The sequence below is a fragment of the Sciurus vulgaris genome (assembly GCF_902686455.1).
Source record: "Sciurus vulgaris genome assembly, chromosome: 2".
Lineage (NCBI taxonomy): Eukaryota > Metazoa > Chordata > Mammalia > Rodentia > Sciuridae > Sciurus > Sciurus vulgaris.
The window spans coordinates 34157371-34272112 of NC_136462.1; the positions used below are offsets into that span (position 1 = coordinate 34157371).

At 48.7% G+C, this 114742-nt stretch overlaps 1 protein-coding gene and 2 long non-coding RNA genes across 3 annotated transcripts; 1 reads left to right on the forward strand and 2 right to left on the reverse strand.

Annotated features, from left to right (window-relative positions):
* Positions 1-16022: 16022 nt before the first annotated feature.
* On the reverse strand, positions 16023-97662 carry GALNT16 (polypeptide N-acetylgalactosaminyltransferase 16). The gene is made up of 16 exons (XM_079127108.1): positions 97646-97662; positions 97114-97403; positions 45480-45637; positions 42141-42239; positions 41282-41349; positions 40516-40581; positions 37955-38076; positions 36922-37009; positions 35179-35263; positions 34767-34870; positions 29839-29965; positions 28498-28590; positions 26980-27063; positions 22045-22186; positions 21341-21466; positions 16023-18384 (listed from the first exon to the last, which is right to left on the reverse strand). Exons 2-16 carry the CDS (start codon positions 97288-97290, stop codon positions 18247-18249), a joined length of 1677 nt encoding a protein of 558 aa, XP_078983234.1. The 5' UTR covers positions 97291-97403; positions 97646-97662; the 3' UTR covers positions 16023-18246.
* On the reverse strand, positions 70250-74702 carry LOC306653253. Its single transcript, XR_013761680.1, has 3 exons — positions 72310-74702; positions 71840-72279; positions 70250-71781 (listed from the first exon to the last, which is right to left on the reverse strand). It is a non-coding gene; the product is annotated as an uncharacterized lncRNA (long non-coding RNA).
* Positions 97663-97798: 136 nt separating the features above from the next.
* LOC306654007 lies at positions 97799-102958 on the forward strand. Its single transcript, XR_013761861.1, has 3 exons — positions 97799-98379; positions 100934-101103; positions 102790-102958. It is a non-coding gene; the product is annotated as an uncharacterized lncRNA (long non-coding RNA).
* The last annotated feature ends 11784 nt before the right edge of the window (positions 102959-114742 follow it).

A 114742-nucleotide genomic window follows, 5' to 3' on the forward strand; every position in this document is an offset into this window, starting at 1 on the left:
TTATTGATTCTTGCTTTTATTTCTTGAGCTACGGGCGTCTTGTTAAGGAAGTCTGGTCCTAAGCCAATGTGATGGAGATTCGGTTCTACTTTTTATTTGTTGAAGGGTCTCAGATCTGATTCCTAGGTACTTGATCCATTTTGAGTTGAATTTGTACAGGGTGAGAGATAGGGGTTTAATTTCATTTTACTGCATATGGATTTCCAGTTTTGCCAGCACCATTTGTTGAAGAAGCTACCTTTTCTCCATGGTAAGTTTTTGGCACCTTTGTCTAGTACGTACTTATGTGGGTATGTCTCCGGGTCTTCCATCCTGTACATTGGCCTACCTGTCTATTTTGGTGCCAATATCATGCCGTTTTTTGTTACTATTGCTCTATAGTAGAGTTTAAGGTCTGGTATAGTGATACCTCCTGCATCACTCTTCCTGCCCAGGATAGCTTTGGCTATTCTGAGTCTTTTGTTTTTCCAGTTGAATTTCATGATTGCTTTCTCTATTTCTATGAGAAATGTCATTGGGATTTTAATTGGAATTGCATTAAATCTGTATAGCACCTTTGGAAGTATGGCCATTTTGATAATATTAATTCTGCCTACCCAAGAACATGGGAGATCTTTCCATTTTCTAAGGTCTTCTTCTTCTATTTCTTTCTTTAATGTTCTGTAGTTTTCACCGTAGAGATCTTTCACCTCTTTGGTTAGATTGTTTCTCAAGTTTGGTTTTTTTTTTTTTTTTTTTTTTTTTTTTTTTTTTTTTTGAGGCTATTGTGAACAGAGTTGTTTTCCTCATTTCCCTTTCAGATGTTTCATCACTTATGAATAAAAATGCTTTAGATTTATGTGTGTTGATTTTATATCCTGTTATTTGCTGAATTCGTTTATGAGGTCTAGAAGTTTTCTGGTGGAGTTTTTTGGATCTTCTAAATATAGAATCATGTCATCAGCAAATAGTAACAGCTTAAGTTCCTCTTTTCCAATTCGTATCCCTTTAATTTATTTGGTCTGTCTAATTGTTCTGGCTAGTATTTCAAGGACAATGTTGAATAGAAGTGGTGAAAGAGGGCATCCCTGTCTTGTTCCAGTTTTTAAAGGGAATGTTTTCAGTTTTTCTCCACTAAGAATGATGTTGGCCATGGGCTTAGCATAACCAGCCTTTACAATGTTCAGGTATGTTCCTACTATCCCTATTTTTTCTAGTGTTTTGAGCATGAAGGGATGTTGTATTTTGTCAAACGCTTTCTCTGTGTCAATTGAAATAATCATATGATTCTTAACCTTAAGTCTATTGATGAGATGAATTACATTTATTGATTTCTGGATGTTGAACCAACTTTGCACCCCGGGATGAACCCCACTTGATCGTGGTACACTATCTTCTTAATATGTTTTTGTATGCGATTTGCCAGGATTTTGTTAAGGATTTTTGAATCTGTATGCATCAGAGATATCAGTCTAGAATTTTCTTTCCTTGATATGTCTTTGTCTGTTTTGGATATGAGGGTGATACTAGCTTTACAGAATGAGTTTGGAAGGGTTCCCCCATTTTCTATTTCCTGGAATACTTTGAGAAGTATTGGAATGAGTTCTTCTTTGAAGGTCTTGTAGAACTCGGCTGAGAATCCGTCTGGTCCTGGACTTTTCATGGTTGGTAGGCTTTTGATGGCTTCTTCTATTTCATTGCTTGAAGTTGGTCTGTTTAAATTGTTCATGTCCTCCTGGTTCAGTTTGGGAGGATCATACATCTCTAGAAATTTGTTGGTCTGATATTTTCTTTTTTGTTGGAGTATAGATTTTCAAAGTAGCTTCTCATTAAGTTATGTATTTCAGTGGTGTCTGTTGTGATATTTCCTTTTTCATCATGAATTTTAGTACTCTGAGTTTTCTCTCTCCTTCCCTTTGTTAGTGTGGCTAAGGGTTTGTCTATTTTGTTTACTTTTTCAAAGAACCAACTTTTTGTTTTGTCAAGTTTTTGAATTGTTTCTTTTGTTTCAATTTCTCTGATTTTAATTATTTCCTGTCTACTACTTTTGGTGTTGTTCTGTTCTGTTCTTTTTCTAGGGTTTTGAGCTGTAATGTTAGGTCATTTAGTTGCTGACTTTTTATTCTTTTCTTGGATGTGCTCCATGTAATGAATTTTCCTCTTAGTACTGTTTTCTTAGTGTCCCAGAGATTTTGATAATTTGTATCATCATTCTCATTTACCTCTAAGAATTTTTTTTATCTCCTCCCTGATGTTTTCTGTTATCCATGCTTTATTCGGTAGCATAATATTTAGTCTCCAGGTGTTGGAGTAATTTCTGTTTTTTATTTTGTCATTGATTTCTAATTTCATTCCATCATGATCTGATAGAACACAAGGTAGTATCTCTTTTTTTTTGCATTTACTAAGAGCTGCTTTGTGGCATAACACATGATCTATTTTCAAGAAGTTTCGATGTGCTGCTGAGAAGAAAGTGTATTCACTTGTTGATGGATGGAATATTCTATATATGTCTGTTAAGTCTAAGTTATTGATTGGGTTATTGAGTTCTATCGTTTCTTTGTTTAGTTTTTGTTTGGAAGATCTATCCAGTGGTGACAGCGGTGTGTTAAATTCACCCAGAATTATTGTGTTGTGGTCTATTTGATTTTTGGAATTCAGAAGAATTTGTTTGATGTACCTGGATGCAACATTGTTTGGGGCATAAATATTTACGATCGTTATGTCTTCCTGATTTATGGTTCCCTTAAGCAGTATGAAATGTCCTTCTTTATCCCTAACTTTGGCTTGAAGTCCACTTTACCTGAAATAAGGAGGGAAACCCCACTTTTTTACTTAGTTCGTGTGTGTGGTAGGTTTTTTCCCATCCTTTCACCTTTAGTCTGTGAATGTCCTTATCTATGAGATGAGTCTTTTATGTGTGTGTGTGTGTGTGTGTGTGTGTGTGTGTGGTGTTGGTGTTTGAACCCAGGGCCTTGTGCTTGCGAAGCAAGAACTCTACTGACTGAGCTATATCCCCAGCCTGAGATGAGTCTCTTGAAGGCAGCATATTGTTGGGTCTTTCTTTTTAATCCAATCTGCCAGTCTATATGTACTTTCTCTTGTGCCAGGCTAGCTCAGACTCAGGGTAAGGGTGCAGAGTCAAGACCCAGACTCTGGGAGCTGGGTGGAAGCAGGCTTGTGGCGAGCAGCCTGCAAACTCATTTACTGCAGGAACAGGTATACATTTCATAGGTTTCTTGCCCCATCACAATGCGCCACAGGGGATCAGACCGCCAGGCTCCTATACGGGTTCCCTTGGTAACACTGAGTCAACTTGGGGGAGTTGCATGCTTTCCTAGGTGGCCAGAGTGGAATGCTCCTCTCTGCAGGTTTTCCTATCGGGCCTGAATGTGCAAAGGTTTTCCTTACACGCTTGAGATGTTCCCTGCTGCCAGCCAAGAACTAGGATTTCTCCCAACAGCTATTTTTGATTGATGAGTTTAGGCCATTAACGTTCAGGGTTATTAGTGAGTTATGATTTGTATTCCCAGTCATTGGGGCTTATTTTTGGTTTTTAACTTGGCTTGTTTTCTCCTTTGAGTGGTTTTCCCTTTAAGGTAGTTCCTTTCTTTTCTGACCTAAATTGTTGTTTTTCATTTCCTCCTCATGGAATATTTTGCTGAGAATATTCTGTAGTGCAGTCTTTCTATTTGTAAATCCTTTTAACTTTTGTTTATCATGGAAGGATTTTATTTGTCTTCAAATCTGAAGGTTAGTTTTGCTGGGTATATAGGATTCTTGGTTGGCAACCATGTTCTTTCAGAGCTTGAAATATGGTATTCCAGGCCCTTCTAGCTTTTAGGGTCTGAACTGAGAAATCTGTTGATATCCGTATTGGTCTCCCCCTATATGTAATCTGATGCTTGTCTCTCGCGGTCTTCAAAATCCTATCTTTATTTTGAATGTTAGGCATTTTCATTATAATGTACCTTGGTATGAATCTGTTGTGATTTTGTGCATTTTGTATTCTGTAAGCCTCTTGTATTTGATTTTCCATTTCACTCTTCAGGTTTGGGAAATTTTCTGATATTATTTCATTGAATAGGTTGTTCATTCCTTTGGTTTATATCTCTGTGCCTTCCTCAGTCCCAATAATTCTTAAATTTGGTCTTTTCACGATGTTCCATAGTTCTTGGAGGTTCATTCATGATTTCTTACCATCTTCTCTGTTTGGTCAACTTTATTTTCAAGATTAAATATTTTGTCTTCATTGTCTGAGGTTCTGTCTTCCAAGTGATCTAATCTGTTGGTGATGCTTTCCATTGAGTTTTTTATTTGGTCTATTGTTTCCTTCATTTCAAGGATTTTTTTTTTTTTAAGAATCTCTCGCTTTGTTGAAACGATCTTTTGCTTCATGCAGTTGCTCTTTCAGCTGCTTATTGGAGTGATCATTCATTATCTGCATTTGCCCTCTTATCCTTTGCTTCAAAAATCATTTTAATCATGTGTATTCTGAACTCCTTTTCTGACATTTCTTCTACCATGCTGTCACTGGGTTCTAATAATATAGAATCTAGGTTTGTTTGGATCATTTTCTTCCCTTGTTTTTTCACGTTGTTCTCATATCTTCCCCTCTAGCAGTGCAGATCTGGGGTATTGCAGTTTCCTCCCCTGTAGGCTTATAGTGACCCTATAGGTTTCCAAAACCTCTTCTTTAAGGGGCAGATCAATATTAGCAGTGCCCAGTACAGATAATATGCAGCGCTAAACCAAATAGCCCCTATAAAGACATTTCCAATATTGTCATAATAAACAGAGAGGATGAGTTCAATTATTATCTACAGTATAACAAATAGATTTTCAATAAGGTCTGCAGTTTCTAATGGAGGACAAAGAGGATGGGGAGGGGTGTAGGATGTAACTGTTAATGGGATAAGAAAAGAGTATATAGAAGTACTAGATTGTAGGAAGAGTGAAAGGGGAATCAAAAGAAGTTGGTTGTTGGCATGAGAAAAGGGAGGAAAAAAAACTCTGAGGAAACAGGTAAACGAAAGGAAAATAGAGTGAGAAAAGTAAAGAAATAAAAACTTAAAATTTTTTAAAAAGGAGGAAAAAAAAAAGAAGAAAATAATAATCTACACTATAACAGTCACATAGTATTCAGACCTCCCAGTCTTCAGTAGCCTGATGCTTGAGAGGTACCTGACAAAGAGCTTCCAGTCCCCAGCAGGCGTCTCAGGATGGGATTTGCCCCACCTAAAGATGGGAGCTACCACTTCCAGGATAATCCAAGATGGCTACTCTGGCTTCCAAGTGTGTTGGCAAGTGGGGAGCTGCAGCTCGGGGTGAGGGTGTAGTCGGCTGGGGGTCCTGGAGGCGGGGTGTAGTTGGTCTGGTTGAGGTGTCCTAGAGGTGGGGTTCTGTATGTCCAGGGTTCCTACAGCTCCTGGCTGTTGTCTCAAAATGGCGGCAGCCACATGTAACCAACCTGCAGGTTCTGTGAGTGAATTTCCAGGCAACAGCAGGCAGCTGGCTATCCACTGGCAGTCTGAGGTCAGTCTGCTGGCTACTGGCAGACAATCAGCAGGTGAACCTCTGGTGGTGAGTGATGGGTAGGTGAAAGGCAGATGATGGGCAGGCAAGAGGCAGGCAAATGGCGGATGATAGGCGCCAGTCAGTGAGCAATCTGCACTCAAAAAGTAGTCGATATGCTGGCAGACTGCAGGTGATCGCAGCTGACAAATGGTGTAAACAGCAGGGGATCGATAAGCAGCAAAGACTGCCTCACCAAGAAACAGATATCCTCTGCTTGAAACCCAAGTTATGGAGCAACAAGGAACGCAGCCTCCCTCTAGTCCGCCATCTTGGATCCCTCTCTTGGATTGTTGTCTACATTGGCACTATCAAAATTCAACCCCCATCCATTTCCTCCCTTGCTCCCTACCCTAGCCACACTTCTTGCAGTTCCTTGAGGCCCATTCACTTACCCTTAGTCATAGGTTAAGGCTCCACTCAGGCATCGTTGCTTCTAGGAAGCCTCCCCTACCACCTGATCCCTCCAACCTCTCTCTCCTGGACTCTAGTAATGCACTGCTATGGCTTATTGCACAGGGTGGGACTGTACTATGATTCTCTACCTTTCTGCTCTCAGGAGGAGGAATGGAATTTTTCATTCTGGAATCCCAAATGCCTTCCAAATAATAATAGGTTCTCAGCATATGGTTGTGATTAATCAACCAGCTAGTTAGTTGATGTCTGGTATCAAGGAATTCCTCTCATCTCAACTGCCTTTTTTCTTCCTGCACTGGGGATTGAACCCAGTGGCATTGAGCTACATCCCCAACCCATTCTATTTTTTGAGACAGGGTTTTGTCAAGTTGCTGAGGATGTCCTCAAATTTAGTATCCTCTTTTTTTTTTTTTTTTTTTTTTTTTTTTTTTTTTTTTTTTTTTTTTTTTGCAGTGCTGGGGATTGAACCCAGGGCCTTGTGCTTGTGAGGCAAGCACTCTACCAACGGAGCTATATCCCCAGCCCAAATTTAGCATCCTCTTGCCTTAGCTTCCTAAGTGGCTTGGATTACAGACATGTACCACCTTCCTAGCGTCTACCTGCCTATTAATACTACTATTATAAAAAAGAGAGGGGTGGGAGATCAACTTTTGATTTTATTAAGGTTCATAAATGAATGAAATAGACATGAGCCCTAATCCATGATACCCTCATGGAGCTTGAAGTCAAAACTAAAATCTGATTTCATTAGGAAATCATCCAGGTTTCATGAGAGAAAATACTATTTTGAGCTGCTTAAGCTTGGATGGGCAGAGGCCTCTCCAGCCCAGCCTTTACCCTGAGACCTGAAAGATGAGAAGGAGCCTACAGGTGAGTGTGGGAGGAAACTTTCAGGGGAGGATCTGCAGGTAGAGGCCCTGGCCAGGGAAGAGGTCATTGCCTTGGGGTAAAAGAACACTTGCACAGTGAATGGAAGCAGGGTACCACAAAATGCGGATGGACAGGAAGGCAGGGGGCCATCCTGGTTGGGGGCACAGTGAAGACTGGGGAGACACAGCCCCTCCACCGATGCCATTTATTCATTCAAGCAATGTGCTTCTCTCTGCAGGGCCTAGCCCTCAGTGCTTGCTCCACCCAGGACACCCCTCCATGCGTCCCCTGACTGACGTCCTTGCCAACTCCTGCCCCATCTGAAGTTAGGCCTCGCCCTCCATACCACCTTCCTCATTACTCCATCCGCTGCCGAATTTTATTTTTTGACCGACACCTATTCATATCTTGGAATACTCTTTTATTTTTTAATGGGTTCTGGAGGTTGAACCCAGGAATGCTCTACCACTGAGCTACATCTCAGCCCTTCAAAAAAAACATTTCTTCTTGAGACAGAGTCTCACTGCATTGCTGGGGATCCTGCTAAGTTGCTAAGGCTGGCCTCAAACTTGTGATCCTCTTGTCTCAGCCTCCTGAGTTGCTGGGATTCCAGGCAGGTGCCACCACACCTGGCTTTTTCTGGAATAATCCTGGGTGTTTTAGTTTGTTTTTCTGTCCTTCTAGAATATACGTGCCATGAGGCCAGGGGCCTTGTGCATGTCGTTTACTACTGTTGAAGCAGATCAGGTACTGCCACTAAAGAGACCCCCTACTGCATGAAACATAGGCTTCTCCAGGGACACCCCCTGCATAATTGAGCTTCTCTTGTTGTCAGAAAGATTTTTACACAAGAAAATCAGCAAAAACTTCTGCAGAGGGCATCATGCTTGGTAGCTTCCTCTTTTTTTTTTTTTTTAATAAATGTCAGGTTTGCAACAACAACAAAAAAACAAAAAAAAAAAAAAACAAAAAAAAAAAACAACAACAAAAAAAACAAAAAAAAACCTCCGTCTAGCCTAAAAATATGGGACAAAGAGTAATTGTTATGTACGCACCCACTGACATGTAACCACCCCACTGAATATAAATCTAAAATAATTTCCGGACTCAGGGTTCAGAGATTTTTAGGCAATAGATACTCTGACCACTGCTAAATAAACCTGCTTCCTGAAAATTCCTCTGGTGTCCAGCCTCTTCTGTCCTACATCACTGTGTCCCCTATACCTAAAACAGGGCTTGGTATGTAGATGAGAAATATTTGTTGCATTGTTTCATTGAAGGAGACAACAGCCTCTTTTTTTGGTACCAGGGATTAAACCCAGGGAACTCAGGGGCTCTTAACCACTGAGCCACATCTGCAGTCCTTTTTATTTTTTATTTTGATACAGGGTCTTGCTAAGTTGCTTAGGGCCTCACTAAGTTACTGAGGCTGGCTTTGAACTTGTGATCCTCCTGCCTCAGCCTCCTGAGCCACTGGAATTACAGGCATATGCCACCGCACCTCATTTAGCCAATAACTTTTTAACCTCTATCTCCTGTCAGACCCAATGACAGATACCAGGACAAAACAGACATGCGTCACACCTGGAGCCGATTCAAGGCCAGCCTCATGGGCCTGTAACCCACACAGTTGTACAGAACTCTATATGAGTAAGAAGGGCCCCATGCTTAGTCTAATGCTCTGCTGTCATCGTTTTGAAATTCTTAATTTCTAAATTAGGTGACACATACTTTCATTTTCCACTAAACCCCCAAATCATGTAGCTAATCCTACCCTGACTAACTCCAGAAAACTCCCAGCACATTTAGATTTAAAAACAGCTTAGGGGTGAGTTGGTAAACCCCACACACTATTATGAATAATTATATGAGAATTCCTTAAGATATTTAAATAACTGTAATGAGGAAGTGCTTCAAAGAGATACTGTAGTTGAAGAATAAATCCTGGGAGTCAGATGTCCTTGGCTTCTAGGCCCTGCCATTTCCTAGCTGTGTGACCTTGAGAAACTCACTTAACATCTCTGAACCTTGGATTCCTGATTAAAAATGGGATGATCATAGTATCTAGCCCAGAGTTGGCTTGAGAATTAAATGAAATAATACTTCAAACACTTAGGTCAGATCCTGGGTGTCCTAATAAGCAGGTTTGACCAGCCAGCCCCTTCTCTTTCCTGTGGCTCCTTCCACTCTCCTGTGCACTCCTGTGATGGAAGAATCTGGGTCACTGTGAGTGGCTGCTAAGTGAGAAGAATATTGAAGAGAAAAACTAAGGAATTACAGCCTTCAGGGAAGCAATAACATTTCACTTAAAAATTGGTTGAGCCAAAGACTTTGTAGATGTTTGCAATTTGTATGCAAATAAAGTAAAGACTCCTCTGTCCTGAGCTGAGACATGGCCCCAGGCAAGACCAGAGAGGCGCTGCCTCCACCAGTTTCCCTTTGCTGCCAATTTAAAGGAAAACCTTAGATAATTCCAAAGCTGTAGTCTCCCCTGCCTGAGCCTTTTAAGGAATTCATTAGTATGTAAGACTGCTTTCTAACAAGTCAGGGGCATCCCCATCTGTATTTCCAGCATCTTCTCTGCTCTGTCATCCTTTCTCTGCATTGTTTCTTTAATCAGGCGCTGCTGATGTGGCATTAACTTTCTAATGCTGAGTCTCCCACACCCAATGAAAAAGAATTTGCACTGGGTCAAACCTCACCTGATTTCATGAAAACCCAAGTCAACATCAAAATTAGAAGAGACAGCTGACAGGCATCCCAAACCCCAGAGACTCTCCAAACAAAGGGAGAATGGCGGGTTTATTCTACTCATTTCCGCTCTTCCATTCATTTTGCAAACATGCACTGAGCTCCTTAATGTGTGCCCGGCTCTGTACTTGGTGCTGTGGCTATGTCTCTGTCTTCATGCAGTTTGCAATCCAATGGGATACAGGCCTTTAGGGACTCTCCAAGAAAGCTCCTCAACCTGTTGGCTAGGAGTGGGGATGGGGCTGCTCAGCGAAGCACCTGGCACTCTTGCCCATGAATTACATCACTTATCCATCTCTTGGCTCCATCGCTGCCAGTACTTCTCTGTCTGCAAAGTTAACAAGCTGAGCACACACTGGGGTTCCACAAAGCACCCTCCAGCCCCCACCTTGGATGTGAGATAGGAATCTGGGGATACAGAAAAAGAAAGGCTGGGTCTCAGAAGTGCTCACAAGCTATTGGAATGCAGGAAACATCAGTGAACTTTTAAAAAGCAAAACGAGCTTTAGTGAGTGACCCAGCCCAAGTTCTTAGCCTGCACCCTTGGCCCACACCCTTGACTGCAAAAAGTAACTTGAGGACAATGCGCACGCACAGGGAAACTGGCACAAAATTGTGTGACTCCACCCTGATTCCCCCTCTAGTCTAGCCACTAGTAACCATGCCACCATAAATATCAGCACACACACCAAGGTCCTGTCTCTGCCCGGAGATGGACTGTGTGCTCCCTTAAATGCATCTCTGCTTTCTTAAGTAAACCTTTGTGACTCTGATAGGTGCTGAAATTCTTTTCTGTCACTTGTCCTCAAAGTCCTCCTTCTGGGAACTCCTTGGACTTTCAGTGACAGGTAGACAAAACCACAAGTCTGAACAAACACAAACTAACATTCTGAGAAAAGAAAACAATCCCAGGAGGACCTTTGGAAAAAACAGCCCTGGCTAGGAGGCAGGCCACGCAGACAAGCAGCCCTCAGTCATTGGGGTCAGACTATTCAGGGGTCCCACCCTCCTGAGCTCCAGATAAGATGCCCAACACCAGACATGCCATCGGCAGTTGCTTCTGTCCCTGTGTCTTAGTACATGCTGTCCTTGGTTCTCTGTGTCCCGTGCTCCTGATTTCCTGCTCTGTGATTCTGTGCTGTTTTAACCTCAGCCTGTTTCTACCTTGTAACATGACGACAGTACAACCAACCCTGGCTCAACCTACCTTTTGGGCTTCTGAGAATCAGCCAGGCAAGGAGGTAGAATGTAGGGGATATGCATAGGGCTTTGCAGTGAGATCTGCATGGAGCCTGGTGTTCTCAGTTGCATACGGGGATAACAAAAGTTTCAGGGCTGGTGTGAACTTGGAAAGCCTCAAACTCGGAACCGAGACATCAAAGGGCAGTAAAGTGTGGATCCTGGGTAGACTTCACAATTTTAAAACCTGGCTCTAACTCCTGCTAGCTGGGTAATCTCGAGCAAGTGTGTTAGCCTCTCTGGCCTTCGACTCCCTAGTTTGTCAAGGGAGGGTGAAATTGAAAACACCTACCAGATAGAGTTGCAGTAAGGATTAAAGTTAAAATGTGAGAGTCTCGGGGACTGGTTAATAAGTGAGAGCTGATCACCAACCCGGTCATTGGATGAAGAATCCACAGAAGGGACTTTGCCACATAACTTATGGCAAAATGTACACCTGTCCTGCAGGGTGGCACATCACTGATGGCACTGATTCCTTGATTAATGGATCTTCTGGGGCAGAAACTCTTCTAGAATGAACTCAGCCATACGTGGCTGATGGTAGGGAAGAGACTCATAAATCACACAAAGCAAGGTTGGCATGTGGCAGCTGGCTCAGCAGCAGCCCTCGGCCCAGCCTTCTGCTCACCTGCCCTCTGCCCCAAGGACCTATGGCTGTCCCAAGCTCCATGGCAGACAGCCTGCTTAGCAAGGCTGCAGGACATGGCTCCTGTACTGGCGTTGACTCATGACCCCCAGTAAGGCACCGAGGCCCATCACAGTGACCAAACCTGAGCGTGCATCAGAATCCTTGGGACACCGGGCCCTGCCCCCGGAGCGTCTGACTCGGTAGGTCTGGGTGAGGCCCAGGTTGGCACGTCTAGTCGGTTCTAGGTGATGCTCAAGCAGCTGGTCCACAGGACCACATTAGAACCACGGACACCTCTACAGGGTGATGCCATAGGTTCCAGCTGAGCTCTTTATGCTTGGGCAGATTTCTTCTTCTGACTTCTCCCTACTCTGGCCTCCATGAGGCTGTGTGTGTCCTGGCCTGCCCTAGCGGGGTGTGCCTGTGGCCTTTTCAAGACTAGGCGCTTTCAAGGCAGAGTCGCTCAGCCTGAGCACCCACGGCAGCACTAGCGCATTATTACTGCTAAGTAGGAAGGGTGGCGCTGGGAAGACACCAAACCGAGAGAAGTGAGGGCAAAATGGAACAAATAAATACGGAGGCTCTCTCTACGCAAGGCTTTTTTTTGCCTCGTGCTTGCAAGGCAAGCACCCTAACCACTGAGCCACACCTCCGGAACAAAAATGAATGCAGCCCGAATGCGCTGTCTTTACGCTCACTCACAGAGCTCTGTGGAAGTGAAAGTGGGAGCAGACCTGCTTCTCCAGCAAGGAGCTGAGGCCGGCAGAGAGAAGGCAGGTGAGCACCAGGAAGGAGACGATGGAGGCAGGAGAGGAAGAATCAACACCGAAGAAACAAGCTGGACAGATTCTTTTAAGGCAGGGGACGTTTCTTTCGAGAAGTAGCCTTTGAAAAACTGAGCGACATTTGACCCGTGAAGACAACAAAGCAGAGAGCAGAAGGGAGAACACAAATAAGTGGAAGCACAAAACATTTCAGAAAACAGGGTGCAGGTGATTTGGTTGATGAGGAAGAGGGTGGGAGCCGAGTCTCAGGTGCAGGATGGCCTTGACCATCGGCCATGTACATGATGTGCCTCTGTAGGTGGGGCGTCTGCATGGCCTGCAGGGCTGGCTGCTGCCTGGGCCTACCCACCTTCCCAGCACCCTTTAGATGGAGGGCAGCCCAAGCTCCTACCGATGGCAGGCCACACAGCACACCCAGGAGAAAGCCCAGTGCCATTCTACTGTCCCCACCGCTGACTGTGATCTCATTAACCTGAACGAGTCTCCGCTAGTCCACCTCCATGGGGACCAAGGCTTTGGAAAGCAGCGTGATCCTGGGACAAGGGCAGCCCCTGCCATGGTGAGCAGGGAATCCTGTGGCCGGCAGCTGCACAAGATGTCCACCCACACGTGGAGAGCCGCTCACCTCCTGCCATGCCAGGAGCTGCCCCAACCCACACAGCCAGGAGAGGGAGAGGCCAGACCAAGGCTCTTTTGGAGTGTCCCTGTCGCAGCCACCTCCAGAGCCTCTTACATTCTGGCTCTGGGTCCAGAACTCACACAGTCCTACCAGTGCTGGTTTCCCATCGGCTGAGAATTCCCCGGAATAGGGGACTTCTCCACCGCTGCTTGGCTTGAGCCTCTGGTTCTTGGCTCTGGTCTCCACACTCTTCTAGCTCCTGGGAGAGCACAGCAAGTACCAGGCGGCCTTCCTCCCCCGTGACTTCTCCAAGTGTGCTCCTTCCAGAGCCCCCCACAGCCGGCCCCACTCTGCCTGGCATGGTGGCCCCTCCCAGTGCAGGTTGAAGACTTAAATGTGGGTACGCATCACCTGGGCCACTTGTTACAATTATGGGAATACAGAGCAACAGGTCTGGGTCACAAGCCCCCAGAGGACTCTGAGCAGGTTACCTCAACCATAACCTGCAGGAGATTTATTTGAAAGACACATTGTCACAAGACAACCTTGGTTTTCAGGTGTTTTAAGGGGATCAGAGACAGTCAAAGAGCAAGGAGAAAACGAGTCTTTCCCGGGCCCCTCCTGAGCATTTTCATTCTCTCCAGACAAGGATTGCTAAATTTCCCAGGCCTGCTGGGCCCACCACAGGAAGAAAACTGAGCCCTGGAAAAATGGTCACTAGCTCCAGAGGCATGTTTGTTTGGCCTTTATTCTTCCTTCCAGAATTCCTGTGTTTACATCACCACAGTGCTGCGTATACAGGGTGGAAAGCTCAGGACACCCAGCAAGGTGCCTGCTGAACTGCCAGCCTGGCGAGGGTGGCCAGTTACTTCAGCTGACCTTACCCAGCCCAAGGCAGAAGGCTCCTGGGATGTCATTGCAAGCTGTCCTGGAAGTATCATCTTCTGAGGGACCCCCAGGCCAGTGAAGAGGCCCCTCTTGGGGGTCCCGCCGATCCCGCCTTACCGCATTGCTTTTATCTTGTGGAATTACAGTTGCCTAATTTCTAATTTATAAATGAGTGTTTGTCCACCTCCCTGCTAGGAGGGCTGGGCCCATTTCTGTCTGGTCATATGCATGTCATCACCCCGGCAACAGCCTGGTACTTAGCAGGCATTCAGCAGGCTTGTTGATAATAGTAATAACCTGCATTTAGTAGGCATTTAGACAGGGTCAGATGCTTCTCAATCATTAAATAAATTAGTCTTCACAAAAATCCTCTAGTGCTATGAGTACCCCCATTTTACAGGTCAGGAACTCAAGGCTGAGAGATAAATTTATTTCAGCTCACACAGCTACTAAGTGGCAGAGTGGGGAGGGACACAGCTGATGGGGTCTATAGAGTCCACCCCAGTCCACTCGTCCCCCGCTTCACAGGTTGAATCAGCAGGCAAGGCCTGTCCTCAGATGGCTCCGGAGCCTCAACCCTGCTCTGCTGTTCAGGCAGCCTGGCCACCTGACCAGGAGAAAGCAGGCCCCTCCTCTGCTCCTTCTCCAGGTTTTTGCTACGTGCCTGGCAGTGAGGACCCCTTACCACAAGAGACTGCCTAGGTCCCCTCCCTCCTTATGGAGGAAAACTGACTCAGACCAGCACAGGGGACACACAAATACCAGACACACCGAGAACATTCTCAGGAGTGAGCATATGGATGTCATGAGCTTTAGTTTTTCCAGTTTTTCTTTCCTGTTTCTTAGTGGGAGGACCACATCTCATCCAGTACAGTGGAAGACCTTCCTCACAAGCCTGGGGGTGCCAGACCCCCTGGAGGACAGTGACGTTGTCTGGGTTATTTCTACCAACTGCAAACGGAAAGCCCTACTGAGAGGCCAGGGAAGAGTCTATGAAAACCTAAGCCAAGGGGCTGAGAGTGCAGCTCAGTGGTAGAACACTTGCCCAGCAGGCGTGAGGCCCTGGTTCCATCCCTAGAACCAAAAACCAAACAAAACCAAAGCCAAGACCTAAAGGCCCAGAACCCAGGAATGGCTCCCTGCTGGACAAGTGGGAGTCTGGGCCCGGTACAGACACCCCTCCTCCCACCCCAGCTCTCCTGTTCTGGGAGACTCTTGACAAGTTATGTAAATCCCATTGTTAATAGCCAGCCTAAAGACATTTGTGAATTCCTCTAGGGGCTGGCTGAAGGTTGACAGCCTCAGTTTCCAGGAAGAAAAAGAGGTGGGAGGAAACAATGTGCCTCTGGAAAGGCAGTCTGGAAGGAAAACAAAAGAAGACAGACAGACTCAGGAGAAGCCAGCACCAGAGTGCTCAAGGTTCGGAGCAACGATGGATGGAGAGTGGAACACTGGCCCACCTTGGCCAGGAGGGGGCCTAAGAGGGTGCTGGTCACTGGATTGAACACCCAGAGGGACAGATGGAAGGAGGGAGGGATAGAGACTGCAGCCAGGGGCTTCTGCTGTGACAGGCCTCCTAAGTTTAGACCAAGCTGTATGCACTGCAGCCAGCTGGGGCTATGTTCTGAGCCCCTCAGGTCCATGGGTCAGAAGTTCTGAGAAATCCACGTCAGCAGTTAGGTGGGGGCAGGGGAGGAAATGGCCATGTCCAGGAGAGGTTAGTGGCTCCTCGGCCTGCTCACAGCAGTTCATGTGTGGCTCAAAGCAGCATTTATTTTTACCTAGGTCGACTCAGCTTCTGATCAGACATGGTAGGAGTTTCCAATTGGTTTCCATGGAAACATTAAGCAGAACATCTGCTACCTGATCAAGCGAGCCTAGGCTGGCATGACTCTTTCTAGAATTATTGTACCATTTTTTACCCAGGAATAACGTCCTGCTTGGATGCCTTCTTGTGCAGTGGAGGAGGGGAAGGGCAGCTCAGAGGGGCCAGAGTGGGCTCCCAGGGTAGGAGAGAAGGTTGGCTAAAGGTGAGCACAGTGGTAGGGCCACCTACATTTCCATTTCTAAGTCCCACAGTGTCCTTCAGTGAGGTAACAGGAGCCTGGGCTGAGCTGGTTCCTGGGATTTGGTCCCTGCTGGCTCTCCCCAGAGAGGCTGGCCCAGCTGCAGGAGAGGGTGAGACTTGAGCATGTGCATTTCACTTTCTCGGAGCCGAGGAAGCGGGTGCTGCTTGGAGCTGGAGTCAGAAAGGAAGGCACTGGCGCACGTGAACATGTAAGAAGTGGTTTTATTCCAGGTGTGGTTTCATAAAGACAATGTCCTTGAGGGCAGCTAGTGGCACATGCTTTGGTCAAGAAGAGGAAAAGCAAAAACAGAATGGGCCGAGTCCCCACCCAGGACAGCTGAGAAGTCCAGAAGTTCCATGGCTGACCATGGAAACGAGGCGCGACCCTCTCAAAGGCCCTCTGAGCTGCAGTCCTTACATTCAAGAGAAGCCCGTGCTCCCGGCCCCAAAGGTCCACGCCGGACACGGCCTAGGCTCTAGGGAGAGGACGCCGCCCCAACCCTGGTTCTGTCCTAGGCTGAGCAGGAGCTTTCCGGATGAACAGGGATCTGAAGCCAGGCTTGCAGATGGCGGCGGATGAAACTCCACAACGGAGAATGGGAGAAGTGTGGCCACCAAGGCAAAGGACCCCACGCCGTGAGTCCACGGGTGCACTCGTACCTGGGCACAGGACCACTGCTGGAGTGTGCTGGTGAGAGCCAGGAGGCGAGAGGACACTGCTGGAGAGCCCTTGGTGTGGGTGCTGGGGACCACGAACACTTGGCTTTCAACCCCAAGGGCCGTGTGGAGGGAACAAGGCGATGGCTGTTTGGGTGCAGCAGGAGGGAGTTTGGGGGGGCTGCAGCTCAGATAGATGGTAGCTACAATCCAGAGCAGAGGCCTAGACCCTTTGGGACCAGGGACCTCTTTAAGAAGCTAGAGAAATCCCTCTTTTCCTGGATCTCTCCCTAGGAAGATACACACACACACACACACACACACACACACACACCACATTGGGGACAATTTCTGGAAATTCCTAGACCTTCTAGAATGCATGAACTCCCTAGAATGTGTCTCTCTTCTATGAAAGATTGAGTGCTCCTGGGGTAGGAATGTCCACCCCAGGCTGGTTTGCTTTCGGATGGAGACCCCAGGGGTCCTGGTACCAACAGTTTTTTTTCCAAGATCATACTGCCCAAGCCAGTGGCCAGGGTCAGGTGCTGAAGGAAAGAGCAAAAGGAATCTCAAGACAAGGCCACAGGGGAACTGGGAGTTCTCCACACAAACAGGAGCCACCAGCCAGCTTCCCGCAGAGTGCAATGGAATCCCTCCTGATCAAGGGAATCCCTCCTGTAAGGACAAGGGACCAAGGATGTGGTTTGGCCAGGCAACTAGCTCCTAGTGACTCAGGGGCTGTTCATGCTCTGAAAGGTCACATTCTTATCAGTCACCCGATATGCTATATTTACAGAGGCAAAGTACTTTGAGAAAGCAAGGTTCAAACCCACAAACAAGGGTGGGGTTGCTCAAGGGTGTATGGTGGCTGCCTATTTCCCCATTGGACCCAGGAGGAGAGACAGGGCACCAGATGTCATTAAGGCCCGTGAGAGAGGTCTCAGCCTGACACAGGGCCAAACAGAAGTAGAGTTCTTTGAATAAGTTGCACCCCAAGTCTGCCCTTAAAGATCCCTCTGCAGCCTCCTGCTACAACTGTGGGCACCCACAGCGTTCAGGCTGGAGGCGCATGTGGGCACAGGTCTTGGGATTGGGAAGTGTGGGTGGGACACTTCTGGGGAAGAAACCTTGTTCTTTTGTTGCTTTGCTGCTCCTCCATCTATATTCTGCAAATTCTCCATCCCCTGCTCCCAGGATCCCGCCCCTCCCACACCCAACCCCTGGGTTTGGCATCTCTCAGGGCCCTGAGCTTCTCAGCTCCTTCTGGTTCTCTACCTGCCCCTGCAGATGGCCCCCTCTCTCTTTCCCTCTCTTCTCAGCCTTAAGCCTCTCTACAGCCTGCCCGTTTTCTCCTCTAAGGCTGTCCCCAGTAGCAGGCCCCAGTCCCTACTTGGTCCCTCTGTGCGCCTCTGTCCTCCGCACCCCCAGACAACAGGGGAGGGCCCACACAGCACTGTTTGAGTCCCATGTAGGGCCCAGGGAGAGGACAAAGGGCCAGGGGCACCTTCCCAGTCCCTAGCCAGCAACAGCCTGGCACCATGACCATCTCCTCTCCCGGGGCAAGGCCAGGGTGGCACAAAGGACACTGGGTGTGCCCTCGGCATCCTCCCCGGAACAAGCTTTGGAGTAATGTGTGTCGTGGCAGGGGTGTTTGCTGATGACTCCGGCAGAAATGTGAGGAGATGGAAACGGCCCGTTTGACACTCCCACCCCAATCCCCTTCCGGTCCCAAAGTCTCATGCAAAAGGTACAGGAGGCCCTGGGGCTACTGTCATGTGTGTGGCAGCAGCTGCCACTGCTGGGCCTGGGCATCAGCTTGGCACTTGCTGGTCACCAGTTGGGCAGGCTTCATCTCCAGGCAGAGGCCGCTGACTGAATGCTGGATGAAAGACCCTTTTCTCCTCCATTTCTGGGAAGAAGAGAGAAGAGAAGGAGGGACACCAGAGTGCAATGGTTAGAAATAATAATGATGTATGTATCTTCATTTCACTCATCTCCCCACTTAAAACAGACTGTGTGTCCCTTATGTAAGTGTCTGCCCATCCTGCCAAGCTTGAAGTCCCATCCCTCCCAACAGGGCACCTGTTTGGCAAAAAGCTGCTGTCTGGACCAGAAGAGGCAATGCAGATGCCCAGGGGCTGCATCCAGCCCGAGATGTATTTGGTTTGGACAGAACAGTGTTTATTTAAAGTTTGGCTTAGTTACTACATACAAATCTGCATGTCGAGCTTCTATTTGGACATTAGGCCGGATTTCTTAAGCGGCATCAGTTGGCTGGGCTGAGGACTTGCCTTCTCTCTGCTCTGGATGGGGCTTTTGTTCTCTAGTTTGTCACAGTCACTGCCTGGTCCTCAGGGGCTTCTAATCCAGCTCCCTGTAGGAACTTAAGTTTGCGAGCCTTGGCCTAGGTGACTCTTATTCCTGTGAACAAGATTTCTTCTTCCTGGCCGGGTGTGGTGGCGCACGCCTGTAATCCCAGTGGCTTGGGAGGTTGAAGCAGGAGGACTGTGAGTTCAAAGCCAGCCTCAGCAAAAGCGAGATGCTAAGCAACTCAGTGAGACCCTATCTCTAAATAAAATACCAAATAGGGCTGGGGACGTGGCTCAGTGGTTGAGTGCCCCTGAGTTCAATCCCCAATACCTGCCCCCAAAATGATTTCTCCTTCCTGCAGTGCTAAGCTTCTGACTCAGCACGTAACCACGAAGCTGATTACCTCCGTCTCAGGGCCTCCTGGCCACTCACTTCTGGGACTGGCCAGAGATACTGTGTCGAGTCGCAGCCCTTTATCGGCACAGTCTCCGTTTGTGCAGTTCCTCATTATGTAAGTGAGGAGACAGTCCCAGGGAGACGCAAGGAATGCCAAGCAAGGACCGCTGACCCCACTGACCTGGTCTAAGGCACAGGAGCCTGTCTGGCACATTAAACCCACCCAACCGGCCGAAGGAGGACCAAGGAGAGAGGCCCAGATTCCAGAAGGCTTTGTCTGAGAGAGCTGCTTATGCTGTCCTGGGAGGGGAGGGGCAGAGTCCCAGAGTGCTTGGGGACCTGGCAGGACTCACAGGAGCAGAATGAACGGGCCCAGGAGAGTCCTGTAAGCCCTGCAGGCTGGGTCGGCACAAAGGGGAAAACGGATGCTCAGCCCCAGAGAAGTATTTGAGTGCAGGCTGCCCGGACACCTCCCAGGTCTGTCCTCAACTAGGAGAGGGTGGGCGTGGCTCAAGGCTTTCCCTTCATGGAGGTCCGAGCTCCCGGTGAAGGCACACTATGCACCGTCTCTGCTGCTGGGCTGGGCAGAGGATGGGCAGCCTCAGGGCAGAAAGGATAAGCTGCACCCCCACCAGTCAGAAAGCTTCAGAAGTCCGGTATGGTTGGGTTGGCGCTCAGCTATGATTATAGCCACTTGGGAGGCTGAGATAGGAGAATCACAAGTTCGAGGCCAGCCTCAGCATTTTAGTGAGGCTCTAAGCAACTTAGTGAGACCCTGTCTCAAAAATAAAAAATAAAAAGAACCGGGCATGTAGCTTGGGTAAAGCGTCCCTGGGTTCGATCCCTAGTACCAAAAGGGGAAAAAAGCAGTTCAGAACTATTCAGAGGGACCAGCAAGCAGGTCATGGAGCTCTGAGACACCCCTGCCACACACACACACACACACACACCCACCCAAACTAGAAGAGGACCTGGCTGCTTTTCCAGAATGGAATAGCAAACTCCCAATCATCCCTGAAAAGCCAGCTGGCCCTGGGAAGAAGAAGAGGGGTGGGTAGAAGCGGAGAGCCAGCCCTCCATCCACCCTGGCACTGACTACAGGTGGCCAACACAGGAAGCACTACCAGGAGGGAGGGCAGGGCAAGGGCTGCAGTAGCCTCTGGCCTTGAGTCCCCCTCCCCAGGGACAGGCAGCACCTCCGGCCAGGAAGGGAACAGCACAGAAGGGAGCTCGGCTGATCCCAGAAACCTGGCCTCCACTGCCCCTCAGTTACTGCTGTGCCCTGAGCAAGTGACTTGGGCTCTCCAAGCCATCAGTTTCTCCCTCCCAGCTTGCCTCCCAGGACTCATGGAGAGAGTGAGGAGAGTGGACATGTGAGGCTGGTCGGGCCAGCCTAGAAATCACTGTATTTGCTGGGCGTGGTGACACATGCCTGTAATCCCAGCAGTTTGGGAGGCTGAGGCAGGAGGATCGAGAGTTCAGTCAGCCTCAGCAAAAGGGAGGTGCTAAGCAACTCAGTGAGACCCTGTCTCTAAATAAAAAGTGCTGGGGATATGGCTTAGTGGTTAAGTGCCCCTGAGTTTGATCCCCAGTACCAAAATAAAAAGAAATCACTGTGTTTGGGTCTCAGTTTCCCCAGTCAGTCAAGAAATACTTTTGGGCACCTACTATGTGCTGGCTTATGTCAATGGGCTTAGGAGTCACACTGGCCAAGGTTTAAATGCTAGCCTTCCCAGACGTGTGATTTGACAACCTGTAATCAGCAAGCCTTACTTAACTGCCTAAAAAATGGGGCAGTATTGGAAGTACCTCACTTGATGGTTGGGAAGATCAGATGAGGTGATCTATGTAAAACTCCTAACACAGGCTGGCAGGGAGAGCTGACGCTTACTTGAGCTGTGTAGTTGTCAGGGGCCAGGGATACAGTATTAACAAGACAAACTTCCTGTCCTCAGACCTACAGGGCTAACATTAAACAAATACCTAAAGAAGCATTTCCGCATAAGCAAAATAGTAGGTTGGCTCTAGAGGTTCACTTAGGCCCCATGGATCCTCATTCTGGAAGCTTCTCTGACTCCAGATTCCTGCCAAGGTCTGCCACCTGCACTGCATGTCCCCCTGGGGTTGCTGGCCAACCGTGCCCAGGAGTGGAGACTTACCTGCTTGCCTTCTCTTGAGTTGCACACCTGCAGTATGACTGGGGACCCGGGAGAGGACATTAAGGTGGAGGTGGCAGCCAGGCACTTCCCCTGCTGCTGGATGAGATGGTCACTGAATAGCCATGCCTGTAAGACAAGAAAAGGACAGTTCTAAATGGTTAAATGGGTAGATAAGTAAAAAAGAAAACACGATGTGTATTTTTTAGAATATTTTTACAAATAATTGTAGAAACTAGGAGTGGGTATATGGGTATTTACTGGACAATTCTTTCAATTTTTTTGTATGTTTGAAAATTTTCATAATCAAATGCTGAGGTGAGGAAGCTTAGCTGGAGCTGGCCAGAGGGAGATCAAGAAAATACCAAGGGACCCTGGGTGGGGGATGATAGGACATGGAGCCAGGCAGCCAGGGGGTGGCTGATGTGGGTGTGACACTCATGTTTGCTCATGTGTGCACAGTCCAGGCCTGCTGCTCCTGACATGGCTGCGACCAGGAGAGAAGGGCCCTCCAAGCTTTTCTCCCACTGCATGCTGGGAAGCCACATGGCAGGAGCACTGAGAGGTCCCTGGGAAGGAGGGCCTGTGGAGGGTGTAGCTAGACAGGATGAGAACTAGCCCAGGGAAGCTCCTGACCCCATTCCTGGCCAATGTTCCTGGCTCCTCTCCTGCTCCCAGATCTGACCCCCACGCCCTTCCCAGCTTACCTGGGCTGGTGGGGGATTCTTGGCAGACCCTCTGCAGATCCCCATTCCAAGCAGAAAGTCCCCAGCTGTGTTCTGGCCCTGGGATTCTAAGCAATTAACCCCCTGCTTAATGATGCCAGGGAGCACTTCCTTCACCGGGACACTGAGGGAGAAGGCAGCAGTTAGGCTGGTCTGTGGGAAGCCATCCTTATTTAGCAGAATCAGACTAGGTTGAGCCATGGGACCCAGAGGCCTGGCTTCTAGGAACTGCCGGGAAGCATGTAGTGCTGCGTGGGAGTGGTTCCCTGTCTCCTTCTGGAATTTTCCCCTAAGAGAATGGCCTCCCTACCTCCACCCTACCTGTCCATCACAGAAGAGGCTCCTCCCAGTCCTGGCCCCCTTTACCTGTATATTATACATGAAGGAGAGTTGGGCGCCTGCATGTTGTAAGAGGCCAGAGCTGGTATGGCCGGACCCTTCACGCCCCTCTCATAAAAAGAGCATTGGCTCTCATGTGTTCATGGAGTAGATAAGTTTTTTGGGTAATAGACAGAAAAACCACCAATATCCTCCTCCAGCAGATAACCCTTTCCTCTTCCACGTGGGACGAGGCAGAGAGGACCCCCACACTGGTCCTCTGCCCTCCCTGGCCTACCCATGCCCTTTGGCAGAGGGCAGTACCCAGGCACAAGGTCACTATGACCTGCAGTCCTGGTCAGCAGGGGAAGGGGAGGGACGGGGCAGCCTCAGCCCCAGTGTTTTCCTGAGATTCCCTGAAGGACAGGTCTGAGACAGACGACCCTGGAAGGAGAGAGCTCAGATCAGAACACAAGGCCTGAAAACGGGAAGCCCGGGGAAAGGTTGGGGCCTCATCGTGGGACTAACAACCATCTCAAAATGTCAAGGAAGGGGTGGTTTTGAAGAGGCAAACTTAAAACACACAGATATGAAAATGTGTTCCATCTCATTAAGGATTAAAGAAATACATATTAGTTGCCACTCTGTGTTTTCCACGTAGACTTGCATACGCACATCATGCATGTATACAGTTAATGACAGAATTCGTGAGATTGAATCTTCTCATATCCCACCAGTGAGAGCATAAATTAGTCCAACTTGGGTAGTGTGGTATTATGTATCAAAGCCCTTAAAAATGTGCATAGATCTGACCTAACAATGCTACTTCCAGGAATTTATCCTATGGAAAAAATTAAAGATGTCTTAAAAGATATTCATCTCAAAATGGCTGACATTGAAAACATTGGAAATTCCTAGTTGTCCAACAATAGGGGCAGGGCTACATCAATTCTGGTTTATCCACAGGATAGGAGATCCTACAGCTATTATAAATGACTTTGTGAAAGACTATCAGGTAATTTGGAAAAATATTCACAGCATATTGTCAAGTTAAATAGACATGTTGCAAAATAATATATTATTAAAACATTTTCAAAATTTTTTTTAGTTGTAGATGAACACAATACCTTTATTTTATTTACTTATTTTTATGTGGTGTTGAGGATTGAACCCAGTGCCTCACACATGCTAGGCAAGTCCTCTGCCACTGAGTGACAGTCCCTGCATGCACAGGGTAATGAACCTAGAGGGCTGCTAGATCCGGCTGGCGTGGTCCTGTATATCTGGGTTTCTTGGATTATGGACCACCAGGGGGTGACAAGGAACCAGGAGGGTAGAATCTGACCTGTGTCTACTCTTACCTGCCTCCTGGTCTCTCCGTCAAAGAAAACACGCGCCTGGGGTGGGGATATGCTAACATTTCTGGCACTCCTTGATGCAGACACCTTGTAGGATCTTGACCAAACCAGGGCTTCCTCAGGCTGGCCGGAAACCACGGAACCCCAGAACCGACCAGCTCTCAGGAGGGCACTTTCATGTTCTCTCGCTCACCCCTTGCAGCAGCAAGCCTGCCTCCAGACTCCCCTTGAGAGGTTGTGCAGCTCCAAAGCAGAGGTGGCAAGCTGCTGGCCTCTGAGCAGAATCTGGCTCTCAGAAATGTTTTGCCTGACCCGTCCAGGGTGGTTGTTATTTGGTTTTAATTAGTTGACAGTAATTTTTAAATTTAATAGAATAGAAAAATCTGAGTTCAGACTCTCTTGAGGAAATAGAAAGATCAAGGCTCACTGAGCCCCCACCATTCCAGCATGCCGCTTATCCACCACCCGTGTGGTAGCTGTCCCTGCCGGGCTCGGCCTTCGCATCCCGGATTGCCGCAGGCCTCACCATTCCCTCTTATCTCATCCCACCCACTTGACTTAGTTACATTACCTGTCTGACCACTGTAAAGATTCGAGTTTGCAACACTTGGTAGGTGCAAGGGGTTTGGGGACAATAGCTCCACCCTCTCTGCCTTGTCCAGTGACACTGTGTTATACTTCCCTCTCTGCCGAGACAAGAGGCCTGCTGAGCCCCTATGAGCTGCGTGAGGAGGGGGGTGTGGAGATGCTGTGAAGGGTCCAGGGTCGTTCCTGACCCTCCTGTGCTCTGCTTCTCCCCACTTGTGTGCCGGCTGATCAGCTTATAGGGGTGAGGGAGGCACTCAGTGTGGCTAGCGAAGAAACCCTGAGCTGGACAGCAAGCTCAAGAGCAGGTGCAGCTTCTGATGTGACTCTGTGGCAGTGGTCTGGGGGCCGTGGGGTGGCAGTCATCACCCTTCCCCAGCTGCCTTCCAGGGGACTAAGCTGCCCTCTGAAGTCTACCTCTGATTCCCTTTCTGTGGGCCTGCTCCAAGCAGGACTGCCATTAGACCTTAAGAAGTAAGATTTATAGAAATAAGGTATCTATTTCTCAAGCTGCTCCACTTCGATCCATTAGAAAGTTGTCATAATACACTGGTTAGAATATCTCCTGCCATCTGCTTGGGATTAGAACAAGCGCTCAGTGTCCACTCTGTGCCAGCACCCTCACAATGCACAGCCCACACCACCGTTCCTGACAGGCCTGATGAAGGCAATAAACTAGCAGCTGCTGAGGCCAACTGCAGAGTGCTGGACTGACAGGGGACAGAGCTGTGGTAGAGGTGCAGGCAGGCCTAGGAAAGGGACAGCCTTTCCTTCAAGCTCCTCTGTCTTCCTGTGACCATCTGAGCAATATGGGCAGCTGTCAGGCTTCTGGTTGGAAGGAAGCTGGTATCCTCAGGGCTAATACACCTCCTTTCTAACTGACGACTCATCCACTCCTGGCCTCTCACCCTTAGAACGGGGTGGGGGGTAGCAATCAGGATAGCAGGGTGACAAAAGCAACAGAAGGGGCTCCTGTTCCTCATTTAACATGGCTAGAGTGACGTACGCTCTTGACTTGGGATCCATCCAGGTATCTGACAGGGGCAGCACTGCTTCCTCATGGACTCTGGGGGATGCCGCTGCGGGCGGGGACTGAGGTATGGAGAGGGAGTGCCCACAGGCTTCCCAGTCCTGCCCCTGGGCCTGGGGTCCATGGGCTCCATCCACATGTGCAAACCCTGACAGGATGTAAAGAAACGTGTCACAGAAGTGACTCATGTGAATGAGTATCGTTCCCCTAAGAGCAGTCACTTCAGGAAGTTGTTCCCTTCTTACACTTTTAAATTAATGCTCTTCCCTACCCAGCTATTGTCCAGGGAGCTGGGGTTATCCAAGCCACCAGCTTTCTTCTAAGGCAGCTGCTATTGCTCAAATTGTTCTGGAGATTGCTTGAAGAGTCACTTCAGTCTTATTGAGACTTATTTGAGGCATGCCATATTGGGGACTTGGGATTGTGGTATCTGGGGTAATCATCTAGCTTATTCCCTGGGTGTGGTTTCGGCCTAAGTGTGGTCACTTTCCAGGCATCAAATGTGCCCTCCAAAGACAAAGATTTGCCTCTTTCAAGGACATGCAGGCTCTGAGGGGTGTAGTGCTCCAGACAGCCATGGCAACATCCTTGGAAGAGAGTGGTGGCAGAGGGGCAAGCTGTGGAGGGTGTAACTTAGACACCACGGAGGCACGCTGACTCTGCGATTTGTTCAGCGAACATGGTTATCAAGTGCCTCTGTGGTGACAGGCACTACTGTAGGTGCTGGGGATAGAGCAGTGGCCCAAACAGATCCAAACCTCTGTCCTCCTGGAGTTTACAGCAAGTTGACAACTGAATTAACGGGCCAGATGTATCCTAAATGCCAGTGAGGGTCATGGAGGAAAACCCAGCAGGGAATGGCAGGTAGGGCAGGCTGCTACCAGTCCACAGTGTTTAGAGAAAGTGTCTCTGAGAGGGGGACATTTGAATCAAGGTGAGAAAGTGAGTCACATGGACAGACCAAGATACTGAAAGGATTTGGAAATAGGACAAAGCAAGCCCCACCCGGCACCGTTCGCCCCCTGCAGTCCCGTTGAGGCTGCGCACAGGTCCCCAGGCGAGCGCACCCGCAGGACAACTGCATTCATATCTTGCTACCTCATCTGCTGGAAGAATGATTTGGTTTTTGGGTTTTGGGGGTTTGTTTGTTTGTTTGTTTTGCTTTTCATGATCTTGGAGATTATATTATCGGATGCACAATATTTGTTCAAACCAATGTGGATTCACTGAGCCCAGCTCCCTCTGAGAATCGTTTTTCCTCGTGCCCCAGCAGCAGATAAGCCTGCAGGATCTACCATAACTGCCTTCTGCTGTGGCTGCTTTATTTCCTCAGGATAAACTCCCAAAAGGAAGAGGATCGGTCAAAGGTGATGAGAGTTTCTGCAGCCTTTGCTGCATAGTGCAGTGCTGCAGGACAATATCCAGTCTGCTAAAAATTCAGTTCCTATCAATCACACCTAACAGATCCTGGTAATGCCCTCTTAATTTCCCCAGCGATTTGTCCCAAAGATAAACACTGGCAGCCAGAAGGAGTCAGACTGTGGCAGGGAGATCCCCTGGGTAGCACGGGTCCCCAAGCTGCTGGCCCTGGCCCAGACCCATGTGCCAGGTGAGGGCTACACTCACGTGAGCTCGGGGTAGACATTCTCCAGGTACCAGCGGAAGGACTTGCAGTCCATCTTCTTCCTCTGCTCGATCCGTGTGGCCACGCTGAGGGGAAGACAAGGCCCGGGCAAGGCCGCTGTGTGGGGAGGAAGCCTGGGAAGAGTGGCAGAGGCCCCTCTCCAGGCCCCAGGAGGTTGGTCCCCTCTTCCCGCCTACCTAAAGTGGCAAGGGTGGGAACCAGGGAAACCTGCCCTGTCCAGTCTTGGCCACTTGTCTCCTGTCATCCTCTGACCTGGAAGCTCACCAGATGTCCTGGCTCTCCCTATTTCCTCACCTCAAATCCTGCTTGGGGCTCACCTTTCTGGACAAGCCCAGACACACTTTGCCCAGGGTGTCTCACTCCTGAGACCTCAGTTAGCACACCACAAACTGGTCCTTATTTTGGCAGAGACTTCATGACCTAGAAATTGTCCTCTCCCGCTTTTCAGTTTAGGAGGAAGTGTCTGAACGACAAGAAGAGCGAACTTAGGATATCTTTCAGGTGTCAGAACCATCTAATGAGTCCTTGAAACACCTCAGTTCAGCTTCCTCACCCTCCTCAATCACACCAACCACAATGGCCACTGGCCGAGGACCCTCATTGCCACCAAGCCCAGTCTCAGTTTCTTCTACAGGAAACTGGGGGCGTGACTATTCACCTTGGGAGGTTTGTGTGAGAAGCAAATAAATTTAAAGAGACATGAAGCCCAGGATGGTTCTCAGTAGATGTTAGTTTCCCATTAAAAATATTTAATGACCTAACTCTTTTTAAATGATAGATATAGGGCTGGCGATGCAGCTCAGTTGGTAAGCACAAGGCTCTGGGTTCAATCCCCAGCACCACACACACACACACAAAAGACAGAGATAAACAAATGGAGGGAAGATGATTCATCCATGATTGATCATTAACAATGTTTTCAAACTTCTCTGACCACAACCTTAAGGAAGAGATAAATATATGTCTTATAGCATGACGTCTCACACCCCGAGAACACAAGCAGGTGTGCACACTGCACAAGTGAAATGAGAGTTTTAAGAATCAACACTTACCCTTAATTGCAATCAACTCTGATTTTCTAATCTAATCTAGGGCGCTTTTCTCTTTCTTTTTTAATGCTGGTCACAACTCACTAAGTTGATTTCACAACCCGTCTGCATTTTGAAAATGCTTAACTAGTCTGTAGTCATAACAGTCCATGACAGGAAAACAGAGGGACAGATCACAATTCTGAATGGGGTGGTGGAGGCAGAACCCGAAATGTGTTCCGCAGACGGCCCCTCCCTAAGACACCCCTCTTCCTGCAGGCAGCTCCTGGGCGGCAGGACCGGGGTCTTGTACCTGCATCCTGTACCCTCCCTGGGCCTAGAGGAGCCCAATCAGGGTCTGGTTGCCAGGGAGACCATGAGTAGCCCTGGCTGCACAGCACTTCATGTTGCTGGGGTCATGCTGACATGGGGAGGGAGGCAAGTGGTGGGGAGGCTTGCCAGAGGGCCCACCTGCCGAAGGCTTTCCCGATGGCCGAGGGCCGGGCTTCGTAGTAGTACTGCTTGTATTCATCCATCCACACCTCTGCAGTGCGCTTGGTGTTCCTAAGAGCAAAGGGCGGGTTAAGTTCACTAGAGAGGTGACAGGGGAGGGTTAGGATCAAGACAAGCTCTAAATGATTTTTGTTTGTTGATTAAAAACATATTTAAGAAAAAAGTTGAGCTCTATGAAGTACAAGGCAATGAGAATCTCAGGAATATAGGCAAAACAGGACCAATCAGGGTGGTCTAAGGGTATAGTCCTGTTGGAGGATGGTCTGTCAGTACCCACCCGCTTTGAAAAGGAAGGTCGGGGTTAGTATGTGTTGACATGGAAGGACATAATGATGCAGTGTAGGGTGGCAGAGAAGTCACTAAAGGGCAAAAGGCAGACCTGATCCACACAGGCACAAACGCATCTGTGGGGGTGCACCTCTCTATGCACAACTGTGTGGATGAAAAAGTACTTAAGGCCTGAAATGACAGACTAGCAACCCATTAACAGTAGTTAGTTCTAGTTAAAGGTCTGGAATGAGAGACTAACGATTACTAGTGGTAGTTAGTTCTGAATAGACAATCAGGATGCATGGGAGAAACAATGAGTAAAGAGGACTTTCACTTGTTTCTCTGTAATAACATAAACATGGATATATAATATAAATGTACATTATCCATATTGGTACTGCTTGAGTTTTTACAATAAACATGCATGACTTTTATAATTATAAAAATAACAAAAACGGGGTAGGGGAAGCAAAGCAAAACTCTACATCACACCGTTAGCTAGACGTGGGTAGTGGCTGCTCGAAGCCCTGCGTAAATAAGCCTGGCTGCCCAAGGTGGAGAACTGTCCTTAGGAGAGGATGCTCACGACTTCACACTCCCCTGTCCACTCCATCAGGACAACGGGTCATGGGGTGGGCTTCCAGAACACTGCCCCCTCTCCCGAGACCTGGTGCACCCTGTGGCTGGGGTCATGAATGGACAGATGCTTGACTGAGTCAAGATCCGGGATACTGGCATCCAGAACCAAGTGCACCAGGGGTTCATTGAGTGGGGGGCAGTACTTATTTGGTCATTTGGCCAGTTTTCCAAGACTGTCATGGACAAAAGGAATCAAGACCAGAGAAAACTGGTGGTAACACTCCCAGCTTCATCCTGGAATCCCAGAATGTCCGACCTGGAAAGGGCGAATGGGTCAACTAAGGGCAGACAGGTGGGTGGCAGCCCAAAGTCACCTGGTGAGTAATCATCAGGGTGGGATCTGGAGCTGTGGTGCCCCACTGCTACTCCAGGGCTTTCCATGTCACCTACCTGATGTAGGTGAGGGCATTGCCCTCAGGGAAGTTGTAGGGGTGCCGCTTCCTGAACACATGGCCCACCCGGCTGCAGGGGACGATCTCCAAACTGCCACCGCACATCCACACCCTGAAGGAAAGCTCTGCAGGAGAGGGCAGCCATTAGGAGGGGACGGCAGAACCCACTGGATGAGGGTGGGAGGGGCTGGCTTTCTCACTGATTTGCTTGCTTTTTTGGTGGTGGGGTAGGACCCCGGGCCTCACGCACACTGGGCAAGCTCTCTCCCGCTGGGCTGCACCCAGCCTTCCTCTTTGTTGTATCACTGGAGGTACGTGCTGGGTTGGAGCTCAGGGCCTCGTTCATGTGGTGCTCCCCGGCCTTGCACATGCTTACCCAGGCATGCACACACGTGCACACACACTCCCTGAGGCTGAATCCTGGGGGAGCAGTGAGAAAAGTTTTAAAGGAACACCAAGACCACGAGTGGAGGGGAACTGCACCAATATGTCCAGCCTGGAGCCAGAGGCCCTGCCCACACACGAGCTGGGGAAAAACATGTCTGCTCACTGGCCAGCTCAGGGCACCTGTGAGCCTGGGAAGCCAACCACCAACTAAACCGCAAGCTGCTCCTTGGCGTCCCTCGGGTTGGTGCCAGCCCTGCCTTCAGCCCCAGGTGGCCTCGTATCCAGGCCTTCTTGAGACTCACTTCCTTCGGAGGGTGGTTGTGCAACCCAAAGAGATCTTGCAGAAAACTGGTCCCTAGCAGCATCAGGAGATGCAAGAAGTGGCCACTATACTTGCCATAAGGGATGTCACAGTCTGCCCTCTGTTCTCCACTTGCCATTCCCCTTTTGGCAGCTCACAGAACCTCTTAATCTCCTCTGAATTCCTCCTTTCCTTCATACTAACCCTGCAGTAAGACAGCTGTAGCACTAGAACACTTTTTTCCTGCCCCAGAAAGTCCATAATTAAATAAAAAAGAAAAAGACTGGTCCTCTCCTGAGTTCCAACTTTGAACCCTCTTTCCATTCCCCAGTTGGCCCTAAGTACTTTTATGGTCCCTGGTCATGCCTGGAGGCTGTCACCTGGCACACTTGGTGGTGGCCCTCCCAGTGATTAGCAAGTGGGAATGGAGGAAGGAGGACTAACGCCCCCTTCTGTCCAGCCTGTGTGTACCAGGCAATGTTCAGACGTGGCTCAGGGCCAGGATGGCCATTTGGCATACCTGAATCCATACGAGGTTGGTCATGTTAATTGGCTTCCCTAGAAATTGAGGTTTTAGAACTGGGGACAGACCTGCGGGACAGAAGATCTACATTCTGGTTCAGTTTCTGCCAGACCGACTTTGTTATGTAGTTAAGTTACCTCATCCTGTTCAGCCCACGCCACCCAAACTATTGTTAATTACTGCTACTATTATCAACAGTGGCAATGATGAGAGCAATAACCACCAGCCATTTACTGAGAGCATTAACCATGTACCATGCTATCTACACCCAAAATTAATTCTCACTGCAGCCAGATTATTATCACTTATACCAGTTTGGGGTGAATTTTTGTTTGTTTATTCTTTTGTTTTTGAGATGGGGTCTTGCTATTTGACCAGGCTGGTCTTGAACTCGTAGGCTCAAGCTGTCCTCCCATTTCGGACACCTGAGTAGCTGGGACTACAGTTATAGACCACTGCACCCAGCTCTATATATTTTGTTTTGTTTTTTTGAGACAGGATCTCATTTGCTGAGGCTGGCCTCCCTAGTAGCTGGGCCACCACACCTGGCTTAACTCTGTTTTTAAAATAAGGCCTGAGAGGTTCAAAGATGTTAAATGACCTCTCCAAGTTCATCCAACTACAGAATCACCATTACAGAATCACAACATAAAATTTACACTTTTAGAATCAGATTCTTTAGGCACGTTTTTATTGAAAACCTATTATGCGTCATACACTGTTCTAGATTCCCTTATACTCTAGTAGGGGGAGACAGAAATTCAGTGAAGTAAGTAATCAAGAAAGTGCACAGAACATGTAGCATATCAGATGGTCGCAAGTGCCCTGGGGAAAAGCAGGGTGGGGGGGGGGCAGAGGAAGAGTAGTGGGGGAGGGCTATGGGCTATATTTTTAATTAGGTGGGTTAGGGAAGTTCTCACTGTAAAGGGGACATTTGGGACAAGACCCAAAATAGGGGAGCAAGTGAGTCATGTGACTGTGTTGGAGATGTCAAGGGTCCTGGCACCCCAGGAACTGAAATGAACACTCAGTTTGACAGAAAAGACTTATGGGCTTGTTTTCCCTCAAGTGTCAGGGAAAGAACTTTCTAGGCAGAGGGACCAGCAAGGGATAAACCCAGAGGTAAGAGCTGTGAGTGGCAGGGGCAGCCATGTAGAGTAGGAGGTGAGGGTGGAGCTCATGGGGTGTGGTTTTGGAGAAAGTAGGATGGCATAGGGCCTGGTCTCTAGGGTGAGGACTTGGAGTGTTGCTTTGAGTGACACGGGACAGGGTTTGAGCAGAGGAGGAACACAACCCAGCTGTGTTTTGAAAGGATTCCTAGGTCTGGGGGTGTAACTCTGTGGTAGAGTGCTTGCCTAGCATGCACAAAGCCTTGAAGTCAATCCTAAGTACCACCAATAATGACAATAATAACTATTATTATTAATCAAGTAAATTATAAAGTTACCCCTAAGGAGAATCCCAAAGTTTTCACATCTGCCAACCCCACTCAGGGTGGTCTCTGGACTCCCGAGTTTGGATGTCTCAGGGGACACAGGAACACGTCTTAAAGGTTTAGGCATCTCCTTTCCTTCAACAGAGGGATGAAATGAAAGACTCCAAGCCACCAGAGAGAGGAGTCTCACGCCTCAAAACTAGTCCCAGCAGCTGACTGGCTGGGCACTGCCGCTAGCCTAGGCATTTCTTTGAATGCGCAGACGGTTCTTTGAATTTCTTCTCAAAAACAAACCCTGGGCAGAACCACTCAGCAGAGCTCCTTTCAAGTTCCCCAGACACGGAGCCCTCGCCTCAGGCACAGTCTGGAGTTCACTATTGATCATTCACTTGTTTCTCTGTCAGTCCCCAGTGAAAGAAAGAAAGGACAGAAGGGAGAAAGAAAGGGAGGGAGGGAGATAGGCAGGCTGGCCTCCGGATGCACAGACTTTTTTTCCAGCTTTCTGAGTCTTTTTAGAAAACTGGCTTTGCCCAAGTTGCCTTCAGGCTGAGACCCAGGACACAGAGGAGGTCGCTTGGGCTCAAAACACAAGAAAGGGGGTCAGGATGGAAGGGTCACTGCATCCCAGCTGCCAGAATTTACTTGTCCAAATGCCTGCCTGGCCACATCTTCCAGTAGTAAGTTACCGGGTGCAGAAACCCGACACCCATTTCTATCAGGTTGGTTTGAGCAGAACTGTTTTCAGTCCACTGTCCCTGTTGTCCCTGCTCCTAACCTCTGGGAGACAAGCCTTTGACTCTGAAAACACAAGTGGCTCTGCTACAGGAGCAGCGGACGCCTATCAGACGTGGCATTTCCTGACTGAAATCTGAGAGGCGGAGCCACCTGTCGTCCCCCGCTCCCCGGTCCCCCTGGTCAAGAAACCAGATCAGGATGGAAAAAGGAGGCGGTAGGAAAGGACTGTCAGGGTGGGAACGGGCCTTGGTATTTTACAGGCTGCAAAGTGCCTGCCCTTGTGTTATGGTCTGGATGTGAGGTGACCCCAAATCTCACGTGGGAGGCAATGCAAGAAGGTTCAGAGGAGCACTGATTGGATTGAGAGAGACTTAACCCCATCAGTGAATTAATCCTCCGATAGGGATCAACTGAGGGGTAACTGACATGGTGGGGTGTGTCTGGAGGAGGTGGGAACTGGGGCGTGGCTTTGGGGTATAGATTTTGTACCTGGAGAGCGGAGACTCTCTCTCTGCTTCCTGACCATGCGAGCTGCTTCCTTCTACCGCCCTCTCCTGCCATGATGTTCAGCCTCACCTTGAGCCCTGAGGAATGGAGCCTGCTGTCTATGGATTGAGACCTCTAAAACCGTGAGCCCTCAAACTTTTTCTCCTTTAACATTGTTCTGGTCAGATCTTTTAGTCACAGCAGCAAAAAAGTTGACTCAAACACCTTGCTTCTGGAGAGCCGCGGGATGCTCTGCCCTTCTCCACCCTGTGGGCGGCCCCACTGGGTTTCCTTTCCTGGGGATGACGGGTTCATCCAGCAGGACACGCCAGCAGGAGATGGCAGAGGGCTGAAGTGTGTTTATCCCCATCAGAGTCTAGGCTCCAACCCCACCTGGTGACCACTCCATGGTGCTCTGCAGCCCCAACACCCAGCTGGGAAGCCAGCATTGAAGGGGCAGCAGATCCACCTCCCTACTGCTCATCGCCTTCCTGCGGCTTCAGGGAGGACGAGGTGGCTTCCTGGCCCTTTCGGGCCTCATGGCTTCTTACCCACGAGGGTACAGCATTAGTGGCCTCCAGCACTGTGGTCTGCGTTTCATTCCTCGTCTCTTTATTATCATTACCGCAGGGCACAGAGGCTTGGGGAGGCTTTCCCTGGCCCAGCAGCAGGCAGCATGCTGGTGAGAGGCTGACCCAGGCTGACGCATCGTCATGAGTCGCCACCACCCACGCTGCCCACCTGCCCAGCCCTTCTGGGAGGGAAGGAGCTGTGGTCTGTGTTCAGTCCCTATGTCCCTCCACACACGTCTAACCATGGCCACAGGCTCTTCCTGAATAGTTAAATTCTTGACTGGCTGGATAAATTGCTCTACCTCTCCCTGCCCCAGCTTTTTGATCTATAAAATGGAGACCATGGTACTTACCTCAGAAGATCCTCGTGAGGATTAAGTGGCTTAATATGTGTAAAGTCTGTAGACCAGAGCCTCATGCACAGGATGTGCTTGGTCAGGGCTGTTATTATTGCTGCTGGGCTTATCGTTATTATTTCCCAACTTACCGAAGTTCTCTCCCCCCCAGATGTCCATTTGGGCATCATATTTTCCCAAGTGGTTAAACCAAGACTTGTCAATCACGAAGATTCCTCCAGCTATGACAGGTGTCCTGGGGTCAAGGAGAGAAAAGAGGCAATGTGAGTTATAGAAGCGAGGAGTCCCTTAAATAGCCCCAGGACCTAAGGCCACTTGACCCAAGTCCCTGCCTGCAGAGTCACTGGGGCAGGATGTCTGACACACTCTCTGGCCCCTCCGTTCAGTCCCTGCAGGGCTCAAGGACCCAGAACAGAGCTGACACTGAGACTATGCCTCCTCAGGAGCTCTGGTGACTGATCTGTCCTCCCAAGTGCCTCCCAGTTCCCAGGTTCCTGGCCCAGGGAAGAAAGGGGACTCCCCAGAGTTCATGGCCACCCTGACCTGATGGGCCTGGTGGGATCTGTCCGGGTCATCTTCTGCTCCAGAGGGATCTGCTCCCACTTGAAGTGCAGGCTCCAGTCAAATCCTAAGGGACAGAACAGGGTGAGGATGGGGCTTGGGCAGAGCCACCCTGCTTACCCCCTCACTCTGCCACCCCTCAGGGTCCCCTTGCTCAGAGCCCAGTGGTAGAGGCTCCTCATGTAGTCATTCCTTCGGAATGTGACAAGCCCCTGCCTTCACGGGGTTCACAACCTGCCAAACAGGCAGACACTACATAGGTATGTAAATGAGTGCTCCATACACCAGTCAGGGGTGAAAAGTGCTTTAAAAAGGAAATAAAGGCTGGCGCCATGATGCATGCCTCTAATCCCAGTGACTCAGGAGGCTGAGACAGGAGGATCACAAGTTCAAGGCCATTCTCAGTAATTTAGTGAGACCCTGTTTTAAAATTTTTTAAAAAATTAATCAAAAGGGCTGGAGATGTGGCTCAGTGGTAAAGCGTCCCTGGGTTCTATCCCCAGTACCAAAAAAAAAAGTCATCAGTAAAGGTTCTCTGAGGAGGTGGATCCATGAAGATATCCTGGGAGAGGGAATTCCAGCCAGGGCAGCAGGAAGCACAAGGGCACTGGAGTGATTTCCCAAAGGGGAGATGCTAGGCCCCCAGAAGGCCACCAGCTCCAAGACCTAACTAATGGCTAAGTCCATTTATTTGAAGTTCAGGCCCCAAAGAGGAAATCCACTATGGCCTTAGCTCTTCTCTAGAGCAGTCTGTTCAGGAACTTCATGCAGTGGTAGACTTGCTCTGTATCGGCTCTAATGTGGTAGCCGGGACCTTGTGTGGCTGTTGAGCACTTGAGATGTGGCTGCTACAACTGATGAACTGAATCATCAGTTTAAGTCTTAGTTTATTTTAATCAATTTAAACTTTAACAGCTAAATGGGGCTATTGTCTACTGTATAGAACGGCACAGTGCCAGAGTCGAGACCAGAGTGTTCCAAAAGAAATATACTGCAAGCCACAAACCTAAGCCACATACATAATTTAAAATGTTCTAGGAATCATATCAAAATATAAGAACATATGAAGTTAATTTGAATAAAATAGGCATAATGCAATGAATCTAAAATAATACCATTTCAACCTATAAATGAAATAAAAGATCCTAATGACATATTTTACATTCTTTTACACTAAGTCTTGGAAACTCCAACTGCTACAGTCTGTTTTTTTATGCTTATAGCACATCTCGGTTCCAAAGAGCTGGTTTTCAAAATGAGCCACTTTTTAAGAGCTCAAAAGCCAAGTGTGGCTGACAGCCACTGTATCACACAGCAAGGCCTTGGCCATCCATGGGGTGCACGTGTCAGGAATTCACACAAGGCCTAGGGCTCCCCCTCCCTTACCCTAGAGACAGCTGTCACATTGTGGCCCTCTGCCAGGACCTGTGGCCATGGCCCCTGGGCTGGCAGCCTTTGGAAAGGCTGTGCCAGTGTGTGGGGAGGGGAGATGAGTGACTAGCCCAGCTCTGTCACTGATCGTGCCAGGAACTTGCGACTCCAGCTCAGGTCCCTTGCCCTCAAGCCCAGGGCTCCACCCAGCCCCTCTTCATTTTATCTTTGCAATGAAGGCTTGTGGGTGTGTAAGACTGTGGCACAGCTGGGAAGAGCACCGATGCAGGGCTCTGGCTGCCCTCACCTGCCTCTTTTCAGGCTTAGAGCCCCTTCCCTGGGAGCAGGACCCACCTCCACGAAGATCAGCAGATGCTGCCAGGTAGGCAAAATTATCCAGACTGATGACATCAATGATGGGGCTCACCACACGGGTGTGGTCCTAGGAAGGGAGGTGCAAGATGGTGTGAGAACCTCTGCGAAAAGGAAGAAAAAAGGCCCAGCCGCCTGCTCTGGGAAGAAGGTCTCCTTGGATGTGGGGCAGTCAGCCCAGGCCCACCCCAGAACCCTAACCAGGCCTCCGCAGGCCCCAGAAGCCAGCCAGCGGCCTCGCTCACCCTGCACGTCCAGAGCTCACACGGCCCAGCGCAGCAGCCTAGGGCCATGGGCCGGTTCCTTGCCACACAGGGGCTTTCTGTGCAAGCCAATCTCTTTTTCAAAGTAGCTGCACTACTTTATGTTCCCGCCAATAATATCTGCAGGCTCCCATTTATCCACATCCTTGCCTGCACTTGTTAGTGTCCCTCTTTTTGACGATAGCCATCCTAGTAGCTAGGAAGTGGGATCTCATTATGGCTTAGAGTTGGGTTTCCTGAATGCCTAATAAAGTCGCACATCTTTTCATGGGCTCGTTGTATATTTTCCTTGAAGAAAATGTCTATTCGAATCCTTTGCCCATTTTTAAAATTGGGCTATTTGTCCTCTTCTAGTTGAATTGTAACTGCCTCTTCCTTTCCTGCCATCTGTCCCAATCCTCCCACTCTGGAGAACCGCAGGCACATGGAAGGAGCCCCCACCCTCTCCTCTCCTTGAGGACTCCAGCCTCTCCTGCCTCCTTCTAAGGCTTCCCAGCCTGACTGCGAGCTCCCCTGCAAGGACCGTGCCTCTCCCAGGAGCGAAGCGACACCCATTCACAGGAACCCTCCTCACCCACCCAACGTCGTTCTCGTGACAACCCATGGGACAAATGCTGCAGTTAGCCCTGCTTTCAGACGGAAAGGGGGATGTGGCGAAGTCACTCAGGGGAAGCAGAGCTCGGAGGCCCCCACCATGCTTGCCCAACATGGCAGACTGTTCCCTCGGTGGCCCCGGAAACAGAGCAGCTCACCTCCTTCACCCGCTGCAGCATGGGCTGCAGCCACTCGGTGTTCACTTCACAGTGGCTGTCCAGAAAGGTCAGGATGGCAGCTGCGGCCACATCTGCCCCGCGAACCCTGGATCGGATCAGTCCTGCAAAGGGAGAGGACAGCACTTGGTGCCAGGACTGAGCCAATTTGCTTCCCAGGGCTCTCTGCCCCTTCAGGCGCAGGCTCTCGGAGTTGCTGCCGGTGGCCTTCCTTTGCACTTCCGTTTGCTTTCTCCCCACCTCCCTTTCTTCTTCCCCTCTATCCATCACCCGTCACTGCTTCCAGGTCGCTCCCTGAGCACCCTCCATACACCAGACACTGCCGTCCAGTTTAGGGAGTGTAGTGAGTAGGAAATTCAGTAAAGTGTGATTTGGGACCAAAAACAGAGCCCTTTCCCTGGAACCTCTGGGTGGTCCCCTCCAGTTGCAACATCAAGTGTGACACGGAGAGAATCCTGTAGACTGAGACGGGCTGGAGTTTGTGTGCCCGCCCCTTTGCTCACTTTGACATGTTGTTTAACCTCTCTGAGTCTTGGATTTCTTATCTATAAGATTCAGAAAGATACAAACCCTGCCTGTCAGGATGAACAAGACAAGGAGAGAGCCCGGCGACCTATGCATGTTAGGTTCTGCTCGTCCATCCCCATTCCGTGACAGTCTCACCAACCGCTCACTGACTGGCAAAGAATGGCCTTGCTTTTGGCAGCTTCCTGCACAGGACTGAGGACCTGTCTGGTCAGGAGAGAGGAAGCCCAGCTGGTCCTGCCCTTGACAGAGCAGCCTTCCGTGTTCCGTGAGCTGCAGGAAGGAAGGGCCTCACTCCAGGACCTCTGAAAACCGATACTTTTTGGAGTGATTTCCCTGGCCACATTTCTGTCTAGCTCTCAGCCTCTGTCTATCAAACTAGCCATCCATCTTTCCAAAAGCCTATTAGTAGGCTAAGGCAGGAGAAATGCAAGTTCAAGTTCAAGGTCAGCTCTGGCAACTTAGCAAACTAAAATAAAAAGGGCTAAAGATGTAGCTCAGAGATGAACCCTCCCGTGTTTAATCCCCAGAACTGAAAAAAAAATTCCTGCAGCCCCCAAAGGTCTGATGACCCCTGCAGTGCAGTGACTTGGGAAACATTTCTCTTTGGTCACTTCTATGACAGTTTGAAGTCCTCCCTCATCAATATCCTCGTGGCTCCTTGGACTGACTGGTCTTCCTTAAGTTATCTATCACATTCTCCTCTCACTCTAAAATCTTCAGTGGCTCCCTGCAATATTCTTTACCAACTCTAAATGCTCTTTTCTGGCTTCCAAGCCTTTTTTTCTTTTGGAACTGGGGATTGAACCCAGGGACTCTTAACCACTGAGCCACAGCCACAGCCCTTTTTAATATTTTATTTAGAGACAGGGTTTTGCTGAGTTGCTTAGGACCTCACTAAGTTGCTGAGGCTGGCTTTGAACTCACAATCCTCCTGCCTCAGCCTCCCAAGTCACAGGGATTACAGGCATGTGCTACCATGCCTGATCAAGGTTTTCATTTTTCTTATTTTTATTTTTTGTAGTTTGTAGATGGCATGGACAGTGTACCTTTATTTTGGTTGTTTATTTTTATGTGGTGCTAAGGATCAACCCAGTGCTAGGCAAGCACTCTGCCACTGAGCTACAGCCCTAGTCCAAGGCCCAAGATTTTTTGACATCAAAATTCACGGTCCTTTCCCCAGGACTGGATTCTCACAGGAAGGACGCATAAGCGGGGGAGAGGCTAAGAGGCTGGCCTTCAGGTTGGACTCCGGGATTAGAAGCCTGGATCCTCCATTCATCACCCTGGGCAAATTACAGAACCTCCTGAGACCTCAGCTTCCTGTCTAAAAGATGGGGACAACAGCCTGTCATGAGGATGGGGCGTGAGAGCGCAGGATCTGGGGGTGCATGGCACGGTGAGCACCACGCGCACACAGCCTTGCCTTGCACCTCCTGGCCTGGCATGCCCTCCCTTGCTACCCTCCAGGGGTCCCACAGGCCTACCCGCCTCAGGCCACTCCAGCACAGAAGCCCTCTTGCTTCCCTAGCTCCACTTTATCCAACTATAACCAGCCTGGGTGGTGGTGATTTCAGACCCTTGACCACACACTGATCCCTCAAAGGGCCATGCTTTGTATTGTTGTGTGTCCCCTGAAGGGCTGAGCACAAAATGCCATGCGCCACTGGGGCTCCAAAACACCTCTCGGTCAAGGTGAGTCCACGGCGGCTTTATCCTTCCCTCAGTTTCCCACAGCCCTGCTCCAAGCCCTTTCCGTTTCATCCTTGCAGCATCCTGCAAGGCAGAGAGTGCCCTCTCGGCCCCGCTTCTCAGAAGGAACGACGACGGAAGCAGCCAGGACAGCAACATGGCTACAGTTAGGGTGACAGTGCTGCCCTTGAGAGAAGCAAGGTCTTCTGCAGGCCCTGGTCCCCCTGTTGGGAAGGAAGCAGGACCATGCAGGCTTGGCACGACATGGTACCCACGGGGAGCTCACCAAGGCAGGTCCCGGTGGCACCTGAGGTCCAAGCACTCACCTTCCCGCCGGTCGTTTCGCAGGCACTTGACCTTGGGGATCCTGGTCAGGAGCAGGCAGTCTTCAGCTGGGGGTGGGGGAAGGAAGGCAAGTTCATTCAGATACGGGCATCAGATCACGAGTGGTTAGGCTGCCCCAGGAGCTGTCCCATTCCAGGCTGGGAGAGGGTGGGGGTGGGGAAGGATGGAGGGCCATGGTCGTCGTTACTGGCCCAAGGACTGCCCGGTCCCCCACCTCAGAGAGTGCTAGAGAGCACCAGCAACCCGCAATGGCCCGATCCTCAAACCTACTCTTTTTGCAGCGCTGGGGCTTTTTACCACTGATCTACATCTCTAGCCTTTTTATTTTGATGCATGATCTCCCTAAGTTGCGGAGGCTGTCCTTGAACCTGCTTCAGCCTTCTGAATGACTGGGTTTACAGTTGTGCCCCACCATGCCTGTCCTTGGCCCAATGCTCATAGACCTAGAAAGAAGGGACACTCCTCTGCATGTGGCAGTTAAAATCGTGAAGAACGCTGTTCCATATGTTGTTTCCATTTTTTGGAAACATATCATGTCACTGGTGTCCCATCCAGAGCAATATCACTCTATCCCCTCCTTTGGCACCAGGGTTGGGGAGGGCTCCTAGAAAAGACCGAGGCTCCCACATGGTGGCAAAGGGGTCAGTGTGAAAGGCCAGGTCAGGCTGAAGAGAGCTTGCCTGGGCATCCTGGGGGCACGGGCCAGGTGGGGTGTGGAGGGGTGCAGAGAGGTGGGAGGATACTCACGATCTGAACTGAAGTCATCCACTAAGATGATCTCCTGGATCAAGTTGGCAGGAGTTCGGTTCAGGACACTGGAGCAGCAACAGGGAGAGAGACAGAGCCTGGATTTAGGGGCCGTACGTGAGGTTCTCCCACCCCCCAGCTCTAGGGCCAGCACGTCAGTCATGGGAGCCTGCTTGCAAGCTCTCTGAGCTCCAAGGACCTGGCCGGCTCTGCTGCGTGGGCCTCAGGGAACTGCACTGCTCTCGGGGCTGCACTGCTGGGGTCATCAGGGCAGGAGCCGCTTAGCAAGCCGCCCAGGGAGCCCAGCTGGAGGGGGCTGCCCGACTGAGGCTCCTGCTGGCCCAGAGGTCAGGAGCAGTGTTCCCAAGGAGCTCCTGCCCTTCCTCTCTCCCTCCTCTTCCCCCTCTTCTGGGAAAGGACACCCAGGTTTCTTTGGTCCAGGGAATTCCACTGAGCACTCCTTTCCCAATCCCATTCTTGTCTAAGTTCACTGAGGAAATGGGGTGAGCGTGGACTGAACTTGACTGTAAGACCAAGTTTAGGAGGACAGCGGGCCACTGACATGCACCTGTGGGGTCGGCCCCGGCCTCCTGAGGCCTCTGCTCCCAGCCCCTGCATTTCTGCCCTCACCCTGGACACCTGACCTTGCGTACCACTGCTGTGTTAGACTTCTGGGATCTCTGACCCCCACAGACACCAGTCTCGGCTTCCGGAAGGACAGGATTCATCTTCCCAGTCCTCTCTGGCCTTCACATGGTCCGATCTCAATCTTAATGTCCTGCCTGGCCAGAGGCACCGCAGACCCCCAAGGCTTTGGTGAAACAGCACCAATGAGATGCAGGTGGGTGGCTGGCCTTACCTCTTCACGGTGCGCAGGAGTGTGGAGCGGGCTTCGTTGTGAAAGGTGATGATGACGCTGGTGGCCGGCAGGTCCAAGGAGTAGGACACGGATGGGCAACTGAGAATGGAGCAGGGAGGTCAGCGGCCAGCCGTGGGGACATCCTCAGGCAGCCTCCATGTTTCTCCTTGCCCAGTCTGCTGCCCCTTGGAATGCTTCTGTGAGGCAGAGAAGGCAAGCCCGAAGCCAGGACACGGGCCCTACCCCTCGTGCCCAGGCTCCAGCCCACGCTGGCCCAGTCCCTAGATGCCACCTAGCCTGGAGTCCTGGGAGGGAAGCAGCAGGGTGGGGGTGTCTCCCGGCCTGGGAGTTCCTTACCAGAGACCAGGAGAACCCAGAGCGCACACCTACTGCCTGTCGGGGAGGACTCCCCACTGTTCAGGCCTGGCACCAGGCTCCAGGGCACTGCCTGCAGGTGGGGTGTCTGGTGAGACACACGGGGTACAGGACAAAATGGAAAACCACCTCCCTTTTGTCTTTGGTCCCCTGGGTTCTTCCTGGCCTTCTGCCATCTCAGGACGTTCGGGAGGATCTGGAGAGGACTTGCTCCCACCCTGCCTAGCGAGGGACCCCTCCCTCTCTGGCACTCATAGCACTACTGGAGACACCAGGCAGGTGGACAGGCTGAGTGGCTCTAGGGGAATCAGCCTCAGAGGAGACAAGAGCACCTCTGGCCACCCTGCTTCTGCCCAGCTCTGCCATCTAGACACCACCTTTTTGGACCACTGTCTCCCCATCCCCAGGAAGGGGAATTAGAGCCACCATTCCTGCCAGCTTTCCTCCCGCCATTTATTCAGGCTCCAGGCCGGCTGGAAGGCGACCGCCTCTGCTGGTTTTCATGAGCCATCTTTATTACAACTGCTCTCTGCCTATTCCAGCAGTGACTATTTTTTCATTACAGAATTCATCCACTGATAGCAGCTTCCAGCCTGAATTCCCAGGCCCATTTCCTGCCCTGCAGAGCAGCCGGTCAGCCAGGCAGGAGTCCCACTAGCCTGGGTCCCCCATGGGATAAATTCTGCAAGGCTCTAAAATAATTCTCCTTGAGAAAGACGTGAGACAGCAGTGGGGGAGGGACCTTCTGTCCCTGAGAAGTCATGCTTTCCAAGTGCTTGATCCCAAATGCCTGCAGACTAGGGGATAGGGGTGGACATGGCTAGCTGAGAAGGGGCATGAGGGTACCCAGCCTTCTGGCACTGACCTCCAGGATCTGATTCTCTGTCCTTGTCCCCTGATCCTTAGGTGCCCAGGAAGAAGGAAATCTGGGTAGCAATGCCCTTCTCTCCCTGAAGGGGGCACACCTATCCACGTTCTATCTGGAGGATGGACATGAACTCCCACCACCCCTTGTATTCCTCTGAAATTTAGATCAGCAGGGATGGTACCCAGCTCCAGGGAGTCAGGAGTCTCCAAACCATTTATCTCCTGCCCCTGCTTTATCTGGCTGATGGGGTTTTCTCTGGGATCCTCATGGGTCTGTCTTGTGTGGTTTACTTCCCTATGGTCTCCTGGAGGGGGGTCCCTAGATTGAGGGCTGGACTAGGAACTAGCTTGACAGTTTGGAGTCCAGCAGAAACTATTCCACAGCTGAGAGGACTCATCATGGGAGGCAGAGTCCAGTTCTGCTCCCTGTACACACACACACATGCTTGCACACATGTACATATGCACGCACACATACACACACACCCTGATCCACCTGAGCTCTCAGAGAGGGCCCCATGGCAGCATATGACACCTTACCAGCTCACCTCTGCCTTGGTTGTAAAGAGTCTTATTTTACAATGTGCATAGCCTTAATAAGAGCAATCCTCTTTTTTCAGTCCAGTACTGGTGATTGAACCCAGGAGCACTTGACCACTGAGCTACACATCCAGGCCTTTTAAAAAAATAATTTATTTTTGAGACAGTGTCTTGCTAAGTTGCTAAGTCTGGCCTCAAAACTGCAATTCTTCTGCCTCGGCCTCCCAAGTCTCTGGGATTGCAGGCATGAGTTTCAATTTCTCAGTGAATAGCACAGAAGGTTCAGAGTGTGGATGAGCTAGAAGGGTGTGCAGAGATGATTCAGGCCAGCCCTCAATTCACAGATTTGGGACAGATCCTCCAAGCTGAGGGGACTAGGTCAGCCGTGGCTAGCGCTCCCATAAAAGGCCAAGTGAGCTTTACGACTAACCTCATCTGCACTGCAGGTAGTCACAAGGGGAAGACTGCCCCAGGGTTGACCGAGAAAGGACTCCTGAGGCCTGGAAGTGGCCATCAGAGCTGGGTGGGGGACCTTACCTAGTAGCAGGATGATTGACTTATTTGGTAGCATGGAGGGAAGCGGACAGTGCTGGGGTGACAGGACAGTAAGGCCAGGGTCTCTCAGCCCTGCATTCATCTCACCTTGCGCAGGCTGGCAAGCCTCTAGACCTCAGGTGTGCCTCCATGAGTGACCAGGAAGGTACGAGAACCAGTCCCCCTGCACCCTTATCTCACATGTGTCCTCTGTGTTATGGAGTAGCAGCTTCCAGAGTTGTGCTCACCTGCCCTCAAACTGGGGCCAGATAGAGGCCCCACCCAGCTCTGTGTACATGACTCCTGTTTGTCACTCAAAGCTGCAGGCAGGGTGGTGGACCGGCAACAGTGCCCTGGTGGCTCTGTTAGATGTCTGCACCGAGCACAGAGGAGGGAACTAGCTGGGGTTAGCAAGGAACCTTCCCGAAGGAGAGGACACTGAGCCAAGTCTTGAAGGATATAGGTGGGGTCTGGGAGGCGCGTTCAGGCAGAGCAAGCAGCATGCGTGCAAACAGGGACGGGAGGAGAGGAGTCTAGGATTTCAGGAGCATCGAGTGCTGGGTGGAAGGGTGGACTGGGAAGCATTTCCGGCTGTTGCCGAGGAGGTGGGGCAGCAGGGCAGGAGGAAAGAAGGGGTGTCCATGGGATGGGCAGAGCACTCCACCATTTGCACGGAGCAGGGCCCAAGGCCCCACCTTGGCTGACTGCCTCACCTGTCCCCCAAGCCTCCCTGTGGCCCCTGGCATGTCACTCTTGCTGGAATGCCAGATGAGACGCTGAGGGGCCTCCCTGGTCCCAGCGGGGAGGTTTCCATGACCTTCACCAGCCCTGAGTAGGCCAACGAAATAGAGGAGGCCAGAATGTAGCCAGGGGCGTGGGTTTTTCAATGTCTAAATCACTAGGCTGAGACCGAGGAAATCTTCCTCAGTTCTTAAATGCACATGAATGAAATAAAACAAGCTGAACCATGTTGGTCCTTTCTCAAACTTTCTTTCTGATGCACGCCCATTATGGAGGCTATACCTGTAATGGCGAGTGTCCCGGATGGGCCTGTCTGCGCTCAACTTGTCGCTCTCCAGCTGGTTGAAGGCATGCTGCCTGTAGGGGTCCTCTCCCTCCTTCAGCTGCTTGGCTGACAAGTATGCCTTCTCATCAAAGCCTTTTGAGGGTGTTCCTGTCACCTGAGACAAAGGTCAGCATCAGAAGGGGTACAGGCAAAAGGGTTCCACTGTGTGTTGGGTGCTTAGTATGTCCAGGTATTAGCAACTGCTTCCCCTCATTTGTACCTTACCCTGGCTCTCTCCCATTGTACAGACGAGGAAACTGAGGCTGAAGAGACTTTTAAAAAGGACCCCAGAGAAGAACTAATAAGTCATAGGTCTGGATTCAAATGGGTCATTCTGAGTCTAAAACCCACACTCTCAACCAAAGCTCTTTGGAGAGGATGGGTCTTGGAGGGCACCAAACTCCCAAGACAAGGTGTCCTAAGAACACTAGAAACCAGAGTGGAGACTGCCAAGCACACTACAGATTGACCCTCTCCTGGGGATTAAGGTGGGCCTGACCCTGGGCTAGGCACATAGGAGGTGCTCCATCAGACTTGGACAAGCTGCTGTAGACAGGACCACCCATAAAGACAAGCAAGCCCTCCCAGGCTAACGCCAGAGCCATCAGAACTCAATGCACAATGCAACCTCTCTGAGACTTCCGCTTGCTACTGAAGTGGTTCCACGTCAGATCCACTGGGTCACTGGCATTAAGTGCTGGGGAATGAGGGATGATAGATACCACAGCCCAGCTTCTCCCTCCTTAGCCACAGCCTACCAGAGTCCCCAGGGAGAGACACTGGGGAAAGACACATCAGAGATGAGTAGATGGATGAATGCATCCTGACATCTTATTACTGGAACCAGACTTCTGGCCAGATGTTCCCCAGAGTGCCATGAGATATCATCAACTGTGAGCGCATTCCAACTCCAACCCTTCTGCCCAGTTGGCAGCCCTGGGCAGGAGTTCAGGGCCACTGAGGAAGCAGGAAGGAGAGTTAGAATTTCCCGTTCACAGAACCCTAGCGTAAAGACTCTGTCACAGGCCTAGTCCTAGAGGAATGGTCCAGCAAGGCAGTTGGACCTGTTGGAGGGGGGACTGCTGCGTGGGGTGATATCCATGCCCCTCTTCAGCCTCACTCCCCCTACTCCCTGCCACTTCCTTGGCCAGGAATGCTAAAGGTCTGGGGCGCCCAAACCTCCTGAACTAGGGCCACTCTGCAGGGCTGTCACTTTTTCAGGAGGCCTCTGTGAGGATAGCCTATAGGGAGAGCAGAGCCGGGGAGATCCTGTGTCCCAGGGCCTGGCCCCACGCTAGCCACAGATGCTCAGGGTGTGTATGCTCAGAGGGTGACACAGGTGCAGATGTCACCCTGTAATATTCTGAGTTGGTGTCACGCCAGGGACTGAGCAGATGGGGAAGAGCCCTGCCCCCCATGGTCTCAAAATCCATTTCAGGAAAGACAGGAGGGAGAAAAGGAGGGAGGGAGGGAGAGAGGGAGGGTAATATTCTGGCTTGAGCCCTGGATTGCTAGAAGAATCCAAGTTGTCCAGCTCAGAGCGTGAGTATGGAAAGGACAGTGGTCCTTTGTGTCCCTCCCACCTGGGATGATAATCGTGCTAGCGCTATCCCCACCCTTCCTCCCAAATCTGGGTCAGGAGAATGGAAAGAAGCCTCCATTAAATGGCTGAGGAGCTAAAATTAAAGAAAAACTGTAGAGGAATGAGTTTTTGAAGCTCCCAAAGGGAGAGTATATCACTTCATTATCTTACAAGTCAACTGTGGGAAATAACCGTGTTTGTTTATTTAGGATCTATGGCCCCTGGGTGGGTTCAGAAAACCTCTGAGTCCTCATCCCGTGCTCAGGCTGCCCAAGAAACACTGCTGGAGAGCCGCCCGTCCCCCAGCTGCTGGGGCACTAGCCTGCCGTCATTCATTTGGATCACCTAAGCGTCCACTCAGGGATGCTTGAACTCAGGGCCTCCCTCACTCGCTCAGCGAAGGTCTGCTAAGCACCACCTATGTGCCAGGAAGCAGGAGGAATACTTCTGGGACTGTTCCCCAGCCGGCCACCTCCACACGCCTCACTCACAGCTTCCTTGGGCCACAGAGGACGTTGTGGAAGAATGTCTGCTTGTGCTCCGGCTCTCCAGAGAAGGCCCCTCTAATGGAGTTACACACCTCAGAGGGGCCATCACAGAAAGTCCGGGGCTCCCTCTCATGGGCCCAGATCCGTGGAGTGGCCCAACACTCCTCCAGGTGGACCAGGGTCTGTGGCGAGACACTTCCACCGTGAGACCACTTGTGATGGAGGGTGCCATGGAAACACCAGGCCCGCTCCCTTCCAGAGGTCTCAGCTCCTCTTCCATGGTGACCCAGCAACCCCTCAGGTTTAGAGCTCAAATATCAGTTGGCCCTGAGTCAGCGAAGAGAAGGACACACTGAGGATGGGTGGGATGGGGCTCATGGAGATGCCATGGCCCTTGCAGGCATTCCTCCCTCCTAGCCTCCTCCCCAGCCAAGTCCAATCACCACCAGAGCCCTCGGACCTCCGATGGCTAAGTGCCACTTCACATACCAGGGCCTCAATCAGGCCCTCTCAGGCTGCTGAATTCCTGCTTTCACTTTTAGTGCCCTTCTTTGCTCTTGATCTTTTAGGTCTTTGAGTGTCCCTCAGATGCCTCTAACTCAGTGTCTCAAAGCCAAGTCCCCGCTCTCCTCAAGCAGCTGCTTCTGTAGTCCTGGTTGCAGAGCTGGGCAGTTCCCACATTGACCTCCAATTCAAGGTTGTCCTTGATGCTGCTCCATGATCTGCAGCCTCTTCCCTGGGTATTTCCAGGTGGTACCCCATGGACATATCACTAGTATTAACTCAACAAATATTTCTTGGAAATCCACTGTGCTGGAGGCTGGGAATATGGAAATAAGCAGGGTGGCCCCCAGAAGGGGAGTCTAGGAATCTGGCCCCTTCCTTGCCCATCCTGTGCCAAGCATGGCCACGGAGGATCAGGAAGAAACTCCCATCTCAACTTAGAGCACAGCAGCTAGAGATCTCACCCCAGAACCTCAACCCACCCCAACCAGTGGGGGCAGTGACCAGAGAATGCTGTTTTCCTTCTGCTGCCTTCTAAAAGGGAATGGAGAGCTGCTATCTGACTTTTCCATTCATGTTGCTAACAGCATGGCCGGGATGAGGAAGTAAGTGTGTCATCTGGCCGTGGGCTGCAGGACTATCAGAAGCCATAGCTGGACCAGGTAGAGACTGGATATCCTGGGCATGGAGCCCTTTCTGGAGTGGGTGAGGTGCTGTGGCTGTTTGTGGAATCCCCATGTCGGGCTGGGGCATCTGTGTCCCTGACTCTGCTCTTATTTTTGCTGGAAGGTTGAGTTGCTCATCTGTGAGCCCTGATCACCTGAGGTAACTCAGCAGGTGCTTCCTGAGTAGAGGATGGATGAGCGAATGAACAAATGAATGAATATCTAAATATTCTCCCTGCTCTCAAATTACTATATCAGAGAGAAAACATCCTCCCACATATCACATGCCCTTCAGTGACCTCTCCTCAGAGAAGTACAAGCCCTGGACTCAGGGTGGCTTGTCACTCTGCTGGACTTAGCCTCCACGGTTGTTCTTGCTTGCTCTGCTCTGTCATACTGGCCTCCTAACTGTGAGCCCTCCAGGTACCTCTCCTTAGCCCTCTGGTTCTTTCTGCCCTCCTTCTGGAAGGTTCTCCCAGATGTCTGCATGGCTCACTTTTTCGCTTCCTGCAAGGCTCCAGCCAAACACTGCCTCCTCTGTGAGCCTCCCCAACCACTTGACCTCCATCTCATCCCTGCCTTCACTGCTTCACTTTTCCTATGGCACTTGTCCGCAACTGTATTGTTTGTACATTGCTTATTTATTTTGTATTTTTGGCCACCTCTTGCTGCAAAATTATGTCACCAGAGTACAGATTGTCTGCTTTTTTAATACAGGATCCCAAAGCCCACAACAATGTCTGTGTGATCACAGGCTCTTGAAGACAATGGCTAGTGAACCACTAAGTGTGACCGCTGCCCCCACCCCTCCACACACACACATTTGTTCAAACGCAACACTTGAACCTCAGGTGGCTCAAGCAGGTGACCGGGTAGTTTTTGCCTGCCTTAAGAATCTTCCTCTCCACTCACATGCTCCTGGCAAAGCTGTCATTTACTGTCCCCCACCCCATCAACACCCCTTCCACAGGAGTGGGCACCAGACTGGGGCCAGGCCAATCTTATCACTGGCCCTCTAGACACAGCCATTGGTTCAGGAATGGTCATTAGATTCAATCTGGGCCAATCAGAATCTTCCCTGAGGCTTTTCTATATGATGAGCTCTTTTCATCAACTCTGCTAAGCTTGGGAAATGAAGGTCTTCTTGTCCATCACATGGGGAAACCTAGCCTGGAGGATGAAATCAGGAAGAAACAATAAGAACCAAGAGATGGAAAGAGCGAACTCTGACAATATTGCATGGATCCTTAGAGTCAAGTCATCTCTCTCTCAGCCTCTCCATCTCTCTACCTACCTACCTACTTAAATCAATTTTTCTTCCTTTCTTTCCTTCCTTTTTGTCTCTCTTTCCCTCCCTCTCTGCTTTTTCTACTTATTAAACTAGTTTGGGTTGGATTACCCCACTCCAGGAACCCCAAGCTCAGAGACATCAGTTCTTTTGTCCTTTTTATGAATAGAAAACCATTCTCCAAAAGCAAAAACACAAAACCCAGCAAATGAGAACCAAAGACAATGGCAGTGACCATTGACCAATGGTGGAACCATCTACTCTGAGCTGTCTGGCTGGTCTCTGGATTTGGCCCACCCCCTGGAGTCCAGGGCCGGGCGGGACACTCCCAGCCCTCCCTGGTAGGCAAGGGCTGTGTTCAAGCCTTGGGGTTGGGGTTCCATCTGGACCCTGCTGAAGAGTTCCTGTGTTGCCATGGTGAGGAATGAGCTCTGGGAGCTGGTGAGTGACAGCCTGATGAGCTCCCCACATCCTTCCAGCCCCCTGCAGAGAGTTCTTGGCTGAAGTTTAGGCTGTGACTCCCTCCCCAGGCTTTGTCCTTTTAGGGAGTGCCAAATCCAGCACTTCCGCATCCAATAAGGTCCATCACATCTGAAATTGTTTAAGTTGAAATAATGACTGTGCTCTATAAAACGGGAAGAATTACTTCTTGAGAGTTGTTTTTTTTTTTTTTTTTTTCTTTCTGCCCATCATTTCGATTAAACTTTGAGACTTGCCTGACTAGCTTCAGTTTTTTTCCAGCTAGATTTGCTTATTGCTTCTTGGATTGCTAAATTTAGGAAACAAACAGCAAAGGGGAAGTTTTAAAATAAGAAAGGAAAATATTTTCCTTGTCATTTTCGTCAAGAACAGTTCAACCCCAATCCCCAAGCCTTGTAAACTTTCTCTTAAAACATACACATACTGCTAAATTTTAGATTTAAACAACTCCAACTCCTTTTAAATAATTGCTGCCCAATTTCCTTTTACTGCCAGTAAAACAGGTACCTGCTGGGTTTGCCTTTCACTAAATTTCAATGAAACTGAAAATAAAAAGGCTTTGGCCCTACTTTATGGATGGCTCCTGACTTTTTTTCTGAGTCTGCTATAAACCAAAAACACCTGGTGGACAAAATTTGCTTCCCAACCACTCCCCCTCCCCTGGAGCAAAATCTCATCTGATGCTGCGTCCCAAGCGCAAAGCCTGCCATTCTTACGTGAACTTGGAAGCTAAGCACATGATTCAATTCTTGGAGCTCAAGGTCTCAGGCTCTTCCAAATGAAAACCCGGGTCCCCAGGACCTTCCTGAGACCTGTCACTGCTGTCATCCAACCAGACAAGATGCAGTGGTGGCAAAGGGCCAAGATCTTCAGGTTAGGCTTAGAGGACCCCTGAGTAAGGTGTCAAGAGTCCTCGACGGGCCTGCCCTACATGCATCCCCATTTTCCATTCCTCATTGCCTCAGAAGCAGCGATTATAGTAGCAGCCAACCTGGGCTCTGAAATCTGATGGCTTTGGGGTGAAATGCCAGTTCTTCCTGCTCTCTGACCTTGGAGTTACTTACCCTTTCTGAGCATGTTTTTCATCTGGAAAAAGGGGAATTATCATGAGAATTAAAGATTTCATATATATATATATATATATATCACTTAGCACAGGCCTGGCCCATACACTGTAATCTTTCTTATTAATTATTATTGCCTTGCCTGTCTTTTTTTTTTTTTTTTTTTTTTTTTAATCAATGGTTCTTAGCCTTGACTGCACCTTTGAAGTACCTGGGAAGATTTGAAAATTCTGATGTCCGGGCCGTACTGAAGACCAACTCAGTCAGAGCCGCTGGGAGAGGCGGGGAGAGAAGGTCAGGTTCTGGACACTCTCCAGGTAACCCCAGTGTGATGCCAAGGCCAAGAGCAGATGCATGATGGCAAGGGACTGCCAGGCATGGCTGCTGGAATCACAGGATCTTAGAACTAAGAGGGACTTCGAGGCTATCTCCTCAGACCCTCCCTCCTAGGGAGCCTCTCCATGATTTTGGTTTTGGGCCTCTGTTCTGTTCTGGAGCTTCACCACCAGCAGAGCCAACTGCAACTCAGCGTGAGCCTAGTTACTATGGAAACCCTCTGCCTCCCAGCACTTCCGTCCCACAGGCCTGGGAGGCTCTAGTTCAACTACCTATCAAGGGGAAGAGAATAGCGGCTGCTTTGGGGACACCCATCAAATGGCTCCAGTTAGGTTTCCCACCATACCCTAACATCGCTCCTCCAGGGGTGCTGATGACCACACAGCTTTATGACAACGAGTGGTTTCACCTAGAAAGGGTTCTTGTGGGCTTATAAGTTCCAGCAGTTCTAGTGGTCCCACTAAGAAAGTTAGGGGAGACCCGTTATCTTTAGGGAGCCAAGTCAATCAGGGTCCTCTATCCAAGCCTAGGTCAAGGCATCAAGCCACCTCCGGACAGTCTCTACTCAGATCCAGCAGGTCCAATGGGATCCCCAGGCCTTCATCTCTCACCTCTGCCTAGCCCATTCTGCTGGGAATGCAGGTATTCTAAGGAGTTGCTGGAGATTTTTGGTGCAAGAGCTCATTTTCCACCTGCATATCAGTTTACCCATCTTGGGTAGAGCTTGCCTGGGTCTGTGAAGGGTACCGTGATCCTGCCTTACTTTCTAAACCACTGTGGCTGAAACCCAGGGGAAGAGGTAAATTAGGGTCATACTGACTGTTCATTGAGGATCTACCGGGCTCTAGGTGCTATGATAGGTGCTTATTTCTTTCTCCAAATACTTCCATAAAATAGGTGTCCTTATTCAGACTTTATAGAAGAGAAAACTGAGGCCCAGAGAGGTGCAATAACATGCCCAAAGTGACACAGCAGCTGTGTGACTGGGCTGGGACTGGAATGGAGGCTGTCTGGCCACAAAGCTTAGCACAAAGCCGCCTGTGTCTTCAGACTGCAGCTCGGCCTGAATGTGCCTTTCCAATTCCGAGCTCCTTAGGTTTAAGCAGGCCAGCTTCTGGTGCCCAGTGCCAACCCAAGTCCTGACAAGCAAGGTTGGAGGCTGGCTCCCTCCTTGGCCTCAGTCGACGGCTCAGATGAGGACTTGCTCAATGCTGTCACCTCTTGGCCTGCATACAGGCTTGGAAAAACTGCTTAAGTGGCTCAAAAGAACATGGAAAAAAGGAAAAACACAAGAATTTGTGTTACTCAAACCAAACCAGTACACCACCAGACTTTCCTGGATCAGCCTGGGCCCTCCTGCTTCTTCCCAGCTAGGGACACCCTCAGGGTCCTGATGACCCTCATCACAGGTACATCAAAGGGGAGACAAATCCAATTCCTGCTTAGGGTCTTGTCTGCCCAGTCATATGGATCCCCAAATGACGTGGCCACACTCTGTGAGAGAGGAGGTGAGCAGAAAGAACTGCCGAAACAGGGTGACCTCGGGGCTCCCCAGGCCCCAACAAACATCCCTTTATCCAACGTTTGGTGCAGGTCAGCACCTGTTCTGCTGTAAGTCACAGGGGCCGAGGGCCAAGGTCAGCATGCTATCATTGCCTGTCGGTGTCTCATAGTCAGAAGTTATTGAACTTGGACCTGCCAGACATTAACCAGAACAATTCAGGCAATGATGAGCCATGTAACACACAGAACATGCAGCATGACTGTGGTAAGGGAGGGGACAGGGGGGCAGGACCACCTAAGCCAGGGTTAAATTCAACCCCCGAGAACTCAGCCAGGCCCTGGTCACCGACTCAGAACACTCTTCAGACAAAGAGCCGAGTCAGAGGAGCAGCTGATGTGGCACGGTACTGACATCATGGGGCAGATCCAGAAACGCACCGCCCACGGTCTGTGACTGATAATCAAACAGTGAGGGTATACTTCTCACAAAAATGTCCACCAAAGGACAGAGCATGACAAAAGCAGACTTTTTGAATCGGATGAAGCATAAAGAGAAAAGGGAGAGGGGAAGAACTGGGGAAAAGCAGCTGCCTCGTGGGATCTCCTTAGGGTGTCTGCTCAGACACCTCCTGAATTATGTTGAAACTTAACCCCCTTTGTGGGGGGATTAAGAGGTGAGGCCTTTTGGGAATCGAGGCAGCCCTGTGATTGGATTAATGTCCTTACCAAAGAAGATTCAGAAAGAGCGTGCCCCCTTTTGCCCCTCCACCTCCTGTGGAGTGGGGGCACAGCTCTGGGGAGGGTGTGGCAACCGGGCGCCATCTTGGAGGCAGAGAGAACAGCCCTCACGATGCACCAAACCCACCAACCCAGCCTTGATTTTGGACTTCCCAGCCCTCAGAGCTGTGAGGATAAGTTCCTGTTGTTCAGCTACTCTACTCAGTCTGTGCTATTCTGTGTTATTCGGGCAGCACAGACAGACTAAGACAGGGGCCAGTGACAGTGCAGGTACCACTTGTCCCTTCAAGAGGACCATGCCTCCGGACTGGCACCTCCTCTCTCCCTGGAGCCCAGCCGTTGCTCAAGTTTCAATATACAAAGTGGGCGTAAAATCTGGAAACAGGGATAATACACACATTTTTTAACAGGTAAACTTTTTTGATTACTTCTGGGTCCTACTAAAGGTACAGTTTTATTTGATGAGAAATCAAAGATGTAAATGTCCACCGGGGGCACCATGCAGGACTGAACAAACACACAGCGCTCTTCGCAGCTTCCCACGGACACCAAACCAAACATTGTTCGTGAGCAGCAACACACGCCATGTATTGTCACATAATCTAAATGGAGTGCTTATTATGTGTATTTATCCCTGTTTTCCTTTATGGCCACCCACCCTGTAGTTAAACAGATCTGAAAAGGGAAGACTCGGCTTCTTAAAAAAGACTCGGGGAAAGATGTAAAGATGCAAAGATGTAAATTCTCTTTAACTTAATATACAAATTTGATGCAATCCTGATCAAATGGCAACTATGTTGGAGAGGAAGTTCAGCTGGAAGAGTTTAACCATGAGAGAACAATCAGTGGAAATCTGAAAACAATTAAAGATTGGGAAATAGACCCGCCAGATATTAAGATGTAATCTAATATTACAGATTTTATATAGCAAAATTTTTATGGCAGGTAAAAGACCAAATTGGAGAACATAGGTCAGAAATAGACCCAAATGCATATGGCGAGTTGGCATGAGGTATAGCTGCATTTCAAACGGCCCTGCGGAGGGAGGGCCGTGCTACTCAGTGAACCAAGTCGGGAAAAGTGACTGGACAATGGAAATGAAAATAGCTGAACTCATTTCTTAAACCAAAATAAATTCCAGGTGACTCAAAAATTTAAATTTGAAAAAGGAAACAAGAAGAACAAGGAAATAATTCATTTTTGTTTTTGTTTTCTAGCCTTGGACATAAAGAACAAATGCCATAAAAGAACACTGCCTAAGAGCTGACACTTTTGCCAGGAATGGAGGCGCACACCTGTAATCCCAGCTACTCTAAAGGCTGAGGCAGGAGGATCACAAGTTTAAGGTCAGCCTCGGCAACTCAGAGAGACCCTAGCTTAAAATAAAATAAATAGGGCTGGGGATGTGGCTCAGAGCACTTGCCTAGCATGTGCAAAGCCCTAGAGTTCACCCCTATACTCCCCCCACATATGAACACTTTTATAAGGAAAAAATGTCACAAAGTCAAATACAAACCACACTGGGCAAAAATGCTAGCCAAAAGATCTAAGAAGAAAGGATTAACTTCTTTATTATACAAAAAGCTGTTATAAACCAATAAGAAAAAGACCAAATGCAAAAGAAACATACAATAATGGATACAAAGACGTAGTTAGCAGAAAAATGAAATGCAAATGGCCAGGACTTTATACTCAAAAGACTTAAAATCAGCATACAGGGACACAGTCACATCAATGTTTCTAGCAGCTCAATTCACAGTGGCTAAGCTATGGAACCAGCTTGGATGCCCTTCAACAGATGAACAGATAAAGAAACTGTGGTATATACACATGATGGAATATTACTCAGCCATAAAGAAGAATGAAATTATGGCATTTGCCAGTAAATGGATGGAATTGGAGAATACCATGCTAAGTGAAATAAGTCAGTCCCAAAATAACTAAAGGCCAAATGTTCTGATATGCAGATGCTTATACACAATGGGGGCTGGGGAGAGAATAGAAGTTCATTGGATTAGACAAGGGAATGAAGGGAAGGGAGGGGGGATGGGAATAGTAAAAAGAAAGAAAGTAGAATGAACCTGACATCACTTTCCTATGTTCATATATGAATATACAACCAGCGAAACTCCACATCACGTACAAACCCAAGAATGGGACCCTAAATAGAATAAGTTATACTCCATGTGTGTATAATATGTCAAAATACATTCAATCGTCATGTATATCCGAAAAGAACAAATACAAAAAAGATGTTCAGTGTCACTGATGATTAAATAAGTGCTAATTAAAACAAGATATAATTTCTTGTTAGTTCATCTGGCAATATGTAAGAAATATCAATATCAATGTATGGAATTTTGACAGCTGTAAAAACAGAAGCTCTTATACACTGGTGGATTACAGGTCAGTACAATTATGAGGGAAGGCTGTTTCTCCACATTAGTCTGTTAAATACTACTCTTTGACTTAGTAGGAATTCTGTTTTTAGGTAAAAATACACCTGCTTTTCCTGATCTGGTTCCGTTTGACACCTGCGTTCTCAGGATTCCCTCTGAGTCTGCATCAGCCCTGGTTCGGATGATGGATTATGGGATCACCTTGCCTTTCTAAGCATTAACCCTACAATTAAACTCGAGCAGTACATGAAATGTGCAAATGTTCTCACTGCAGCATTATTTGTAATAGAAAATCCTGGAAAAAGTGTCTATCAGTAGAGGCTGATTAAGTAAATTATGGGTTTTCCTTAAATTAGAATTTCAAATGAGGTTTAGGAGGAATAAGTTAGTTTTGTATAGTGATTCATTTGCACAAACTGTTTTCATAAATATATGCATAAACATGTCTAGAAAAACACACAGCAAACTGCTCAACAGTGGTCACCTCTGGAAAGTAGCATGGGAATGAGATGGGAAAACTGAAGAATTTTACTGTTCACTTCATACAAGGCAGGCTTTTAAAATGAATAGTATGCTTTTACAATACTCTTTTAAATGAATGTTAGGACCTGGGTGCATCAGTGCACGCCTGGAAGCCCAGCGGCCATGGAGGTTAAGGTAGGAGGATCACAAGTTTGAGGTCAGCCCAGGCAACTTAGGAAGGCCCTAAGCAATTTAGGGAAATCCTGTCTCAAAATACAAAATAAAAAAGGGCTAGAGATGTACCTCAGTGGTAAAGTGCCTCTGATTTCAATCACTAGTACCAAAATAAATTTTAAAAAAAGAGTGTTAATTCTTCTCTACCTGAGATAATAAGCTGAGTTAATCAGCATCACCATTGACATCGTTGCCCTGGGAGTGAGTGGAGGACGAACAGATGATGGGAGGTAGGCCCCTCCTCAGCTGCGACACTTGAGCATACAGGTGTCATCCCAGAAGCTGTTCCTGATAGCCAGGAGGGGTTGGGGAGGAGGAAGGTGGTGTGGGGCCCGCGCTTTTGCAGGTGAATTCATCCTTCAGGTGATGCTTGGAGACACAACTTGATTTTTCCTAAAGTTCAAGTTTAACAATTAAAACCAGGGTGGGGAGGGACCAAGTCTGTGTGCTTGTCTTGGTTCACTGCAAGTATTATCCTCCTGACCGCAAGTCATGGAATCAACCTAAGTGAACACCTATGGATGAATGGATAAAGAAAATGTGGCATATATACACGATAGAATAGTATGCAGCCTTTAAAAAGGAAGAAACTCTGTCAACTCTGTCATTTGCAACAACATGGATAGCACTGGAGAGCATTCTATGGGAGTGGGGGAAACAGGGAGATGGTAATCTAAGGGTATAAAGCCTCAGATAAGATAAATAAGTCTGAAATTTTTTTTTTTTTTTGGAGATCTGTTGCACAGAATAGTAGCTATAGCTAAGAGCTGAGTACTGTATGTTTCCATATCTCTGGGAAGGCAGATCTGTGATGTTCCCCTCCTCGAAGATGTCAAATGTTTGAGGTGATGGATAGATTGCTTGGCTTCATTTGTTCATTCCATATTGCATTAAAAAATCAGCATCACTTGGCACCCCATAAATATGTATAATATGTTAATTATTGACAACAACAATAAGAAGAAGAAACAGTGAGGCAGGGTTAAGAAGCCGAGACCCCGTCAAGGGTAACTGACCTCACGTGTATTTGAGACTGTGACACAGGAGGTCACCCTGAAGAAGCCGGTGCTTAGGTACCTGGGTGATCAGTGCCATTTCCTTTCGTTTTGTCCATGTTCAACGCTTTTTTAAAAAAAGACCTTTTCTAAGCACCTGGGTTGAGCACTTAACTTAGTATCTTTGCCAAAGGGGTTGGGCAGGCCGAGGACAGCAGAGGGGGCTGTGGGTCAAGTCCCTCTGCTAGTCCACAAGCCATATGCAGTGCAGGGCGACTTAACCTGAGTTCAGCGGTAGAAACTGCAGCAAAAAGGAGGTGACGATACCACCCGGGGGTCCCGCACGGTAGGTGAAACCATTCCAGCCAGCCCTCCCCAGGCCTGGCTGAGCTACTGCCCGGCAGGAGGGCGTCCAGCAAGATGGCCCCCAGGGCCTCTTCACCTTGGATGGTAACTGATCCGGAACACGCCCTCTCATCCTGTGTTCCACAGGTGTTGACTGCAGATCGGGGAGCAAATGCCCAAACATGGAGGCCCGGGTCTGTGGACAAGGCCATCGAGGAGCCGAGAGCTTTTCTGCACATGGCAGGAACCTGGGTGTGTGCTTGGGCCCCGAGACCTCTGCGCTGGGGAAGCTGGAGAGAGGCAGCAGCTCTGACAAAGGGCCACCACAGGGGTATTCAGACAAGAGAAGACCAGCCAAGCTCTAGAATGGGAAGCTCCAGGAAGCCGCTCGCCATCAAGCCCCCTGGTGGCTCCTGTCGAGTGTGTGAGCGAGGCAGATGGGCATGCTGGCGTTGGGTCCAGGGGGACAGAAACGTGTCTTACTGTAGTTGAAAAGTCCTCTGGAGAATGTTGTGGTGGGTTAACGGGGAATATCTTTGGATATTACACTAAATCATTTTTAAGTCACCATAATGGTTATTAAATCGGGCCCCTTTTGGAGAACAGTCTGGCAGTCCATTCCTAGTGCTAGGTCTTTGGCACATGGCCTTGTCTATTTTATTCTGTCTACTACCTCCCCCTACCCACGGCACAGTGCGCCAAATCTCCCACACGCCCAGAAGATTTAACTTTGGGAAAAGGGAGCGATATGTACATACATGTCCTCTCACTCGGGAGTCATTCACTCATTTACTTTTCCTTCTTCTTCCTTTCTTTTCTTGTTTCCTTGTGGTGCCAAGGTTTGAACCCAAGACCTTGCGCATGCGAGGCAAGCTAACCCCCAGCCCCTGAGGTTCCTAGTTGAACCACAATGTAAATTATAGACAAAAACTAGGCACAAAGATATTCACCATAGTCTTATTTCTGAGAATAAAAATTTGAAAACATTCTAAATGTCAACACCAGGGAAAAGAGTAAGTTATGCTCTGTCAACTGAATAGAGTATTTGGCAACCATTCACAATATTTGCTGCAGGCTGCGGGGAAATGAGAAGGGTCTTTATCCCAAAAGACTGAGATTAGGCTGGGCTTGGGTGCACATCTGTAACCCTAGCTACTCAGAGGCTGAGGCAGGAGGATTGCAAAATTCAATCAGCCTGTGCAATTTAGAGAGACCCTGTCTTAAAAAACAAAGAGGGCTGAGATGTAGTTCAGTGGTAGAGCATTTTCCTGGCCAAGCATGAGGCCCCGGGTTCAGTTCTCAGTACTGTACAAAGCAGAAGGGAGGAAGGAAGGAAGGAAGGGAGGGAGGGAGGGAGGGAGGGAGGAAGGAAGGAAGGAAGGAAAGAAGGAAGGAAGGAAGGGAGGAAGGAAGGAAGGAAGGAGGGAGGGAGGGAGGAAGGAAGGAAGGGAGGGAGGGAGGGAGGGAGGGAGGGAGGAATGAAATCAGAATCTTAAAGAGATACTAGCATTCCTAGGTTCATTGCTGCATTGATGGACAACTCAAGTGACCACTAAGAGATGAACGGATACATCAGGTGCGGTGGCACACACATGTAATCCTAGCTACTCTGGAGGTTAAGGCAGGAGGGTTTCAAATTCAAGGCCAGTCTAAGCACCTTAGCAAGATCCTGTCTCAAAAGAAAAATTAAAAGGACTGGGGAAATAGCTTAGTTGAGAGCACCCCTGGGTTCAATCCCCAGTATCAAAAAAAAAAAAAAAAAAGGAAAGAAATCTAGCCTGCGGATGTGGCTCAGTGGTAGAGCATTTGCCTGGCATGAGTTGGCCTGCATTCTATCCCCAGTACCACAAAAGAAAAGGAAAGAAATCTCGCCATTTGTGAAACGTGGATGAACGGTGAATGAAATAAGCCAATTGCAGGGGCTGGGGTTGTGGCCTAGTGGTGGTGGGCTCGCCTAGCACGCATGAGGCCCTGGGTTTGATCCTCAGCACCACATAAAAATAAAATAAAGGTATTGTATCTACCTACAACTAAAAAATCTATTTAAAAAAAATAAGCCAATCACAGAAAAACAAACCCTGCAGAATCCCACCTGTAGAGGCATCTAAAATGTCAGATTCATAGACGTCAAAGTGTCAAATTCATGTTTGCCCTGGGGTGAGGGTAGGGGAATACAGGGTTAATAATCAACTGGCATAAAGTTTCAGTCAAGCAAGATGAACAGGCTCTAGAGATCTGCTGCACCACGCTGTCTACAGTCAACAGTTACATGCCACACATTTTGAAATTTGTTTACAGGGTAGGATCTCATGCCGAGTGTTCTTAAGACATTAAAATAGAGTAAAATAAAGTAGAAGACAATATTTGTGGAAGAAAAAGACCTACATCTTCCCATGCATTAGCATGTGACCTACTGGAAGTTCCTTAAATTTTCCGACTCTCCATCTCTTCATTTATAAAATTAAATCATGACAGGACCTGGGGGACAAGCTATGGGATTACCCTTCCAGGAGAACATATTATAATTACTAAATATAACGTAGAGGCTGGGGTCGTAGTTCTGAGGTAGAGCACATGCTTAGCCTACTTGAGGCCCCAGATTCAATCCAGAGCCCTGCAAAATAAATAAATAAATAACACGGAAATGAATTTTTAATGTGGAAAGATGTTCATCGGGCACAGTTAGAAGGGGGGAAGAAACAAGCTACAAATTAATAAGTGCATCGTGATTCCATTTTTGTTTATCTGGATGTTTGCATTTATCTTAATGAAAAATTATTTTTTACTAACAAAGTGAATTCTGAATGTTCTGTAGCAGCACCGAAAACTGCCTGCCGAATAATGGGAGGATACGAATGGGGCAGGATATGAATCCTACGTACTCTGTTGCAGTTCCGTAAAACTTAGACAAGAAAGGCCTGCTGAAAAAGGCCTGTTATGAGTACGTGATGGGTGATTTTCTGTCCTTTTTGGCGCTGGTTATTATTATTTTTGTGTAATTGTTATTTCTTAGGCATATGTGTGTTGGAGGGGAGAACCCTTTCAGATTTGTTCCTCTGAAGGAATGCTGTCTCTATGGTGAGGAAGGCTGCCTCCCCTTTTTTTTTTTCTTTTTTTTTTAGTAATTTATTTTTATTTATGTATTTATTTTTGGACTGGGAACTGAACCCAGGGTGCCTAACCACTGAGCCACATCCCCAGCCCTCTTTTAATTTTTTATTTTGAGGCAGGGTCTTGCTCGTTGGTTAGGGCCTCACTAAATTGCTAAGGCTAGACTTGAACCTGTGATCCTCCTGCCTCAGCCTCCGAAACTACTGGGATTACAGATGAGCGTCACTGTGCCCAGTTTGGTTGCTTACTTTATTTTTTTTAAAGGGGTGCTTCCCTGGGCCTGGTTCACAGTTCACTGGCACTTCACATGGAGAGGAGACTGCCTCTTTAGCAAGTGGCTGGCCCTGGGTGAAGTCCGCCATCCCTACCCTATTTCTTATCAGCCCTGACCCCTGACTCCAAGTACCTTTAGGCCACCCTATCTGCCACCTTGAACCCTCTGGATCTAATATGCCAGGCTTGAAGCTTCCTGGACCTTGCTGGGGCACAGTGACAGCTAAGGTAAGCCAGTAATAATGGATCAAGGCAGACTTAGCCCCCTTAAAACAGGCAGGCTTGCACATAGCTGCTGAGGACACATTCCTTTATGGAAAACAACTTGGCAAATGTAACGAAAGCCTTTCAATGGTTCACAGCCTTGGGTCTAGCAATTTGTATTCTAGAATGTTCCATAAAATAACAAGGATGTAAGGATATGGTATAAAGATACACTGCTTACTATTTTTTATAATAGGAAAACATTGGAAATAATCTAAATGTCCAATAATGGGAGACCGATTAGATAAATTATGGCACATCATACAGGACACCCAGTTAAATTAGGATTTCTGATAACCACAAATGATTTTTTTTAGTATAAGAATGTGCCACATAATGCATGGAATATATTTTTTATTCTAAAAAACATATTCACTGTTTTCCTGATATTCAAATTGGGGCAGCTATTTGTTTATAATTTACCTGGACATCTCACATTTGTATTTGTTGAATCTAGTTATCCTCTACATCATATAATCAAATACTATGTAACCATGTTTTTTACTTTTTTTTTTTCTTTTCTTTTTTGGTGCTGGGGATTGAACCCATGGGCACTCAACCACCAAGCCACATCCCCAGCCCTTTTTATTTTTGAGAGAGGCTCTTGATGAGTTGCTTAGGCCCTCGCTAAGTTGCTAGGGCTGGTTTTGAACTCAAAATCCTCCTGCTTCAGCCTCCAGAGCTGCTGGGATTACAGGCCTGTGCCACCATGCCCAGCTGGCCATGTTTTTAGACATATGGTTTTCAAATTGCATTTCTTCTTTCCTTATGCTTTTAACTAGAATTGCTCACCTTTTATCTCTTTCATATTTTACATTTCTGTGTAAGACTTCGTTTGAAAATGAGGATTCCATTAGTAAAAAGAAAATAGGTTGAAAAACACTGTTACAGAAAATTATTTAATAGCAGGAAAGAGTGCTCATAAAATACTAAGTAGAGAAAAACATTAAAAACGAGTCTAAGTTTGTGTAAAAGAGAAAGAGAACAACAAAAAACTTTTCAAAAATCTTTTTTTAAAGCCAGTTATTATCTCTGTGGGGATTATAGGTGATTTTTTTGGAAGAGTTCTAGAAGATTTTTCTCAGACTTTTTACAATGAACAAATATATCTACATTTTGGAAAAGAAACTTTATTAAACGTATCTTCTCTCAAGTGACATTAACAGCGTTCAGTCCTTTCAATTCATCTTTAAATCCAGGAGTTAGGAACTCTGGGGACCTGAGGAAACCCATGTCTTACTTTCAGACGGTATAGTCACATAAAATTTTGCATACAGCCCCCTCCCCTCCCTTCTTGTTAAGAACCCCTCCCTAGGTTCTAGAAAGCAATTTATTTGCTGTGCCTTCTAACATCCGACCCTGTCTCTGAGGCAGTGGTCCTTAACTTTGGGGGGCCCGGGGATGAGCACACACCTGCTCTGAGACCCTATTCAAAGGGACGGCCTCCCTCCTCAGCGGGGGAAATAAGGCATGCAGTACTCACCACTGCTGCGGCTGGTTCTGGGGTTCACAAACCCTTGAGGCCCATTCTTAGAGTCCAGGTTTAGAAATCCTGGGGAGTCACGGCTTTGGCCCTCGCTGGAGCCTGAAGAATTCCTTGCATTCTGGGTACCACTGAAAAGCACTCAAGTTGGGAGGGCTCCATCGACAGAAAGAACCAGAAGGGGCTCAGAGTCCACCTCCTACCCCCTCTGACCTGCGCCCTGGGATTGCTGAGTGGGCGAGAAGGGGCTGAGGGAAGCACACACAAGTTTCACCTCCATTCCACGTTGGCCGCCTGCTCACTTAGAAGGATCTCTCCAGCATCTGCATCAAAAGCCAGCCTGGTTTGGCCCTACAACCCTGTCCCTTGCCAACTGACAAGGTGAAGGAAACTACCCGGGGCCTGGGAGAAAGGTCTGTGCGGTAGCGTGGGCCCCACGTCAGTAGCTACTCGACCAATTGACACTGTGCAAGTTCCGCAGGTGGTTCTGTGGCCACTCCTCCAGGAGGCGTTCAGACCATTCCTGCAGGCTTCGAACACCGGCCCCAGGTACGCAAAAGCCAGAGCGGTTTTCTAAGGGATCAGGAATGCTGCCTGGGCTCCCTGGGGGACAGCAGCTCTTGGAGGCAGTGACAGCAGCACCCACGGTCACAGCCCCAATGACAGCAAGGGCAGAAACAGCTTCACCTGGGTCCTGACTCTGGCCCGGGGTTCCATTTCTTGGTCTGCACACCTGCGCAGGCGTGTGTGTGGTTGGCGTGCAGGGGTGTGCCTGCATGTGCACAGGCAGGAGCTCGGGAGTAGACAGGGATGTGTCAGGGCACAGGTGCGTGGGCAGTTCTGTCGGATGCACTGCTCAGATCTGCTCTCCTCGGGGAGGCCCAGGAGCCTCGGGACAGGAGGCATCCATCAAGGAGAGGCACGAGACAGACATGACGCAGCAGCCTTTTGTTCAAAGGCTTGAACATTGTTTTTCTATTAAACGGAAGTAGGTGTGGATTTCTTGTGCATCTTTAATAAAAAGAGAGATTCCCCCAGCTTTATGGGGCCTCAGGCCCTGTCTGCTCCAGAAGGCAGGACCTGTTCCCTCTCCTCAGAGGGGCTCTGGGGACAGGCCTGAGGAGCCCAGCAGGTGTGTTCCCACCGGTGGGGGTAGCAGGTGACAGAGCTGGGGGACTTGCAAGGCCCCCTTGTTCACTCAGCATGCTTTTTTTTTTTGGTACTGGTCGCACTGAGCTACCTCCCTGTCCTTTTCATGTTTTACTTTGAGACAGGGTCTCCCTTCACTGAGGAGGCTGGCCTCACACTTATGCTCACTCTGCCTCTTCTGCTTCCCCAGTAGCTGGGATGGCGAGCGGGCACCACCACACCCGCTCCTTAGAGGCTCTGTGAAGCAGGGACGAGCTGGCAGGTGACCACACCGGGCCTGAGTCCCAGCTCCCCATGGAGGGCAAGTTGTGTAAGTCCACTCAGCCTCAACCACTGCACCTGCAAAATGGGGACAGTGACAGAAATGCCTCTGGATTAGGAAGAGTCTGAGGTAATGCCCTGAAGCAGCGCCCGGTCTCCCCGCCCCGCCTGGGGACCAGGCCACTCCAGCACCCATGGCAACACCATCGCAGCTCAACTCCCCACCCTGCCCCATCCTGTGACCTGTCCCTGCCAGGAGCTCATCCCGGGCACTGCTCTGTGAAGGTGCCCCATGCAGAACCGCCCCGAGGCAGCTTCCCAGGGGAAATGAAGTTAGAACGGACAGGGGGCGGGGACCAACCCTGAGCCCTGGGACCCCTGACCTCAGGAGAAGCAGCAGCCAGTATGTCCAGGGGAAGGAACAGCCCGGCCAGTGTGGTCTTCAGAAGTCAAGAGTGACAGGAGAAGAGAGAATGACCAACAGTGTCAAAAGCAGCTGACAGAGAAGGACGAGGACCAAGAGTTAACTACAGGATCTAGTCCTATGGTGGCAGACTTTGGTGACCTTGACAAGAGCAGGGAAGACAAAAACCGGAGTGGAGTGGATTCCAGAAAGAACGGCAGGAGAGAAACAGCCAGCGAGCACAGACGAGGTTCCCTGGTTGCCATTTCACCCGTGGGGCGGAGATGCAGACAACGCCCTGCTTCCCCAGGGCTCCTGCAGGTACAGACCCACCCCAGCTAAGGACATCGCCTGTCCACCTGTCTCAACCTCACACAAACATCTTTTGTGCTTTGTTCCAATTTCCAGTTGTTTTCGGGGGAGGGCTGCTGGCAGGATCTAGCTCATCCTGGCGGGAGCAGAAGAGCAAGGCCTCAGCTTCAGACCATGGCCCAGGGGAGTCTGCTCTCTGACTCAGGGTGCAGCTCCCTCATCACGCGGCTACTTCTGCAGGACAAAAGCCCCGGCCTGGGTCTCGCAGACACCGGCCCCTGCCACACACCCCGGCTCTCCTCCAACCGTCCCTCCCCACAGCACCGTACCACAGAAGAGGCCCAGTAAAGCATCTGCCAGACTTGGTTTATGAAATTGTCTCCTGCCAGAGGACCACTTACTCAAACAGTCGTTGCCACAACAACCAAGCCGCCAGCCTGCTGTCCTACCTAACAGCCACGAACCTCCTGCTGGCTATTTGGCTCAGGGACCTGCAGGGGAACATACCCCTGAAGTGCCTAAAGTGTCTGAGAGGTGGGGCCACATGGGAAGTGAGGGGGAGGGAAGAGGAAGGTGTTTGAGAAGGTCCAGTTCAGTGCTTATAGTATTATTCTAGAGTTTTCCATCAACCGGTGGGGGTGAGGAGAACTGCAAAATCCCTTGTGCCAGAGGGGTCCCGACATCTTCCTGTGAAGCAGACCACTTCTCCAGGGACACCGCTCCACATCACACCCCCTTTCTGCAAGCTGGAGGAAGAAGGGCCCTGCCAGGCAGAAAGACAGCCACACAACAGGAGAGAATTTGCCAATGCAGGTGAAGGGCCCTGGGTATTCACCAGCCCAGAGATAGAGGGGCCATCAGGAATTGGCATTGGTGGGTTCCAGGGTTGCTCTTGAGGGGCTGTGAGTCATTCCTGCAGGAGGGGCAGTTTCTTTTCACGAATCCTGAATATCTCCAGTCTGAACAATAACCGAGTGACCAGGGTTTGGAAGTCCCAGATAATAGTTCAAGCCATGGTTCCTTCACTTGCTACCTGTTTAACAATAGGCAAATTACTTAACCTCTCTGAGCCTCCAAGAGGCAGTTTAACATTAGACAAATTACTTAACCTCTCTGAGCTATAAAATGAGCATAAGCATGATACCAATCTCTTAGAATTATTTCAAGGATTAATTGAGATGGAGAACACCAAGGACACAAGACAGTGCCTGGCACAGAGCAAGCACCCACTGGGTAGGAAGTATTGTCATTAGTATTGCTATTGTTTTCATTCAAGGATGCTATGTCACTCGCAAAGCTAGAGGACAGAGGCATAACTGAGGGACTTAGGAGGACTGAGAAGGAGAAAGCAAACCTCAGCCTCATATGTACTTCTGTGAAAAGTTACCAGTGGACATCCGTAGGTGACAGTGCTACATTGTTTTTTTCTTTGTCCTTTCTGTTTTTCCAGCTTTCTGAACTGAGCATGTAATACTTCTCTAATTAGAAAACACACACTTTTCTTAAAGGTTAGAGATGAGCATTAAGAATGAGCTAAGGACTAAAACTCATTGAAGTGGGTGAATTCTGCCACGTGAACTGCATCTCAAAGAAGTTGTTATTTAAGTGCCTTAAAAGATGAATCAAGGTGCACAAGGATGATCCAGTCAAACAGTTTAAACATAAAAGGTGTGAACTAAAGCAGGTTAAAAAAATAAAAGAAAAGAAGGTGAGAGTTGAAAAGCAGAACTATTACATTGAAAAGTCAGGTAACTTATTCTCCTGGGCAAAGAGGAACAGAATATGTGCATATATACTGGGGAGAGTCCAAGGTGGCCAAAGAGGGTAAATCACTGAAAACTGAAGGTGCTACAAATGCATGTAGCCTCTGACCCAGCAATGCCTTTGTAAGAAGTTCATTCTATAAATATCCTAGTGTGACAAATGGCATATGTAGAAGGTGCCCCCCTATACTGGGGATTGAACCCAGGGCCTTAACACATGCTAGGTGAGCACTCTACCACTGAGCTACACCCACAGACCTTTTTACTTTTTTCTTTCTTTTTTAGTGGTGCATCTCACAGATCATTTATTCATGCAACATAGTAAGTGGTACTTACATCAGGGTATGGCGACATTCCGTGTTCCCATCTAACAAAGCCTGCTTACATTCAGGCAGACCAACGATTCTGTACTCAAGCAAGCTAGCTAATGCCGACACCAGCAGGTGCAGGACTTGCCCCTTTCAAAGCTTTACTTCTTTCATCAGTGCTCCTGATTTTGTGAACAATGAAGCTCATCAGCCCCACTCCTATTCAAATCTCTTGGTAAACCTGGGTATAGTAGGGCTTCAAGGGAATCCAGTATTTTTTTTAATTTTTTTTTTTATTTTTACAGACTGCATTTTGATTCACTGTACACAAATGGGGTACATCTTTTCGTCTCTCTGGTTGTGCACGATGAAGACTCACACCATTCGTGTAATCATGCGTGTACGTAGGGTAATGATGTCTGTCTCATTCCACCATCTTTCATACCCTTGCCACCTCTCATCCCCCTCTACGTAACCTAAAGTTCCTCCCATTCTTCTCTGGGATCCAGTATTTTTTAATAATGGTTTGAAGCATCTTGGCAGAACCAATGGCTCCGACAGCACCAGATCGTGCAGACCACAGGCAAAGGTCACCAAGTGCGTGGGCGCCGCCCTGTTTACTTATTTCAAGACAGGATCTCACTAAGTGGCCGAGGCTGTCCTCAAACTTGCAATCCTCCTACCTCCACCTCCTGAGCAGCTGGGATTACAGCTGAGTGCCACCACACCCGGCTGTACAGGGTTATGAAGCACACGTGGCCTGTACTAGTGAAAGACAGGAAATAGCCCAGTTGTCCATCAACAGGTGACTGGTTAATAACTTATGGTACAGCCATGCAAAGAAATAATATGTAGCCATAAAAATAAAAGAATGAAGGAACTTCTGATATGAAAAGATTTCTAAGCTTTATTAGTGAAAAACATCAGTACAAAACAGTATATGTAATACACTTGAGTGTAAAAAGTGGGGAAAGATGGTCTATTCCTATTTTCTTATATTACAGCTAAAGAAATTCTGGCAGCATACATGCAAATAACAGTGTTTGAGTGAAACTGAGCAGATGGGTGCTAGGACTAACCAGAATGAAACCGTATGCCTTTCTATATTCTTTGGTTAGAACTTTATGAACATATCACCCATTTGAAATTAAATAAAAACGCATATGCTTTAAAAAAGAAGAGTGAAATGAGATGATGTCTGAGATCTGCTACAAAATATTCCAGAAAAAAAAAATAGTAGAAATCTCAGCAAAGAAAGTGTTCCATGTGGAAGGCAGTCGATGGGTCTGTGGGGGTTCGTTATGTTTGAAACTTCTCATAATAAATTATTAAAATTTAAAAGGGACAAAGGTCCAAAGATGGAAACCATCCAAATGCCTATCAACCAGCGAATGGAAAAGCCACGTGGCATGTCCATACATGGAATGCTATTCGTCTATAAGAAGGAACAAACTACTCGTGTAAACCTTGGTATGGGTGACCCTCCAAAACATCACTGGAAATAAAAGGAGCCAGCCATAAAAGAGTGCATTGGTTCGTTTGCCAGAAAGGTTCCTCCCAGGCAAATCCACAGAGGCAGTAGAGGAGTGGTTATCCAGGGCTGGTGCTGGGACAGGGAAGGGACTTATGGGGGATCCTTTGGGAACAATGCACTGCCCTCAGCTTGGTTACGGTGATGTCTGCACAGCTGGAAATTTAGTGAAGTCACAGGATTTTACACTTACAGTGGATGGCCTTTATGATATCTGGATTATATCTCAATAAAATGGTTTTTTTCCTAAGTAGAGGGGTTGGGGCTACTATAGGGTAATAGTGGTTGGGAGCAGGAGTCCTGGCATTAGACTCGCTGGATTAAAATGCCAGCTCTGCCTGTGTAGCTGGGCAAGCCATTTGAGCTTTCAGTGTCGTCCTCTGTAAAGTAGTCCTGATGATAGCTAATGCGTACTTACGCCAGCCATCATTCCTGGTACTCTCCATGTTAGCCCGCTTGAGCGTCACAACTCTCTTATGATCATGATCATTATATAAATTAAAAAAAAAAAAACTGGGCACAGATAGGGTAAGAGACTTGCCCATAGTCACACAGCTAGCAAGCAGCAGGTAAATACAGTGACATTTTTAAGGGTCAAATGCTTAACCACCAATCTGCTACCTCACAATGACATCATCTAACGCAGGTCATTCTAAGAAGCAAAGAGAAATAATTAATATGAAAGTCCTGACCTACAGCCAGTGCACCACAAATGCTAAGCAGGAAAAGGGACGCCTCTCCAACTGACTCGAATGACTTGGGTTTGAAATGTTCAGGAAGAAAAACGCCAAGACTTTTTAAGAAAAGGGCTAAACTCCGCGGAGCAGTTGTGACAAATCCCTTTGCTGCGTGGAGAAGACATTAAAGGAAGGACAAGCGATCTCTGACGTGCCTGCTGTCCTCCAGGCAGCCAGGAGCGCGCCGTTTGGGGCCCAGGCTTTGGGGCAGACAGTGGGGTTTGACCCTGACTCCTACCTCATTTGGCTTCTGATGACTGACATCCACTTCGGTTAAGTCTCAGCTCCCTCGTCTGTAAAATGGGTTGGAAAAAGATCCGCTTGTAGGTGTGGAGGTTACACTTGCAATACGTGCAGAGTGATCAGCCGGCTCCTGGCAGCTGCTTAGGGCTGGACAAGTGCAGGTTACTGTGCGCCCTCGTCTTCCGGCACCTCATTTCACAGGTCCAGGGCTCACTGACGCCCATCAAGGAACCGTAGCGTTCTGCAGAGGAAGAGGATCGCCACGTCTCGTGCTCCCAGCTTAGTGGCCCTGTGCAGTGGGAAGGGCTGCCCGACAGGCCTGCCAATGGCTTTCACGACATCTGGATCACATCACCATGGAGGGGTGACGGGAATGGTGGCCACTGTCCCCCACGATCTGACAATCTCTCCGAAGGCCAGAGGAACTCCGCCTCATCCCACTGACAGGACCAAGCGCTGTGAGTTTGGTAAAAGAAAGACCATCATGGGAGGGAGAGTAGTTCTCCATCTCTCCAGAGCACGGAGAAAGGCCGCTGGTCTAGGCTGGGGCCTAGGTTAGACATAAAGAAGGACTTTCCACAGGTTGTAACACCAGCCGAGGGTATGAAGGAAGCCCCGCCCTGCAGTCTCCAGAGATAGGGCTGAAGCGGGAAGCAGTCAGGTGTGCCCTCTCCGCCCTGCCGGCCTAGACGGGACTGGTCTCTGTCTCTTCTCCCAGGAGGGTTGGGGCCCAACAGGGGCAGCACCATTAAGCAACTGACCCATATTTCCCCTCTGATGCAGGACAGAAGCCATAATGGGAAGGGAGGAGGTGGTCGGCCTACCAGCTAAGAGCACTCACTCCGGAGTAAGACCGTCTGACTGAGCACAAGTCCCGGTTCTGCCATGGAACTCCTGTGTGGCCTTGGGCAAGTTACTTAACGTCTCTGTGCCTCAGGACCTACCCCATAGAAGTTCTGGGAGAAGAAAATGAGATCCTGTCTGTAAAATGCTTAGCACTCCTTGGTTTCAGAGTCAACACTGTACAATTTTCAGCCAGTATTCAATAATCCCGGGCTGCGGCAGAGACAAAGTCATAGATAGGTCCCCGTTCTCGCCGGAGACTCTTTTCTTGAGCCATCAGGTCTGTGTCCAGGAGGGGTATCTGAACCCCTCCCAAGTCAGCAATGTCCGTGGGTCACGGGTCATATCTACTACAGAACGTGGGGCACCGACGACCGTGATGACAGAGGCTCCTTCAGCTCTCACGACGCTGGGAAGTCTGTAAAGCAATTCCACAGGCGCCGTCTCACTTGAGCTCGCGGTTGATGAACCTGCTGGTGTCACCATCAGCCCGTTCTCCAGACGAAGCCACGGGAGTCAAGGGAGCTAGTGGTGGACTCCTGCTCCATCTGACTTCAAACCCTCCTAGCAGAGGTGAGGTCGTCCTGTCCATCACACTGGTCTCCTGCCGCACATCTGTGACCTGCGGTCAGTGGGCACAGGAAGGAGGTCTGGCAGGCCAGCCTCGAAGTCGGGCCTCAGTGGCCATCTGTGGCAGGGGTGCTCCCCACAGTCCTGACCAAAGGCGCTGGTCTCACTTTGTCCTCAGCAAGCCGGCGTGTCTGCAGAGCTGGTCTTCCTGGTCTCCCAGTGCAGAGGTGCTAGAAAGTCAGAGTCAGGTCCCCCCAGGAAGCTTTGAGGAAAACCTCAAAAGTTCCTACATAACATTTTTCTTTTCTTTTCTTTTCTTTCTTTTCTTTTCTTTTCTTGATACTGGGGATGGATTGCCCCCTGGGGTGCTTTACCACTGAGCTACATTACCTGTCCTTTTTAGTTTTTATTTTGAGACTGGGTCTCTCGAATTTGCTGAGAGTCTCACTAAACTGCTGGGGCTGGCCTAGAACTTGCCATCCTCCTGCTCAGCCTCCTAAGTCACTGGGATTACAGGTGTGGGTCACAGCACCTGGCTACAGACAATTTTTAAATATTAAGTGTTAAGAAAACATAAAAGACCTCCACTTAAAAAAAATGCCCTTATCTCTCAGACCATTGAAGCTGAGGATTTAAATACAAAGAGGTTCCTGAGCCAGCGGGGTCTAGAAGCCTCCATCACCCCTGAGCCTTTAACCTTCTCTCCTGTCTCCTGGGCCAAGGTGTCTCCAAGAGCCATATGTGTTGAGGGAGCTCTGTGGGTCCTGAGAGTTGCATGGGCCTTGCCAGGTGACATTAGCTCCTTTCACAGAGTTTAACTGACCGTTGTCCGTCACAGAGCCCGGATGGAAGGTTTTGGGTCTTAATTCTTTTCCCCATGGGCTCAAATAGTGTTTTCATTCTCCATTCTCATTTTCTGAGACTGTTACCACTTGAACTGAGATTTTGATCTGAGTCCAGAGGTGAAGCATACAGGGAATTTTTCTGAGTGCTGGAACTTGCTTTCAAAGGCCACTTCTTCTTTTTTTTTTTTTTTGGTGCTGGGGATCAAACCAGGGTCTTGTTCTTGGAGGCTGAGCTACACCCCAGCCCTAGGGCCACATTCTTAATGTGAATCTTTCAGTCGCTCTCCACCTAGCACCCAGCTCTCAATGACAGCCTTACTATTTTATAACCTTTTTATTTGCTTCTGTCAGTTTAAAATCATCAACAGTGAATCCAAAGGGCACAGCCATGCCAACGGCCTGCCTCTGCTCCTCTGGGGAGTGCCCCAGACAGATGACTGGAGTCTGCCAGAGTCTGTTTCCAGCCACAGGCAGCCTGGGTCCGGTTCTGACGTCTTGGGACAGCTTGCTCTTCCCCCGCCTTCCTGTTTGCTGCAAGACCATCCAAGATGTTGGTTTCCTGAGGCAAAGGACACCCCTCCTGGGAGCGCCCAACTTGTTGGGGAAAAAAAAAAAACTACTACTGCCTCCCAGGAAGCCGGCTAAGACTGTGCAGGTCAAAGTGCAAACTCGCGGGCACCTCCAAAACACAGTTCTGACATTCAAGATGCACACGTGGAAACCCGAAGATAGCTGCCATGTGGCACTGTCCCTTACTTCTTAAAATTTTACAGATTAGATCACTGATATTGGCCAACCAAGCATATGTTCATATTAAATTAATTAACCAAAATAACTCAGAACAGTTTCTACACTGAGCGTGGAGGACAGTCTTCGTTTTGGAAGCCTAATATCCATTTCCCCTTTCTAAGGGCACCAGGATTCCTTTAAGGAAACAGCCTCCTGTTGCTGAGGGCAGCCTCACAGGGAGGGTGAGACCAAGGGTTTATCCCTCACCACCAGCTCCATCATGGAAGCCAGAGGGGCCTGCAAGGGCCTTTTGAAGACTTCCTACTTTTTCCTGCAAAAGGGCAGGAAGTTGGGCTGAGTCCACCAGGATGTCTCTGCCTTAGATTGAGAGCAGCAATAGGGGACTTACACAGCCTGAGCCTTCCAGCACAGTGAGGCCTGTGGGCTCCTGACCACAGGGACCTTCTGCAGATCCTGCTTCCCCGAACACAATTCCCAGTGTCTCAGTCATATTAACTACAACCAGAAACTCAACATGGCTCTGCGGACGGTACACAGGTGAAACCTGGGCTTCCAGCAGAGTAACGACTCCAGCCCTGAACCCCTCCCAGGCCTCCAGCTCCTCAGCTTCCCTGAGGAGCTCCATCCACCAGCAGAAAGAGAGACCCAGGACCAAGCTCAGCCCAAACACCGGCCCTGCCATCGGTGTGGCATATTCTTGTCTAAGTGCCGACTCTCCACACCTTCTGATGCGGTAGAGACCGACTACTTCCCGGTCTCTAGGGTTCTGGGTTCACTGAAACTTTCTGGTCCTTGAGGATATGCACTGTGGACGTCCCTTGATCTCATTATTGCCAGTAATTACAGACGGTAAGTTAGTGGGGTCTGGTATGGCAGCTCACCACGCCTAAGTAGGTGCTCCCTCAACGTAACATGACGAAGGAAATGCTACCAGCCCTGGCTGGGACCCTGGAATGCACTGCACCAGAGTAACTCGCAGGGAGGTGTTGTCTCATGTGGGCCCAGCCTATCAGTGGGGATGGGGACAGGTAGCACCCCAGCTACAGTTCATCACTAATTCCATCAGAGGCTTCTTTGCAGCTGGCTATCCACCTGTTCCCAAAGGCATCTGGTTTGCCTCAACACAGAGTAAATGTCCACTGGTGTTTTACAGAGTCACCATGGTACAGAGGGAAGAGTTGTAGCTCAGAGGTTCCAGCCCTCATCTGCCGGAAGAACTGTGTGACTTCAACAAATGGTACTGTCCCCTAACCTTCACTGCCTCCTCTGTTCATAGGCCACCAGACGGCCTTCCAGCTCATTTCCTCAGCTCCCACAGATGGGCTTCTGGTCCCGTCAGAAGGCAGCACAAGCACTGCAGGTAGCCAAGGCACACATCCCGGAGAGTGGGCTGTGGATCCGGAGGCCCGATGATCCCAAGAAATACTGTGGGGCTGTAACACCTGTCTTTGAGACCTCGGGAGACTTCGGAGGGAATTTCCAGCTCCCAGCACTGCGGAGGGCCCTCTCCCAGCCCTCAGAACCAGTCCCTAAACACCCAGATGGGATCACGTGGAGAATTTCCTGCTGGATTCGGGCTCTGCAGTTAGGGTTTGTGGTTAGTGCATCTCACTTGGAGGCAGCTGCATCCTTTCCAAGCTGTGGCTGCGAACACAAGAGGCCACGCGGCCCAGGAGGGTGGGATGTGGGTTGGCTTTGCTGCCCAACACACTGCTGTTTGCCTGTGAAAAAGTCACCTAACCTGAGTCAGTTTTCTCACCAGCAAAATGAGACTCTGAACTTGATTATTTCTATTCATGTATTTATTATGTATTCTGGTAGCATTAGATGCAGAAAGAGAAAAAATTTCAGAGTCACGAAAGGGAGGGCTCCTTCCCACTCCCAGGGAGGGAGCCCAGGATGCGGGAAGCAGTTGTAATTGCTATATTGAATTTCTAGCTGCAACACTGTTCACTGCTTGGTCCTCACTGTTTGCTAAAAGGAAGCTTACCTGTCAATCAAGAGAGCAATGCTTCTTTCCAGCTCTGAAATCCACAATTCACCCTTTCCTGCATCAAGTCAGTAAATGTTTCCTGAGCATCTAGTTAGGCAGCTACCAGGTTGGGCAGACCAGCAGCCAGATCTGAGGCTTGCCTCTGGGGAGCTCAGGATGCTTGTGTCCCAGGTCACTATCGAATGATGGGCATCTCATGGGCCATTGTCCAACTCCTGCCAGTTTTACCTCCTGGGTTCGCCTAACAGTGGAAATACCACGGCGATGTCTGTGATTGTACAAATGGGGGCCCTAGAAAAGCAGGGGGGCAAAACAAACATGCAATTCTATGAAGGTGTTCCAAGAGTGAATACGATCCCAAATCACAGCCAGGAACACCTCTTTCCCATGACCTGGCTTGACTTGGGGAACTCGATCTAGAAAGCCAGGAGTGGTGAGTGACACACAGATCCTAGAGATTCTCAATTACTCATCACCCAGCCTGGCTTTCAGCAGGAGTTAGACACCGGCCAGTGAGATGCCCAGCATCCTATGGTGGCCTGGGGAACAAGCTTACTGTGCCTTTGACTGGAAAAAGAGCAGATTGTGTTGCAATGCCAGTCAATGCCTGCCTGCTCACAATCAGTTTAGTCATTAATACGTTCACATGTTATAGTGAAAGTTTCCAACATACGAAGATGAAAGAATTGCATAGCAAACACCCACGTACCTGCCACCTAGATTCTACTGCTAAGGTTTTGTTGTATTTATTTTTTCTTATATCTATCCTTCTATCATCTGTCAATCAATATATCTTAATTTTATGATGCATTTCAAAGGAAGCTGGAGACCTCAGTATGCTTGGCTTAAACATGTCTGCATGCATATCATTAACTAGAATTCAATATGTACTTATGGTGTGTGTGTAAAATGCACATCTTAAGAGTACCTTTGGATGAATTTTGATAAATGAAGGTATTTGTGCAGTAAAAATTTCTACCAAGAAATAGGACATTAATATCATTCCAGAATGTTCCCTCATCCACCCTTGTGAAGGATTCTGCCCTCACCCCCACATCTCTTGCTGTGACTAACTACCCAGCCACAGCTTTAAGACCAGGGTAGGCCCCTGACCCAAAGGCAGCCTGTTCAAATGTTGGCAAGTCATCCTTGACCTTTGTGGCCTGGCTCAGTAGGGCCAGCTGGGCCAATCAGAGGCTTTCCCAGGAAGTAGAAAACTGAGAAACTGCTGGCTAGGTAAGCACACGGCACTGAAGGGTCATGAGGCAGATCTGGGGTCACTGGGATCGTGAACCACATGCCAGCAGAAGTGCGGAGAAGCTGGGACCAGAAAGGCACACAGGATGTGTACCTGGGAGACAAAGAGACTCAGAAATAGGATCCCTGAGAGAGAGGTAGGCCAGAGGGCTTCAGCCTCCTCCAATTTCAGTAGCAGTTCCAGGTCTCTGCTGTCCTCACAAAACCATCTTTCTTGAAGGGAACTTGAGCAGGCCTCTCTCCATGCCACGCCCCAGACCCGGTGGCAAAGGCCATGGAGACAGTAGCACAGTGCAGGCGCAAACTCGCCGGCTGACTAGGGGAGCTGAAGGAGGCATTCAGCTTCTGCCTGTGACGGGCACCTTCTCGAATCTTTCTCCGGTATCTACACTGGAATTTGCCCATGCCTGTCACCATCTATCCCCCACCCTTCTGTAAACACCTTGAGGACAGGTGCCAGAATGGCTTGTTTACCTCTGTTCCCTGGCACCCTGGACAGTTCTTGGTGCAGGGTAGGTACTCAAGGAGCTATCTTCAATGAACGGAATGCATGACAGGAGAGCTAAGGAAGCAGAGTGGTAATGACAGTGAAAACATCTTAACATGCCAGACGTGGTGGCACACGCCTGTAATCCCAGCGGCTCGGGAGGCTGACGCAGGAGGGTTGCGAGTTCAAAGCCAGCCTCAGGAATGGTGAGGAGCTAAGCAACTCAGTGAGACCCTGTCTCTAAATAAAATACAAAATAGGGCTGGGGATGTGGCGTAGGGATTGAGTGCCTCTGAGTTCAATCCCCAGTACACCTCCCAAAAAAAACATAGCATAGCACTTACTACACTTACTAAGTGCTGTGCAGCATTCTAACAGCACTAACCAAATCTTTTTTTTTTTTGGTACCAGGGTTTGAACCAAGGGGTGCTTAACCACTGAGCCACTCCCCAGCCCTTTTTTATATTTTATTTAGAGACAGGGTCTTGCTAAATTGCTGAGGCTGGTCCTCCTATCTCAGCCTCCCAAGTCACTGGGATTACAGGCATGAGACACCACACCTGGCTTCTAACCTGATCTTAATTACTCTATGATGTGGGTACTGAGGCACAGAGAGGTTAAGTAACTTGCCCAAGGTCACACAACTAGCAAGTGGTAGCTAGATTGGAACCCAGGCAGAAAGACTTCAGAGTCAGTGATCTTAATCCCTGTCATTCTCTTTCCTACCCTGAGAAAGCTTCTCGGCATAGGATACCAAACCAAGAGCTGGAACCTGTAAGAGGTCAAGTGTGACCCTGGACACCAAGACGGGGCTGATGCAGCCCACGAAAGGCTGAGCTGGGTGCAAAGAAACAACAGCTTCAGCAGTGATGGTCAGCCCCCTTCTGACTAGCCAACGTTCACGGCACGCCCACCAATGCCCGGCACTGTCCAGGCCCTGGTGCGGCCTGGCAGACCTGCTGCTTGCACTCAAGGAAGCCGAGTAACAGTCACCTGTGCTTGTTATGTGGCAGGCACAGTGCCACGTGAGCACGGTATCTTCTAATACAATCCTCATGACTGCAGTTACGCCCACTATATTGGTGAAGAAACTGAGGCTTAGAGAGGTTGAGTCACTTGTCCCATGGTGACTACATGTATTTACAGTTCCATGTGGCAGGCACTGTTCTGGTGGTACAGACGTGAACACTATAGACAGCCTTTCCTCTGAGGGGCTATGCATGCAGTGAATGGGGCTGAGACAAGGACAGGAAGGAGCACGTGAACAAGACCATTTCCAGGTGTGACAAGTGTCAGGTGGGGAGAACAGCTGACCATAGTCAGACATGGGGTGGGGTGGGATGTTTAAGGCAAAGGAGACAGCCTGTGCTGTGCAAAGGCCCTGGGGCAGGACACCTTGACTGTGCTAGAAGAAAGCAAGGTGGATGTGGCTGAAGTGTAGGGAAGGGAGGGCACATTAGAGTAAAATAGGGAGTTTGAGCCCAGGTCTGGTGGATTCCAGGCCTGTGAACTCCAGCGGCACACAATATTATCCAAGCAGGCAATGTGCAAGGAAGTAAACAAAGAATTGCCTCCGGAGGACAATAAGGACGGTCCCAGGTTACAGACCCTATGAAGGAGACACAGCCTCCCATGCAACTTGAGCTGTGTGCACATTAGAAACCTCAGCTAGTGCAGATGCAACCTTCATCAGTTCCAGCGTCTCTCAAAGGCCCTTGAGACAGACCCTACCATGTAACTCAGGAAAATTAATAATCCTAACACTTGGTCTTTGAAGAGCTCTGTGTACACAAGTACTCACCAGCAGGAAGCAGTTTCAGAATGAATACTGTTTCTTTCATGCCCATCATGGCCGCTTGGGATTTAGCTGAGCCCTGGGGACAGGCTCAGCTCCCACCCAGCACCCCACCCACCAGAAGAGGACTGTGTCTGGAGCAACTAGTACTGTACTGGACTCCCCATTGCAGACTGTGAAATATCAGATCTCAAAAATGCCACACGGCTATGTCGTGGGAGGAACTAAGCGAGACGTCAGTGTTACTGAGCAAGCTACATCCCTGGGGGGTGACATGAGCTCATGGAACCCAGCTGGTGTCCTGTCAACTGGGAAGGAGCCACAGCCCTGCTCCAACAAAGAATAGAGACTCCCCCCCACCCCAGGCTCAGGGAACACAGCAAGTAGGGAGAGCAGACAAGCCGAGTGGGGACCCACCAGCTTTGAAATGCTCCCCTTTCCTCTTGTCCTTTCCCTCTGCCCCACTCCCGGGGTTCAGTAGGGGCTGTGGGTGGGACTACTCACACCTAACGAGGTCTGGAGCTGAGTTGGAGTTCCTTCTCTATGACTGTGGGGTTAGGAGACCATTTGCCTGCTGTACACCCAGCACTACTGCTAATCAGCTGGCCCGTCCTCTCTGAGCCTCCATCTCTGCGTCTGTAAAGTGGGGATACTGGCAAGCCCCAGCTTCAGAGTGCTCACCATAGACAGGCGCCGTGGGAGGTTAGGTATAAACTCTAACCCTGTCCAGTGGGGGTGGGAGGGACAGCTAAGGAAAAGTGGGGCTGACAGCACAGCCACTGCTGCCGTGGCCTCTGGCAGATAGCAAAGACCCTGGAACTTTATTAGCCACAGACAGCCCCCCGCTGTTGCTTGTCTTCTCAACTGGGTGACTAGAGCTGCCACCGACCTGCCCCTTTCTTTCCCTAAGAGTCACAATGATCCCCAACCATCTTTGCAGCCAAGGGTTGGGCCCCCCCTCAGGGCTGTATCCTCAGCCTTTGCCCCAAGGGGAAGCAAAGGTGGAGGCTTCTGGTGGTGGAGGAGGCGAGGCCCTCTCAGGGCTTCTCCAGGAGCCGCTCAGCCCGGAGGCAAGGAGACTGGCCCTGGAGTTGGTGTCCAAGGTAGACGTCTGCGCTGCCCATCCTCCCCTCCCTACCACAGTCACTAGACCTCCGGAGCCTCATCCGTCCACCACGGTTCGCTGCACATGTACGAGGGGCAGGCACCGTGCTGGGGGCCTTGGCTCCCTTATCTGGTAAAAATAATGGAAATGAGAAAACAGTATATTGGTTTCTCAAAAAATTAAAAATAGAATTACCATAGAATCCAGCAATTCCACTTCTGAGTATATACCCAGAGGAAATGAAACCAGGTCTGGAATATTTTTCCACCCACATTCACAGCAGCATTATTCACAGGAGCCCAAAGGCAGGAGCAATACAGGTAGGAGTCTGTCCGAGGATGGGTGGATGGACGGATGCGTGGATGGGCAGGCCGGATGTGGAATAGACACATATGGGACATTCATCAGCCTTAAAAAGGAATGGGGCTGGGATCGTGGCTCAGTGGTAGAGCGCTGGCCTTGCATGTGGGAGGCACTGGGTTCCATCCTCAGCACCACATATAAATAAATAAAATAAAATAAAGGTATTGTGTCCATCTACAACTGAAAAAAAAATTTAAAAAGGAAGAACATTCTGATACATGCTATAACATAGAAGAACCCTGAAGACATGTTAAATGAAATGAGCCATCCCCCAAAGTCAGAGTTTAGGTGATTCCATATCATTTAAATACAATTTATTTCAAGTACCAAAGTTAGTCAAGTTCATAGGAGTGGGCTGGGTGCGGTGGCGCATGCCTTAATCCCAGTGAGGCAGGAGGATCACAAGTTCAAAGCCAGCCTCAGCAACTTGGCAAGACTCTGTCTCTAAATAAAAAATAAAAAAGAGCTGGGGATGTAGCTCTGTGATTAAGCAGCCCTGGGTTCAATCCCTTGTAGTAAAAAAAGAAAAAAATCATCGATTCAGGAAGTAGAACGGCGGGGCGGGTGGGAGGTAGTGCTTAACGGGGACCAAGTCTGAGCTTGCAGAGAAAAGTTCTGGAGACCAAGAGTCGCGATGGTTGTGCCACCACGTGAATGTCCCTAATGCCACTGAATGGCACGCTACTAAATGGTTACAATGGCGACGTTTATGTCACACATATCTTACCAGAAAATTCTAAAACTCATAAGAAGAAATCAAGAGCAGGCATCAACATCACCGTTACTTCTTGTACACAGGGAGGGTGGCCACCTGAGAGGCTTGTTCCAGGCTGGGCTCTCTTGTAGTCTGTGCGACTTGAGAAGAGAACAGACAGTGGCCTTGGGGTGAGGTGACAGTCTCTTTCCCACCACCGCCCAGGCTTGTTTTGCACCTAGTCCTCTCCTCCATTCCAGGATGACCCTGGAATTGGAGTCGCCACACCAAGAATTTGCTCAGGCCACACCTCTGCCTGATGTTCCGTCTCTTCCTGCCTAACGGGCACGTGCTCCTGTGAAGACAACCCGATTTCTCACCCTCAGGGATGCCTCTCCGTGAGGCTGACGGTGGTTGCACTCAGCATGCACCCGAGGTCAGCGCCACAGCCCTCCAGCCTCATCAGCCTCCTCCAGAGTCCAACCACTGAGGGTGGACACTGGGTCCTATTCCTCCTTGTGCCCCAGCCTCTGGCCCAGTGCTGGTCACACATGGGAAAGCCAGTGTCTGAGTGGGTCAGTCCATGCACCTGTTGAGTGCGCTGCCAGTGGCTGCTGCTCGGAGAGATTTAGGAGCACTGCCACATAACTCTAAAGGACAGGCCCCACTGTCACTCAGGACTGAAATCACGGTGCAGCAAGTAAGGCACCCAAGTTAGCTTCAGGGGCCCCCCAAAACCTCAGTAATGAGGGTACATCATATTCGAATGACCTATGTACTTTTTAAAAATCAAAATTAATTCCCAAAAAATCCTTAATGATGAACTGGGCACAGTGGCACATGCCTATAACCCTAGAGGTTTGGGAAGCAGAGGAAGGGGGAATCTCGAGTTCAAAGCCAGCCTCAGCAACTTAGTGAGTCCCTAAACAACTCAGTAAGACCATCTCTAAATAAAATACACAAATAGGGCTGGGGATGTGGCTCAGTGGTTGAGTGCCCCTGAGCTCAATCCCTGGTACCAAAAAAAAAAAAAAAATATATATATATATATATATATATATATATATATATAAATATATCCTTAATGAACAAAATACTAAAATTTTAGATAAAGACAGGCTCTGACTCTGTACTTACATGGCTCAATTCACTCTAATTCCAGCCCTGTCAGATTCAGTCTTTATTTAAAAATTAGATATTTTATTCAGCAATTCCATTCCCAGATATTTAAGGACTATGTGCAAACATCGACCTACAAGAATTTTCAGTGTTGGGTTGTTTATAAAAATGAGCCTGGCTGGGTGTGGTGGCACAGGCCTGTAAGCCCAGCTATGAGGGAGACCGAGGCAGGAGGATCGCAAGATTGAGGTCAGCCGAGGCAACCTAGCAAGATCCTGTCTCAAAATTAAATAAAACAGGCTGGGGTGGAAGTGGTAGAGCACCCCTGGGTTCAATCCCCAGCACCCAAACGAGAGAAAAACACTGACAACATGTTCGGTTGAACCACATGAACCTGCCAACATTTGACCATTTTTACCTAAAAAACAACAATTTTATATAATTTAATGCAATTTAACTACTCGGTGCGAATGGTGATTATATAACCTAAGGAACTGTCACACAGTGAGACACTAGACAACCATTAAGAAATACCGCATAGACAATTCATGGCACAGGGAAGTGTCCATGAGACACTGTTCCCCAGAGCAAGCTACAAAACACTATAAAATTATAATTTTTTTCCTAAAAAAAAAAAAAATCAATCAAAAAAGATCTGAATCAATGATTGGCCTGAATACTAACATGAGGACTCTGAACGGTGGGGTCTGGGGTGATTTCGTTTCCTTCTTTTTGATTTCCGGTCTTTGGGGTATTACACATGTATTATTGTTTAAAGGGAGATGAAAGATCAATTAAGGAAAAGCTCCTTGTCTCCGATCTCATACCTTTCTGCCAGAAGACTTTGTCATCTCTCTGTCCCCAAGAAGGGGGAAGAGACACATTTGGGATTCATATCCCTGGGGACCCTGGCTCTCTGTCCCCTCCTGAGCCCCTCAGCGTGGAAGTGCTTTCCCCTCCTCAACCACCTTCCAATGACAGCCAGCCAGGTTGATCATAGGTTCAGAAGACAAGCCTGAGGATGGCTTTGCTGTCCTCCAGCAGGTGACAGCAGAGCCACGTGGGACAAGCTTGGGAGGCGCGGCGTTGCCTTCCGGCTGCTGCGCCTCCTTCTCCGTTTACATGAAGTTGAGACCAGTCACTCTGAGCCACTAGCTCTTTCTTTTATTTTACTTTCAAAAATATCACTGTATTTGAGAGGTCTGGGGTTTGTTTTTTGTTGTTGTTTTTTGTTTGTTTTGTTTTGTTTTTGAGTCAGGTCTAACTATATGTCCCAGGCTGGCCTTGAGCTCCTGGTCCCCAGCAATCATCCCGCCTTAGGTTCCCAAGTAGCTGGGCCTATAGGTATGCACCACCACATCCAACTCTAGAATTGAGGGTTTTTTAAATTCCAGAAAGCACAAAGACTAGAAATACAAATACCTGCACTACCACCAAAATTAACAACTGTTCACGCATGGTTACATCGACTTCATGACTCTTATAAAAATTAATGAAAACAATTCAAATAAAGACAAATTCCCTCTTGGTCCCCCTCTGCCTCTTAGTCAACTATTTCACTGCTGTGACTGAAAGGATCTGCCCAGCACAACTGCAGAGGAGAAAAAGGTTTATTTGAGGTTTATTTCAGAGGTCTTAGTCCATAGAAGGTCGGTTCCATTCCTTGGGGCTGGAGGTGAGGCTGAACGTCATGTCAGGGGAGGGTGGCGGAGGGAAGCAGCTCACATCACGATGATCAGGAAGCAGATGAGAGACTCCATGTTCCAGATACAAAATATATACCCATAGCCACGCCCCAATTCCAATCTCCTCCAGTCACTCCCTACCACCCCATCAGGGATTAATTTACTGATTGGGTTGAGACTCTTACAACCCAATCATTTCTCACATGTGAGCTGCATTGTCTCACGTGTGAGTTTTTGGGGGACACTTCACATTCAAACCATAACAGTCTCTCTCCAGGGACACTCACTGTCACAGTGTGCCATGTATCCTCTTTGATGCATTTTTATACTTTGAGGTATATATGTGCTCGCCTTGCATACACACACACACACGCACGCACACACACACGCACGCGCATTGTATGTGTGTGAATTTTTTTTCTTTTTCTTTTTTTTTACTAGGGGTTGATCCCAGGACCACTCAACCACTGAGCCACATCCCCAGCCCTATTTTGTATTTTATTTAGAGACAGGTTCTCACTGAGTTGCTTAGCACCCTGATTTTACTGAGGCTGGATTTGAACTAGTGATCCTCCTGCCTCAGCCTCCCCAGCCACTGGGATTACAGGCATGTGCCACGGTGCCCGGCTAACATCATGTTTTTACACTCCATTCATACTGCTATATATTGACATGGTTCATTCATTTCACTACTGCAAGGATCCATTCCAGGTGGTGGGCCTGCTCCCTCTGCCCAGAACTCCTGGGCGTCAGTATCACCAATACTCTCTCTGAGCTCAGAAGTTTCAGGAATTTGGAGAGCCTAAGGCAGTGGCAGGGGCCCTCCTCAACTCCTAGTCCATAAAACCTTCCAACTTGCCCCTGTCCCTCTGTCTTCCCACGGCCCTGGCTAAGGGCTGAGGTTCCACTTCTTCACCCCAATCCTTCAGTTGGACCATCGATACACCTGAGGCTCCCCATGCTGACTTCGATAGGGCCCATCTCCCCCACATAAGTGGGGGCATCAGGGGGTGGCATCCTGAGAAGTGGTGTCCCCTCAGGCTTGGAGCCAGGCAGCCCTCACTGAACCCTGGCTGTGCTGGCAGATAGCCTGCCATGCCTGAGTCAGTTCCTTCTCTGTGAACAGGCACGATGATACTCCGCTCACCGGCTGGGGGGAAGATACCAGGCACAAACCAGGCAGCTGAAGGTACTCCTGCTCTGGCCCTTCTTCAGTCTCAAACCGGCAGCCTCAGCGAGCTCTCAAAATCACAGTAGTCTCCCATTTAGGCGATTTCCAAGGCTAGATAAGAAGGCGTTGCAGTATTGGCCTCAGTCTCCTGGACTGTTTGCTCCCAGAAAGCCAGTCATCACCCTATAGGGACTCTCAGGCAGGCCCTTTTGGAAAATTGAGGCCTCCTGCCAATAGGTAGTACCAACTTTCCAATTATACCAGGAAACACAGGTGACTACAGCCCCAGCTGACATGTGACTGCAACCTCAAGAGAAAACTCAGAACCACCCATCCAAGACACTCTCCAATTCCTGACCCAAAGAAACAAGGAGAGAAAATCAATGCTTATTGCTTTAAGCCATTAAGATCTTAGGGTGATTTGTTACGCAGCACTAGGTAACCAACAAACAAGTTTAAAAATAGTAGCAACTTGTTACTGCTAACAACTTGTATTCCAGTGCTTGTGAGGTACTATGTGCTACAATTCTAAATTTTTTAAAGTATTTTTTAAGTTGTAGATGGATACAATACCTTTACTTTATTTATTTTTATATGGTGCTGAGGATCGAACCCAGTGCCTCACGCAGAGGGGCAAGCACTCTACCACTGAGCTACAACTCCAGTCCCAGAGTTCTAAACTCTTTATGTGAATTAACTCATTCATCTTCACAGCCATCCTCTGAAATGGGGCCTGATAGCATCTCCATTTCACAGGTGAGAAAACCCAGGCACAGAATGTTTCAATAACTTGCAAAGTGGCAGAACAGGAGCACACACCCAGACACTGGGGCTCCAGTGTCCGCTGATAACCACTATCCCAGGCTGCACCCTGAGCAAAGCCACAAGCAGAAATTGGACACAAAGAATCCAGACATGTTCGCAAATCCACAGTCCCTACTTTGTGTGTGTTTGTGTGTGTACCAAGGATTGAACTCAGGGGCACTTGACCACTGAGCCACATCCCCAGCCCTATTTTGTATTTTATTTAGAGACAGGGTCTTGCTGAGTTGCTTGGGCCTTGCTAAATTGCTGAAACTGGCTTTGAACTCCTGATCTTCCTGCCTCCGCCTCCCAAGCCGCTGGAATTACAGGTGTGCCATTGCACCCAACTCAGTTTTGTGGGGAGTACAGTACCAGGGATTAAACTCAGGGACACGCAACCACTGAGCCACATCCCCAGCCCTATTCTGTGTTTTATTTAGAGATAGGGTCTCACTGAGTTGCTTAGCACCTCACTTTTGCTGAGGCTGGCTTTGAACTCAAAATCCTCCTGCCTCAGCCTCCCAAGCCACTGGGATTATGGGCATGCACCACCATGCCAGACTCAGCTCCTACTTTTAAGGGAAGGAAAGGAAAAAAACAGAGAAAAAGGGCCAAGCCTCCCCTCATCCCCCAGATGATGATCCTGCCCTTCTGGGGTTTATGGCTTTGCCAAAAGGCTGGCCCTGGACCAGAGCCAAATTCATCTCCATGGAGTAAGGGGAGTGGCTGTTGGGATTTTCCCAGCAGACGTGCTGATTAAAACCGTGCACATCTTATTGAGGTCCTGGCCCCTGGAGGTGACCACCGTCTCCTCTGCACATGGTCTGACGCTCTATGACCCTCATCCCTTGCTTCTTCAAGGTGGCCAGTGCTAAAAGCATATCCAGTCTCTGAAGTGGAGAAAAATCACTCCAAAAAGACAACTCAGCTAATGCAGGATTAGTAAATATAAGGCACATGTTCCGGGGCCCCTTTCCAAGCCCTTTATAGACACAGTGAAAGGATCACAGGCCCTTGCCCACCTGGCCCAGATGCAGCTTCTGAATGCTCACCACGGGGCCCCAGCCTTCCATTTCCACAGGTTCTGAGCTGGCTGCAGAGCCGAGATCTATTTGTCATTCTGGCTCTAACAGGACAAAGACGGAACACCAAAAGCAACAGACTGGAACTAATCCCTCTTCTTTCCAGGAGAGTAAAAGGCTTCCTGCATTCACTGCTCCCACCCTCCTCCAAAACCCATTTCACCACAGCAAGGTTTAGAAGGGACTTCTAAAAGAAAAGGCACCGCAAGAAAATATGGACCTTGATTTTAATGCTGGCATGAGGACGAGGACCCAGAGATGATGATGGTGAATCAGGAACCCCAGCCTGGCAGCAGCCAGACCAAAAAGGACGGAAAAGCCTGGAATCCAGGTAAACAAGGGTGTGGCCATTCTCCCCTTGCGCATGCGCATTCTTGGACACCCTCCTAGACCTTGAAGAGCACCGCGCTTTCCAAAGCAAATGGAATACGAACTATGTATGTAATTTAAAATTTTTCCAATAGCCATATTAAATAAGTACAATGAAACAGGTGAAATTAATATTAATTATATATCGGGAACGGGGATGTAGCTCACTAGTAGAGCACATGCTTAGCACACGGAGAGGCCCGGGTTCAATCCCAGCACCTCCCCCATACATACATAATTTAGCCCAGTATATCCAAATAGTATCATTTCAACACCTAAAAAGGTTAGTCAAATATTTTATTTTTTCACTGCTAGCCTGTGAAATCTAGTATATATTGTATAGTACATTTCAATTTAGATACAAAATTGTCACTAGAAATATTAATAAGTAAAAATTAGTTAAAAATGTAGATTCCAGAGTCTGGGGCTGGGGCTCAGTGGTAGAGCGCTTGCCTCAGACATGTGGGGCACTGGGTTCCATCCTCAGCACCACATAAAATAATAAATAAAGATATTATATCCATCTAAAACTAAAAAATGTTTTTTAAAAAATGTAGATTCCATATAGTGAAGTTCTTCTAAACACTCATAAAAGTTTTCCAACAACTGAAATGAGTGTTTTAAATTTTATATCAACAAAAAATAAAATTAAAGATACAGTTTCTTGGTTGCAATAGCCACATTTTGAGTACCCAATAGCCACAAGGGCCTGGTGGCTACTGTAAGGTCCGGGCAGGTGTGGACTAGATAAGGGGAGCTCTCCCCACCCAGGAGTGATGCCGGTCTCCTTTCAGAGTCCCCGTGACTTTTCTCAGGGCTTCTGGGGAAGGTATGGGCCAGGTCCTCTGAGCACTCTAGCCTGGGCCTGTCCCTTCCCACTAGGTTTTACTTCCTGCCTAGGCCCTTTCTTGGATACTGTGCTTGGCTTGCCCTCCGCTTTGCCTGGGGCTGGCTTTCTGCTTTACCAGGCTCCATACTCTAAGTTCGGTAGCAGACCCATCCCCACCTCGCTCCAAGCCCCCAGTCCAGACCCAGGCTCAGGTGTGGTTCAGGGACCCTGCTTCTCTGGAAGGGCTTTTTAGGAGATTCGGTGGTCTCTGTTACACAAAAAACGGGGATTGGCAATCTTAGGGTGCATCCAGGGATGAGACATTTCCTTAGTGTTTTGGGAGAGGGCCCTGGCCATCTTCGTGCCCCCATAAGGTGGCACCAACCAGTGCTAAAACATTACCATGGGCAGCCTCCACTCTGCCTGGACAATCCCTTTTGCTCGCTCCTCCCAAGGCAGCTCATTGCCCTCCCTGGTCCCTGTTGTGTGTCTCTTGGATCCCCTTCTTATCTGGCCTCTTGGGTTGGTAAACTATATGGGGACTGTGCTCAGTCTTGGCCATTACCCCCTCAAGCCACCAAAACCACAGCAGACCTCAGTGATCAACAACATGTTCTTTCTCACAGAACCTGAGTCCAGGCTCTGCCCCAATCCCTGGAATAATGTCCAAGCCTCCCGCTCCCAGTGAGAGATTCCACAGGGAGGTGAAAGATGACTTCCAAGCAAAGAATCAGGTCTCACACTTGAGAGGTGCCAGAAGCAAACCCCCCGGGAACTGACCTCTGGCTCGGCAACTTTGGGGGTAACATGGGTTCCCTCCGGCTGTGGAAACACAAGGCCAGACCCCCGGAATGAAAGGCCTTGAAATGTCAGCAGCCCTCTGCAACAGTCTGTTTAAAGAAGTTAAAAGCCAGAACTGCTGGGAGAAGATAAAGGGCTGCAAATCTGGACTCTGAAAGCAGCGTCTGAAAGGGCATGACTGACAGCGGCTTGCAGCCGGGCACACATGACCTGAACCACAAAAACAAAGCACCTGCAGCTTCCCAGGGACATGTGAAGCCACATCAGACCAGCCACCTGGGCACAAGGGACACAGCAGCCCCTGCACCCACAAAGACTGAAAAAAGCTGCCAGTGTGTGCCCCTGCACAGGCACCCACCGCTGGATCTGAGGAAGGCTTTGGTGGTCAGGGTCTGCTTGAACGCAAGGGGAAAAGACTCCAAGTGCCTGCATTCCAGAAACCATTCCCAGAGTTTCAACTGTACCTGATGAGAACACTGCAAACTGGATCAGGAAACAAAGGCGGCGTGATCAGGTACCACCACCGAGAGGAATCCTCCCTCTCGCAGCGAGACAGTCCTCCCCATCCCGCCCCACTCCAGTATTTCAACAAGGGCCCCATTATCTTTTGTCCCTTCCATCTCTTCAAGCACCAGCTTCATCCCTTCCCCCTCACCAGTCACACACACACACACACACACACACACACACACACGCCATACACACCTCTCTCACACAATGTATACCCCACAATATATAACCCACGCAAACGCACACGATACACATACCATGCACATACCCACATATCGCACGTGATGCACATACATCATACACACACATCACACACACACATGCCACACACACACACGCCACACACAACACACAAGTATCTCATCGATCACACATTATAAGGGAACAAAGTGTTCCGAGCTGTAGAACATGAAGAACCAACACTTATAAATAAATTTGATCATCTTGCTGGAAATTTTTCTAAAATGAATGACACAGTTCCCTGACTTACCACGCCTGTACACTGAATGTTATTTGTCACTTCCTGATGATTCAGGGGTGTTTCTGAGCCTGTCTTTACCATGCCATGAAGCCTAATAACCTGGCCTCTAGCACTGGCTGCTGTCCCACTTCTCAGGCTGCCCCAGCCAAGGACACCAAGAACACACCCTTGGGACAGTGGCCTGGACCTTGGTTGTCTGGATTTTTTTTTTTTTTTTTTTTTAACACAGTGCTGTGTATTGAACCCAGGAGGGCCTGGCCCATGCTAGGCAAGTGCTCTACCCTGAGCTACGTCCCCAGCCCAGCCTTGGCTGTCTGGAACACTCTCATGTCTGCATGGTGCACTTTTTTCTATTCAGGACTCAAATGCCAGCTTCCCTGAGAAATCCTTCCTGACTATCCTTTTTCCATCTTTCAGCCTTCTTATACTACTTTATTTTATTTTCATAGTATTTCCTACTACCTAATAAATCATGTTGATATGTTTATTTTCTGTTTCCCCCAACTAAAATGTTAGCTTATTTCAGTTCTGTTTTATTTTCTCCAATGCTGAAAATAGTCCTGGCACATAATAGCTGCTCAGTTAATAATCATCAAGAGAATGAATAAATGATGCCTGCGGCAGTCTAACCAGTGTGTGCATGGGGAGAGGGGTCACTCCTATCTCATGTGGCCCTTTTTGGCCTGGTCCTTTGCTGTCGGCTGTCACTTCTCAGTGTGGTCAGCAGCTCCTAGCAATTCCCTCACCTTCGTCTAATCTGCTAGATTTGTAACCATGGAAAAGCTAAAGGTTGCCAGGAGAAGACCAACCTTAAACTGATTTTTCTGAACAATGTTGATTTCCAGGCTGTGGCCTTTGGCAAGTTCCATGCCTGTCTTCTGCTCTCAGTGCCCTGCGCAGAGATCTCTGTAGCTCCCTTCAGGTGGATGGTTGAGATGTCTGACGTCCACCTGGAGACACGTGTGCATCCCCTGATGTGCTCACAGATACGTTCAGTTTCTAGTACAGTAGAAGGGGGCTGCATAGCTGTGCCAGACAGTGTTTCAAGGAAGGACGAGAGTGGTGGATCCAGTTTTTTCCTCGGGAGAATTTAAAGCTTTCAAGCATTTCTGAACTCTCTGCACTGGTGGACGTGCTCATTTGCTGACAGGGCCTGTGGAGAGACCTGGCCAGCCTTCGTTCCACTCCAATGTTAGCTGGTTCTACAAGAAAGTTTTCCTTCCGCTATCAAGAAATCTCTCTCCACAACTTTTACCTACTGGCCCAGCTCTATTCCCTGGAACCCCACAGAATAATTCAAATAAGCCCCTTGCCTTTGATGTTGGCTCAATGCAAAGTCTTGATGGGGATTCAGAAGTGTATGACATATTAAGAAGTTTCTATTTTAATTGAGGAGTCAAGAGTGAGTCTAAGCAGACAACAAATATTTTAAAAATAATGATATTGAAAAAAATGATATTGTCTTTATCATGATAATGTTAATAAAGGCATATTACAGAAAATGTTGGAGAAAAAATACCCCCCGCTGCTAGCATTTTATTCTGTGTGATTTTTGTGTTTTCCCTCCAACAAATGCTTATGGAGTGAATACAAAGGAAAGGCTGCTCTCAAGACTCCAGGAGAGACCCACTGATAGTTATCCCTAGGACTCTGAAAGGGACTCAAGTTGGAGGACTTGCCCCATGATACCTAAATCCAGTGGTGTTCAAGTCCCTTGTCCAAAATGGCAAAGTATCTGCATATAACCTACGCACATCCTCCCATGTGTCTAAATCATTCCTAGATTCTTATAATACCTAATGTAATATAAATGCCTTGTAAATAGTTGCTCTACTGTATTGTTTAGGGAATAATGGCAAGAAAAAAAAAAGTCTACATGTTTGGAACAGATGTAATTATTTGGGGGGCAGTACCAGGGATGGAACCCAGGGATGCTTTCCCACTGAGCCACATCCCCAGCCCTTTTTAATATTTTATTTAGAAATAGTGTCTCACTAGTCTCTGAGTTGCTTAGGGCCTTGTGCTAAGTTGTTAAAGCTAGATTTGAACTCATGATCCTCCTACCTCAGCTGCCCGAGCTGCTGGGATTACAGGCGTGAGCCACCATGCCTGGCTCCAATATTTTTGATCCACAGTTGGTTGAATTCATAAGTGTGGAACCTGCAAGTGATGGCAGCCTGACAGTCCATCAGACTTGTCTCTTCCCCTGAAGATGCTCCAGGGAAAAGACATGCGCATGGGCTGTAGAATCAGAAACACCTGGTTTCCAATGAACTCAGTCACTGTAGGTGAGCCTCAGTTCACTCATATGCTATTGGACCTAAAAATGGTACCTAGTTTCTTAGGTTGTTGAGGGGATTCAGAGGTAAACCTTGTAAAATATGTACACAGTGTCAAAAGTATCCGATGAATGTAGCTGCCATAAATATAATACAGAGTCGACGGCTATTATGAAGGCTAGACAGGTATAGATGATCAAGGACCACAGTGTTCAGAGACAAGCCGCTTGAAACCGTTTTCAAAGAGGGCCATAGAGTCGGTTACTGTACCAGGCAAGCACGCTGTCTGATGAAGTGAACCGAGTTTACTGCCCAAATATAATCATCGTTTGACTTCCCTCTGGGGGCTCAACTCCCTGGCTCTTCGCAGAGGACTTGAGTCCTGAATCTGTTTGGCCTCTTTGCGTCTTTGTCCTGCTGCTCATGGGGAAGGTGCTTCAGGTCTCCTCAAGAAGCAGGAAGGGTATTCAGCTCCATCTAGTCATGTAACCATAATGAACTGCTTGGCTGTGTGCCCCCCTCTGACCCTGGAGAGGTTGCCTCCGTTATAGCACAACCGTCCCCTGGGTAGCGTGGCCTGGCCTTACCCACCAGTGCCCCTTCCGTGTCTACCTTCAATGGCATTTCTAGACCCAAGGGCTTCCTCTGCTTTCTGAGCTGACACACACAGCCACCAGAGGAGGAAGCCACTCCCACCGGCCTCAGAGTGGCTGGGGGGGTGGGGGACTGCTGTCACAGCACAGAAGTAAAGGGGCTGTCAGGAGAAGAGAAGCACCTTCCAACTGTTCCTGTGCCCTGAGGCCTCTGGCTTCCTGGGAAGGGACTCTTTGGGCTGTCAACAACCCCTCCAGATTTAGATGCCTCTGAGCTGTCCCCATGTCTCTGGGGTAGGTCTCAAAAAATAGCCCAGGGATGGACCCTATGGACAGGAAATTGACCCTTTAAATCAGAACATTTTGGCAAAGAGAATTGTGTTTGTGCTTTTCCCTCAGCACCCTCTTCCTCTAGTGTGGCACCTAGACAAATTAAATACAAAATCTTTTTTTTTTGTCATTTAGTCAAATCATATTCCCATGGCACCAAAATGCATACATTATAAATTTAAAAAAAAACTCAGCCAGATCTTATTGAATCCTCTGCTTTCAGAGAACAGTGCCAGAAAAGTCATCATTGCTGTCCCCAACTACTACGTAAGTGGAGACCCCTGAAAGGCCTGAGGGTGACTGTGGGACCTTCTCCTGACAGGGGAGGGTCCCTCCATGGCACAAATCTCACAGCACCTGCAGCAGAACTTCCTTAAAGCCATTTACTTACTTCAAGAATTAAACTATCATTGGTCTATCAAAGCATCAACAAAGGTTGCCAATCAATCAACCCAAATTTAACACAGAGAGTAACCAAGACCCAGAGATGGTCCATATATTGTCCATGGTCACTCAGCAGGATCTCAATTTCAGGATAAGAAACTCCAGTTAGGAAAACTCTTGTCCACATCTCTCATGGTTTAACACAGAAGATGGTTGTTGCACATGAGTATATCTATGCTGAAGACAGCCATCATGGGGAGTCTTTTTCAATGAAGGAAAAGTCCACAAAACACCTTGGCCTTCCATGCCTGCCTGTTGGAGAATTGGCGTGTGGAAAACGTGAGTTCAAAACCCAACCAATCACAATGTCCTCCCCCACTCGGCTGCCCAAGGTCCCAGCATGTCTGCTCTGCCTCCTGCATTTGCAGGTGTTCTTGCCAGTGTACATCAGTGTAGGTTCAAAGGCAGTGTCCCAACCATACTGCCTTGTCCATGAAGCACAAGGCAGGAAAACTGCAAATCTTGCCACATCCTCAGCAGCTGTAGGGAGATGGAACCAGGATCTCCCTTTAGTTTTGCAGATTCTATAACCAATTATTCACATCAAAATTTTGTGATACATGGGCTGACAGCAAAACGGAATATTCAAACTCAGGACCTCCCTGAGAAATTGGTCCATACGGTTGCCATGCCAACAACCCACAATGCCAAACAAGCATCTCTGAAGTTCTGAAGGAACTTGGCTGGCTTCGAACAGCCCAGACAGCAAGAAGGCAGAGCTGCGCCTGCTCGGGCTGTTACACAGCCCCTCCCTCTCCCAGCTCAGCTCTTTGATTCCCCAGGGGAGTGATGATGACGCTTGTCTGAGTTTGCTCAGCTTCTGACCTCAGGACTGGCCACCTCATTCACTAAGAATCTGAAAATCCACATGCAACATTCTGGCTTGCTTTGAAATGGCAAGGACAGCCAGTGGTTACAGTTCCAGGGAGAAATCAATTCTGCAGCTGCACCTGCCCCTTTCAAGTTGAACAAAGGGTTCCACTCCTAAAGATGCATGATCTTGCATTTCCTTCCTTACAGTCACAGTGGAGTTGCAAGGAAATATCAAGGGGATCTGAAGCTTTGACCACTGACTGCTCCCAGAAATGGGCGAGAATACTATTGCACTTCTTTTTAGGACTTGCTGTGTGCATCAAGGTGGGGACGCAAGGAGCTTCCAGCACAATCCCTGTGTGCAGAGCCTTACACTCAGCTTAGAACTACTCAGAAGTGAATTAACTGAAAGACAGGAATACAATTCCAGTCAGTGTCAAGGGCAGTGTGTGATTGGGACTGATGCTGGTGGAACAGACTTCCAGAGCTAAAGCTCAAGAACAGAGAGGGCACAGGCTAGGAAAGCGCAGTCATTTCAATCCCCAGGATTATTTCCCTTCCTTTCTTCCTGCACCCTCTCTTCCAGGTTCCCAGGTATCTTCCCGATCCTCTTTTGCTCTTTCAATTTAGCTTCCAAATCCCAGTCCCTTTCTTATCTGCAGCAGGTCAACACCTATGGGGATAAGGAGGGGCAAGAAGGTGTTGACCAGTATACTATTCCCACCTCTAATTCCTTCCCCTGGAAACTAGTGTATCCCTCCAGTAGTGGCCCCACTCCCCCATTCTAGGGCTCACATGTGGGAGGAGCAGGAGAGAGGTGCCCCAGAAAGGTCAGGCAGGGGTCAGAGGTCTGCTGTAGAGGCTTGGGTGACTTTCTCGTGCCCTCTCCCTTCCTCCATGCCCTCCTTGGCCTTTCTCCCCTTCCAGCTCACAGCCTCCTCCCATCAGTCACCAAGGAGGGACAAGAGCATTTGGCCAGCCTGCATCTCCCCTCCTGGCCCCAGGCTGGCCTTCCCTGAGACCAAGCTAGTCCTTTCTGATGAGGGCAGCTAGGATGAGGGCAGTGTGGGACCTCTGGGGTCACTACTGGTCTGACTGGTTCCAGTTCTAACCTGGATCTCAGCACTCTGAGGTTTTGACACCGGAGGCTTTTCCTCCAGTCTTTCTGTCCAAACACTGACAAGTGCTTTGGAAACAGGGTCCTAGGGAAAGGATCCAGAGCTCAAAAGGAAACTCTCCACCTAAACATACTTGGCCCCCACAGATGCATCCAGACTGGGACCTAGGACAAAGTCCTTCCATAACCCCCAAGGTCTCCTCACGCCAGGTTCCTTTGCAGAAATAATGGTTCCTTTGTAGAGGATTTTCACCTCTTCCCAGGTGGGTAACGAGGGTGGAATCTGGGGCAGGCTGGGATATGAGAGTGGTTCACACGGATCCTCCACATTCCTGGAGTTCTGAGGCACCTTTGGGTAAGCATCTCGTATGCCAGTCTATACAAACCTCAGCTCTCCTGACCCTGTACCTCCCGGGGAGCTCCTCACCCCGCCTCTCCCAGACCCAGATCTTTCCACGTCAGGATTGTACCCTCCCCCAATCCCCACCTCCAGCTCCACTCTGCTTCCTGGTCCTCGCTCCGCCAGGCTACCGCGGCCAGCAGTCTGTCGCGGCCAGCAGTCTGTCGGGAGGGTAGTCTGAGACTCTCGTTCACCACTCGCCACTGCTGGAAGAACGCACCCGTTCGAATGCGCACTCTGCGGGACCCAGAGTCTCCTGCCTCAACAGGTGCCCCTGCCTGGCCACAAGAAGCTGTCACCCAGTGCCCGGGCCAAGGCGGCGACAGGAACGCCCCCTGCAGGACGGCTGGGGCTCCGCATGCCACCGCCTGGGTCCCCAGAGCGCTTAGGACCCCGCAGCTCCGCCAAAGCCCCAGCCATTCCACACGGCCTTTGTTTCCCCGCTTGCTTAGCGGTCCTGAAGCTGACCCTCTGCGAAGGAATCACCCGGTCCAGGCGCAGACACTGCCGGTTCAACTGCAGTGTGAATCCTAACGTTGGGGGTGCGGGGCGCTTACAGGACAAGACCCTTCCCCGACCCACAAAACCCCTTCGGGAGGGTGTCAGTGCCAAAGAAAAAGGTTCGCATTGATCCGGGAGAGAAGGGGGCGCGAAGCCAGGAGCAGCGTTTAGAGACCCTTCCCTACCCACGCCCCCACCCGATGTCCTTTATCCCCAGGAGGCTGGAGACCCAGTGCGCACCACCACCTACGCGCTCAGCTGCGCGGCTTTCACCGCCCGCTCGCTGCGCTCCAGGGCCGGCTGCTTTCTCCCGCGGGCAAGGCATCCGCAGCCCCTCAGCCCCCAGCCCCGGCTGCGCAGTGCCAGGAGATCCGCCACGTTCCCAGTCGCGCGTGCACGCAGGGCCCACCAAACTTGCAGCACTTTCTCCCAACCCCCACCCGCTGTCACCCTCCCTCCATCCGTGCACCCTGGCCCCGCCGGACCGACAGAGGTTGCCATAACAACAAACAGGAATGCTCCAACGTATACAAAGCCGGCCTGGCGCGGCGGGCCCCGCGCCCTGGGCTGCCGCGCGGGGGCAGGACGCGCGCCACGGTTCCCCGGCCGGCCGGCTGCCCGGCGCGCCGGGCGTACTCACAATGAGCGGGATGGTGCGGTCCTCGCGCAGCTGCTCTGGCCTCCCGCCGGCCCTCTGCGCGCCCCGGCCGCCGGAGGATGCTGCGTGGGCTCGGTTGTCCTGCCATAAGTAGTAGAAAGTGCCTAGGATCCAGGCTACAGTCAGGATGGCGATGGCATTGGCGCGGATCTTCCTCATGGTGGGCGGCCGGGCGCCCAGGGTGGGAGCCGGGTCCGGCGAGCTCTCGAGGCCGGGGCGGGGGCGCTCGCAGCCCCAGCTGTTTGTTTTCGCTCGCGCCTGGCTGCTCAGTCCTGCAGAGCAGAAAAAGGAGAGAGGTGGGGGGGTTGTGATAGGGAGAGACAGGAACGCGGCGCGATCCTCACGGTCCTAATGCCCTTCAGCCCCGAGCGCGCGCATCCCCAGGGCGCCCATTCATTCGCGCGCAGAGCCCCATCCGCTCTCCAGCTGCTGCCGGCCGCCCGGGTCGCTGTGCACCAGCAAAGGAGCGTGCCGAAAGGAAAGTAGCGCGGGCCTTCCTCCTGCGCTCGGAGACCTGGCGAGACAGTCGCCCGCGGCGGAATGGCGACGGGTCGGAGCCAGCTTCGACTCCCACAGCTCGTTGACCGATCGCCCGGCGCTGCCCCCGCGCGGTACTAGTGGGTCCCGCCTACCCACCCCACCCCCGGACCAAGAGGCCCTGAGTCACCGACTGGAAATGCGCGACCCCCGGCCTTGGCTCACGCGCTGGAGCTGCAGTTCCGGGCGGCGCTCTGAACTGCGCTCTGGCGCGGGGTTCAAGGTGTGTTTCGCGAGTCCTTGAGAAGGGGCGGCAGGACGGGAAGGTGTCCTGAGTTTACACTGGAAACCTCCACAGCCTAGATTCCGAGCCAGGGGAGGGGGCACCCAGAGAAGGTTTGGAAGCTGGTGCACTTGACTTTCCGGGAGAGCGAAGGGGAAGAGACGTTGCCTCGCAGCCAGTGCGAGGAGGGGATACAACCACTCCACATCTTTCGTTGACCCGGGGCTCCGGCATTAATGACACTTTCCTCCATCCTACCTCGCTGTCCCCTGGATAACTCTGAAGTATCTTCATCACCATTTCATCAGAAAACTGAAGCCAGAGTGGCCCGACGATTCCACCGAGGTCACATGGCTCACATTAGTGGGAAGAGCCCAGTCTACAAACCATCTGACACTTTTCGACAAAGTGCAAAGCACGGTGGTGAGAGACGAGAACACAGGCATCACTGAGATTCTGCGCCTGGTCCTGGAGGCGGTGAGAATCAGGTGTGAACTACTCTCCAGACAAAAGGCCAGGTGGGCTGAATTAGCCTAGGGTGGGAGTACAGGCCAACACTCAATGAAGAGGTGGGAAATGAAGTAGGGATCACAGAGGGAGAAATAATTTATTGCAAGGCGGTCTTCTTTTAGTTGCCAAGGAAAGCTTCTTAGTGAAGCCTGAATAAATCCTTAAGAGGCAGAAGGGGGAGGGGAGAGGGCAGGATCATGATTAGCTTACCAGCAAAGATCCAAGGATGGAAGCATTTGTGTTAAGGGGAGAGCTCTAGATGTTGGTAAGGGTTTGGAGGGACCTGAGGCTGGCAGATGGGGCAAGTCTGGACTCAGGAGATCCTTAAATGCCAGGAGCCATGGGCAGGGAGTTTGCTTCCTGTTGATGCTGCTGTGTGTTACAGCTTTTCTGAAGACCCAGGTAGGGTCAGGGCTGCAAACGAAGCCACCTGGGGAATCAGGCAGTGAGATCACAGCATTATGTCCTCCCTCACCCACACTATCAGCACCACCCTGAGGCATGGAAGTGAAATGAGGCAGTGTTTCTCTGCTTCTCCATTTCTCCAGCATTCTGGAAGTGAACCATGTATGCAATAGATGCTTGATAAATTTCTAAAGCAAAGGGAGGAAACCTCACTTGATTTTTCCAGAAGACCCAGAATTATCATTGCAATTATGATACCTTGACTCAAAAGGCTAATCATGAGGATACCTAGACAATTCCAAAACTGGCCCAGCCAGGGAAGTGACCCTACAAAGTAGAGAACACACCAGAGGGTCTATGAAAGTAGCAGTGAGTCTGAGGCATAGGCTGTGTGGCAGTCATAAACAATAGGGGCAAGGGGACAGAGGTGCCACCAGTTCTGGGGCAGTAGTACAACTTGCTTTCCCAGGTCTCTCTTGCCTGGGGAGTTTCATCAAACTGCCTCGGGCCTTTGCACAGACGGAGAAAATCACTGTAAAGTCACTGCCTAATTTCACAGGAATCTTGGAACAGATCCAGTGTCATAGCATCTTCTGGAGGCCAGGGAAGACCTTGCTCCTTAGGCATCTGGCTCCACAAACATCTCTAGTCAACTGCCAAAATGAGAGGGAGCTGCCCGCTTTTCACACGGGTGATCAGGAGGCCAGTCAGGTGGGAAGACTAGAGGAAGGGCCTTCTACTTGCCATAGGTTGCTCCCTGCATCCCAGGCTGTCAGTGTACGTCTGGTTGCCTTTGACCTTGAGAGAATCAGGTGAAAGGATGTGAGATCCAAAGGCATCCCCTCAACTCACCCCTGGGTGTGGGAGATAAAGCTTGACATCAGGTTGATGGCTCTCCTTGGCTCCAGAAAAGGCTTCATGAGGCCAGGAAGGGAGAAGATGGAATTTGGCAGGGTTTCTACAAATCTCACCACTTATTCCCCGGGACTCAGGAGGCCAATTGTCATTATCTGGCAGAATTGTCCCTAAGATAAGACTTCCCTCACCCTCTACCCAGAGGGTGTAGTCCTTCTGGGAGGTGTTGAACTGCATGATAACCCTCAGATGGGCACTTCCCTGGGGATGGAAGTAAGGAGGACTGTAAGTTACCATGTTCATTTGACTGACAGAAGTTTGATATAGAGGTTGACTGATGTGCCTTATGTCACAGGCACTCTGGCAGAACTAGGGACCAGGAGCTGGCACTTTGGCTATAGCCTATGGTCTTCCTTCCAGATTTGAATCCCAGATGGGCCCGGAACTGAGTCTGAGATAGATTTCAGTGATGGGGGATGACAGTGAATGTTGTTTCCTTTCTGGTCCGAGGAGTGGGTCCCAGCAGAATGACAGAATCAAAGCCATCCCTAAGAGACTTGCTGATTCCTAATGTCACTGAACTTTGAAAACAAGAGTAATTGTATTAGCTACAGTTTACTCAGGCCCTCCCAGGTGCCAGCCAGCCACCATGCCAGCATTCCACATATCCTGTCTCTCAAGTTCTCACGCTCTTGAGATGAGTTCAATAGTATCATCCCCACCTGCAGGTAAGGACCCTGAGGTTTCATGAGGCTGCTCAGTTTGCCTGGAGTCATGTAGCAGGTCACTGGTGGAGCTGGGTTTAAACCCTGAGCCATTTTCAATACCAGTGTCTGGACACCATGCAGGGCAGTCTGCAGGGTGCTTAAGAGTTCTGTGTAGAGAGGCTTCACTTCACTTTGGGCCTGTTTTGTCCTCTGTAAAAGGAGGGATAGAGAGATGCTCTCAGATCCCTCAAACTGAGCCCTGTTAGACTTCTAGTTCTTTGGCATCTTCCCGTTTGATATTTCTCTGACTCAGTTCACCTTCTCTTTTAAGACTACCAAAGCTGGCACAGGGTAAGCTGGGGCCCCTGTGCATTTGATGTGGAGCAGGGCAACTCAGTTCAAATGTTGATTATGTCAGAGTAAGAGAGTGAGCAAATTCCTAACCTCAGTTTCCTCAACTGTAAAATGAGGGTGTTCTCCCTTAACTTGAAGCCCTGTTGGGAAAGATGGGATGAAATACAGCCTGTAAAACTCAGTGCCTAGTAATTACCCCAATCTACTGCAGATCCACTCCCACAAACCTGCTGCCGGCTTCTGAGGGTGAGAAGGGACTTCTGAAGAGCCTGCCCAGGGAACATGCAGGGGATTGCTGTCATCACTGCCAAGAACAGACCACAGGCAGGTCCCTCCAGTCACACCTAAGGTCCAGTAAGGATGGACTGTCCTGCCCAACAGGTGGGTGGATGCCTCTTCCTGAGTCTCTGCTGGGCAGGCTGCAGGCATAGTAGGAGGGAGGCGTAGAGAAGGGCCCCGGCCTCGTTGTGTCTAAATACCCTTGAGACCTCTGCCAGCTCAGACGCCTCTTGTCCTAGCTGCTGCTGCAGCCAGACCCCAGAATGTAGGGGAGAAACCTGTTGGGACTGCCTGCCCTGCCTGTGTCTGCCCTGAGCAGAAGAGAAGGCTGGGATGGGGTATGGCACGCTCATAACCAGGCAACAGACGCTGTGCCAATATGGGATGGCAGAACACAGGCACCTGTGAAGAAGGCCCCAACGTCCCCATTTTACAGATGAGACTGATATCATCCAGTCTCATCTGTAAAATGTCACAGCTATCCAATGGATGTATGTTGCCCATTGCCAGCTAATCACACTTAATGCGCCAGTTTCTTCTCAGGAAAAGGTATCTAAGTTTCTATAAACTTGTCGATGAAGGGGAGGGCCTGGCTCTCTGAAAGGAACTTCCAATCTTATTCTCAATCCTCCTTCTATTTGTCTGATAACCTTGACTTTTTATTACTAGTTTCTGCCACTAAAGTGTAAACTCTAAGAGGGAAAGTCTTTTTTGTTTGTTTGTTTTTGTGTTTTTCGTTTTCTTTTGCAGTGCTAGGGATCAAACCCAGGGCAAGTACACTACCACTAAGTATACCCCAACCCTTGGGTGTTCTTTTTTTACTTTATTTTTCACAGGTGGGATCTCGCTATGTTGTCCAGGCTGGTCTTGAACTCTAGGGCTCAAGTGATCCTCCCACTTCAGCCTCCAGAATAGCTGGGGCTATAGGTACTCCCTTCAGGGGTTCTTACATGCTTTATTCTCCACTGTTCCCCCAGGTCTTATGTTAATGGCACACTATAAATGCTTATTTAATTATCTGTTGATTGAAGGAAGGGAAGAGAGAGGGAAGAAGGAAAAAGGTAGGTATGTGAAGCATTCACTTCTCTCTTAAGCACTTGAGAGATTGGTGCGGGACTAGAGCCCAGAGAAAGGGGGCAGCTCATTTAGGGTCAGGTTGGGCAGAGTTAGAAGCCACCTAACAGTGCTCTGCCGGAGCAGCTGACTCTCTCCAAATCAGGGACCCAAGGGACAAACACTGCTGTCCCAAGACGAGGGGTTGAGAAAGTCTTTTGTGGTCCCATCAGAAGTTATGGCAAGAGTGACCCTGATTCCAGTGGACAATGGCAGAACTACAAGTGTTGCTGCTAATCATGATCCAGCTGTTGCATTTGGGAGTAACAGGACAGCAGAGGCTTTAAGCTAATTAGAAATGTCAACTGAGTGCACACCTGTAATCCCAATAGCTCAGGAGGCTTGAGAGTTCAAAGCCAGCCTCAGCAACTTAGCAAGTTCCTAAGTAACTCAGCGAGACCCCATCTCTAAATAGAGTATAAAAAAGGACTGGGGATGTGGCTCAGCAGTTAAGTGCCCCTGGGTTTAATCCCCTGTACAAAAAAAAAAAAAAAAGAAAAAAAAAGAAAAGAAATGTGTCAAATGCTCCTTACTAACAGTAAGGAATTCATACAAAAGAGAAATGCGTAAATAAAGCCACTGGTTAGCAGAACTGGTCCCAGAGGCAGAGCCCTTTCCAAAGCCCCTGACCTTCCCATCTCTACTACCTCCTTGGCCTCTTCCCTTTCCACGCAGCCTCTGCAGAGCTGAATGGCAAAGGTTCTCAGAGCAGACCAGATGGCCCACCAAGATGCCAGACCAATGCCTACCACATGCCTGTCTCTCTGCCTTGAATGGAAGTGCCTCTGAGCAGGGCCTGGCAGCCTTTTCGGTATCATGAGTTCCTAGCACAATGTTGGCCGTCTTGGCAGCACGTATTAAATCTGTGTGGAGTAAAACAATGAGTGAATGAATATCTAGGGTGGGAAGCTGCTGCTTCTTGCCATTCTGGCCTGTGAAAATGCCAAACAGGCCTCAGATGGTGAAGCCAGGGCCTGTTGCCTGTTTTGGTGGTTTTTTCCAGTTCCTTCCTTTCCTTATTGAACATCTAGAAGGTGCCAGGCACTTCTAGGTACTAGGGATACAAAAATGAACAATATGAACAATATCAACCATATCTGGCCACAGCATCTGAGGGATTCGGTAACTGACAATAGGGAAATATGTGTAGTCACAGGATTAGATAGCATCTGCACAAATTGGAAGTCATTTGGAGAGCTAAACCTTAAAGGATAGGCAAGCAGGTAAGTCCAAGAAGAGGAGCAGACAACAGTGGCTAAAATACGCGAGTGTTTGGGAGACTGAATTCATGGGCACTTTACCACAATCTTTTTATTTTTTATTTTGAGACTGTCTTGTTAAGTTGCTGAGGCTGGCCTCAAACATGCAATCGTCCTGCCTCAGCCTCCTGAGTAGCTGGGATTACAGTTTGTAGCCATACTCTTTTCTTTTCAAGGACTTCATTACTAGGTATATCAGGATGGCCTTTAGATCTAGGGCTTGAACAAACTGGCTCAATATCAAAGAGGCCAGGCAGTAAGACCAGAGAGAATTTGAGTTGAGGAGATACATGGTCTTACATTCCTTCAGTCTAATGGTGCCAATAATTGATACTTCCATTTCTTTATGAAACTGTGAAGCCAAAATTAAAGGAATGTTCCTGGGGTTGGTATATATTTTGAAGATCTTAGCCAGGCTGAAAATATCCATCGATATAGTCTGAAGTGTAATTTCTACTCCCTAACCAGTCAAAATAATTGAACAGGAAGAAAAAGCTGTTAATGCAGGAGGTGTGTATCACCAGATCCATGGTGCCTGGAAATTTACCATTTCAAAGCAATTGAGGGTTTTACAACCAGCATTTACAATCATACATGTCCCCTCAGTGAAGCTACCCTCTGAAGCCATCAAAAGGCCCATCAGTCTGGCTTGGACACCAAAATTGTTCACAGTGTCTGAAGCAGATGCTTAGCAGAAGAAAAGAAATTTAAAAGCATCCTGTCATTTTATCAGCACGTAAGTCTTGGGGAGATTCCTTCTGGTAGGTGGTGGTAAACAGCGGGGCTGTCTGCACTGGGGGGGCCAGTGGTGGCAGAGCGCCAGGGTGGAGTAGTAGGGCGACTCTTCCCACCTCCTCCTTTCTACCGTGGCATCCCTGCCCCGTGTCCACGTACAACTTGGTCTAGGGTGACATTTTTCCTTCCTGCCAGACAAGAACATACTTGCCGCTGCTTCCCGCAGTGACAGCAGGTTGAGGGCTGCAGGTCCTTCAGCAGAGGGTGGCGCTGTGCTACTGTTCACAGTCTGCCAGGCCCCTGATCACAGGAGATGGATGATGGACAACAGTCCCTATCCTCCGCCAGTGCTTGTGTACATGGATGCCTGTGTGTGGATACGTGTGTGGAGTCCACTTTTCAACTGGAATTTATTTCAGTTTTTCTTGGAATTAGTGACTTCTTTCTATATCTCTGTCTAATCATTTGTTTTCCCTTCCATCTCTGAGTTACATCTTTACAAAGACTATTGCCTAAAAATGGAGGATTTAGTGTGTTCTTGAAAGCAGGGATGACAGGGAGGTGGGAAACCTGGGTTTTAGTTCTAGTAATGCCATCAGTCATCCTGGGACCCTGGAAAAGTCACTTATCTGGGCCTTTTCCTCATGTTTAGACATAGGACTTTGGTACATAAGTACTTGGAAGGTCCTTTCGAGGGCTAGCATTTTAGGATTCTACTTATTTTAATATTCTAAATAATTCCCTGCCCCAGCAAGAATTATTAGCAATAAACTGAGATATAATTTTTTTTTTTTTTGGTACCAGGAATTGAACCCAGGGGTGCTTAACCCCTGAGTCACATCTCCAGCCTTTCTTTATATTTTATTTATAGACAGTGTCTTGCTGAGTTGCTTAGGACCTCAATAAATTGCTGATACTGGCTTTGAACTCAATAAATTTGAACCCAATAAATTGATGAACTGGCTTTGAACTGATCCTCCTGCCTCAGCCTCCTGAGCCACTTGGATTATAGGCATATGCCACCGCACCTAGGCCAAGATAAAATTCTTTATCATCATTCGATCCCGTTATACATTACATACACATGTATACACCCAAACAATTTGAACCATTCTATATGATCAAGAATCTGAAAACTTCCAGATTACAACAGACGTAAAAAGGAGAAACTGGAGGAATGTACAAGAAGTCGGTACACCCAGGGATGCCTCCAAAGAGGGGAACTTGAGGACAGGAATGAGAGACGTTTTCATTTCACATCCTTTTGTACCTTTTGAAATTTTTTGCCATTTATCATCTCTTCACCATTTTTTTTTTTTTTTTTTTTTTCTGGTGCTGGGATCAAACCACAGGCCTCATGCATGCTAAGCACATGTTCTACCATTAAGCTATACTCAGTCCCTGAAAACTTTTTAAGCAAGAAAAAAGTTCTCCTTTCTCTTTCTTCCACCCAAGGCCTCTGTGCAGCCTGTTGCTGGGGGGAGAGGAGCCCAGTGTTGCAGCTGAAGTCATGCCGAAGTCACCTTTCAGATCAGACCTAAGACAAACCCCAGCTCTCCAGCTGGGCTGGCCAACAGCCCCGCTGCTCTGACTGCCCTGCAGCCTGGAGGGATTCTGTGGGTGCACACCCGCTGCTGACCCCTGGCCCTTGGCACTGCTGGGCTGTCAAGTTGCACAGGGATCCAGCTCAGCATATCCAGCATGGGGCTGCCTCTCACTGCTTCAGCAAGCAGGTGGGCAGAGGCCTAAGAATCCAGCAAAGGGTACGTGCGTTCAGCCTTGAATTCTCCCACCCTTGCTAGCCCCTTTCAAAGAAAGACTGCCTTTTGTTGTTGTTGTTGTTGCTGTGAACATAACATGAGGACAAGAATATTTAAAAAATAAATAAATAAAAATAAAAGGCTAGAGATCAGTGGGGAAAGGGTCATCAAGGACCCTTTTCTCCTGGCCTCCCCTGACACTGCCTCCCTCCACTTGGCAGAGCGGGCTTGTGGCATCTCCGGCCAGGTTCTACTTCCCTGGTTCCCTGGTGCCAACGCCTCATCAGCTTTCTTATGACATTGAGCCTCCACATGGTCTTCCTCTTCTGCCTCCTTTATTGGTTACAACCTATGATGTGTGCTGGGCCATCACTTCATTGTCCCCTACTTCCCACCCCCGATTTCAGAGTCCCCCTCCTTTGGTTTGGCTACTACCAAGAAACAGCTACCATGGTTGAGGTTCATTGCTCAGGCTGGCGCTGTCCCCCAAATGAGATTGCTCCGGTAGGTTCTTCCACTCTCCACTCACACTCCTATGCCCTGCTTCTTTCCAGGATAAACACGGCCAGTTGTCCACTGATAGATTTTAAAAATTAGCTTTCTTCCTCTGCATTATTTCTTACTGGGAAGCCAGAGATCAAAGGTAAAGTGTTCTGAAAATTACTCCTAGGTCTTGTAAGTGGTCTCTGTGGGTAGGGTGGGAAGAGACCACACTGGTCCTCTGAAGTCCTAAGCCTCTCTCTACCAGAAGGAATCCTTCTAAAATGACACAACATGCTGTCCATGCTCCATCTGGGGTACCCTGGCAATGCTGGAGCACTGAGAGTGACCTCAGGTCGAAGGTGCCAGTGTCCAGCACTGCAGCAGGTGACCTCCCCTGCCTTCCCAACTGCATTCAAGCCCAGGAGGGGATGGCTGTGTCCTGCAGGCAGTGGGAAAGTGAGAGCAAGAGAACCATCGAAAAAGCATGACAGAGCTGGGCACAGTAATCCCAATGGCTCAGGAGGCTGAGGCAGGAGGACTGTGAGTTCAAACTCAGCCTCAGCAACTTCACAAGGTCCTGTCTCCAAATAAAATATTAAAAAAGAGTTGGGATGTGGCTCAGTGGTTAACTGCCCCTTGGTTCAATCCCTGGTACCAAAAAAAAAAAAGAGGAGGTAGAGAGAGGAAAGAAAGAAAGAAGGAGAGAGAGAGAGAGAGAGAGAAAAGAAAGGAAGGGAAGGAGGAAGGAAGAAGGAAGGAAGGAGAGAGAGAGAGTGAGAGAGAGAAAGAAAGAAAGAAAGGAGGGAGGGAGGGAAGGAAAGGAAGGAAGGGAAGGAGGAAGAAGGAAGGAAGGAAGGAAAGAAGGAGAGAGAGAAAGAAAGAAAGAAAGGAGGGAGGGAGGGAAGGAAAGGAAGGGAAGGAGGAAGGGAAGAAGGAAGGAAGGAAGGAGGGAGAGAGAAAGAAAGAAAGAAAGAAAGAAAGAAAGAAAGAAAGAAAGAAAGAAAGAAAGAAAGAAAGAAAGAAAGAAAGAAAGAAAAGAAGGGGAGGGAAAGGAAAGGAAAGAAAAGAGAAAAGCAAAGCCGTGACAGTCAAGACAAGCAGCAGAGGGAGACGTGGACTTGGCCGAGTGGAGACAGACTCCAAGAGACAAAAAGATAGAGAATGTGAGGGAAAAGAGCTTCAGGGCAAGAAAAAGCAGAGGGTGAAAACCAATAAAAGTGTAACAAACACTGAAGCCAGAAAGGCCTACAGAGAAACCATCCAGAGAGCAGCGAGGAGAGGACGGTTAGCAGGAGAGGGCGGGGCGCGGTGGAGGAGGGCTAGGATGGCCAGTGTTCCAGGCTGGAGGCAAGAGCACTGGCGCAACACGAATCTCTCAGGAAGGGCCACTCACCTTCCAAGCCGTTGGGCTTATTGGCTGCAGCAGGCAGAATCTATTTAAAACACACCAGGCATTTTGCCTCATGCTGTTTCCCTGCCCAGAAAAGGCTGGAGCCAAAGGCTGAGGGAACCTGTCCAGCATTAGGACCCCACATGGACCACAGCCTGAAATTGGGAAGATCCTCACCCATCTGCAATGACCCCTCCCTCCATCCCAGCACCAGGCCACTGAACTGCTAGCATACTGAACACAATCCCCCAGACTCAGAGACTTCCTTCAGCCTGTCTGCAAGCTTGTCAGAAAGCAGATGCCGCTCAAACGTGACAGCTGCTCTAAGGGGCCTGCCCGACCAGCGGGCATATTCTGCATGGTGACTGAGAGGCCTCAGTGATTAGATTTCAGCAGGACAAAGGACAGCATAAAAGGGCGTCAAGGGTAAAATGGCTCTAGGGGAACCATATGGGTCTCGATCTGGAGAGTCACCAAGGGCCCCACTCTTTTTCCCGGACTCTATATCTTGGGAAGCTCCAATCTGGAGACTTGACTCCTAGCCACCTGTCACAGAAGACATACAAAAGGCTGGGAGCTGGAAGTGACCAAGGAAGGCCATCCCTGCGAGATTTGTTTCCTCTTCCACTGAGAGGGTCAGATGACAGGGCACTCCTTCCTGGCTCTGGAGCCTGAGAGTTGTATAAAATACTGTTCAATGTGGCTGAACTGAAGTTCTCTGCTATGCATGAGATTTATACGCTTGAAAAACTTAGTGTACAAATCAAATAAAAACTTTGCCTGCCAGAGATGCTGGCTTTTCAAAATAAATTTGAGGTCAATCCTATGTTTAAAGAGAAGGATGGCTTGTGAAGGTACATAATCTTCCAAGTTCATGTTTATAAAACTGTATGGAAAGTAGGGAGTTTCTGTGTAGAGATTTGCCTATAATTTGCTTTTAGATGCAAATGAGCTTTTTTTCACTTTTTTTTTCATTTTGTTCACTTTAACAAAAAGGCAGACAGTTGTGCTGCAGGAGCTACTGCAAAAGAAAAATGAATAAATACATTTAATGGAAAATTTCAAATATAATAAAAAGTAGAGAACTCAATATAATAACCCAACTTCAACAATTATCAACTCATGGCAATCCCATGCAAAACATGGACTTCTGAGCCAAATGACAGAGACAGAGGGTAAAGAACAGTATAGCACAAATAGGATTAGCACTACTGACGGCTGTAGGATCCAAAACACTTCTGCATAAATGCTCTGGAGAATAAAGGGAAGGGGCAGGAAAACATTTTTGGTTAACAACCAAAGAAGAAACTTGAGATTTAAAAATCAAACTATACGCTCTTTTCTTTGAAGGATGTACAATGTACAAATAAGACTGGTTGCCTTCAAGGACATAGGACTAGGGAGATTTCATTATATACTTTTTAAAAAATTCTAGACTATGAACACATATTACTCACCCCAACCTTTTTTTCTTTTTTTCTTTTTTTTATGGTACTGTGGATGGAACCAAGGGGTGCTTTACCAGCCACTAAGCTATTATCTCCAGCCTTTTTTATTTCTTGAGACAGGGCCTCACTGTTGCTTTGGCTGGCCTTGAACTTGTGATCTGCCCGCCTCACTCTCTCAAGTAGATAGGATTATAGGCTGGTTCCACTGTGCCTGGACACATCTTACCCATTTTTTTTTTTAATTATTAAAATCAAACTTTATGAAGCTTTGTAGTTACCAAGTCCACTACATGTGGGCAAACTGCCTGGACTCAGACACCTTCATTTTTTTTTTTTTTTTTTTTTTTGCAGTGCTGGGGATTGAACCCAGGGCCTTGTGCTTGCAAGGCAGGCATTCTACCAACTGAGCCATATCCCCAGCCCATGACACCTTCCTTTTGACTTGGATTTACTCCTTTAGAGTAATTTGCTCGGCCAGATAAGTATACAACCTTCCGATACCCAGAAGTATATCACAAGGATATGCATTCACATAGTGTAAAAACCTAGCCCTTGAGGGTTATGTGAGTGTGTACACTTATCAAACTTCATCCAGCTATTTTCAGATGTGTGCATATGCTATGTTAACTACGGCACACTTCAACTGAGTAGTGTTAAGAACAATAATAAAAATCCTAGCCCTTGTGTACAAATAAGTCAAAGAACCACCAGTTAGAGGTTTGCTGGGTTGATGGTTCAGAGAAAGCTGTTGTTTTGATAAAACAACACTATGCAGACTTTTTGCAAAAACTTGCTCTTTGGAAACCACCACTATAGCATGTGCTTTTGGTTAAGCATTCCATGGCCGAAACGCAACTCTATGCTGAAATGCCGAGAGGATGAGGCAAAATCTTGGCCAAGGTCAAGCTCTGCTGATGGTTTGAGAAGGGGGGTGGCAGCCAACAGCTCTGCACTTGTATGACATTTTAAAAAGAAAAACTAACCCCAAGTCATCTTCTGTTCCTTTTCTGAGCCAACTTTAGTCCTGCTTATTGTATCCAAGAACTCAGGAAGCCATATGTGCTTCAGCACAGGCCTACCAGGCTTCCGGCGCCAAACTCTCCTATCTCGATTTAAAAAGAAACTAATTCAGCTGATGGGGGCTTTTGTTGGCTTTGTGAGATATGACAGAAGATGTCAGAACTCTAGGCACAGCTAGAGACCATGAGGCTGGAGTAATATATTTGAGCCTTCTTTTTGGTGAGCTGGTCATTTTTATTTCTGGAATGACAATCCCTACCCCCAAAAGAAAGATCCCAATTTGATAGACACCAGGGCTCACGTCTATGTCTATCTAGATGACTGAAAAGAGCTTCAAGTTGAGCATACTCACTACAAATCTGTGTTACACAAAGAAAAGCCAACACATTCCCTTTGGGACTGAAACTAACCACAAGGATGATCTAAATAACGCATTTTCTGCCAGGCACAGTGGCATGTGCTTGTAATCCCAGCTACTCAAAAGAATTAAGGGCTCAAGGACAGCCTGGTCATCATGATGACACCCTATCTCAAAAAGTATTCTCTGCCAGGTCAAAGGGAATGTATGTGTATAGAGAGGTCATTCCACAGCTTGTAAAATGTAAACCTTACATTTTGCACATGTCTGTCCTGCTGATGCCCAGCCAAAGGCAAAGATGAGCAGGACAAAGTCCAAGGCAAGCCAGCTGACCTGAGACACAGGCTCCAGAAACTGCTCCCAGGCCCTTATGAATTAATCTCATCTAGGGTTTCTTGATGGATAACGAGGTAGTAACACTGCAGACGTTGCTCACATTCTCATGTTTTCCAATTCTATTCAATTCTCTATCATGCATAATTTCTCTTATCATTAAACTGAAAAGGTCTTTTTTTCCCTCTCATCAACCTTTCTCTAAACACTTGGCACACCCTACACTGATCTCTTAATAAAACTTACAGCACTGACCATGTGGCTACAGATAAAGCTTTCCCTCCTGCCTGTGGCTGGAGGTAGTAGAAATGGGAGTAGTACTTAGTAGACTAAGTAGAAATGGGAGAAACTGAGGGCCACACACAGCACATCTCTGGTGAGAAGGGCTTTTTTTTTTTTTTTTGCAGTGCTGGGGATTGAACCCAGGACCTTGTACTTGCAAGGGAAGCACTCTACCAACTGAGAAGGGCATTTTGACCCCAGGTAGAGCACCAGAGGGAGGGAGGAGGTTTCCCTCTAGTCAAAGAGGCCAGAAGGACATGGGGTGGCATCCTGCTTCCCTCATTCTCCTGCTTCTCAGGGCTGGAGGCGGGATAAGAATGTGCAATGAAGCAGACGGCACACAGCGCCTAAGGGAAAGGGCCACATAAAGAAATGGTGAGATGAATCCCAGAATGCTGTAGCTCAGAGGGGCCCTTCTGGCACATCTAATCCAAACCCCTAGATTTACAGGTACAGAAATAAGCCCAGAAAAGTGAAGTGTCTTATCCAAAGATACACAGTAGGTTAATGGAAGCAGAACTCAGGTCATCAGCACACTCTTCTCTGAACCTCTAATACATGATGAACTGAGTTTAGGGAAAAAAAGAAAAAAAGATATCTCCATGAACAAGGCCCTCTGCACCAAATAAACATATCTCCTTTAAGACTATTTCAGTCTTCCATTTCTCTCAGTCTCTTTAGTTTACTAAGTTCAAATTTCGGATTCTTATCCCTGACTTAATAGATACCCTGATACTCTTCCCAGCATGTTACACCTTGAGAACAGAGAGCTTTGGGAAACAGAAGTACGATATAAGTAGCTATTCCCACTCAGGAATATTCTAGGTCACACATTGTTCTTATAATAATGCTGACTCTAAACTCAGCAGCTTTTGAAGGTAATGCTGCCAAAAAGACAACAGATGACCCATCCACCAAGAAAGAAATATTCAAGAACTAGTAACAAATAAGGAAACTGGAAGGAGGGCACATGCTGTGGGCTCAGTCTGGAGGACGAGATTAACCATCTCAACACAGAGCAGAGAATGACCTTGAAGTCAGTGCGTACCACATGGGAAGAGGACAAAACCCAGGATGCGTGAACCAGGTCCTCTGACATTCCCCATTTCTGTGTGAAGGAAATCAGTTCTTGATTATCTCCCAAATGATGATCGATCCATTTGGTCCAGTTACCCACAATGTCTAGGGGCCTCTGACCAGAGCTGGTCACAGGCAAAACAGGTTAGAAGGAAACATGATCTAACGTACTTTCCACCTTCCCAAATGACATGATGACACTTAAGCAAGGGCCTCAGTGCCTCATGCAAAAGGAGTGACCAGTGCATCCCCAACGGCTGGCAGAACCTGTATGTCATTGGTTGCATGCCAGCCCTGTTCTATCACCTAGAGGAACTGCTCCAGGAAGAAGCTGCTGAGTCCAGAATCAGGGACAACTTGGTGAATGCCTGAAAAGTATGGCTGCATTCCAAAACAAAAGTATTGGTGGGGGGGGGTAATGTATTATTTTTATGTTATTTGGATCAAAAGTTAATCATAATATGAATCATCCTTACACCCTCTTTTAGCTCACTCTGCTAAGAAAAACTAGTTCTCACTATATTTCTGAGAGGATTAGAAACTCTCAAAATGACCTTCCCATAAAAGAAAAGACATAAGTCCAAAAAAATTTCATCTCAAATATATCATAATTAGTCATAATTAATCATAATATAGGATAATTAGTAAACTAGCAAACCTTTAAAAAATGCCTCTCATAAGAATGAGACATAATAAAGAAAAAAGGAGGAAAGGATAAAGGAATGAATGAAAAATACAAGAGAGGTAAGGTAGAGTAAGAATTTAACTCAATTCAAATATGGGGCTCAAACCAACAGGCAGAATAAGCTGAACCAAAGCTATTTCTGCCTGCTGGATTTCTAAGAGTCAAAAAATGAGAGATTAAAATGGCTTTATTGCAGAAGAACACATTTCGTCATCTGATCTATCCATGGTGGATAAGAATAAGTAACTTATGACTGCACTCTTAAGTGGAAATAAATCCCTAAATATGTTCTCATTCACTTCAGGATGGCAAATCACCAAATGCTTATCTATTTTTAAAAAATTATAACCTGTCTATAATTTTTTTAAAAGAAAAAATTTACTTTTAATTCAATTTTTTTTTTACATTTTTATTTTAAAATAAACTGTTTCCAAAAAACACTGACAGAAGAGGAAGATACACAGCAATGAAGATTGGGAAACAGCAAAGAAACAGAAAGACACTCAGAGTCCACCAACATGATAACCTGGGACATTCAGAGACCCTGGCTATGGCACTGTCCTCCCTCCCACTCATACTACTCACATGGAAGCTCAGGCAATGCACTGGGACACTTGGAGCTAAAGGGTCAAAGAGCCACATTCCCTCAACATGTAATCCTAAAGGTGGTATCAGTTTGTACTCACTCAGGGATGAGAGTCCCCAGCTTCACAATCATTTCTAGGACTCTATCCTAAAGAAATTATAAAGGATGGAGTCAAAGAGCTATACACAAGAAAGTTCACCACCTCATTGGTAATAATGACAATGAAGGATCCAAAATAACCAAATTTTCAACCAAGAATGAATAACTAAAGGAAGGTAGAACTACTAGGAATTTATTTTCAAAGAAGACACAATTAATTACTTGTGATACCATGCTAACAAGGGAAGAAAATTAGGATACCAACCTGTGTGTTTGTATCCCTCAATTTTGTTTAAATATTATACATATACTACATGCATTTTTAAATACTGAAAGAAAATTCATAAACATATCAGAAAGTTAGTTCTGTTCTAGATGAAAGATGGTCTCTGTTCTAGAAGACGGATGATTTTTTATTTTTTCATTTAGACTCCTGTCTAATGAGTATAGATTAGTTTTATATCAGAAAAAAATAGATATTTATTTTTAAAAAATATTTACCCTAAAATCTCTCATTTAAGATGATAAATGTTAGTCTTAGGAAAGACTGCTAAAATTCAAGGCAGATTTAGAATAAAAAGACTCACATCTACTATGTAACCCTTTTCTGGTCTAACTTCCTCCCTTTCCTTACCACTGGCTCTGTCACTGGACCCTTGCACAGAGGTCCACCAGAGAACCCATTCCCTCTTCCCACAGCACACAGGGTACAAGAACTGACCACCTAAGTGTTTCTTACCTCTTTGTATGAGGATCAGAAGAAAAGAGAGAACCCTACTCAGTTATTTTAGGTAAAAAATGTTTTTCTTATAAAGCTATCAAAATCAGCTCTGTAAACTCTGAAACACAGGTCATGAGTTATGTTTAGTAACCTTGTATGAAAGTTGCTTTATCTCAGGAATGAATATAAAAACCAACCTATGAGTGCCATCTTGTGGCAAGCCTAACTACCACCATGACCAAGTACCCAGCTGTTGTCCCCATCATCCCCGGGCTCCTCAACCAGAGGACACAGGCCCTGTGCTAATCTACTACATTGACCATACATTCTCCAAAGTGGCTGGAACTGTTTGTTTTCAAGGATTTCTAGTTTAGCTCCCAGAAATGCCTGGT

Bases quoted from the DNA above. Each gene is read 5' to 3' on its own strand.
- GALNT16 (XM_079127108.1), bottom strand. From the start codon at position 97,290: ATGAGGAAGATCCGCGCCAATGCCATCGCCATCCTGACTGTAGCCTGG. The intron at 35,264-36,921 runs GTGGGTCCTGCT...TCTGTCCCTTAG, and splicing joins ATCTGCTGATCTTCGTGGAG to GATTTGACTGGAGCCTGCAC. The intron at 18,385-21,340 runs GTAAGTCTCCAC...TCTTCTTCCCAG, and splicing joins ACTCAAGAGAAGGCAAGCAG to AAATGGAGGAGAAAAGGGTC.